The sequence below is a fragment of the Argiope bruennichi genome, chromosome 8 (assembly GCF_947563725.1).
Source record: "Argiope bruennichi chromosome 8, qqArgBrue1.1, whole genome shotgun sequence".
Lineage (NCBI taxonomy): Eukaryota > Metazoa > Arthropoda > Arachnida > Araneae > Araneidae > Argiope > Argiope bruennichi.
The window spans coordinates 27,079,932-27,208,346 of NC_079158.1; the positions used below are offsets into that span (position 1 = coordinate 27,079,932).

Genomic DNA, 128,415 nt, shown 5'->3' on the forward strand with positions numbered 1-128,415 from the left:
TTGCTTTAAAAAACGTTCCTGCCAATGAATTATTCAGCTTTTCTGGAAGAATTTATTTTGGAATTTTCTTAAGATTTTCCCATTAAGTTTTCTCTTTTTTTCCCTTCTGAATTCTTATTTAACAAAAGGAACTAAAAGCCAAAAGGTGTAAGATCTCAAATATCTTTTCTTTTATAATTAAATTGACATATAATTTCATAATTGAACTGAGAAAATCAAAAAATAAGATTTTTTTATGTTTAAAAAATTTTGGATGCAAAAACTTCCAAAAAGCTCATAACGTTCATTCCCGCATCTTAGATCAGTATATTTGCCAATATAGCCGAATATTGTACCTCGTACTTCAAAAAGACGTACAACACATGTCTTCTCCTCTTACAGCTCGATATGCTCTTGTCTCAATAGTGGCTTGGCTAGAGAGTTCCAACGTCAAAAGGTTCATGGAAATTGCATTGGAAATCATAGAAATGGAATCTTTTATTGAATGAACCCTATACCATGCAGAAAATGAATCCGATTTCGGAGAATATTCACCAATTGCACGATTCGGAAGCTCATTATTCAAGTGGGATGAAGTGCCTTGAAAATAATGTACTTTAGGAGATTGGATAAAATGATGCTGGCTCAGGTGTCATTTCCATCGTCTCACCACTCCTTGAGGCCTATTCCATAATAATTTTTGTTTACTTCAAATTCTGATACAAATCTAACTTGACTATAATAGATATAGCGAAATGCAGACACGTAAAATCCATTTTAATGCTTCCTTTAATGTATTTTGATTTGATTCCTTGAAAATAATGTTGAATATACTATTGTGAAAAATATATATCTAGCAAATGCGAATATTCTCTGAAGGATACTTATCATGCTCGCTTGGTATATGTCCGAAATATTTTGTAAATAGCATTATTTCTCAATTTCACTGGAAATGTCGACATTCAGCATGTACTAATAGGGCATGCTCAATAAAAAAAGTTTTTACATCAAGATAAAATTGCAAATTTTTAAAGGATATTTTATTAGTGAAACGCGTTATAATACTTATCAAAACAGGAGAAAACTTAAGTAACAGAGCATGTCAATAAATATTTGAACCTAAAGCGAACAGTACATTGTACACGAGAAATGAAAATAACATCAATAATATCAAATTTATACAAAAAAATTATGCAATTGAAGTTATAATGTCAAATTTATTGCAACAACTTACTGCTATGTGACCATCGGGGTTGTATCTTCTCCACTTTCCATTTCATCTCATCAGAACTTTCTATTCGTTTCAGAATACCTCGACTAGAACCTTTCAATGATTTTACTGCGCTAAGTGATGATATGCAGGAAGATAAGCGGTCATTATGCCCCCTAATTCCACAAATAATCTTTCAGCCTATTGCTAATTGTAAACGGCACCTCTTTTCATCTTTCCTCTGAGCCCTTTCTTGATGAAATAAACGCCTCCTGGCGCATGCACAAAAGCGCAAAGTGCTTTCGAATACAAGAATGAACAGTATTTGTGCTAGATGGGATGAATGTATAGACTATAAACAAATATAGTATCTTTCAAAGGCCGATTAAGTATTTACTGATATTCTTTGGTGAATAATGACATTACCAAATTACATTCCTTCAAGGTAACATATAACACATCACAACGGAAAAGATTTTACAATACTCACAGAAAAACATTACTTATATAAATAAAAATAACAGCTATTCTATAAAATCCACAGACAGAGATATACATCTTGTACTATTCTGAAAATCAGAGTGGAAACTCTATAAAGTTTCATTTCATATAGATTCCTAAACCATTTTTACATTTTATTTCAATACGGCGGGATGAAATAAAAAAGGGAACCTCAACTCATACTGGGGCTCAAAATCTGTTTATGGGTATAGACATCTGAATATTACTTTTGTACCGTTTCATATACCAAAATCCTAGATCGTGGACAAAGATATCTCGGCGAAATACCTTTACCAGGAAAAGTCAGACGCCAACTCGATAAGCAAAAAGCTCTGAACTGATCAACAAAGCGTATAGTTTAAGAAGCATAAAAGGGAAGTCGCAAAAATACATCTGAAAAAAGAAAAAAGTCTGCAAAAGTATTTTTTTTTTCATGCAAGCTGCAAGTGCATTATTCCCAGTGATAGGGATAGTTGCTGGCGTCCTTTCAAAAAGACAGCTCTCAGAAAACTTAAAAAGTCTTTGAAGTTCCCGATGGAATAATAAGGGACCTTTTTCAATCTTAGCAGAAAACGCAAAGTTTTTTTTTTTTTTTTTTTTTTTGCCAGTAAGATCTGTTGATTGTTTGCAACATAAAAATAAGAGCCAGCGGGATTGGTTTCTCTAAAACTTTATCTCTAATAAAAGTGACTTTGTGTTTTAGATGCATTTTTTCCACAGCCGATTGATATTAAAATTCGGCACATAATTACAATTCCAGTCACAAAATTAAATACCAAATTTGATATACTAAAATCATTGTATTGTTGTATTATTGCCTTTACATGGTTTTGAAACTACAGTCCGACAGAAGTTCAACCCCTTATTGAATTTAGCTCGAAATTCGATAAGTATCTATAATACAGATGTTTAACCTGTTTATCGAATTTAATTCATTTAGTTATCTTTGTAATTATCAAGTTAATTTATATTCGAAAACCCAGAAAGGCTTCCTCTCAAAAATTTTGCTCAACATTTTATAGAAATCTATAAATTTGGTGTAAATATCATATACTAAATTTCATCCGTCTTGCTCAAAGTGTTTTTGAATTATCTTTATTACAGATAGACAAACATATGCTGTTAAAAATATCCGAAATTCGAATGCTCGTTTTAGAGACGTTCTTTCCAAATGATTGCAACAAACATTTGGCGTAAAACTATATTTGTAGTCACAAAATATCATATCAAATTCGATACATTTTTTTTAAATCATTGGGGTTTTGAGTTACCGCAATTACATGCTTCTGAAAGTACAAATTGATAGATTGTCAAATAGTTGTTAGATTTGGCTAAAAATTTGATAAGTGCTTACGCTACAAATGCTAAATATGCGCACCGAATTTTATTTATTTAACGCTCTTCGTTTACTAATGGTGTTAACTTATATTCGAACACCCAGGCAGACTTCCTCTGAATAGATTGTGCTCAATATTTCACAGAAATTATAAATTTGGTATAATGACCCTACTAAATTTCAATTGTTCAGCTAATTTTTTTTTAATATCTTTATTCCAAATGACAGACATATTCCAAATATGTTGAACATACACGCACTAAATTTATGTCGATTGCTATCACATTATTTAAAAATCACCACACAAGAATAATTTTGGACTCTTTTTCCTTTTATTCTGGCCATCATTGCTTAGCAGCACGCTGCCTTGCTACCGCACACACACTCGTTCACGATACACTGAAGTGTTTTCCCTTTGCCGCAAGAGGGCAGCACAAGTGACAGGTCGGAACATATGTGTTTTAGAAATCAGGGAAATCTAAAGCGCAGAGATTCGCTAAAATTTCTAATTCGAATTTTTTGATGATCATAATACTTTTTCTATAGATATTTCATATATAAGACAGTAAAAATATGCAAAGGTAATTCGAACCAATTGTACAACATTAAAGGCAACATTTCAGGCTCTATTCGTCTAATATTATTTCATTAAACGCTGCATTCTGGGTGTAATGAGTTTTATATCATTTAATTTATTGAGAGCTATACCCATCCAAAAGCATTGTCATCTAAATAAAAGGAAAAGCGTAAATTCTACTTTGAAATTATTTTTTAAACTTTTTTATCGTAACGCTAATATTGAAAAAAAAACCGCAAATAAAATGTTTGGTGAAAAAATAAAGTCAGTTTGGCTGTCTTACAATAGTAAAAATATTATTACCAATTGAGTTTTAAATGAAATTTGGTACTTTTTTTAAATTAGAGGAAAATAATACCGTAAGAAAATAAGTGCAACTAAGAAGCTTATTTTTTTTCTTTAATTTTAGGATGATATCAAAAGTTTATGTAATCCTGCTATACATGGTTTCGACTAATTTTGGTAGTTTGGTAATCATTGTAAAATTTCGAGTTATTTTGAGTCAACTAAGAATGTGGCCGGCGTCCTGGCCTAGGGGTAGGGCGTCTACCCCGTGATCTGGGCGTTCCGGGTTCGGGCATGGTTGTTCTCTTCCTTGTGTTATCTCTGTGAGGTGCGTGAATGAGACCCCATGTAAAAAGGGGTTGTGCAAGCGAGTGTGTGTGTGCTATCTTCACTTGAGCTAGAAGTCAGACTTCCGCCCTCGGGTACTCAAGGGTCTTTACCCTCAGAAGCTACTGCTCAAAATTTGGCTTAAAATAAGTCACACGACGAAAAAAACTAAGAATGTGATTAAAATCTTTAAACATTTTAATTTACTACCCAAAAAGAAATCACATATTAAATTTCGCATTTCTAGATTCCAGTAATCTACGATAAAGATGCTTACATTGTATGAGCTAAGAATTTTATGATAGGCAATTACAAAAATCATACAAATCTAAAAACTTTAATTGCTACTAAATGCTATTACACGAAGCAACTAAAATTAGATTACGAAACAAAACTTGAAGGGGGTTTTACTTACAATCCTTTTAAATTATACCTTTTATAAGACGTAAGAGAAAATTGTAGGAAATGGAAGACACATCAGATAAGATGATTCATTATAATGAATAGCTATTCTTCTGGAATAAGAAATTTTTTGCTGTGGCAAATTATAGACTTATTTTATTTTGTTTTTCTTTCTTTAATCATTTGCCCATCTGTGCCTGCCTACCTTATTTACTAATCGATTAATTACTAGTTTGCTTATTCCAAAGTGCTGGCAGAAGTACTTGCAGAAGATGTCTTTTTTCCTATCTATTTCTTTCGGTCAAGGGAAGTGACAAAAATATAAAAGAACTATATGTTCAAAACAATTTGATCTTAATGAATTTTATTTCATGCTAATCGTCTTTGGTGACCCGTTGATTAACCAGAATTAATGTTACCAAAAATTTCAATTATATTTTGCGGAATTTTTTTTAAATATCAGCTTTAGAAAAATATGTTTTCTTAATTTCACGGATATGTAATTCACATTACTTTAGAAACTTTTGGGTTTTCTATTGATTGTGCTATGCATTTCCCTAATTTTTAGTCTATATTTTATATATAAAGTATATCATAGGAAAGAGCAGCAGTATGTCATTTCAGAACAATCTTAGCATTACTTGATCCTGAAGTTAAACCTTAATTTTTTTAATTTCAAAATTTCAAAACTTTTCTTAAAAGTAGGCTTTAAATGAGACCTTCCCAACAAAATAAATAGCCAAATTTTCGTATATTGCACAAAAAAATAGCCAAATTTTCGTATCTTCGACAAAAAATAACCCAATTTTCGTATCTTGGACCAAAAAAAATAGCCAAATTTTCGTATCTTGGGCATCAACAATGGAAAAAAATACAAATATAAAATATTAAGAATAAGAATAAAACTATTTGAATCTTAATTCAAAAATTATTTTTTTTTGTAAAATATGTTTAAAATGTTATTTAAATAAATTAAAAATAGAAACAAATTGTGCGGCAAAAAATTAGTACCAATGAAAAGAGCTTTTTTTTATTTAAGATATGTAAAAATAATATTTGTGCAGTAATATTTCCAGAAGTTATCACGGTAAAACTAAAATTTCGCGGTAACACAGTAAAATATACAATTTTTAATTCATTAAAATTCTAAATAAAAAATTTAAAAAAAATCGCTCTGAAGTACACATTTCCGTCTTTCAAAGTAGCAAAGTAAGGCGGTCTCTCATATATACATTTTTAACACTCAGATACTCACATTATTATCAGCCAATTTCGGCAATCAACTAGTTCGTCAGAAATGTTTGGTTTGGTTTGATGTTTTATGGCACAAGAACCATTATGAAGGTTTTACTGCGCCAAACAAGTTTATTTCTAATTAAAAGTTAAATAAAATCAGTTTGTCAGAAATGTTGGTTGCATTTATTTTCAATTAACTCTCTTAACCATAACTAGATAATGATGATTTCCTCATTAAGTACATATTAAGTAAATATTAAGTAAATATTAAGTAAGTATTATCTCATTAGGTAAGTCTCTCGTATTTTTTAAACTATATAATTGTTTTATTGATTATCTACATTTACCTTCTTAATAGAATCAAATCGCCCTAAAGCATGCAAATGTAACTGTCCGATTCATCTATTTTCAATCTGTTCAAACTGTTCGAAATTCAACTAATTATTCAGATTTTACCCTGTGTTGAATAATATATATTTTAAAAAAAATATCAGTACATTCAATTTCTGGACGTTTATAGCATAATATTTGTTACTAAATCTCAAAAAAATCTGAAGAATAACAAATGAACTTCAAAAGTTAAAAATTTTATTTGTAACTTTTTTTTTGCAAATTTACTATTTGAATCTTGTTAGGAAAGAAAATTTCTTTTAAAGATTTCAAATATAAACACAATAAAAATAAAATTCAAATCTCTATGAATTTTCAGTGTTAGAGATAATTAATACATCTTTTTCAAGTTTTCAAATATGCTTTAATTGGAAAAATATTTTTAAACTTATTTAGATATGCGCATATTCCATTTCTATCTACTTTTCCCTTTTAATTCATTATTTAACAAAAAATAATAAATTTTTTGAACGTTATTTTATTCGCTTTTACGTAATGAATTCTATAAATAAAGAGACCATATTTTTGACCAAATCTACAAATTTTACTTTGCAATAATTTTCTAAGTTCTATTAAAACCAAGCAATATGTTATGGGTGATTAGATTTATCTATACAGTCGAAAAAAGCTGTCTAGGTTTTAAGAGTATATCTCTAAATATGAATGATATATTGAAAATCGAGCCCTAATGAAACGCTCTCGACAAAATATGATAAAGCACGCCTTTTTGTAATTACTTTTTTTTTAAAAAAATGTGTGGAAAGAAATTTTATCTTTTCAAAATATATCGTCTCATTTTTAGCATGAATAATCGCTTTCTATATTTAGAAATCATTCGCAACCTAAGTATAAAATAGGGCGTTAAATGAGTGGTTAGAAATAAAATAAATGGTTTCAACTTGTTAATTATTCTTTCGTGTCGGGTTTCCACTTAATATTAATTGGTTATATTTTTAAGGCTAACCTAATATATTTTTCTAATTGGCTAAAATAGGTTGCCATTTTCATTTTCTAAATAGTTGTTGAAAAACTCATTCTCAAAGTGCTGATAAGCAGGTTTAACCAAAAGTAAAAAAAAAACAGTTTTGTGATAAAAATATGAAGTTTAAAGTATTTATTTTATTTTTAAGTAATGATATTTCTCTTTAAAGTGATGATATTGCTTTTCATAGCAGATTAATTATTTTTCGTATGCGATGTGTTGTAATGAAAGTTTTCTTTCCGGTTATCGAGGGGAATTATCTAAAAATAATTCTTATAAGGTTAATAACCTTATAAAAGCAATGTCCAAGGTTAAAATTAGAAATCTTGTGCGGTTCCTACAAGAGAACGAGGAATTGATTTCTCCAGACCCAAGCCCAGTATAAATTTTCGCTTCATTTCTCAACCAAGCTCTTCGGAATATATTAACTTCAACAGATTTCATCTATTCATACTCCCCACCGAACACCACCTTCATCATTATAATATTGTATATAGTTACTTTTTTAAGTGTACTGATGATATTTTATGTCTTTTATGTGCATTGATGATTTTATGTCTTTTTATGTGTATATTGATATTTTATGTCTTTTTATGTGTATATTGATATTTTATATCTTTTTATGTGCATTGATGATTTTATGTCTTTTTATGTGTATATTGATATTTTATATCTTTTTATGTGCATTGATGATTTTATGTCTTTTTATGTGTATATTGATATTTTATGTCTTTCATGTGCATTGATGATTTTATGTCTTTTTATGTGTATATTGATATTTTATGTCTTTTTATGTGTGTGTTTTTATCTTAATAAATAATTCCACGTGTATCCTTTCAACCGACAGGGAATCCTAGAGATTCCAAGTTCGGGGATATTCTGTGGCGAAAGAAATAAAGATACATAACATATGGAGGTGGGTCACTGGTTTCTCAGAGATAAAAATTATCCATTTTTTTACCATTTTACCAAATAAATGATGCGTAGCTAGATGCTGGAGTTTAATGAGTCTCCACTCATTTTTAATATACATTGCTTGTCTGCAAATAAATCGGGAATGTTGTTTTTGAAAGTCTTCACAACAACTTGTAAAAATCAATAAATGATCTCTGGTCAGCACTTAAAAATATTTTTAGCTCGGAAAACATATCAGCATTTGCGGGCGATATGTTAAATTATTACATTACTAACAAAATTGCAACAGATAAACATCGGTTGTTATTGGATTTTTATAGTGAACGGGCTTTATCAAGTAAAATAAGGTTTCAGCAATTTAAAAATGATAATTTCAATAGTCTTTCAATGATAATTCAAATCCTAACAACAACCTGGAAAAATCAATTAATGATCTCTGGTTAGTACTTAGAAATATTTTTAGCTTGGGAAATATATCAGCATTTTCGGAGAGTATGTTAAATAATTTCATTACTAACAAATCTGCAACAGATAAACATCGGTTGTTATTGGATTTTTATACTGAACGGGCTATATCAAGTAAAAACTGGTTTCAGCAATTTAAAAATGATAATTTCAATAGACATGACAAATAGCATGGTAAATAAGTTGTGAACTATTGCAACCCTATCAAATCGTTAATAGAGAAATATACAAACAAAAGTTGATCAATATGAACGAAACATTGAAAGAAAAACATCCAAAATATGATGAAAGACATGATAAGATATTTCTAGCTCACATGTTACTAAACCAGTGAAAGAAACTTTAGAATTCCGTCGATAGAATAAATTGCCCCACCTACCCTATTAACCAGATGTTGCTCCTTCAGACGGCTATATATTTTATTTTTTATGTATTTGTTTTCTGGATACAGGTTTAATTCTCACTCAAAAAAACTGACTTTCTACTCAATTGTATTTGACTGGAACTGAGCAGCTAAGATGGAGAAAGATTATGATTTCAGAAAGGAAATATTTTAACTATATCGATCTTGAATTCTCATAACAAACAAGTGTCCTTCTGTTAACGTAAAAAGGATGTAGATATGTTTATATCCATAATACAATTCAGCATCTAGACAGTAACACATATAACTTATAAAATACAGTGATTTTCCCATTATTAAACCAAGGCTACTCGTAATTCTGAAATTGTATTCAAAAGGATTCGCTACTCCGCATATAAATTTCTAAAGTTTAATAATATTACAGTTTTAATGCAACTCTTGTGTACTTTCATTATAGACCTGGTAATTTATAATTGTGATCACTTGGCGAGCCATTGACATCTAAGCTGGCACTCCGAAGTCTGCGAAATAGATCTCCAAAAGAATGTTTCACCTCAATTAATTTAGCATGCACCAGACTTTGAAAATATCGAGTTATATGGCATTGTTAGGAACTAATAAAACATCGACATTTGAAAATCGTTATTCGACAGTGCTCATAGAGATGTTTAAAAGAATAAAAAAATAATTCCATTTTAACGAATTGTGCTCATTGTTTGTTTCTAATGGCACTTGCCACTGACAAGCCCGCTGTTACGAAGACAGCGATTTAAGCCTGAGGGGGACGTCTCTTATTTTTTATAGCAGCGCCAACTAGGGCCAACAGTACGACTTTGCTACTCACGCATCACTCATTCGCTTGCACAACCCCTTTTTACAGGAGGGCACATTCACACATCTCACAGATAGAACAACAAAAGAACAACCATGCCCAAACCGGGACTCGAACCCGGGACGCCCAGATCACGGGGAAGACGCGCTACCCCTAAGCCAGGACGCCGGCATTGTGCTCATTAAATAACTAAATACTGTTTTTTTATTTTTAAAATTTTAGCTCTTTTTTCGGTTCCTTTCTATAATTTTAAATTGAATAATAATAGTCAAGAAATTGCTAAAGAATTTAAGATGATGGCTTTTCTAGCACCATTCACCTATTTCATGGCAAGAATATTAAATCAAAAAACTGAAACTACACCACTGTTGCACAACTTTGAAATATATAGAATATGTAGATATTGCTCCAAATAGAAATATTACAATCACAAGTCAAATTTCGATCATACTTGTATTTCTACCATTATAAAAACGTCAGGTCTCAAAATTCAAAATTCACCTCTGTTATATAAAGTTGGAAATATATATAACATGTAAATATACTCGCACGCAGAAATATTCTAAACAGAACTCAAATTCCAACTATATTACTATTTTTATGGATTCTTTTAAGAAAAATAAATTTAAAAATTTCTCCCGCATTTCAAAATATGGGTATTTCAAATGTATCTTTTAGTACTTCCGAAATTCAAAAATAAAGAATTCAATCCGTTCAATCAATATGGAAATTCTATCATTCCCATTTTCAGTGAAATCCTTAGAGAGATTTAAAATTTCATATTTTAAACTTATACTTCAGTTTCTTTATATTAAAAAAAGGAAATAAAAATATTTTTGAAGTTACTAAGAATAGTTTAGGAAATTTTATAAAAATTGAATTAAAATGTAGCTTTATATATATATATATATATATATATATATTCAGTTACGTGGCTGAATAGAAGAAAATTTTGAACTTCGATTTATTCCATTATGGGGGCATAATTTATCTACAAGACAAAGTAATAAGAAATAAGTCAGTCTACATCGCGACACAAGAGCAGAAGAGCAAAAGAGAATGAAATTTCCCCTTTAAAGGTTTTTACTATAAGATTTTGACGGGGATTTCTTTGACACATGTCGATTTCGGATAGAGAAATTTAGGTATGTTTAAAAGAATGTGATAAGCATTAAAGATTTTTTTCCATTCACTCAAAGCATAAGGATACAGAAGTAAGCATTTTTATAGAGTGATTATAGCATTAATTAAATAATAAAAAGGGGAACTGGATGATGAAAAAAGAGAATAACCTTTTGTAATGAATTTAATATCGACCAAAATTTGATGAAAATTAAGGGAAATTAAATTAGATTAAGAAATATATATATATATATATATATAAGTGTGAATGTCTTTTTATCGTTGTTGTTTATCTATGTTGCCCTCTTTGAATTGAAGTCACGTGCTTAAAAATACATCATCAACTTACGAAGAATGAAATCCCATGATGATGAAAATCAATGAAATCCTAAGAAATGCAGCCATGCATTTCATCTATCTTCTAACTTTAGTGGTGCAATAACTTTTTTTTAATTCTCACGTAAAGTGTCGAAATATATAATGCAATTTATATATTATTGCCTTTTAACAAAAGAAGAAAATTGTGCTATAATAATAAAGAAAAAAAAAGAAAAAAGTTGAATCTCATTTCTAACATGCAACATAATGTTGAAAAATTCTGCAATAAATAATTAAAAAAACAAAAGATTTTCAAAATATAGAGAAAAATTGCAATATAATAGTTGGATATAATTATTTAATTTAATTAAAATCGAGATTAATTTAAAAAGTTAGATTTCATTTCAAAAATTCTTTTCATTAAAACAATTTGCAAAAATAATTTATGTTCAATAAATTATCGCAGCTTGTTGCTGAAAAACAAATAAATATGATTTAATGTTTAATTATTTAAAATTCTAAAAAAAATAGCTCCAAGTTACAATATTCCATCTTCCAAAGCAATATACGTTACCATGTTTTGGTGGCTTTAGGTCAACGGCCTAGCCTGTAAAGCACAAAACTTATACATTCTCTTTTAATGTTTTTGGTTGGCTTGGTCTCATTTGGAATTTAATTTATGACTTAACAAATCGCACGAGTTTTTTTCCCATTGTATTTCCAAAATCGGTACTTGTATAAATCCATTTGCATAAAATAGCATGCTTCATACAAGACAGCCTAAATAAAATAACTGGCAATGACTAGGTAAACGGCCTAGTCATTGCCAGTTTACCGGCTAGGTCAACGGCCTAGCCTGTAAAGCACAAAACTTATACATTCTCTTTTAATGTTTTTGGTTGGCTTGGTCTCATTTGGAATTTAATTTATGACTTAACAAATCGCACGAGTTTTTTTCCCATTGTATTTCCAAAATCGGTACTTATATAAATCCATTTGCATAAAATAGCATGCTTCATACAAGACAGCCTAAATAAAATAACTGGCAATGAATTTATTCAAATAAATGAAAAATCTAGGCAAGTATCGCTAATATCAAAGGAATGTTTGGAAAACTAAACTAATTGAAAGACCTGACGGGCAAACTGCTCATATGAAAGGAACTAGCAAATAGCTAAAAGCTTTTGAAAGTTTTTGTTCTTTACTTCACTACGTTATCGAAAGCTACCATCATAAATAACATTTTTCCCCTTAAAGGGACAGTGCATTTTGAAATACGCAAAAATGGACAGAAACGTGGATTTTTTTTAACGCTTCCTCACTAGAATATATTTATATTTCACTAAAATAATGTTACAAGATATATTGTTCAATAAAAGAATATTTTAAAGGCCTAAAGAAAAAGCACATTTTAATTACTTTCCTCAACATGTTATTGTAATTAGATTTCAATATCTTTGAAATGCTCCAGGTATCTTAAATTTTGAAGAAATCAAATAGAATTCATAATAAAGATTTCGGTTAAACATTAAAAGAAAATAGGGTATGCATTTTATATTTCTGGTATTTTCAGATGGTTAAAAGTCTTTTTTAGTTCTGGAAAACATAAAGTTCTGATGAAAATTCAGTAAGTGCGCATAAAAATATTTCTAAAAAAATTAGTATTTAATTGAAATTACAAATCATACACAGTTTTATTCCAAATAAATTTATATTGAGTAATAAGAAAAAAAATAATAGAAAAATTTAAAAAATAAGTCGCCTGGAATATTTTGAAATTTAAAAAAAATTGCATATTTTTTGATTTTTTAAAAATATCATTTCATTTTAAAAAGTTATTTTAAAAAGAAATTTGATGTCTTTATATTTTAATGATTTGCATAAAAAATTTCATAACTCTAAGTGAATAATTCACAGAAATACCTTATAGAGTCCACCTTTCTCTTAAACAAATTATTATATTCTTTTTCTATCTTTTTTTTTCTTCTCTTAAACTCTTGAATATCCACTTTATCTTTTACTAATTTGCGCAGCATCTCGGGAAAATAAATTATTTTTGTCATTCCAACTGAGAAACAATATTTAAGGAAAAGAGACGATAGATACTAAATCCAGAACCTCCGAACAAATGTTACCCATGGTTACAAAAATTCCCAGTACGATTCCTCTCTTAACAGGTACATAATATACGACTATAATGCTGTGAAATAATGTAAAGTATAAAATATATTAGATACTCTATCAGATATCATTTATAGAAAGCAAAAAATTTGCATCAAATAATTTATAGTTCATACACTGAGTGGCCAAATTATTATGACTACCTGACAGTTTTATGCAAAATGAGCGAACATTGCGTCACAGTGTTGCCGTTAGAGGGCGAGATAGCTACAAAAAGAGAATCCCAGGGAAGTGAACCATCAATTGCACTCTATTACGCGTGGAGATATTGGCAAAAAACGTGACTTAACTGAGTTTGAACTCGGGATGATTGTAGGTTCTCGAAGCGTCGGAACTAGTATCAGCAAAACAGCTGCTCTTGTGAAGTGTTCGAGAGCAGCAGTTATTAATTTGTACAGAGAGTGGACTACCAAGCAGAAAACTGGGTCTCAACGTCAGGCTTGTGGTCGTCACAGGCTACTGAATGCTCGAGCTGAAAGCAGACTTGCCAAGGTTGTCCACTCCAACAGAAGAGCAACAGTGCGTCAAATAGCGTGGAATCTTAATGAATGAGCAACTGCGAACGTCTCTGAACGAACTGTATAACCATAACACATTAAACCATATAGGCCATGGGAACCGACGATCTATTCGAAAGACTCTGCTGTCAGCCTTGAACAAGAGCAGACATTTCCAGTTTGCAAAGGCGCATAAGGATTGGACAATAAATGACTGGAAAAGGGTCGTGTAGTCTAATGAATTGCGTTTTCAATATCACCACGTAGATGGCAGGGTTCGGACATGGCAAAAACAGCACGAAAGCATGGACCCCAACACTTCGGGCTTGTGGAAGCAATATTATGGCTTGGGGGATGTTTTCTTGTCATTGCATGGATCCTTTGATTACTGTGGAACAACATCTGTAATGCCCAAGGGTATTTAAGTTTTCTCGCATATCAAGTACACCCTGTTATGCTAACGGTGTACCCTGCCGGGGATGGATACTTTCAGTAAGACAATGCTCCTTGCCATACAGCTGGTATTGTCATCAGATGGTTCAAAGAACATGACGCTGACTTTACATGTCTTCGTTGGCCCGCACAATCACCAAATCTTAATCCAATTGAGAATTTGTGGGATGAGATCGAACGGGGTATCCAACAGCTGGATCCAGTGCCATCCAATCTGAAGGATAAGGAAAGTGCAGTTCATCAAATATGGGGGCAAATTCCTTCTATCACCTATTAACATCTCACAAAATCTATGCCAAGAAGAATGCGAGTAGTATTGCGGGTTAAAGATGGTCCAATACTGTATCTGATCATAATAATTTGCCACTCAGTGTATATGCCATAATAGTATCCGATAAAAATAATTCAGTATACTCCTAAGTCTTGAAAGAAATTTAAAACATCTCATTTAAATAAATGCACAAAAATAAGAATTTTCATAAATATATAACTCAATATCGTACGCCGATTGTCTAAAAATATTTACAAAAATAATGCGTAATACAAGAAATTAATTATTGAAATTAATATTTATTTTCAAAATTGTTTGTAAGATCGCAGAGAAATTTGGGCCATTTTTGAAATTTCATAAATATTTAAAACTTTTTTCCCCTGAAAAAATTTATTCTCCATATTTGGAAATTAATTATAATATATTTTCATCAACAAAATTCATAAAAAAATATCCAGTCATTTCAATTTCAATCAAAAATTAGCTTAAAATATTGATGAATGAATATGTTTTTAATATAAGCAGGTTATCAAATTATCAAAAAGTAATTTCTGTTTAAAAAATTCAGACTTAAAATTAATAAAAAAATAAAAATAAATTATTGCAATTTATTATCAGACTACATAAAAATTTATCGAAATGTTAGCTATTAAAATATTAACAAAACAATGTTCTCTAGAAGTAACCATGAAGAGAAATTAATTAATTCTCTGCACTTTCTCTTTTCCTCTTTACTCAGTGACATTAGTGATTACGTGGCGCCATCTATTTAAGAAATAACATATTTTTTAAAAAAGAAAAAGTCATCTAAATAAAAGGAAAAGAGTAAAGTGAGCTTCATGAATTAAAACATTTTTAATTCAAGAAATTCCAATAATTTTTTCTGAAAATGAAAAAAATAATTAGTTAACCAGTGGTTTTAGTTACTTATTAACGATTCAAAATAGCAAAAAAAGAGAATAAAATTCGGTTTCGTATTTTGATTAATTATGATCCATTTAGAATATATAGTATATTGACAAATAGCTACACGTTTATTTTTATTAATATGCAGATTCTAAGTATTATTAATATCTAAAATAATAAAGTCGAAAAAGGAAAAAATTTATTATCATGTCTGCAACACAGAAGGTGATTAACAGACAGCTTGCAAAGAGAAATAAATCGTCTGTCTTTAGCTGTGTTTTAATTTGAAACACTTGTTTTAGCCGAAGATAAAATAAAATGATGTTATAATAAGTGAATGTGGTATATAATTCACTAAATTATCTTGTACTATAATAATTACTTTGAAGTATATGATAGAAGTTGATCATTTAACAAAGAATAAAGGATTATGAAATGTCATTTTGATTTGGGAAATTAAACCATTTATTTTTGCCTGGTTTGAGAAAAATTAATTTTTTTATATATTTTTTTTTAGTCTTTGATTCATTTTTGAAGAAGTTTTAAAAAATTGAAGACTGGAAATAGAAGATACAGTATACGTTCAAATTTTAAATTTTACAAGCGAACAAGAGAATTTTTGACAATACAGATGGTCTATTACCTATATCCAATAAGTTAAGGTAAGAAGCTGTTAGCCAATTCAAAAGTACTATTATCCTAGTTGTCAACTAAATAAATTAGAAAAATTAGGAAAATATTAAATCTTTGCCAAGTATAATTGGTCATGTTCGGTACGTTCACTTTGTTATTCAAATATATATAAATTATGAGCGCCTGCTTCAATAACATTGTGTAAAGAAGAATATAATAAATAAATATTATAATAAGAATAGATTATAATAAATAAATATTAATAGTATATATATATATATATATATATATATATATATATATATATATATATCGTCTATCATGCTCCGAATGAAGGGATAAAAATCTGTCAAGCTAAACAAATTCTTTTAAAAGATGCCTACAATTCTTTTACCTAAATCGACACGTGTAAAGAAATCCCTATCGGAATCCCATAGTATAAAAACTCTGGGAAAAATATTTATGTCTCTATTTTGCTCTTGTGTTGTGCTGTAGATCGACGTGTTAGCTACAGTCTTCTAGCGATAGTTATTTTTATTAAGCATTGTAACTATTTGATATTTTTTTGTAACGCAGTGGATGCACAATAACAAACTGAACATCTTATAAAATGATAATGGACACAGATGTTATCATGTTATTTACTATATCACCAGGTCACTCATCGCGGTACTTTCATCATTGATGAAATCTACCATTGCGCAAACAACTACTGAGATTGTTTTGGACACTTGCAACGTTTCCTACAACACTAGTTTTCCAGAATTCCTTAGTATTTCCTGTGTTATTAGGGGGGGGGGGAATTTTCTGCTATTTATTGTGTTTCATATTTACAATCTTCATTAATATATAATTAAGTATTTTTCTTTAAACTAAAATAACCAATGCCGTTAAGTGACAATAAAAGCAACAAAAGAATTTTTAGTTGAATTGATCCAGAATTTACAGTAAACACTATTGTTTTCTTCAATCTTGAAAAATTCACTTTTAAAAATGATATTCAGATTTCCTCGATGCAAATATTCTATTATCGTAGTAAAGTTATGTATGGCGTTAAATTTTAATTTATACAATTTTAGTTTGTAAAACATAAATAATCTATTTGTATTTAAACCAGTATTAGACAGCATTAAAGCAGTAATTTTCCAAAAGCGAATCTTTATTGGAGATAACTATTTTGAAAGTTGTTAGAAAATAGAAAACTTTTAGAACGAAATGAATCTAATAGTTCCACACTAGGTTTGTTTGTTTGTTTGTTTCTCCTGCTAAAGATAAATAAGAATAATTAAAGATTCCTGATTCGAATTGTTTGTTATTCCACAAGTTACATCTTCAATATATTTTTTTTTCAATTTCAAGATGATTTATTATCATGTTTTTACAGTTTTATAACATCATTATTAAGATTTCAATAAATTACGAATTATTTTACAAATTAAATTTACTAAATCTCATTAAAGTTTCCCAAAGTTTAATTCATCAAAGTTTGCATTCTCTTATATGAAGTTCTATGAAAAATATTGTAATCATTTTAAAAAATAACTTTGAGGGAGGAAAAAAATTTGGAATTTCATTACTTCACACCTCATAAATCTTAAAAAAGGTTTTTGATTTTCATGTGCTTATTCGCGTGTATAAGAAATTACAAAACTCAATAACCTAAATGACTGAAATATATTATTTAAATCTTTCAAACTTTCTGACTCAAACCTGCTGAAAAGTAGAAAAAGTTCTGCGTGAACAGATACCCGTTAGTCATTATTAAAAACTGGATAAAATTACGATATGTTTCCAAGAATGTTCTAACACATGTGCTGTCATTTACATTGATTGAAAGCATTGTGTCTTTTCTTTTAATATATCAACTTACTTACGTACTGTCACTTATCCTTTTTTATTTTCGCTGCTTTTCCACTCGTACGTTTCCATCCAGTGGAGTAAAATTAAGAAAAATATTAATTTGCATGTGAGTTGTCTTGTACAGTTCAACAATTCAGATTGGAGGGATGTTTTTTTTATTATTATTATTTATTCTAAGAATCAGACAAAAACCTTAAATTACTCTAACATTTATAATTGAAAAAATAGATCTTTTAATTTTAAAAAGATGCAAAAGTTGCTTTCTATAGTTTAAAATTTTTGAAGCCATTTCCATGAATAAAATCTAAATGATAAAGTCCGGAACCGTAATACGGAAATTATTAGCTTAAATTACAACTGGGGTGCTTTTAAAAGATTTTTATGATGAACAAGACGTTTCAGTTACAGTTAAAATCAATTTAAAATTCATATTTTTTGTAAAAATTTTAAGAAAAAAATTTGAAATGAGAACAATGAATAGGTTATATTAAAAGTATTTTACATGCAATAGTGAAAGTTATATCGCCTTTAATTTCATATATATCTTCTAAAATCTTTTTATACAGTCCATTTATTACATTTTACAGTCCATTTACAGTCCATAACAGTTTTTTTTTCCTTCTATTTAAAAATGAAACCATGCATTTATTTTTTTAGAATTGTTTGTTTCTTTGTCTATCAATATTTTATAAAACTCTGTTTTATTTCATACCAGAATTCTAAAAAAAAAAGTGCAAGTATTATGTTATTAGTTTAGATTAGATTCATACGATACATTCGTTACATAATTACATGACGATAATTAGTTCACATTCACATCAGTCATTAGAAGTGCTAAATTTGATATTTAATTCAAATTTACATGAGTTGACATTAAAAAATAAGGTTATATAATAAATCTGACCAGACTGCATCCAAAAATATACAGTTCTTATTCAGCAATTTGAGAGTGATGATAAATTTAAAAAAAAATTGAAGGAAAACAGTTCATGTTACGTCTTAGTTAGGTTGCAAAAGCTTCTTTTAGAAACAAGCTTCTGAAGGAAAGCTTCTTTCAACATAAGTTGATTCAAAAATAGAGATTACCTCCTCCTGTCGAGAAAGTGCCAGTAAGATCCTATTTTTTTTTATGGAAGTAGTTTCCAGCAAAAATAATCCCAACTGAAGCATATCAGTCTTGACCTTCTAAAGAAAGGCATTAATGAAACAGCTATGATAGCTAATATCCAGTTTTAATCAAAATGATACAATATCCAATATCCAGTTTTTGTGAAAATGAATACATTATCCTATACCTCAAATTTAAATAAAAAATGCAACAATAAACAGAGAGAATGAACGAATTTTTCTAGATATCAGTGACCATAAAAAAACTTTAAAACATTTGCTTTCATCCTATAAGCCTTTAGAAAACCAAAAGTAGACTGTCTTATTAAAGTCACAATGGAAATCCTACGAAGCAATAATAAATTCTTTCCTTTTGGTATTCATTGTGGTCTGGTTACTTTTTTATGTTTTTTTTTCTCGCACTTTCCCAATTTTTAATTAGACTTTTAGATTTTTCGAAAAAGATATCATTTATTTTCAGAACTTTTGTTTGCTAATTAAAAATGTCTCCTGCTTTTTTTTGTCTGTAGCAAATGGTATAAATCATCAATATATTTATTATAAACGTTTTTATTTATTTATTTTTTTCAAATTCATAACCAGAATGGTTTTTTTAGCATCGAATAAAAATTAAATTAAGTGATTGAATTATTATACAGAATTTAAGAATATTAATACATAAAGAAGAAAGGATAAAAATTGAATACAAAATTCCATTTTTATAATCGTGAAATAAATCGAGTTAAATAAAAGTGTGGAGAATTATTAACCTCAATTACTTTTAAAAATCAAACATTATTGAGGAATCATGAGCTGCTGGAATAAACTTCAATTCGATTGCAAATGTTTTATCATAAAATTATTATTCATTTTCAAAATTATCAAATGAATTTCAAAGCATAGTAATCCACTTTAAATTCCATCTTTAAGCGCCCACCATAAACATTCATCTGTTGCTTCAAATATTTATTTTCCGAGGATATTAAAGGAAATAAAACTTGTAAGGAAGTTACAAGCTTCTCTTTTTTGATTTCAAATAAAATATAATTTTTAAGGAAATCATAAGCTTTTTTTCCATTTCTATATGAAATTCCTTCTTTCTTCTATCGTTTATTCTCTAGTCGTTGTTTTACTACACATGTAAATAAACAAGAAAGTGATCACTTCTGAACTATTTTTTGTTCGGCATATTTACTTCATGAATGGAACCGAACATCTGTGAATACAAAACATGGCATTCGGAGAAAAGAATTTTGTAAGCTGTGTTTATTTCATCAAAAGCAGCATAATAAAATCGGGAAAACGTTAAATTTCATTTCGTTATTTATTAAGAATATTTCATGTAATTAGGGTAAATTAAGTTCAGTAATTGCACTGTTTTTCAGACTTGAAAAAACTGTTATGCTTATTTAATATAATCAATACCCTCTTCAAGATGATTTTTTAAGTAGATTATCTATTGAACTGCAAAAATACTCCGGTAACATTTAAAAATTAACAACGTTTTCAAGATAGCGGTACATCAGATTACTTTACAAAGCAGACTCTTTTTGAGAATTCAGAAACCAAATTCTATTTCTGACTCATTTAATTTGGCATTTAGTCTCTCAAATTTCTTGTAAAATTATGAAATTAAATACAGTGGAAATACAGTGGAGATTGTTTAATACGAAATTGTTGAAAACATAACAAAATTCTGTTAATTAAAAATATACGAATAATAAATAAAGGCTAAAATGAGTACAGCAAGAAGCATTTCTTTTTTAAACTAAAATATAAATATTTATAGATCTGAAATTAATTTAAATGGGTCGTAAAGATTTATTTTAAATATTCAATAGTTTTAAAGTAACACGTAATAAATTAACAGTATTTAATTTAATAATAATAATAAATAATAACAATAATAATGAATTTTTGAAAACTAAAAATTTTAATAAATAAATATAAAAATTATACAATATAAAAAAGTTTGAATACAACAACATCTACTTAAAAAAATAAGTAATTAATTACAGCTCATAGGTTCAAAGATTTGGTAACATTTTTTAACTAGCAGTATTAGTGTTCAAAATAACACAAACATGATGAACACAAGGTGCGGATGTATTCAAAAAACAAAATCTGCTCAAACGCAAGAGAATTTTTTATTAATTTTTAGTTTTGACTTCAAACTAATCTAACAAAATTAGATTTATAGATATTTTATTATTAAATTTTTAAAAATTCAAGGTTTCGTAGAAAAAATATGAAGTATATTTCTTTTCGAATTCGACAGATTTCACGGTATCTTGTTTTCTGCTTTCGCCAAACATCTATTAACCCGTTGACTACTGCGTGACTCATAGGTGGCTCACATTTACAATTTCTCTAATTAGATGCACATTATCTCTGTTATAGAATACTTATAAGCATTGGAAAGAGCATCCAATTGGATAGTCCGATTATCAGACACGAGTCTTGATAATTAATTCATCAAAAATTGTTTAATGGAACCTTTTTATGTTCAGCAATAAAAAATTGAAAAGATAATACGGAAGCAGTCTCTTTTAAAATTCCACTTTAAACAAGCTTGTTCATCTATGCACAGAATTACTTTTGGCTCTTCAAACACATTAGCTTTATAAAATAGAAAGTGGTTTTGGTAATTCCTTGATGTAGTCCACAGAATTAAAAAGGCTGAATCCATTCAAAGAATTGCCACCCAATTCATTAAATTGAATAGCAAGGTGTTTCGTCAAATTGTTAACTTTCACTGGTTCATTAAATTCCTTAGTAAAACCTTAATTCTGTTTGTTGAGACCAGCTTTGTTCAGTTTGAATTTGTATTTTGGCCTCAACAGCTTCGAATTATCAACGCTCGTTTGTATTTAAAACATTTTTAAATCATCATTTAAATCATTAAATTCATTTGCGACTAATAAACAATTAATTAATCACTTACGTATTCTCTAAACTGCATTTCAGTTGATGATAGTGTACTATGTTTGATCTCGTTTATGTTCTTCGTTTCAGTTCTCATTTCATGCTTCAGTAACAACTAAAAAAATGTAATGGAAAAAGAAGAATCTACGAAGAATTATTTGTATGTAAATCTATTCTCCAGTATTCCACCCCCCCCCCAAGTGGGGTTTTTAAATATTTTTTTATTATTATCATTCTTGCTTACCTCCTTTCCTACTTATATTGTACTTCGCCATTGTTTAACTTGGAAAAACTGCATGATGATAATAGACAATGTATTTTTCAATCCAGGATTAATCATTTTTCAATCTACAGAAAAGTCATAGTTTTAATCGCAAATATCTCCTCCAATTTTACAGATAACTCCATGAAATGTTCTCCTGTGTTTTCATAGTACTACTATAGCTAAAATCTTTCTAATTAGAGGTTTTGAGTTGTCCCCTTTTATTTTTCAGTTATTTTCATAACTGCCTTATTTCGCCACTAGTGGCGCTGTGATCTGTCTCAATAAATTCATCATAAACCTTTTACCATAGGTAAATGAAATGAAAATTATTTTTAGGGGAGTGAGAAATGCGAAGCCGACTTTTTAAATAAAAACTCAATTACATAAAATCACTTGTTGTCATTATTAAACAAAGCATCGTAGTATCTCCAAGTGGGCACTGGGGGAGAGGGGTGCCTGAAGACAAAAATAATTTATTTATTTCCCCTGAAATTTTACTTAATCTTTATGCTTCAATATTTGCAAGAATTTAACCTATAAGATACATCAAACACATCTGAAGATCGAAGATTTACTGATACTTTTAATTAACTAATAGATTTTTAACATAACATTTTTAATTAACTAATTAGGCTTTGCTCAAGTATTTCCTTCTCTTAGTTATCTATTTATAAGTTAACAGAAAAATAGTTTATAGTTAAATAAATACAAAAATAATTTATTTATTTCCCCTGAAATTTTACTTAATCTTTATGCTTCAATATTTGCAAGAATTTAACCTATAAGATACATCAAACACATCAATATTAACCTATACCTATATTAACCTATATAGATACATAAAACACATCTATATTAACCTATACCTATATTAAACTATATAGATACATAAAACACATCAAAAGCTATAGATTTCACATATGAAGTCTGATGTCATCGGCTATCTAATGTAAATGTTAAAGAGGAAACGGAAAAATATATTAGAAAAATGTCAATGCGAATGTAAATAAAGAACATTATCTTTTGTAATATCTGATTTTTAAAAGATAAAAACGATTTTTATTTAATAGATTTTTATTTTAATTTCAAATATAGAAACATTTTCGCTTGAACTATGTCAATCAAGCCTTTGATTTTTCTCATTTTGCTCATAATTTAATTACCGTTAATTTATCAAAGATAAAATTTCGTAACGACTTACATCGAGAACAATAAAAACTTACTGAATTAGGAAATTTCAGCTATTTTCCTGCTTTGAAAGTATTTTTATCTTCCTATGTCTGTTTTGGGCCCTTTCCTATCTCAGCTGTTTGCGCAAGATTACAACAATGGTCATTGTATTTGTCTAAAATATATTGTAAATACTTTAAAATTATTCCTTTATTGATAATAAGAATAACTAAAGATTTCAAATAAAATATTATTGGATTTTAATGTAGGTCATCGCTTCATTTTTTCTTATCATCGAAGCTCACTTGTTAGCATTTTCGAAGAAAATGACGATCGCAGCTCAATGTGGAACGAGGAATAATTGAATCCGATACAATTTTCAAGTAATGGAATTTAATTTATAAACATAAAACCTTCACCAAAAGATTCCTTGTGCTTCATAGAATTGTAAGTAAAATTTGAAAGAAATATATTAGGTAATTTAGATTTCAGCAGTCTACAAATTATTTGGTTCAACTTTTATTTTTAAAATGTGGTTTGAAAGATAAATAATAATAAAGTTGCAAAATGTAGTTTGGCAAAAAAAAAAAAAACCTCATTAGAATAGTAGTTAATTTAAGGGTTTCACTTGTCCAAAAGTACTAAGTTCCATTGTGATGTATCTGATAGCAGAAAATAAAATAGATGGAAAGAAGATTACATCCCTAGATATTATAGAAATTGGTTTATAAATAATAAATTGTAAGAACTACGATTTGATGGTCTTCAGTCCAACATGAAATTCATTTAATTTTAAGCAAGGAAAGTGAAAAAACAAAGTAATAAATTTCATACTGAAATGAAGTACTCACCGAAATTCTTGGTGGCACATGATAAACTGATATTTTTTTTTTCCTACCTGCTTCAATTTCATGTTTAAACCAATTTTTTTTAACTTTAATTCAATTTATAGCCACAAGAAAAAAGAACAGCTGGAGTAGATACCCCGAAACTGCCTCGAATAATTCATAGTATGTTGTCTCCCCTCTACCAGCATAAAAATTGTGGAACTCGGGGAAAGCTGTGAATATCACGAATTCTTAAATTTTAATTTTTAGAGTTTGCGCATATCACATGAAAATTTTGGGCTTTATTGTGTAGAGGAAAAAATTAATTAAGCATTTTGAAAGCCATCTTATCTATGTATTGAAACCAAAATTTGAAACAGAATTACAATTTCAGTAACAAGATCACATACCAAAATTGATTTATCTCAATTCTTTGTGCTTTCGAGTTATCGTATTTAATTGAGTACAAATTTATAAACCGAAAAACATTAAGACTCTTGATGGATTTGAATCAAAGTATTATGCAAATCTATATTTCAAATGCCAAAACTATCTACCAAATTTTATCTTTACGTTTTGTAGATATTGTGTTCGTTTGCTTCAGATAAATAATCTCCATGTTCACATAACTGTAAGGGAATTATGACAATAAGGCTCAGGAGCATGGGGCGCCGTCCTGTCAGACAGACAAATAAACTTCCTGTGAATGCATTTCATTTAAAAGTTTATAGAAATCTAAATATTTCCTTTTAGAGAACACATATCAAATTTCAACTACGTACCCTAAAATGTTTTCGAGTCATCGTGTTCACAGAAAGAAAGGTATTAATGCAAAATGGGTTTTGGATTCAAGATGTCAAATGATGAAAATCGTCAAAAATTCGAAGTCAAATGTTTTGAAGATTGCAATAATTGGGGGAGGTAGGTAATGATTTGATAGTTTATTCTACTGTAAATAAATTTCTACATAAAAATTGTATTAAGATTGCTTGGATAATATTTCGTACTTTCTACGCAGGAATGGCAAATGAGAGCATAATACATAAACCTTTATTAGTTGAATAATAATGTCTAAGAATAACAGGCTAGTTGATGTCATTTCAGATTCGGTCTAAACTCATTCTAGGAAAAGTATAAGGCAGAGTAAGCATTCATCTCCAAATATATTCATTTGATGCCGGTATAGTTCCAATAACAACTTCAACCGATGCAGTTTATGATGATCTTATTTATAAGAATCCATAAGAAAATGGTATTTTGTCACTTCTTTTTCACTCATTGACATACCGCCACTAAATGTTTTATGCAAGATTTTTTGATAAAATTTCAAAATATTAGGAAAAACGCTACAACGTGCTCTAAATTCACAATCCCACTCATTCATTTGGTTGTTGTGACTTATAGCACTTTACAAGCCCGATGACAGTTATCTGTTAGCGATTTAAGCCGAGTGAGCGTCTCTCGTTTATTTAGAAGCGCCAACTAGGGCCAAGAGTGCGACTTAGCTACTTCATGCGTCACATTCTCTTGCACAGCCCCTTTTTACAGAGCGGGGGTACAATCATACACCTCACAGATAGAATACAGAATAGGAGCAACCATGACCGAACGGGAGTCGAACCCATGACGGCTGGATCACGGGGAAGACGCGCTACCCTTAAGCCAGGACGCAAACATTCATTTGGTTGCACCAAGTAATAAAATTTTGATTCAAGTGTTTATAAATTTTTTCTTCGTCTTGTTTTATTTGATTTATTTTTTTTTATTTTAAAATTAATTTTTAAAAGAATTGCAAAATTTTTAATTAAACTTTTAAAACTTTATTTGACACCAACTCGTGTAAATCGTTATCCTTTTTACAAAAATTAATCAATTCTTGTAATAATACAAGGGGCATTTGAAATAATGAAGTGTTTTAAAGTGAGTTTTGAATTTTATAATACCTAGTATTTTCACTTAATTTCAGATTTAAATCTAAAAATTCAGTAATTCAATAAACTTGTCTGACATTTTATTTCATGTGATGGTGTTAAATTCATTCAATCTATTCAGTATATAGCTATTTCATATTGCAGGTAAACGACATTTATGAAGAGAAAAAACAGAAGTTATGAACTGCAGTCAAATAAAGAAGACGATATCTGAGCAAAATACTCATTCTATATTTTTAAACCACATCATTAGGATAGAATTCGAATGATCAAAATTCTAACATGCTCAGATGCCCTGTGTACGACAAATGCGAATCTAAAACAAGAGACTTTTCGGCTTAAAACTGCCTCTCAGATATTTGAAGAATGAAATAAATTTAGGCAGTAAAAAGCATCTGTAAAAACGAAGATTAAAAAAAGCGACAAAAGTTAGCCATTTTCTGACTAATTAATTAAATAGCATCAATATGCTTAATTATTATATCATTCTGAACAAAATGGTTATTTGAAACTATGCAACTTTAAGTTGTATTATGGTGATAATGATAATAGCTGGATTGAAACCCTACTCCCTAATCATCACACTCCATTTCATTATTTTAGTTCTGATGAGGGTTTTAATATATACTAGACTCGCAATTTGAAACCACAATTTTTATCACATCATTCTAACCTCATGAATTTTATTAAACATCATCTTCAATAAAAAGTTTCATTTTTTTCACTTTTTCGTATACGTAGTAAAGAGAAAGTATAGTAATCGTCAAAAAAATTTTAACTCGAGATTTTGATGAATCTTCATTTTTCAGACCTCCTTCAGTTCGGAAAAACACATTTCTGGCAAATGTCGTCTGCCTGTCTGTGACAAAGATAACTGAAAACCGCTTCAGATAAACAGATGAAAATTAGTATACGATCTTTACACCAAATTTGTGGTTTGTAGGGTGTTGGATTTGCATCCATTAGGTTGCAAGTTCGAAACCCGCTGGCCGAAGACTCTCTGTGTGTGATTGTGGCTGGTGCACGTATAAATCTGTCATGGTCACAAAGTCCTCCATGTCCACAGAAATACTACTGAGGATGCTAGTTCAGAGGTTATCATTCTCTGATTCAGGTCTAAATCTGTGGATGAGTGAATGAAATGTATGAAGGAAGTCCGTCCCGTAAGAAAGGGTTGTGACGAGTCAGTAGGTAAGTCGTTCTCTTGGCCCTAGTTGGCACTACTGAAAAAACAAGAGACGCTCATTCGACTTAAAATCGCTGACAGATGACTGTCAGCGGGCTTGTTAAGTACCATAAGTCACAACAAAACAGCAACATCAAATTTGTCTGGACGTCTGTGTGGTTGTTCGAATAAGCTAACATAATAACATTCGGTATAAGCTAACATAATAACTACAAAACGAAGAGAGCCAGTTGGATAAAATTAGGCACATACTTTTATCATCTGTAGTATAGACATCTATCAAATTTTGAGCCAAATCCAATGAGCGGTTGATCATCTGTCGGTCTGTATTTTTAGAAATACGTTAACGCGATAACTCAAAAACACAATAAGTTAAATATATTAAATTTGGTATGGGATTTTGTGACTACAAGTATAAATTTTTAAGAAATGTTTCTTTCAATCAATTGGGAAAAACGCATATAAAATGCAGTTTAGAATTTTGGATGTTATTAACTACATGCCAGGGTTTCATCGCCAAATAACTCGCTAAGGATAGCACGATAGGTTCAATAAAAATTCTCAATTTACTGCAAAGGTTAATATTCGTAACTATTGTGCGTCAATGCAATGTGAGTCGTTCTCTGGTATAGCAACTTTATTAGAAAGTGTACGAGAAAGTTTTGGAGAGACAACTCCCACTGATTTTTAAATTAAATGTAATCAAAATTATTACATTTTAATATAGCAAATAGAAAATACAAATAATATCCTAAAAAAATAATTATTTTCCGACCTTGTTTTAGAGTCTACCTTAACTAGAATCCACTGTAATTGGAACTCTGCTTATTTCGAAAAACAACCTGGATTCAACGATACCGCGAAACGTGTCCACGTGTTCGCGGGCGCCGGAAAAATAAACGCCGATGACACGATCACGAATCCTGAAATTGATTCGATTATCCGCTGACTAAAAGTGAAACGAACCATCTGCATGTTCGCCGGCAAACAATCGCCAGAGTATCAGTTTCAGTTTCGCTGAAAGTAGAAACTGCGCGTTCGGTGTAGCGTGAAGAAAACGGACTCGTGTTCTCTCCGCCAACTGTCAATCCCTCGAAACCGAGTGACCAGTTAACGGAAAAAACCTGAACTGTGTTGTGAATGTGAGGATGATCTTCCCTTACCGGTGACAGGCACCAGGGTTACAAATCTGGTTTGGCGAGAAATCATGCCTGCCAAATTGGCGATGATTTTTGATAATTTTTTTTTTTAATTTGATTTGATAACTAGTGAATGATGAAGACACTAATGCTAAAAAGGAAAATAATGTGGAGACTTTTCGAAAAGGAAATTAAATATCACCTTTTAAAAAAAAATTTCAGTTTAAATCTTTTTTTTTTCAACAGAAAATTTTTTTTAAAAAATTCTATGCGAGTTTTTCTTTTTTTTAATTTTTTTTAAAGCATTTGTCTAGATTCATATGATAAATTTATTTAAATTACAACAAATGTCAGTTTTCTCATTTTAATTTCAGATATCAAGATCTCATAGTTAAATAATATGCAAAATCTTTGAATATGAAACGAACTATATAATGTGTATGTTTAAAACTTGTACCCATTTTTACGGTGTAGGAACTTCATTTCATTTCAATTGATTTCTCAGTCTCTTGAGCAATTGTTGCGAAAAGCCACTTAGAGTCCCAGATTTCACCACATAGCCAGCTTTCTATTTTAAAGTGGAATAAAAATTTAGAATTTAAAAGTTTAGAATGTATATTATAATAGGTATATCATTTCAACTATATAAAAATGTTTATCATAAGTTCAATGTGATTAATCGATTATATATAATAACCGATTAATCATATTGATTGTGACATATGTAAGTGTATGTGAAAAGTTTTCTGCTACTTCAAAAAAATTTGTAGAATTAGTTTAAAACTTTTTGTTGATATTTTTGTTGTACAAAGAAAATCATCCTTAGGTCTATTTATTTCGATATTACAAAAGGCTCCAAAATTATAAGGGACCATATTCCATTCATTTACCTACTTATTCACAACAAAAATCGCATTTGTTCATTCAATTACCCTCTTACAATCTACAAAAGACAAATACATTCATTTCATTGCATATTTGATCCCTATAAAATATTTCAATTAAATCATGCTATTTATTATCATAATTGGCGGCACATGTTATTTGAATAAAATACAATGAAAAAGGACAACTAATATAATTAGAAGTTTAGATTTAAGTTATATAAACGCCAGTATCTATGCCGTATGGGATCTATATTTGGAAAGGACCTCATACTTTTGAACCAATCAGATGAAGAAGATAACATTTGAGCTTTCATCTCATTGCCCGAAATTCCACGAATCATTTAATTTACACGATACTTTTTCTTGTATACAGCCGACCAAGCAGCTATCACAGAATGAAGCAGTATCGATAGGATTTGTTGTTTGTAGCATACACATCGACATCCATTCATACACATCATACATATCGCAATTTGTTATCGTAATCCATTCATATCACTGGCCAATTCTCAGAACTGGCATCCTCATAGAGACAAATGGCCCCTAGCCATAAAGTGGTCAATCTTTAACCTTCCTCCTCATCTTCTCGTGCACCTATCATCCTGTTTAACAAGGAGCATGTGACCATTTTGAGAAAATCGTCTCAAAATTATTCATATTCTTCCATATGTGCGTTCCACAACAAAATAAAGTCAAACACTTTTAAATGGTAGGCAAAAAACTGTCAATTTTTAGCATTATATCTTTCAGATTCCTGGCATACTTAATACATTCCTTAAATAATGATAAACTGTTCCGATTCCTCCACAGATGCATTTATTTTCCCGCATTCTTCGAAACACTCCAGGATACACTAGCAAGAAAATAGTTGATGGCAAAAGATAAAACTGGCACCAAATGCTCATTCTCAATGGATCATACAAGTGATAAACATTAACATTGCATTAGATCAAAGTATCTGAACCTTGACCCTCTTGTCACATAGTCATCAGGTCACTACGATTCAGTGTATCTAGAAAAATAACAAAATATTGAACGTCCATATTTCATTGATTAATTTCAATCATGTGAAATTTTAATACAATATCGTAATCCTAGATTATTTTGATATCTAATAAAATCAATATCAATCATCGACTTTCATGACCTCAAAACGAATTCCAAGATTAACTTCACACCCTATCCTGTTTATTGAAACCTCGGTGGAAATATACAAAAAAGAAATAAATTGTTCATATAATTATCAATAATATTCTATTGTGTCCTGTAACATAAGTATAGCGTTTTGGAAATCTTTTTATTCAGTCATTTCCGGATGTGTTGTTAATAAATCTATTTATTACCACATCTTTCTTAATGAAACAAGACAGTCGAGTTTTACAGACGGGAAACCAAAGTCATTCTACTAAATAAGATGCAATGACTTTTTCCTCTTTATTGGTGAAAATCAGAAACTTTCCGAACTTCCTCACATGAAATTACTTTCTTTTGTGACAAATTATTCGCCTGGAAATTCGAAAACAACTTTTGGCTCTCACAAGACATGCACCTTGTGAAATAGAACTAGGAAAAAAAACTTCTTGGGTCTATGGAAATTAATCCATACAGTTATTTCTAAATAAAATAACCCCTAACTACTTTTTATATACCTTCAGAATATCTGTTTATTGTTGTCATAATTAATCTTTAAAAAAATAAAAGTTATTGTGGCTATGCATGCGTATATATATATATATATATATAACATAAACATAAAAGGTTTTAACCCTAATAAAATTCATTAAAATAAAAGAAATGGGATGCATGTTCACTTATGGGTTATGAAATGCGTAACTAGAGAACATTGATGGACAAATGAAGGCTGTGAGTTATGTCCTCAGTCTTTTATTTTAACATGCCCGTTTTGGCAACGAATAATTTGCTGGTACAGTTATTGTTGAGGATTTTCCTCTAAAACAAACACAAATGAGCCAATTTCTTTTAAAAGTCTACCAAGAAAACAATTTTCTTCTACTTACTATACCGAAGTAAAACTTCTACCTCAGGTATTCTCTATGTCCTCCAAGTCACTCTGATCAACAGAAATTGTGACACTTCTCATTTATCATGAGTCCTTGACCAGATAATCACGCTTGATCGAGTGAGATTAATCATAACGGCAGAAAATATGGATACAAGAAGGTGAATGGAGACAGAAAATCCATTGCTTAATGAAATGATTTTGTTCATGGGTACATTTCAAAAAGAAATGTATCTACAATTATTTATATATCTACGGAGACAAAATATACGGTTATGCGTTGGTTAGCCAACTTTCCCTTCATACTTTCTCGTATGCGAAGTATAAAAGCATTGAAATGGTCAAAATAGCCGTGTTTCAGATCTCCCTAAATTCGAAAATCACTTTTTTTCTGCATTAAATCTCTTTGTGAGGAAACACAATAACTTGAAAACGCTCTGAGCTAAACGGATGAAATTTGATATATGAGCTAACAACTAAACTTACTGACGTCTATCAAATTTTGAACGAAATCCCTTTACAGAAAATCTTTCTCTCTATCTGGCTGCAAGTGAACTCAATAACTCCAAAACGCAAAGACCTAGATAGATAAAATTTGGATACACAGATTTGGCATGTAAAATACAAATTCTTATCAAATTTTGAACCGAATCAATGAAACGGTTGGTCGTTTGTTTTTATGTGTTTTCACATGCATGTAAACGCAATAATTCATAAATGGAATCACTTAATTCAATAAAGTTCGGTATATTAAATGTGATTAAAACTGCACTTCCGTGTCAAATTTTCGTTTTACTGGGTAGGCAGAAAAGCGTTCAAAATACATATTCCCAAGATAGATACAGTAAAAATGTTAGATTCTCAACAAGTATTTATTTTTCTTAACTATTATTCGGTAATGCCATGTAAATCAATTGCTGCCTTATCTAAGGTCCATAAATTTTATCCTGCTGGTTTTATCAGTGAATATTACTTCAAATAATGAAGTCTACTACTATATTACGATAAAATACTTAGAATATCTTGCTCAGAATGGGCAACTTGTCATCACTAAGCTTGCAACTTTACTCTCTTTGAAGTTATTTCAATTAAACAATTGCATTTTACTATCATCCTTTGGCATAACATGGCATATTGACCAAAGCGGAATGGATCATAGTAAAGACTAACTCAGCAAGCATGTATCAAATCAACTTTCAAAGACGGGAAAGTCACGATTTTCATGCAGTAATAAAAATAAACCTACTACTGTATGAGTTTCGTGTTGATCTTGATTCTACGTAGGGGAAACATGTCAACGTGAATATTTAACGTGACTCATGGGGGAAGTCAGCAGAGGAAAATTCTCCTCTACTCACGCACTGAGATGAACTGAAAAATTCTCCTGGGCCTCTGAATGCAGCCTTGTGTGTGTTCAGCTTGACACCGCATCCGTGACCTACTCTCTCCATTTTTCCCTTTACAACGAGACTGTTTTGAAAAGATTTCGGTTTGTCGATCAAATCCGATCCCACATGTGTACTCCAGATCTTCTGAAACGAACTGAATTGGTTCATCATGGAATAAAAAAGGTAACTATTTTTGTTCTGGCGTCTCTTATTTCGATAATATTACAGCGTATCATAAAATTTTTATTCATGGTCTTAGAACTGTTTGCAAGAGAAATAAGCATTGCTTTTTAATATATATTGTTTTAGATTTCCAATGCTTTTATTTAACTAATTTTGTTTTATTTATAAATATTAAATTTTGCATTATATTTTCCTCTCACTTCCTGATATTCAAGAATTTTTAAACTTTGTACACTTATCTGTACTTATCTTTGTATACTATTTATATCACAGTATTATGGATAATACCGTCGTTTAACACTTTCAGAATAATATTAATTAATCGATATATTGAATTAAATTTTGATCAAATGCTAGAGGCGCCACCTGGAAGTAAGTTTCCATATCATTTATAATCATGAATTAAAATTTAATGTGTATATAAAAAATAAAAATATTATGTAATAAAAATAATTGAAATAAAAAATATCTTTACTCTTAATTCAACTCTAAAATAATGCCTTTTTAAAACTGTTTTAGTATTTATGTTATTATTGTTGTTTTTATTATTCGTTCTTTCTAAATTTAAACAATTGTGCTGTAGAGCAATAATAGAAAGCGGTCTATTTTTTTAAAAAATATTATCCTAGATTTCATTGATTTAGCAAAAAAATGTTTTTGCATTCTGAATATATACAGCGTTGAAATGATCGTGAAAGAATAGCCAACGTACATTTTTATTACATTTTTATGTTTTTAATTTATTTTAAAAATATATTTCAAGTTTTTATAAAATATATTCATATAAAAATATAAATATAAAAATATATAAAATATATTCATCTGAACTACATCGTGTTTCTATTCTTCATAGTAAAATGTCATTCATCATGATTCATTTAAGGTATTTTCATTAATTGTATAACATGTCATTTACTTGGTATTTTGTCATTTACTTGTCATTGTAACATGTCATTTACTTGTCATTGTAACATGTCATTTACTTGGTATTTCTGTACTTTTTTCAGAAATTTCTAAACACAAGATATCTACAGACTTCTTTCATATAGATTTCTTTTTATATGTTTTACTATATAGAGGTATTTGAATTCTTCATTATTTAGTAAAGAAAAACAGTTTGATACCTAACTTTTTGGAACATAAATTTGGGAAATACCTACAATTTTGGAATAGATACAAGTTTAATTCACCAGATGAGTTCCATTAGTTAGATAACAGTCTATCATTTAATGCATTTTACTCAAACTTTAACAGAACTCTTCAATATTGATTTTAAAATAACATCTTAAAATTTTACTCATCTAGTGCATTGTGATTTTGAGTTTCCGAGTCGGTTTCTATACGGAAGACAGTCTTCATTTTCATGAATTTTATAAAAACTTCGATTCAAATATATAATTATTTTAGTAAAAATTACATGCCAAGGATCATTTCAGATATTTTATAGAAACTTTGATTCAGATTTACGGTTTTGGTGCAAAGACTACACACCAAGACTTATTCCGTTATCAAGGTAGTTATGAGTTGTAGCCTCAACTCATAGATCGACAAACAAATATAATACATTTTTCTCTCTGCATACGACAAATCCTTTTTTCAAATTCTGAGAGACTTTGCTTCTCTGCGTATTTCTCTCTCATATACACAAAAAGGGGCAGTTGTCAATATTTCTCTTGGCGCATTCTGAAGCTTCTTGCACGTGCTGAAGGGAAATAAAAAGTGTTATAAATGAGAATTGCAAAGCTGTGTAAAGAGAGGAATTTTTGCTAATGCGCATGTCAAATCAGCCGCATTCAGATTATTAAAACAATTTCGCATGTGCAAATTGGTTTAATGTGCTGTTAGAGGTCAACTCAATAGTGCGAGTCAATAAAAACATGCAAATGAGCATTTTTTTACATCTGCAATGTAATTGAAAAGAAAAGCTTCGTTCCCATCATATAGAGAATGCCTACACATTTCTAAAACGATTTTCGACCTTTATTTAATATTTAAAATGCAAAAACTACTTTTTAAATATTCTATTTAATAGCCTTTTTCCTGGTCCATAAGTCTGCATTGTGATTTCCATGATAGAAGGATTATTTGTAACATTTCTGAGGGTATTTATTTCTATTCCTCTTTTACTACTTTTCAAAATCCATCTATGGTGGTGGGTTTGCTTTTAGAAAGAGTTTTTTTCAACAGACCAAAGGCAACATAGTTTATAGTTGAACGTGTTAAGGTGAACCTCGGAAGATTTTGTAGAAATGTGTTGAAAATTTATATATGAAACATCGGTATCAGTCGTTTTTTTTCCAAGTGGAATGCAATGGTAATTCTCGAAGTATGACTTATAGCTTAGTCTAGTTTAGGTGTTTCACTCTTTGAAAATCATTTGAATAAAGAATGGATGGGCTGCAAAAATATTTCCTGGACAGTACATCGAGTTGATTTTAATATTTTTTTCTCGTTCTTCGGATTTTTAATTTCCCATTGTAGGAGAATTCTGCTGCAATCGTGGATCCTTTACTAAAACTTCCTTCGCATTGACGGAACCAGGCTTGTGTATTTTTTTCCTCCGTTTTCAATAGTAAATTGACCTATATATTTTTCAATAGTTTAAGTAAAAAAATGTTTCATCAATGATCGCAATGTATTTCCATTTATTTCTGTTCAAAAATTTCATATGAAGTTTTAAAAAGTGTTCTGCGTTGAGCCACGTGCCCCGACATATGAACACATGTGTTCTAGCATTTTTAAGTTGTAAATATTTATTTATTATTTCCTTTATTGTGGCTACAGATGTATCAAAGATTTTGAATTCAGTTTCCACATCGGAGGATCTTCCCTTGATATCAGAGATTTAACATTAGAAATAGTTATATATATATATATATATATATATATATATATATATATATATATATATATATATATATATATATATTGGAATCTCCTTTCTATTTAACGATAATAATTGATGAGCTTTTTTTCCCTTCCCAGTTAAGAATATTGGTCGTTTTTGAGCTTATAAATTTTAATACCACTCTTTTCACAATGTGTTTGAATTATGGAATAGGAATATTTCTTTTATAAAATTGCAAAAATATTTTCTTCAATCCACAGCTTGTTCATATGCAACATGAAGAATAAATTTAAAAATAATCGATGATAATTCTCATTTTAGAAATCAAACTGTTATTGCAATTTTTTTCCCAAAATATTTGTTTTTTAAAAAACTTTTTTATGGAAAACATTCTAAAAATGTGTAAATATCATCTGTGAGTTTAAATTGATGATCTCAACTATGTCAACGATATTTTCTCATAAAAAATATAGACATTCTATTTTTATCAAAATTAGATCATTTTTATATTAAGACCGAAATGTATTGATATTTACAAAACTTTTATTTTTATCATGTGTTAAAAAATGGTAAAGTATTCTCAATGGGCACCAATTCATGCTCATATAAATACTCATACCAATTCAAAAATTGGTTTTTTGGTCCATCCAGCAATTGTTACTCATAAATAATAAAACTTTCATGTGAAAATTCAACCAACATGTATTAAATTTAAAAAAAGATGTTATTGGATAAGAAGAAAAAGTAACAGCAATTCATGTCTTCTTGTCATTTTCCCTAGACTTCTTCATCAGCATATACTTTATAGAAACCTTTAATAAAACATCGAATGACAAAATAAAAGCTCTACATAGTGATTCTAGATTATAGAACAGAATACTGCAGAAAGACGAGGGAAACATTGACACTTCTTTTACTGATGGATTGTACCTCTTCAGAAAATGGTTTGCTTTCTGGGGAGCGTCGTTTTGAATGATTTGTATGAGGATTTACTTTGTATGTTTCTCAGACTCTGCCTTTATACAGTATTGTTCCTTGATAACAAATATTTTATAACTTGTTAATTATCCAACCCAATTCAAAGGAAATAGTAATATATATGCTTTAAAAAACGATTTTTCAGTTCTACTCTCGTATAATAAGAGAACATTTTACAGATTATTGAAATGAATAATATGTACAGGTTTAAAAAGCCAAAACCCATACAAATAAAGATAATATTTTAACAATCTTACCTTTGGATAATATTTCTACATGTGTAGAACAAGTTATTAAGAAATTCAGGATCAGGTTCCGTTGGCGATGCAAACACGTCTGTTGCCGCCTTTGGTTTATCCAGATCAGATTTGTCACAGTTTATCACGTATATCTACGTTTTGCACATTGCATTGGTATGCGGTATTCTAAACGACGAAAGGTAACACTTCTAACCAATATAATTATTTCAATACTTTCTTCGCTGGTTATTAGTATCTCCTTTCAATTATTAACTAAAAACGAAACCCTGAAAACGAAAAGAGATTACTTACCACTTTCACTATTGGTATAGAGAGACTTGTGACTCATTTTGTTGATTAATAAAATTTATAAAAAATAATATCAAATTTTTAATCGCATTAATATAAAAAACAAAATGTACATCACATTTTTTTATTTCTAGATATTTATTATATTACAATTAATATTATGACTAGGTGTTTCTTTTTAATTTTTTTTTGTTTAGAAAAGTTAAGTATTTCATTTCAGGCAATGAATTATATTATACTCACTATGTTAAATATATGTTGAAGATGTAAAATTCCAAAATAGATTTTGTTAGGTTAACAACATTCTTTCATCTAAATTTTCGTATATAAATGATAATTGTATGTATTTTAATAAATCTGTGTACAGCATATTTCAAAAATAAGAGGCAATATCATTTATTCAACTTGCAAGATAGCATCATAATTACAGAAGATGAAACTTATCAGAGAATTTGGAAAATATCCCAAGAGTTAATGTAATTAGATTAGAAATATTCATGTATATAAACAATTATTATTACATTCAAGTGAAACTCTGGATAAGTAATTGCATGTAAATATATTAAACCAATTTTATTTAAAATGTTATGGTTTAACTCGTTATATGACTCCCGAACAATACATAATTGCTGAATTTTGTACCATATAAATTCGCTTTATAACATTATATAAACCTTTTTGTATCGCAATAATTGGTGGGATACACCTGAGATGCAAACTGAATAACAAATGAGACAATAACAGTAAATATTGCTGCTTAATTAAGCCAAAGTTAATCAAGTAAACAAATTTTCCCCTTCGCGATATTTCAAATATACTTATATATACTGCTTGAAATAAATACTTATATATACTGCTTGAAATAAATAAGGTCTGGAATATCAAAAAAGCTGAATAAACATATTTGTATGTGGGAAAAAATGAATCAGGGAATAAAGATTTTCATTTTTTTTCTTATTTACCTTTCATTCAACGTTCATTAAAAGCTCAACTATTCATCAAACTTTTCAATTCATACAGCTAAAAAGAAACTCCGAAGCATTATTAGTAATATTAAATAAGAAAATTATGATATATGACACTTACGGCAATAAAATTTGAAACTGAAAAACGATAGAACTAATGTGGGGAAACTCTCAATACAGTACTTTATTTATTCCATCTCCGTTGTATCTCGTGGTAATCAGGCTGTCGTGATCAACTTAAAGAAATTAATGCAGAAAATAAAATTTCCCAGGGAAATTATTTTTACTTTTTAATTTGTCACGGCGTGTTTATTCTAAAACATTGAGAAATAAAGAAATGAAATCAAGTATTAGAGGATAGATTAAACTATTGCATTTGATGAAAGGATTTTCTGCATGTTTGTACAAATAATCTAATATGAACTTCGGGACTTCAGTTATTTCATGGATTCGATCAACAGAAAATAAGTATTTATTATTCCGTAATTTTCATCTTCTAACTTGAGAGTTTAGCAATTCCTATTTATACATCCAGAAAGATATAAATATATATTAAAGTGTATGTCTTAAAAAAATTCTTGAAAACGATAATTCTCACCAAAATACGTTACTCCAAAATATATAAAGATCTGTAATGACAGCAATCCATATGTCATACAAGTGAAATACGTCGAGAAAATTTAATTATGAAAGGAAAAAGAATGTGACCTCACTTTTCAGAATCAGAAAGCATGCACTGAGGCTAAGATGATGTAATAAATGTGGCGTCACATGAACTGCCTTTATAAAAGCTTGTTCCTGAAATGCAACTGAATTAGAGACTTTTTTTATTGAAACAGTAAGAAAATACGAAAGATAGATGATTCACTACAATATTTGTTTGCTTTGTTTGTTTTTTGGAGATATCGATTTTTTTTGTGTTTTTGTGCTTGGTTTAACCCTTGAGTACATAAAATTTCCCCAGAGTGGTTGAATTGAGGATAAATATCTTTAAAGTAACTTCTCTCAATAAGATATTTTACTAAATAAATTTATAAAAATTTAAACTATCCGACACATTTGATTCAAAATAAATTAAATAAACATGATTCATAATATTCAAATAATGAAACAAAATTCAAAATAATTACTACGCAAATCAAATTTCCATATAATAATTATAGCTTTATAAATTAAATGTTTCCTAAAATTGAAAATTATTTATGAATAACTAAGCTAATCTCTAGTTTGAATTTTACTAATAATTACTAGATAAAACGTAACATACGAATAAAAAATTTTAAAACCATCAACCTTACTAGTAAATATTTGTAATTTTTCCTTTAACTATTGATTTGTTAGTTATGTTTACCGCTCAAATGTTTTTGGATTTAATATTCTAGATGTATATTTAAATTCTAAATGTTACGTGAAATCTATATCTATTTTACTAAATAGGTCAATTATCTCCAACAAGAGAATAAGTCAGAAAACAGTTCTTATGCATATTAGCTCTCATAAACTGAAAATAGTGCAAGCCAAAGTTAAGATAAACAAAAAAAAGAAATTAAAATGCATCAAATGCTAATTTAAAAAAGACCAAAAACTAAAATTATGCATTTCTTATGATGTGCAAGAAAAAAAGGATTTTGAGAATTATAAGATGCCTTTATTTTAATTATGTTTATCAGAATTGATGATTAAATTTGACAAAACGGGAATTCTATCCAGGTAATCTGTTATCATAATTGCAAAGAGTGTACAGTTTCTTAGGCCATTTTATCATATTTTCCTTTTGTTTTACAACCGGGGGGGGGGGAGGTAGCAGTATGGAAAAGAAGTTACGTTTATTTTTTGGTGTCATTCTTACCGTATAAGTCAAATATAGATTAATTATAAAATAATCGTAAAGTTTTGAAATGTTATAACTTAAAAATATTAATTTCTCTTTTTAATCTGAGGTAAAGAAATGGATATACGAACATTGATATTCTATTTCCATGCTTTCATTTTTTTTCACGTGACTCTCAAGAAATAGGAGACACGTATTCTCAATACTAAAGTAAGCAGCAAACTTAACGAAAAGTTTTATTGTATCACAACATCAGAATTGAAAATAGCCGACGTGGTGTTGACATGTCCTTTTTAAGTGACTCTGCAAGTTTCTAGCTATTACAATTCGTGATTTCTTCTATAGAAATTGAATAAAGGACTCTGAATGCATGGCATTATTTCCAGCTATATTTAATGAGATCTAAAATCATGTTACCACACCTTTTGAGATCTTATTCTTGATATGCTTCGACGTCAGTGGAAAGATTTTTTGAAGGGACTGGAAATTTGCGATTTCTTCTTCCGAGGTTATGTTAAAGGGCTTTGATTTTAACATAACCTCGAAATACAACCTTGTATACGTGATGCAATTGCCAAGTATCTATTAATAATCTTCATTTAGATTTAATAGGCCATGTTAATGTAACTATTCAAATTATTCAATTTCGAAAATGAACGAATTTTAAACTCTTCATATGCCTATCTTACTATGAAGTAAAATCTGAATTTAAATAATCCCAGTTGGTATGCTCAGGCAATACAAGTTTCGAGGGCTTATAACCCCACCCCCCTCTCACCTTCTCTCTTCAACATTTTAAACCAGATATTTTTATTGTTTACATTTTGATCTCTATACAAGTAGTTTTTAAGTAACAAATATTATGATTAACTATCAAATTGAAATAGTTAATCAAATATTAAAAATAGTTAATTAATCAATATTAACAACTATTATGAAAACATTTAATTGAGAAACACCTTCAACAGAATTGGATGCATTAATTCGTATTTCAAATAATTTAAACTCGAATTTGAAAGTAAAGCTAATCAAAACAGTGATGATGATGTTTTCACTCCTTTTAAATACTCGAACAGAACATTTGCTTACGTTATACGAAAAATGACCAACACTGATATGTAAGCGTGCTTGAAGACATTACAAAAATCGAAGGGAAAAGTTAAATCGTCACTAATTCATCACGGAATTTGAAGACCTTAAAAGAAATTATATGAATAATGTTTTAAAATTTTAATTAGGTTAAATATTCTGGTAAAATGATACGACCTATGAAACTGAATTAAAAACGTAGGTAGAAATTCTGAAATACAATATCTCAGAGCGCTCCTATGAAGAAGCAAACACTTCCTAAGACAGCGATGTATTCTGAGGAACACATGGACTAATTCATTTAAGGAAGGGAATTCCTCAGAAGAAAGATTTCTTATCGAGGAAATACTTCATGAGGCGCTTTATCGCCAAATCTGATAACCAGTTCTTAGGATCACAGAGGAGAAAAAAAAAAAATTTCTACGTGTAGTGGAAAGGAGGAGTTTTAATTCTCACGTGATTCCATAATGCCATTTACAAAATGGGAAGAGATGGCTCTCTGCCCAATATAGTGCTCGCTGAGTAATAATCAGAAGTCGGGCTTCATCAATCAGCTGTAAATCGGTTTGTTTTTGCTCGATTTTTTTTCTGCCAACGATCCCTCACCAACTGATAAGTAATTAATTCGGTACTTATCAGAAGTAGAAGATAATGCTCTAAGGTGCCCAAGTCCGTTCCGAGTTTTTTATTTGTTTATTTCATTCGAAAAGCTTATTTTTACCTTTTTGCTTACTCGTTTGCATATCCATCCATTCACTTTTTTTTATGCAAAGAAGACTCAGAATGCTTATGGAAATCAAGGTCAAGGCCATTGAGGTAAAGTGCCTTTCAGTATTTCCTGGAAATGAATTTTTAGTTTTTATAAGTCTGTTTTCGACTTTCGTTTTAATATACCGGAATTATTGTTTTTATTTGTTTAAAAAAACCACAAATTTTTAAATGTTGCTACTTTATATGTATTTTTCATTAATTATTTAATTCAAATGAAATATGAAAGTTTTAGATTATTACTCTTTTATAAATTCCAGTTTTCTCATTTTTATGTATTTTTTCAGTGTTAATCTTAACATGTCAGACATGTATTTTGAATAAATTTGTAATTAAATGAATCCTATGAAATATTGTAACTCAACTACACTTATGATATTTGCTACATTTTATATAACAAAATTTTACTCAATTGGTTTCGAAATCAGTGATAAAGAAAAATTGAATAGTTTCCAAAACAAACAATTTCCATTTACTTCAATGGTTTCCTTGAATTACTTGTTTATTTCTTTATATATATATATATATATATATATATATATATATATATATATATATATATATATATATATATATATATATATATATATATATATATATATATATATATATATATATATATATATATATATATATATATATATATATATATATATATATATATATATATATATATATAAATTATTTGCCAATATCAAAACAGAATCAGTCAGTATTTCTTTCTTTAATTTTTATTGAGCTGTTAAATATTTAAATTTTTAAATCATTATAGAAATATTATTTAAAAGTTTAATAACTTATTTAACACATAACTTATAACTTATATAACATAATAACTTATATAACACATGATATATGTTATCGTTATACTTCTTCCTTATATACGATGACGGATTTATGCCCAAGCACACTATATAGCTTTGCAGTCACTAAGCTGTGAAAGTCAATTATAGAACTTTATTTTCCTAATTAAGCTTTTCATAAATAAGTTTTAAAAATTCTATTTTGTGAATTATAAAATATTACCATTACATTAACGTTTTACTAATACAATAAATTAGATTCAATATAATTGTTTATAGTTATTAGAATATTTATAAATATCAAAAGTCTGTGTCAATATTATTATGTAATATCTCAATGCTATTATGTAAAAACGCGGATTCCGGACAATTTAGTCAAAATAGAAAAAAAAATACTTTTTCACAAAGTTAATCAAATAATAAAAAATTAATCTAACAAATTGATTAATTTACTAAAAGAAGATGGGTCTAGATAGCCGCAAAAGTGCCTATATATATATATATATATATATATATATATATATATATATATATATATATATATATATATATATATATATATATATATATATATAAATTATTTGCCAATATCAAAACAGAATCAGTCAGTATTTCTTTCTTTAATTTTTATTGAGCTGTTAAATATTTAAATTTTTAAATCATTATAGAAATATTATTTAAAAGTTTAATAACTTATTTAACACATAACTTATAACTTATATAACATAATAACTTATATAACACATGATATATGTTATCGTTATACTTCTTCCTTATATACGATGACGGATTTATGCCCAAGCACACTATATAGCTTTGCAGTCACTAAGCTGTGAAAGTCAATTATAGAACTTTATTTTCCTAATTAAGCTTTTCATAAATAAGTTTTAAAAATTCTATTTTGTGAATTATAAAATATTACCATTACATTAACGTTTTACTAATACAATAAATTAGATTCAATATAATTGTTTATAGTTATTAGAATATTTATAAATATCAAAAGTCTGTGTCAATATTATTATGTAATATCTCAATGCTATTATGTAAAAACGCGGATTCCGGACAATTTAGTCAAAATAGAAAAAAAAATACTTTTTCACAAAGTTAATCAAATAATAAAAAATTAATCTAACAAATTGATTAATTTACTAAAAGAAGATGGGTCTAGATAGCCGCAAAAGTGCCTATATATATATATATATATATATATATATATATATATATATATATATATATATATATATATAAATTATTTGCCAATATCAAAACAGAATCAGTCAGTATTTCTTTCTTTAATTTTTATTGAGCTGTTAAATATTTAAATTTTTAAATCATTATAGAAATATTATTTAAAAGTTTAATAATTTATTTAACACATAACTTATAACTTATATAACATAATAACTTATATAACACATGATATATGTTATCGTTATACTTCTTCCTTATATACGATGACGGATTTATGCCCAAGCACACTATATAGCTTTGCAGTCACTAAGCTGTGAAAGTCAATTATAGAACTTTATTTTCCTAATTAAGCTTTTCATAAATAAGTTTTAAAAATTCTATTTTGTGAATTATAAAATATTACCATTACATTAACGTTTTACTAATACAATAAATTAGATTCAATATAATTGTTTATAGTTATTAGAATATTTATAAATATCAAAAGTCTGTGTCAATATTATTATGTAATATCTCAATGCTATTATGTAAAAACGCGGATTCCGGACAATTTAGTCAAAATAGAAAAAAAAATACTTTTTCACAAAGTTAATCAAATAATAAAAAATTAATCTAACAAATTGATTAATTTACTAAAAGAAGATGGGTCTAGATAGCCGCAAAAGTGCCTAAATTCGAAAGTGTCTTTATATTCTAAGAAAATGAACATACATAAAAAAGATATATTATTATACTGTATCTGAAATATATGAAGTGATTATGAAAGAACTATCCCAATATATGAAACCGCAACTTTCATGCCATTCACAAGAACGAAATAAAATTTTGGTTCAAATTATTTTGAGATATGCGCTCAAGAATCATGTGAAAAATAAAATTAAACTCTTAAAAGTTATGATTACACTGATAAAATTTTAAAACGATAACACCATCTTTTTAATATTGGAGTGCGTCCCCCATAATAAGGAACAATAAATAGCTTTAAAACGATATCTATAGCACAAAAATCACCGGCGTTAAATAGAAGAAGAAAATAATAAACAACTAATAACTGCAGAGAAACAACAGACAGCAAAGCATTTTATTCTGTTTCACAAATTTTCTACTTGACCCACTTCAATCATTGTGATACTTTGCATCGCCAGATGGTGCCTAGAACCAAACACTTACCTTTCCGAAAAGAATCTGTTGAACTTCACGTCTCTATTAGGCACAAAAGTTAAACCACAGTTGTTTATATCGGGGTAGCTTCTTTATAAACTCCAGGTATAACAAAACACATATAACTATATTACAGAACATAGCAAAATATATTACATATGTCTAGAAATACAAAAAAAGAAAAAAAAAAAAGAAAGAGAACCGAAGATCAAGTTCCCATAGTTATAGCATGATGATATTCCAGGTTTGTTCATATTGCCTTCAACTGGTTTGATTGCATTAACTGAAGCATCCGTACCCGCATTTACCAACATAAAAACCTTATTACGTTAACAAAAGCGAAATTGAAACTTTGTGCTTTGGAATTATTAGCAGCTGGAGAAATCATTTTTAGCATAACGGGAAAAAGGACGAGAGTAAAAGATTTGATGAAACAATAAAAGTGTTTGAACTTCATATCAATAATAAAAGACATTGTGAGATATGTTTAAAATTAATTTTGGGAAAAAATTTATTAAATGACAGAAAAAATACCACGGAAATAAAGAGATATCCTTGAAAAACTTTTTTTTTAATTCAAATTTGTATAAAAATTGTTTATAACATGTACCAAAGTTAGTAAGGAAAAAATGTTACAATTTCGATTAATTTTTAATTAATTAAAGTGCAATAAAAAATTTTAAAAATTTATAAAAACTATAGAGAATAATAATCTTAGTGAGCATATACCACCAAAGAAATATTTCTATACCAGATTTGGTAGCTATAGGTCTAATGAAACATTGCATTCTATACATAATGAAAAACGTTTTATGGAATTTACATAGTTTGGATTTTCATGTTAAAAGTTTGATAAAAGTACAGAAACCTCTACACATAAATTTATTTTCAGAAATTATTTATTATTAATGTGAGTATCATTAAGTGTTTGTTCCTTCCCAAAATACCGTCTCCATAGAAGAAATTGAAATCATAGTATGTACATATTAATAGCAAGAAAATCTATACATAATAGCTTCTATATAGACTAAGACTTCCGGAAGGAGCAAAAAATAATGAAGCCAACAGCGATAACGAATATTCATTGTAAGCAAATTTTAAATTTAAAAAAAACACCAGCGGTAGTGGTTTTTCCAAAAACTTTCTCGCATACTCTCTAATAAATTATTCATGCCAGAAAACGCCTTGCATGATACTGGCGTACAATAGTTACAAAATATTAACTTTTGGCGCGAATTTAGAATTTTTCTGAATCGACCGTGTGATGGCGAGTTTTTTGGCGATTAATCCCTGGCATGCCATTAATAGAATCTGAAAATCGAATTTTTGCTTTAGACACGTTTTTCTCAACCGATTGGAACAAAACTTTTGACACAAAACGGCACTTGCAGTTACAAAATATCATATTTAATTTGATATATTTCAATAATTTCATTTTTAAATTACATCGTTAACAACATGTTTCTGAAAGTACAAGACCAACAGACAGTCAACCCTTTATTTGCTTTTTCTTAAAGAATGGCAGATGTCCACATTATAGATGTTAAACCTGTCTACGAAATCTTATCTATTCTAGCTCTCTTCGTTTTGTAATATTTGAACATCTGGACCAACGGATTTCCTCTGAACAAATTTGACTCAAAATTTGACTCAAGTCTGCAAATTTGGTGTAAAGACCATATACTAAATATCAACCGTCTAACTCAAAGCGTTTTTGAGTGGCGTGGAGATTCGTCAAAATCTGGCGATCGAATATGTTGCCGATTACTATACTTTTTCTATACTTCGTATATTAGAATGTAAATAAGTCTAGACGGTGAAATTCTACATTTTTTTAGACATAGATTCTTACCTTAACTATCTCGCAGGATATTATTCTACGTAATGGGTTGAATTATACGCATACCTAATTTATGCAGAGTTTCCCTACATAGTATTTCTTGAGTATACATAGGCTATTGATAGTCGTTTTGAGAACTTTTTTTTATCTAAAAACTTTTGCTAAACTGGAGTAAACTTAAGCGATTTCATCAGCAAATCTGATTGATTTACTTTGTGATATTTCACGACTTTCCAGTGCTTAAGAACTATTTTATATATCAAAACATGCTACATTTTATTAAATATAAATTATTTAAACACATTTCAAAATTTAGTTAAATAATTGTATGAAAATCCATACTTTTTTCTTAAAAAAAGTTCTGAGAAATGGAAAAACAAAAGTATATTCGATTTAAATTTTCTAAGAAATATAAAATGAGTATGAATTTTTTTTTCCATTTAATAAGATAAAAAAATGAAAAAGATAAAAATTATCTACTAAGTATTGTTTCGAAAAAAAAATGATTTAAAATGCCATTACAAAAGGTACGCAATTCGCAAAGGAAATACTAATGGGGAGACTTCAATAGATGCAATTTCAATTCTCAAAAGTTTTAGATATTTTAATCAAAGAGTAGTTATTTTTAAAGGATTGAAATATGAAATTAAATATTTAAAATTGCATAAAATTTTGAATAAAAATTTACAATGTTTATACAAATAAACAATTAAAATTATTGTGTTTATTTAACTATACAATTAAAAACTATCTATCTATTATGTAAAAAACTTTTATGTAAACATTGCGTGTTATTCGCTTTGTTATTGGTAGATAGAGAGTCATCTGACCCATGACATTTCAGGTTCGTTTTACCAGTATTGTTTGAAATATTTAATGAAAATTATTATTACGTCATAGTAAATTTTTATATTGGATATTAACGGTGAAATAGAGACAAAAAAGAAAAACGTAAAACTTTAACACTAACAGCAAATGAGTTTTAAAACAATATTCTTCATTCTTTCTATATTTAGACATACCGTTTGTGGCAATGCTAATGATTTCCGATTTGTTTATTCCTTTCTAGTAACACAAAAACTTCGGCTACTAGTCTTCTGAATACCTAAACAATACGCGCGTTAACCCTACATTGTTTCTTGGATGAAGTAAAGAATAGTGTGCCCCTGAGTTTGTCGTCGCCAATATGGCAACCCATCGGCACGCTCTTCTAGCAACCCTACTGCTGTTTATTTTACTACTTTTTGCAATGGTTGAGTTGTGCATGAACTACAACTATATTATGAAAAATGTTAAATTAAAAATATTTAAAAAAAATATCGATTAAAGATTTTAATTTTGTTCTTTATTAGAGTTAAAAGTTTATTAAATAAAGAAAGTTAAGCTTATAATTAAAAGTTATTTTCTTCTTTCTTTCTTTCTTTTTAATGTAAATACGAACAGAAAATATTTATTCTTTTGCAATTTTTAATTGTCAGTATGCGCTTTAAAAAATCGTCTGAATTCTTAATTGGCGAAATCGTCTGCATTCTCTGCACTTTTAAAGACAGCTGCAATGGGATTCTTCGCAGTTCTCGTAATTCTTTTGGTGTTCTAACTGTTGGTTCCCTTCATAACTTGTTATGTCGGCAATTGTGCAAGAATGGATGTCGGGTAAATGGGATGGAAGACAGTATTTCGAACCTGCAGAATGGATGAAGGGTGAGTGGAATATATTTTTTACGAGTTGATGAAGTTGGGAAAAGGATGTTTGTTTGAAATTTTGTATGAAAAATGTTCCTTCTTTCTCCGTTCTTTCTTTTCTTTTGGTTATGTACTATATCTGTTACCCACACAGTCCTTATGTTGATTGTGCTAGCGAAGCTACTAAGTTCACGCTTCCGCTGCTAGCGAAGCCGTAGGATGTTTTTTTTTTTTTTTAAGTTAAAATATTCTGCCCGGTGCCTTCTACAGATGCCGAAGATCTCTTATAAAGTTAAAAATACGTTTTTCGATAAATACTATAAAGTCGCTTTTAACTACATTTTTATTATATAAAAGAAAATCTTTTTGTAAAAGTGTTGTAAGTTTTTTAGATAAAATGCATCACAAAATCTTTCAGATGAAGAGCATTAATGATCTATCAACATATTATTCCATTCAGTAAAAATGCATGATGTCATACATATATCTGAAATATATTCTACCTGACGCCATATCGAACTGCCTGCCATTCAGTCGCGTGGGGATCGCTTTTACTTTTTTTTACCTTTCTCTTGTGGGTTTAATGTACTAATTAATTTTTTGCTTTCACTTATGGCCTGATACAATTCTTGTACTAATAAAAGTTTAATAGGGAGGGATATAACTATATTTTGCTGCAGTATCTTTATGTGGATTAACACCCATATATGATAATGCATCCATCCACCCTCATTCCAATCACCCAAACTCTTCCTCCCTCCGTGCTCTTGTAGTTCTAGATGTGTGCCTATAAATATGTTGTGTGATCTTTTATTCGTCTTTCCTATATATGTGTGTTTATGCATTTGCCATAAATGTGCTCTCTTAAAAAATCATGACCAAGATTATTGAAAAAAAACAACAAAAACATTCAGATTTTCTTTCTCAATTGTCCTAATGTTTGTTTTCTTTGTTGCTTTACACTAAAATCTTATTCAACCATTCCATTTGCGATAAGTACTGTCATTGTAAACAAGCAGGAGTAATCAGCCCAAAACTTTCTCGCGCATTCCTTAAAATAAATATTAATCCCACATAAAAGTGTGGATATTGAGCACAGCCATGAACGCCACACTTCCTCGGAATTTTATTTTCAGATCCCCGCATTTGAGTTATGTACTACTTCGTAATGTAGTAAAGAAAACGAAATACGCATTTTGGAAGATTTTTTTTTATCCAGTTCAGACCAAAATTTATAAGAGAAGCATAATTTATATATATATATAATTTAATCCAAATTAATTTCCTAAATTCTTGCCTAATTAAGCCCATGTCAAAGTCATTCTAAAGTATTTTCTTATTTCCTGATCTCATTCCACTTTTTAATTCAACTGAAGCTGTGTAAAAATTACTGCGCCATCAGTTGCCCTTGCCAAGGTCAACACGAGTATTGAATTGACATGTGGCCGAAAATCCCATGTTATATAAGACTAGTGATCATTTGTTTCGTCCCTTCCTTACTTCTGCTTTTGTTCCACGCTGCTGTGGACGTGTTCTGTCCGCACCTGCTTATAAATAAATTGCCTTCCTGGGATGGATTAAAATGAATTTAAAAATGTAAAATGTCTCTTCACTGTCTTCGAACCTGCATTCTGCTTCACATAAAATAAAGCTTACACACACACACACACACACACACACACACACACATATATATATATATATATATATATATATATATATATATATATATATATATATATATATATATATATATATATATATATATATATATATATATATATATATATATATATATATATATATATATATATATATATATATATATATATATATATATATATATATATATATATATATATATATATATATATATATATATATATATATAATAAAGTAATCATAGCTAACTACTCCGATCCAACCTGAGGCACTCGGAAAATTCTGAATGACCAGAAGCCGCGACAGCTTTGATGAGAGTTAAAGCGGCGGTCCAACGACCTGCCACCTCACGGATTTGGTCATAAATCTGACATCCAACCCACTGGGGGACCACACTCCCCCTTCGCCCGTGGTACGCCTGTAGCTTCCCGCAAAATGTCGGTAGATGGATAAACATCAAAGAACCGGAAAATTTGTTTGGGCTATGGGGGGGAAGGGAGTCAAAGAAACTGAGGGTTTTGAGCGGTCGAAAGGGGAACGCGTGCTGTCTGAAGATTTCTCTGGTCGTGGGTCCGCTGCCACAGGCGGGGGTGGAACCACGAAGGAAGGGTGACAGTTTTATGACCACATCTGTGAAGATCATCCGGCCGTTGGACCGCGGCTTAAGATTGAGTCCTAAGGACCGTACCCCTAAAGCGACGTTCTCACGACCCTTGAATCTTCAGGCGGTGCACACTTTCCCCCTCTTGCGGTTTTCTGGGGTTGTTTGATGCCTGTCTAGTTTACCGAGGCATCAAAGAACCTGTTGCGATTGGTTATAAGCGATAGGCGAGGATCGAACTCGCAACCTTATGGTTCGTAGCCGAGTAAAATGACCACACGACAAAAGAAATTTCTCATGTCTCATAGCTATTATCTGGCTTATAAAGCATCACCACATTACTCCTCCTCCAGTGCGTCGGAGGTGAGACGAACGATATTTTGTCCTGTTTTTGCTGTTATTAGTGGTGATATATTGGCTGTAGCGCCTTATCCATTTTTTTTATTAGCTGATTATTTATCAGCTTCATTTATTTATTGGCTGATTATTTATCAGCTTCATTTTTTTTGGCTGATTATTTATCAGCTTCATTTTTATTTTATTTATTTCTGGTAAAGGGTGCCACAACAGATGCGTGAAGGTTGAAGAGCTTGTAGAATTGAGTGTTGACCGATAATTCGGCAATCATACGTGACCGATTTCATTCCCGAAACCGGCAATCTTACAAATGGCAATGTTCAGTCTATTTATCTTTTCTTAAGGATACCGCCAATAGCAGCATTGTGGACTCGATGAAAAAAAATACGCAACCTTCATACAACTGTTGTGGTACCCTTTACCAGAAATAAATAAAATAAAGATGAAGCTGATAAATAATCAGCCAAAAAATAAATGAAGCTGATAAATAATCAGGTAATAAAAAAATGGATAAGGCGCAACAGCCAATATCACCACTAATAACAGCAAAAACAGGACAAAATATCGTTCGTCTCACCTCCGACGCACTGGAGAGGGAGTAATGTGGTGACGCTTTATAAGCCAGATAACAGCTACAAGGCGCGAGAAATTTTTTTTGTCTTGTGGTTATGTTTCTCGGCTACGAACCATAAGGTTCCGAGTTCGATCCTCGCTTATCGCCAATACCAACAAACCCCAGAAAACCGCAAGGGAGGAACGCGTGGCTCAACTGTAAGGCCACAGGTTGTTGGGACGTCGCTTAACGTGAAAAGCACGTCCCCTCATTCGGTAGAGAATAGCCACCCTACTTCATATCTGTATCCAGAGGAGAGGCGAAAGCCAATTACCTTTCCTAAAGCTTCTCAACTCCACGATAGAGTAAATAAAAATGCTAAATGCTCGCCAAAGATTCGAAATGAAAAATATTTCGGAACTATTGCTTGCCAATGCCATATGAGGCATTCGTGACTCTAATCTCAAAGTGCATAATTTTATGCCGGGGGAGGGGGGAAGTAATAAGACCTTTATTGGAACAAGAAAACTTCAAATGCTGGTATTTTGTAGATATCCTATTCACTTATTCTACGACAGCTAGATAAACAGACCCCCTGTGAATAGATGCTCTTTAGAAATCTACAAATATGATCCAGTTACTCTATATCAATTTTCATCTTGCTTAGCCAAAAGCATATTCAAATTATCGTCTTAACAGACAGTCCCCCCTCCCTCTTTTTATTTCGAATTCATTCAGTTCGAAATTTTTCACAATATAAAGCACTGTCTTTTCATGCATTGTATATAATTAACTAAAAACAAAATAGGTTGTAAAAATCTAAAATAAACTGTGCAAACATTGTTAAATTAATTCGAGTCATTTGGATTTTGATCTAACTTAAGCTACTGACTTTATTATTAAAATGTATTTACTTATAAAAATAATTGTGGGTAATATAGTAAAGATTATAAGATTATTCAAAAATAAAGCAGTCTTACTATCAAAAATAAGATAGAGAGAGGTTGGGAAATGTTAAATATCAGATCGTACGTTTCCTTTCAAGTATATTTGTATTTTAACCAAGTCATTTGCACTTTTTGAAGACTCTGGCGCTCTTTAAACGTCCATGAATTTTTAAGCACTTTATGCAAGATTTTTTTTTAATTTACCACATATAGGGCAAAATATGATGATGAATTTCAAAAAAATTATATGTAAACAAAATTCATATTAATTTTAAATTTGGAAAATTTAAATTCCCTTTTTTTAATTTGATTCTCTATTGTTTAACTATTATTTATTTTTTTAACAACGGAACATTTTTTCCGCGCCGTTAAATGATAAGTATATAATTATACGAAATCTCTCTAACCGCCATTATAGAATTAAAGCACTTTGATTTTTAAATAGAATTGCACTTCACATTTCTTGTTGAAACATTTGTTATTTCGAAAGAGCTGAAATCTAGAAACGACGAAAATGAGTTAGTGATTTGGTAACGTAATTCCGCGGTATCAGTTCTAACGTTCTTTAAAATATCTATTCATTTTTTGAGTGTGTTGCAGTACATCTTTAGATAATTCATGTAAAAGATTTTACTGATATTTCGCGACATCTCTTTTGTTTAAACCAAAAGAATTGATAAATGTTTTTGCATTATCTTTGTTTGATTAGAGAAAAAGTGCTGAAAGACAATCATTGTTTACTTCAAATTTATCTTCAGAAATTAGTGTATCAAAGTAATTATGGATGGTAATATTTTTAAGCCATTCGAAATAACAATGCCTATTAAAATCTTTAAAAATGTTTTTTGGTATTTAAGTTTTTATTTTTATTTGTCTATGTTTATGGTTTTTACATGAAATTTCTTTCCTATCTATTCATCATATATATTAATATTACAAAATAAACTCATGTTTCATAATTTGAAAAGAGCTCAAAAAAATAACTTTCGTAGAATTTAAATTTATATTCTTCACCCATTATGAATTAAAATGTACTATTTCTGTTTTTTACCTTAACCATTCGAAGTATAGAGAAAGTATTATAATCATCAGAAAAATTGAAACTCGAGATTTTGACAAATCTCCTCGTTTTAGACCTCTTTGAGTTCGGAAAACGTATTTTAGAAAAATGTCTGTCCATTTGTCTGTAACAAAGATAACTCAAAAACTCTAAACTCTATATATTTGGATACTATGTTAGCATCAAATTTGTAGATTTCTGTCAAATTTTCAGCAAACTTCGTTCAGATAAAGACTGTATTTCCATTTTTCGAATGAAAATTAACACAATAGCTATAATGTGAAGAGAGCTAGATTGATAAAATTCGGTACACAGATTTAACATCTGTAGTCTATCCAATATTGAGTCAAATCGAATAAGGAGTTGGTCGTCTATCGGTCTGTCCTTTCAGAAACATGTAAAAGTTATAATTCAAAAACTCAATGACTTAAATATCACGTTTGGTTTGGTATTTTGTGACTGCAAATGTAGTTTTGTGTTAAACTTTTGTTTCAATTGGTTGGGTAATATACATCTAAAACCAAACTCGATTTTCGGATACTATTAACTGCATGCGAGCGATTAATCGCCGAAAAATTCGCCAGGCATCACGCGATTGATTTAATAAAAATCCTAAATTCACGTCAAAGGTCAATAATTTGTCTTCTCTAGGATAACACCTTTATTAGAGAATATGCAAGAAAATTTTCGGGAAACTACTCCTGCTGATTTCTGTGCGAATTCTCTTCAACAATTATTTTCAAAAATTTTTGATACGAAAAAAATCAGGAGCAGAGAACGAAAATAATAGTCAAAATTCGAAGGCGAATGAGGAAACTACATGTAAGAATAAAACGCTTAATTTGGTTTCGAACCAAGCAGAAAATTCCGAACTATTTCAAACTTGATTGAAGATAAAAGAATATCATAAATATTTTTCTCTTATTAGAAAAAAAATCTCTTAAATATTCGACAGAAATTTCTCATTACTAAAAAATACCTCGAAGACATAATAAATAAAGCGTAGAAATGAGAAATATAAATAAATCTAATTATTAAAGGAATTTATTAAACATTTTAAAGTCTATATTAACAATCGTTGTGGCATGAAAGGTTATAAGCAGATCTCGAATCGTGGCTTTTAGGGCAGTTTCTATCAAATACTGGCTTTTATGGGACATTAGACAAATTAAATAAGCTATCAGTGTTTAAATATCTTTTCATTGGTGTGGTGTTTCAATCTGTAGGATGGGGTTTATTGAACAAGGTCATCCTTATCAATTAATCACTTATCAGAATCACGAGATTATTCTTCAAGTACTTTCGATTAGCTTTAAAATAAGATATTTATCTAATAAAGAGTGCAAAATGTAAAATGAAAACTAAATTTTAAAGCAACTTCCATGATTTGCTGTTATGACAAACCAAGCAAAACGTATTTGCTTGTTTGAATATTTTTATAGCAGGTATTTTTTGATTAAATAAAAAGCAAACTTATTTGATAGAATTTAAAACGCTGAAAGAGAATTTCTTTTTATGGAAAGGGAAATAGAAGGACCATGGTTGACCAGTGAGTTCAAAGGTAAAATTATAAGGTTATAAATAATATGAATTCCTTAATTTTCAGAACAGCGATCTGAGAACCCAAACAGCATTTTCGGTACATTATGTTACTTTAAGTAGCTCATGTTCCCTGTAATTACGTAATTTAAAGCAATCTCATATTCAGCACTTTACATGCCATCAGTTGCGGAATTTTTTTCCAATAGGCTCCACGGTTTGATTTTCTTGATTCAATTGGAATATTCATTTACAAATTCATTACATTTTTAATTTTTTTTAGACAAATAAAGCCTGCTAGAATTTTTGTCTTTGAAAAGTCAAATGAGTCTATTAAGTTAGCGGAACAAAGTCAGTTGATGATACTACTTTTATCGTTCAGATGAATTACTATATTTATGACGACCCTTATGCAGAGACGTATTTACATAAAATGGAGCCCATGTCAAATGCATAAATAGTAGCACCCCATTCTTTAAAATGTAATTTGCATATTCCAGGCACTTACGATTATACACCAGAGAACGCTAAGATTAAAACAATAATTTTGTAAATATAAATAACAATTTATGAAACATTTTTTAATCGTGTCACTTTTACGACCAGATTATTTGCTAATTGAATTAATTCCATTAATTACGTAATATCAATCAATTTAATTTATTTATTGGAATTCTTTCATTTTCGATAAACTCAAAACACTAATTGTTACAAAAAAATGTAAAGAAATAAATAGGAAAATTCCAAATATAAAGCATTACATAAAAAAAGTAGAACAGTTGAACGAAGTTTTAATAAATAAATAAAATGAAAATTTACCGAATTTTTGCATCTGAGGATATTATTGTTTAGCCTCTTATATATGATGGTAAAAAAATTTAAGTAGAATTATTTTCTAAAATTATGATATTAATTTAAGTCTATTTATCTCTGTTATCAAGTATGAAATTAATTTAAATGGCAATAACTGCATATTATTTAATTATTTACCAAGTAAATATTTAAGTATTTTTAAATAGCAAATTTATCAATTACCACAGATGCTTTTACCTTGGAAAAAAAAAGCAAAATTATCATCTAATGAAATATAAAATTAAATACCTCTAGAAAATAAAAAAAATAAAAAGTTTTAGCAACCATCTAAGTCCCACGAAGGAGCACCTCGTAATTATCAAGGGGATTGGAGAATAAGAAGCTTCTGGTATGGTGGTTCTTTCTCGTCATCCTTGTAGGTACACGAAAAGGTGAAGGTCTTGTACCTTCCATTGATGGCGGGACATACTTCCTCAGGGAAGTGTTTTACCTTGGCCGGTGATATCCCTTAGGACTCAACCACAATTCCAGCCAGTGTTGCTGTTGCTGCAGTCCGGTCATTCAAGTTTTTCTGCTATTAGTAACCATCTAAATCATTAATTTATATACAAATTTTCATTCCATGCCAATTATAATTTTATAATATAAAATATCGTATGTTTATGATATCGAACACGAAGAAAAACAACTTGTGTTATTCAGAAATGGATTTGTTTCAATGTGTCGTTAACGTTCTAAAAGGTTTCATGAAATAATCATGCATTCACTATTTTAAATATATTTTTATTAATAATGATTGCATTTTACAATAGCTATACAATTATTTTTATAATCAGTATTATAATCTGTTTGAATAATTTACTAACATACATTGAATCTAGAAATATTTATTCATATAATTCTATATAATTCGCGTTAATATGTAATTCTATGTAATTCGCGTTAATAAATATTTGCATAAATGTTATAATACTAGACGGTTTTTTAAAACCAGCTGGTCCTCCTAAAATAATGTATGCTCAAAATTTGAAAATTTATTTTATGCAATTTAATTTTAAAGATATCTCAATCAAAGTATTTTCGTATTTCAAATTTTGATAGGTATACAAATTATATTTTTTTCATAATTTTTAAATAATTTCTGTTCATTCTGATATACACCAGCACATTCTCTGTATTTATTATCTGACTTAAATTTCAGCTTTAATTTGAAATGGAAAATGATTAAACTTCATCTAATCCAATAATTTGTTTGCTAGCTCAAAATATACGCATAAAATATATTATGGCAATAAGTGATATCATTTAGCATTCAAGTTTTTTTATCATGTCGAATATATTTCATAAATTTGCTATTTCTAAGAGAATTTATTTATTTAATTAAAAATTTAATACAATTCGAAACTTCAATCTGAAAAGCTGTAAACTAATTTTATACATTCAATTATATTACAAGAAGTAATTTAAATGCTTAAAAATGTACAAACCGTAAAAAAATATATAATTACCTTCCTTCTTCCAAATTGAAACCTAATCTTCAATTAACGCAAATTTTTAATAAAATCTTATTTTTAAAAAATCAGATCAAAATGAAAAAAAAAAATTACCAAATCGTCCTACTTTACTGTCAACAATCAAAGAATAAACCCAGGATTAAAAAGATGCATTGTATTAATGAATTTCCGGGATTTTATTACAACAATGGAATGTCTTTTTTGCAAAATATATAAATTTGCTGACGAAATTTGATACATTATTGCTTTAACCATTTAAAAAAGGATGAAATAAGATATTCGAATAGTTTCTTGTATGAAAACTTAAATACATTAAAAAATATCTAACAAGTAAGCAATTTATTGATTATTTCGTATTAAAAACTTAAAATGCATAGAAGTCATTGAATTCATAGGAAAAATAATCAACGGGTGAAAACTTATTAATAAATGAAATTCATCACTTTTTCACTTTCTGCTTTACTCTGTCCTTTGAGAATGGGAATATTCTGAATTATCTGTCCCAAACTTCAGAAAAAATCGATATCCGCTCAGCACAAATATACAAGCTGTAGCATTTTATCTTCATGTATATCACAAGAATTCCTGAAATATTCTTTGGAGTTATTATTTTCCTTTTTATAAATCGGTCCGATAATGGCCAAGTATATCTTTTCAATCAATACACAAATATTTGAAAATAGCAAACCTTTCTTTTCATGAATATGGTTTTGACCGTCAGATCTCTGTAACATAGAGGATTAGTTTTTCTGCTTTGAATTTGAGTTAGCTTCCTGTTAAGCAGTTTGCTTTCTTATTCTAAATTTGAAACATATTAATTTTTTAAGAGTTGCGATTTCAGTTTTTATAAATTAAATTATTAATTAAGATATTTAGTTAGATTATTAATTAAGAAATTTAGTTAAATTATTAATTGAGATATTTAGTTAGATTATTAATTAAGAAATTTAGTTAAATTATTAATTAAGATATTTAGTTAGATTATTAATTAAGAAATTTAGTTAAATTATTAATTAAGAAATTTAGTTAAATTATTAATTAAGAAATTTAATAATTATTAATTAAGAGTTAGTTTTTAAGAGTTGATTTTTAAGAATTATTAAGAGTCTTAAGAGTTTAAATGTTTTTTTCTTTTATTCGCAACTGATTTCTGAATTTTATATTCCCCCCTGAATTTTACAGCAGTTAGAGCACTTATCCTGCCTGCAACACCCTAGTTATGCCGTTGTAATAACATTAAAATAGTCTTCAAAAGAAATGAAATTCATTTGAAAAATTCAATAATATAGAACACTTTTTTATCATTCAATCCCCATATCGATTTCAAACAGAAACAAACCTCAAATTCTCGTTACAAAAAAGATATTTAATGAAATTCTTAGTAGTCATTAATTCTGGTAAACTAACTGATCACCAAGGGGTAGTATCTAATATATATATATATATATATATATATATATATATATATATATATATATATATATATATATATATATATATATACTCCTAATTCTTAATTATTCTTAATAATTCTTAATAATTTATAATATATATTCTCATTTCTTACTCTTAATTAATAAGTATACTTTAAATTCTTAATAATTAATAGTAAGCTAGAATTTATATTATGCATTGAATATAAAGTAGGAAATTTATGCAGTTCAAACTAAATCATCTCGAGCTAAGCATTACTCTAAAATTTGAATCCTGTATTTGTTGTTTCTTGGAGAAAATCTATAAAAACACTGTTGGTATGTGGTATTTTTTTAGTTTGTATTATTTATTTTTTAAGATTTTTTATTAGGATTTCTTGAAATAATCACAGTAAATATACTTCTAAAATTTTATTTTATTTTAAGTATGATTTAGTTCTGATAAACAATTTACTGCCAATCGACAACATTGAGCTTTAGATAAATAAAAAAAATGTGCACGGTGATAAGTATGGACTCCAACATCTTGTGTTTCAAGTAACAGCTTTTATTTCAACATTGCAGTATCAAATACAGTATTCTTAATCGTACAAACAAAATGTAAAAGAAATGCGGTCAAACGTGTTGTCGCCCCCCCCCCCCATCAGCGCTGATTTAATAGCATCTTCGGTATATATATCGATATAGAATAAACAAGCGCCATTCTTATTCTAATAATATTCAGAAGACAAAATTGGGAATGTTACTTTAAGATAATACTTATTTATTTAAGGATTAAAAGAAATCCAATAAAAACTTGTAATTATAATTTCATTCGTGGCATTTATTTATTTTTTTTCTGTCTTAACATTTATAGATAGTTTTATTTTTTGCAAAGTTTAAATGTATCTTTAAAAAGAATTCGCACTAATTCTGTTTCCTTTTAATAATGTATAGAGTAAAACTAAGATGAAAGTTTATATTCAAAATGCATTAAAAAAGCTTCAATCAAAATTCTTTTTTTTTCTTATTCGCATAGAAGATAATCAATCATTCATGACTTTAAAAATATATATTTTAAACGAAAGGGTCCATTTCGAAATATTTTTAAATAAATATTCACGAGCAAAAATAGCAGCAGAAAATGTGACATCTATATGCTTGCAGTTGCAAACTCTTAGGGAATTTTCAAACGATTCATCAATGTCTTCACACAACAGCAGGAACTCTGATGAAAGGACATTAATAATGCATAGAAGCAGCTTTATCACCCTGTAAGCACTTTTTATAAGAAAAGAAGGTTGCAACTTCTCAGAAAAAATTTTTAATAATTCTTTGAAATTTTAATAACCTTCAGAGAAAAAACTAATTGCTTCCTTATACATATTGCAACAAAAGATGGAAATGTTATTTTCGAATTCTGATAATTGTCTTAAAATAAGTGACACTTCAATTTGTAAATAATATATATCTTCTTTAAAACTATTTTTTTTAACTTGTTAGAATAGCACTACACTAAGCAGTTCTTTTTTTTTTTTTTTTTTTCACTTTTAGTAAGTCATTTTCACTTATAGTAGTTTCATAGTTTTTCACTGATAGTGTAAATCTTTAGAAATCAATATGAAGCACGTGAGAAATTAATTTCAAATTTGCTTTTAAAATTTAGAAAATGTTTAGTTATTTAGAAAAAACGTTTTATTTTAATTATGTACAATTATTTAGAAAATTGTTTTAATTACAGATTTTATTAAAAAAAATTATAGTTTAAATCAAAGATATAATAACTGTATTATTTAAATAATAAATTATAAAATTATTTAAAATTAAATTTAACATTTAAATTAAGGGCTAGCTAAAAACTTAAAGATCATTAAAAGAAAACCTCTTACAACCACAAACTGTCTACTCCTACCCGCCGGAAGTCACACAGAAAAATCTGAATCACCGGACCGCCGCAACAGCAACACTGGTGGGAAATGTGATTGAATCCTAAGGGCCATCACCGGCCACGGTACAACCCTTCCCTAAAGAAGTACTCTCCGCCATCGATAGGAGGAGCCAGACTCCCACCTTTTCGTGTACCCGCAAGGCTGGCGATAACCAACTATCATACCTGATGCTTCTCATTCTCGATTACGAGATTCCCCCCCCCGTGAGAAAAGAACTTCTTACATTTTGAAAAAAAAATAAGTTATGTGCTTTCTATATTTTCTAGTTACTAGAAGATCAAACTTGTTGCCTTTTCTGGTGGTAACATCTTCTTTTACTTCTACCATCGCCAATATACTACACCAAACAAGCAACTGCGATAATTCATCTATCAGTCCTTTGCTCGCTTTTTTGTACCTAATCAATCAACTTGTTTTTGATATTAGCAACTTGGCATTGTTGGCATCCTTGGCGATGTGAACGGGTACATTAAACTAGATTTAAATCAAAGGCTCGGTTATCAAGGTAACAAATAGTAGAAAAAATTTTTGATTTATTGATTGCCTTTTTGAGATACGTACTTAGAATACTTAGCGCATAGAGATATGCGGGGCTTGCACTCGGCCAGTTTTAAGACGGCCAGTAGGCAGCGCATGCGCAGAAAAAAACTGTCTCAATTTCATTAGATAGATTCAAGTATTCCTTGCTTAGCTATAAATTGCCGTTTTGGCTTCCCCAAATTTTTCTCTTTCACTGCGTGTCGTATTAAAATGATGGATATTTACACACAAAAAAAATATTTCAAAATAAAAAAAAGGTCAGCATACCAGAATTTGGAAAATTATAGAAAAAAAAAGGGGGAAATAAAATGAAAAAAAAAAGATACACAACCTCTTATCAGAAAGAACAAAAAAGTGTAGAAGTTTATTTTTGATAAGTGATCCATTTTTTCGCGCCAAAAGGAAACGCCTCCAAATTCTACAAACGCATGCGCAGTAAGAAAAAAATACAATATAGCGGCATGTTGTCCTATCGAAACAATTACTTGCCATCGATCGAATAAAAGTTTTCAGTCTTTCTACGCATGCGCTGCCTACTGGCCTTCTTATAACTCACTGGCCGAGTGTAAGCCCGGCATTAAGAAAGAAAATGCATTTTAAAAGGAAGGCAAAAAACAAACACAAAATTTGCCAAAAACAACAAAAAGAGTATGACAGGAATAAATATTTAAAACTATAACGCTTCTTGAATAGTAAATTTTAAATATAGTAGCAAATACGTGAATTCTCTTTCTCTAGCAACATATTTCAGCGCTTGGCATCCTCTTGAATCAGATCGCCACTCAATCATAAAGTGTGTAAGTAAAAAAAAAATTGCCCTTACTTATCCTTATAGGATAAGATAATTTTTTCTTTGTAGGTATATTATATGTTGCATCCCAAGATAGTTAATTGTTTCAAGTCAACTTTTGTTGCTACAACTTTTGAATTAGAGATTTATTAGAATTTATTTCACTGCATTTTTTATCCGTGAGATATTCTATTTACTCTGTATATCATTTTCACCTTTTCCTGATTGCATAACCACATATGCTTAAACTATATAAATAGCAAAATAAATTACCAAAATAATTTGAGTGCAGGAATCGGAAATTTTTCTATGCATTCAATATTGTCTTCATGCGATATTTATTCACATTACAAAGAAATTCAAACATTTTCTTCTAATTGCTTCATATATCTAGAATCATTGCTAAATTGGCATATAATTATAAATTTTAATACTGAACCATATAAAGTAATGCGTTTTTATATTAATTCAACTTTCTGATAACACTATAAATTGATATCAGGTTTTATCGAAACTTACTTATCAGAATTACGGAGCATAAAAAAATCAAATTGTCTGAGAGAATCTCGATGCGGTAGTCTGCCATTTACAGAACCATCAATGCAAGAATCAAATGATCAGGTGCTCTGTCATCCTGAAACAAATTCTAACTGATCTAATACAGTTAACTCAGTTTCCTTTGATATGACCCTTCAACAACTGGATCAAAGGGAACTGCTGTCTTTCGGTTCATAAAGTTCCATTAACCCCTTAACTAACCATCCGTGAACCTTGAATTAAACCAGATACATCTTAGGAATAGTAAATCATGTCAGATATATGATATCTGCTTGAATTTAATTTGTCTTACCTGCCTACTTATGAGATATAAAAGCAATTACATCCTTAAAATTATTGCACTTAAGTATAATTGACATACTTAAGTGAAATAAAAGTAAAGATTCTTTGCTTTCGTCCTATTTTTCATTGAACCTAGGGGAGAGAGGGTACATTTGCATATCCTTACCCTCTCTCCTCCAACTTTCGGTATGTCATTGTAAATCATTGAAATATTATTTTGTATAATTTTTATTCAGGAATTTCCAATGAAAAAAATTTATTATTCTTATCATAACATTTATTATCTTATACTGGCTTTGATCCAAATTATACTAAGCCTGAAATCTTCAATTTTGTATAAAGCCAAATAATTTATTCTTTTGATTCATATGTTTCGGATGCGGGGTGTTTTGAAATCCAACAGTCAACTTGAAAACTGCATTTACTTCTTCGCTACAAATTTTCTAAAAATTGATTTTATAAAACGCATGATTTACCATCAAAGTAAAACTTGGATTTAGCTTTCCTGAAAGGCCTACTTTTTCGAACTTAGAATTGATGAAAGCTCCATAAAGGTAGCGTGTCATTACATCACTTTGAATCAAAATAACAGTTTATGCAATACTAAGAAATCAACACAGATCCCTTCTAAAATACGTTTAGACAAAGTCGAAGTTATGGATTCACTGTTTTGATTTACCATCGTAACAAAAATTTTGTTACGATTTGTCAACAGTGCAACTTTCACCAAAATTGTAGATAATAAGAAATTAATTTCCAATTTTGCGAAGTACAATCATAAAAGGCAGTGAAAGAAATTTTTAAACTTCTCCGTGAATATTTATAGTAGTGAAAATAATGATAAAAAATTAAATAAATACGCCAACGAACAGAAATCATAATTTTCAAGATCTTATTTCTCTCCAAAGATGAAATCTTTTAAGAAAAGTTACAATTCTAATGTAAGATGTTTCTTCATTTATAGAAAGAGACTTTCAACCGCAATGGTGGACTTTATGAGCCCTGGTGTCTTTTGAAACAATGAAGAAAGTCACTCTGATTTCATTCTCTTCTTATCAGGATAAGGCATTTATCACTTTGCGCTCGATTTGTTTTATGTGATTGACAATACTTTGGCGACACAGTTATAGAGAAAGCTATCAATAATGTCGTTTCAATAACAGCCTCTCTGTTTCTATTCATTGTACTTCCGTGTTTCAAAACCACAAATTGATAGAGAGCTGATAATCTGATACAGTTTAATACTTATTACATTTTTTATGTATTTTTATCTATAAAACATATTGATGAAAGAATTAATTGATAATACTTATTTTAAATGAGTTATTTATGTTTTTATGGCAATCCTTTAAAAGTTTATTTAAGTCGCTTGTAGGTTACTATTAATATCATTTTTGTTCATTTAAAATGATATATCATAATAATTTCATTTGTTTTCAATATATTTATTAATTTTTTTAACATTATGATGCAGAATATATTTTTTATTCATTTTTATAATACTATTTTATGGATGAAATTTCATACATGCAACTTACAAGTCAAAGGATCTCATTTAACTTTAGTTACTTCACAATAACACTTTCGTTATTCAAACAAGTTTACTTAAATGTCTTCACGTAATTTTAGATTAATTACTTAAGAAACGACTCCTTCGGTTATTCGAACAACTGACTTATTTAAAGGCCAAAGAATGTCAATTAACTTTTCTTTACTTACTTAATAACAACTGCAACGAATACTTTGTATACTTCTGAAAAGTTAATACGTATCCATAAGTAACTTTCGGTATTTGAAAACACGAATAAAACTATCTATTATGAACATGTATTCATATCAGTCAAGTAGGGGGGGGATCACTTTATAATGTAATGAGTATGCAATAATAATGCATTATCCATTCAAATCAAGACTTAATAACCTATTTCTAAATCATTAGAAATGACCTATATTCCTGTTGTTGTTGTTTATAATGGCACTTGCCATGACAAGCTCGCTGACGAACTCAGCGATTTTAAGCCAAGGGAGCGTCTCTTGTTTTAGTAGTGCTAACTAGGGCCGTCTTAGCTACTCACGCATCACATTCTCTTGCACAACCCCTTTTTATAGGGGGGGGGGGGAACATTCACGCATCTCACAGATAGAACAGATGAATAACAACATGCTCGAACCGGGACTCAAACCCAGGACGCCCAGATCACGGGGAAGACGCGCTACCACTATGCCAGGACGCTGGCCCTATGCTCCTAAATTAATAAAATTCGTGAAATAAAAATAAGAATTTGATTTAGAATTTCAATATAAATCATTATACAGTTTCCTGAATAATATATATTTAGTGAAGTATTTTTATCAACCATATTTAGTGAAATATTTTTACCAACGATAATATACCAACCATATTAAGTGAAATATTTTGTATAGTATTGTCGGTAAATAAATATATATCAACATTTTAAACAAAATTTTTCACCCCTTTCTACTAAACCTGACCTAGTTATGCAACTTCCAATTTCATTTCATTATTTAAAATAGTAATGTTCAAAGATTCATATATTTGTCAGCTTTAATTACAAAAGGGTGAAATAATTTTTGTTTAAAATGTAAGAGTATAAAATAATTTACTAAATATAAAGAATATTCCTGACAGAATATATAAAAATTTAGACTTCGTCTTTTTTTCAGTATTTGATGAAACAATTCAAAATATAATTAGTTATATGATTTCAGTCTTTTTTCTTTCAGAAATTTGTGACTTTTTCTAAGAATTTGGAAACTAGTTCTGAGCCACGATTAGAGTGGATATTCTCAATACGTTGTTCCTATTGAAGCATAAAGTTCGAATTAGTTATTTTCGAAAAAATTGTAAATCCTATGAGCTAAAAAGTAAATTCTAAAAATTAAAAAATATCGAAAACTTAAACTTATAGAGAGATCATCTTGAACGTAATGTCGCGTGCAGACAGTTCTTTTAGCAAACACGGGGTTGTCGAATCTCATTAATATTCCTCGCTAAATACATAACTAAGTCGTTTGTCACGTTAGACGATCGAGACGCGATTTACTATAAGTGTCATATCAAGGATTTAACTTGCATCTAGTTTTTTTTTTTTTTTTTTTTTTTGTAGCCAGAATATGACTGAAAGTTTCTTTCAAAAGATTTTCAAGGTCTGATCTATTACTTGTCATCAACCAAGTAATTGACTAGAGAGTTTTAGAATTCAATCAATATTAGCGCAATCTTTGATTTAGAATCTATACTGGAAAATGTTTTTTAAGCCCGACAGAATTTATTCACAAATTCATCTTTCTTTCTGACTGAAATAAATTCAAAATATTTAGAACAATAAAAAAAATGGCAAATTTCTGACTAGGTAAAAGAATAGGACGGCATGCAAATCAACCTTGTTGCCAAATAAATTTGTAAAAAATACTAATTCTATGATTTATAAAATATTAGGATAATATTTACCATTTGTGAACTGTAATTAGTCAGGTTCCTATCTGTTTCATAATATGTTTGCTTAGGTATTATAGTATTTATAAACTTTAAACGTCTGCTTAAATAATAATAAGTGCAACATATATGCTTCGAAGTCATGAGTCATAGTAAATAAATAAAACTATATGCCTTTTCTTAAATAATTAGAATAAAGAATTAAACAACTGAAACACTATCATGATGCGAAGTTAATAATGTATTGAAATGCAGTGGTGTAAACAATCGGGGACAAAGAAGTATTGAGAACCCCATTCTTAGCAGACGTTATGTATTTACTTCATGTGCACGTCTACAGCCTTTTTAAAAAGAAATATCACGAAGAGCGAAAAATTAATCCATACCCTTACAACACTGTTGAGCCGGCGTCCGGCATAGGGGTAGCGCGTCTTCCCCGTGATCTGGGCGTCCCGGGTTCGAGTCCCGGTTTGGGCATGGTTGTTCTTCTGTTGTTCTATCTGTGAGATGTGTGAATGTGCCCTCCTGTAAAAAGGGGTTGTGCAAGCGAATGAGTGATGCGTGAGTAGCAAAGTCGTACTCTTGGCCCTAGTTGGCGCTGCTATAAAAAATAAGAGACGTCCCCCTCAGGCTTAAATCGCTGTCTTTGTAACAGCGGGCTTGTCAGTGGCAAGTGCCATAAGAAACAAACAAACAAACAACAAACACTGTTGAAATATAAAACTATATGGATTAGGTTATTAAATTAAATGCTCCGTGGTGCCCACTGTTTAGGGTAGGAAATGCCTAAATATTTTATTCGAAATCTCTCAATTAATTGTTTACTGGTCAAAATTCCACCTCCTGGAAACTCTTCGCCACCAGTTGATTTTTTTTAAAAAAAAATTCTGACTTTATTTTCAATTTATTAATATCTTTTGAAATTGTTGAAAACTTTTATTTAGAGCTATACTGTATATTAATAAAATTCTAAGGATGGAAAAATGAAATGGAAACAAGAAAATATGTTATAAGCAAAATTGCATTCTGAAAAGCCACTCTGGTTTGTTGTATCGTACAGTTCAGAATATAGCCAGACATTTTAAGCTCTTCCATTTTTAAATAATTTTACTTTTTAACTGTTTCTGAATACCCTTATTGTTTTTAAGAATTTGCCACAAATTACCGATAAATTTAGCTTTTATTTCAAATTTGTTTCTCTTTGCTACGAATAAATTTGCATCTCTTGCGATATATTTAAATTCGCCTACTTCGCTATTTCGCCAAATAATTTCAAGTGACATCTTGTAACTTACTGTACAAATATGAAATTTACCTTATTTTTATTTTATTTTAATTCCTCGTTAGTTTATTACTATTTTAACAAAATTATCTTTTCAATCAATATATCTTTGAGACTTTATTTGCTTTGCAAAATAAGATTATTATTCAGCGTTTAATTTTGCTGTAGAATGGCCACTTCTGCTTTTTTTTTTCTGTTAGGATGTAAAAGAACTCTGATATATGCTTATATTTTCACATTTCTGAGAATCATGAAATTTAACTATCTCATTTTTATTAATTAATTATATTTCTTATATGTATTACATCTTTTCAAACTAGCTGTACAATTTTTATTAATATTTATAGTCAAATATAAGGAAAAAAATCCTCAATGTTGAATGAGATGTTACACTTTTTTCATTCAGAAATAACCCTAAATTTCCTTCAACATTTTGCTCAACAGTTACCTCTGACAGAAGAGAAGTAATAATTCACATTTATTAAATATGATACTATTAAAATGTTATGTATTCTCATATCATAAAAACTTTGCTATATGCTGAATATAGCTATATTTTTATACATTTTATACAAATTTTAAATATAAATAACATTTTGAATACACAAAAAGTATCTAAAATTCTTAAACATTGTTTATTGATATGTTGATTAATTAATATAAAGGATTTAGCAAATATTTCTAAAATACTTTGCTGTTGTTTTCTAATGTCATAGACAAGCCCACCGATTTTAAACCAAGTGTGCGTCTCTTGTTTTTTTTGTTTGTTTGTTTGTTTGTTTGTTTGTTTGTTTTTGTTTTTTCAGTAGCGCCGTCTAGGGCGAAGAGTGCGACTTAGCTACACACACGTCACAACACTTTTTACGGGGCGGACTTCATGCATTTCACTCACTCATCCACAGATCGTAATTTAGACCTAAACCAGAGAACGTTCACCCCTGATCCAGTAACCCCAGTGGTATTACTCTCGACATGGAGAGCTTTGTGACCACAACAGATTTATACGCGTGCCAGCCACCACACACACGGAGAGTCTTCGACCCGCGGGGTTCGACCCGGCAAGCCAAGGGACGCGAATCCAATGTCCTACCAACTAGACTACCCCGACCTTAAAGCATTTTAAGTAAACGCAAAACTTTGAAGTATGTTTTATTTTCCTATTAATTTCTTTATAACATTTTTAACATTTGTGATTTTTTCAAAGCAAATATAACTTGCTATCAACACTTTTTCTATTCCATTTGATTTTTATCTGTATTTTTTCTAACTTATTTTCAAGGGAATAACAAAACGACTCTAAAGTATCAGATAAAAAACATTCGATAAAGTTTTGCTTTGGAATATGTAATTTTCCCATCTAGCTTCCCTTCTGATAGAGTATTTAAATAACACGTATTTATTCATTCACTGAAATTCAATTCTACATCAGCATCAGTTATCTCTGAAAACGTATATTTATTTACTAGTAAAAATAAATGAATTGTTACCATTTCATTTAATTACCTTGTCCCAATTTAATTGATACGTTTTAGATATTATCTTCTTTGTAAAAGAGCCAAAATTTTGCTATCTGTCCCTTTTAGTATCGATACTAAAAAAAAAGATTATTCATCTATTGTTCTGCAACGACTAATGGACTAGTAATGTTTATAGAAAAGATGCAAATATGTAATAAACAGTTTCTAAAGTGGTAAGTTCATCTCTTATTTTTTGCAGTACCAGCATTTTTTGAGGCATTGTTGCATAACAATTCCATGTTATTTTTTTTAATCTGATCAAGCAATGATTTGTTTCCTTCCCTTTCAATCAAGCAATAATTGTGTTCTTGCTCCAAGGTTTATGGATCTCTGAACAAATTCATCGCTTCAAACAACGCGTTAAAAAATTTTGTGACTTGTCAATAAATTCTCAATTTCAGAGTTACAGATATAGACTTACTGTCTTCCTCCAGTGATGAGTCGCATTTGTTTTGTGTGGAAAATTTTTTTCTAAGTTGATGGAGTTCCTATCAATCTCCGAATATGATATTCCCATAAAGGCTTGATTTTCCGTTCTCTTATCGTGAAACGTTAGAAAAAAGTTGAATATGTTTAGTAGTTTGCTTCTTGAAAGGGAGGATACGGATTGAGAGATATTCTGTCTTTCTTGATAGTTGGTTAAAGATATGAGGTGTGAAGTTAGGTTACGGTGGGACGAGTTTAGAAGTTATGTTGTTTAGACAATTTTACAATTTAGAGTGGAATTATTGGAGAGGAATTTTGGTACTAAATAGCTCTCTATTAATTTGAAACAGTTTTTTCTCGGGGGGGGGGGAGGAATGACACTAGAGGAAGTTAATATTAAATTTAAAAAAGGGAACATATTAGAATTTTAGAAAAATGTTGCGAGTTATTTTAATTTTAGGATCTGGATCATATTTGAGGATCGTTATCTTATTTTGTAAAAGACTTACTGCTTGCTCTTTTAATAATATTGGATCATTCACATTCATTCCATGTCATGCCATTAGAATGGTGGTACTCCAGTCATTTCCCATTTTTATCCATCCATTACACTCAGTGCCTATCCATTTGCTTCCAGTAATACCAATCACTTTCCTCTATCTTACCGATTTTCTCGGTAAACGTCTCATTAAAGTATATCGTCGAATTCACTTCTTTTTACATTCTCGAGATAGCCGGTGACACCCCTCAATAAACCTACCCCCCGCGGCATATCCGCTTCTGTTTCCGCAATGTGGTCACATAATCTATTGTAAATGTACTGCAGAGATAGAAATCCGAATGAATTGGATACCCAGCACCCGCTTCACACAACAACAATACTGGCCGGATTCCACACTGCCAATTCGATTTGAAATGGAATGCATGGATTTGCGTAAAATAGAGCGTTTATGAATAACTGGATTTAAGACTTCTATTGCATGAAGAACTCACAAAATATTTCTAGTGTATGAAAAGAAATAACATTGCAGAGAGGCGGAAAACTTATGCAATATTGGAAAATGTTTCTGAATCGAAAAAAAATTTCTTGCCTTCATTTTCAAAGTATCATTGTCATTTGTGTTTGTGGCTTAATAATCTCCTCCTAAAAAATCATGATGAAATATATTGTATCTCGATTTTTATGAATCTTTTGAAGATATTATATAGGATGTTTACAAATAAATATCCCAGATTTGCAGGGCTATTAAAAGAAATAAAAACAAAGTCCAATTTTATTGTTCGTTGGAAATTACAAATAACAATTGGAATTTTAGATTCAACATAGGTATAAGTATTTATTTTGAAGCCCTGCACAAATACAAAAGATATGAAGGTGAAACGATAACTTGTCCCATACTTTTTCAACATCTCTGATGTAAAGTGTTGAAAGCCTGGAGATATAATGTTTTAAGTTCGTCAACATTAATTCGTAGCGGTAAAACAAGCACAATGTAAAGGCATGCAGAAAAATTGTGAGATGAGTTATCATATCGCTTCGATATACTTCATGTTTCTAAAGGGATTCATATAAAACACTCATAACTATGTTGAAATTAAATATTCAGCTGCTATTTTTTTCATTTCTGCTGAACAACAGGGCTTTACTTTGTTTTGTATTCTTTTAATAGACTTGTAAAGTTGAGGTATTGATTTATAAATACCCTATAGATATTTCCTGGAATAAGGACTAACTTTATTAACACAAGATATTATCCAATATATCCACAACTTTTTTCTACATTCTGAATGCCGATTTTCCGATATAACTTATAATGTTGTACGTTTCATGTTAATATGGAAAGCACTAATCAACTAAAACATTAATACGAAGTTCAAAATATTTAAGTTTCATTATATGATCTTTAGTGAAAGAAGAAGGAGTAACTGTAGTTTTATTATTATTATTTTATTTGATCACTCAAAGCATAAGCTTTCGTTAAGTCGATGAAAAAAATAAGATTGTATTCTTTTACTAAAGCGTTTCCTGAAGCAAATAAAAATAAATAAATCGTACAAATAGAGCATTCGAAATACGGATTCATTCAACAAGTCTTGGACAGTCTGCACTGCAAATAATAGAGCAAATAGCACAGCATACATATCTAATAGAGAAAAATATTTCTTAACTTTTCTAGTCTTTTGAGTTATTTTTGAATTTTCTTTCCCATAAAACGACAGTTTAGTAAAAATAAAGATATAAATTTTGCAATGCATCTGTCAGTCATTTGAATGACTTGTATATCATACCCAAAAGTAAATAGATTAGTCATGCAAAAAATTAATTTTAAAATTGTTGAGCAAATCATTCGATGAAAATAATTTTGAAATGATTATTTCATTTTTTTAAAGAATTATTATTTCTTAAACACGAAAAGAATGTTTAAACAAAGTTATTCTTTCAAGATAGTAATTACTGTAATATCTTAAGCAATCTGTTCTTTTCATCTTTTTTTAAATTGTTCGTTTTATTTTTCGTTTTTTTTTATGCTTTGTTTTATTATTATCTTTCAATAACTGTTAAAAGCCGCTTACTAACTTTAAGGAATAGTCATGCATACAAACATCATGTATAAGGAATAGGTTAAAGAATAAGTCATGCATTTACTATAGAACATGAGGTCGCAATTCAAAATGTGCTCTTATAGAGGATTCTTTTTATAAATAAGTTGACTAAAATAGATAGATCCAGCAAAAAAGAAAATAGATCCAGCAAAAAAGATGTATAAACCTGATTTAAGGGATTACAAATTTATGCAAGCACAAGAATTCGCGTAAATAGCAGTATACGAAGTGCGTATCGCTTCGAGTTGCAAATTCTTTGAATATTTACTTTAAGTATTACAGAGGTTTATTTTTTATATTGCATCTTCTTACACTTTATTATGCTCCTTGCGACATATTCCTTATTATTATTATTTATGTATGGAAATCCAATATATAAATTTCAGCAGTAAAAATATATCCTAACAAATTTTGGAACATCTTTAGAACAAAAAGGCAAGAAACAAGCTTTTTAAATGAAAAACTTATTCTTCTCAAAATGTTTAAGCTAAAATTTTAATTATTAGATGGTTTTTTTCTGAAATTTCTTTGATAAGTCCATGATCAGAAAAACGACATTTTTTTTAATAAAAATATTTTTGAAAAGCCGCAACTTTTTGAGATTTCTTTTCTCGCAACAAATGACGTAAAAATTCAACATTTCCTTTCATAAATGCACAAATTCCTTTGCGTATTTCCATCAAAATCATGTTATCTCAGTTCTATTTTCAAGAACAATCTGACCATGCATTTGGATCGAAACTTATTTCGTTTGTCCAAAATAACGCCGATAATCGCGCAGTCATCGAATTCCAAATTTGTTAATGTATTTCGTAATCGCTCAGATAAACAAAGCGCTTTGTTTACTTTATGTCTCTTCACGGAGGAAAATACAAAGGATTCGTCCTTATGCAACGCAATCGAGTTCTTTCTCTTCTTTTTTTTTATTGCATTTATAGTAGAATCAATTCACGTGATTTTTCAGTCACATGATTTACGTCATCGCGAATGTCATTTAATATTTAATTTTACATCAATTTTGTAATGTTACATCTATTTGTTACATCTATTTGTTACATCTATTGTTACATCTATTTGTAATGTGATACTTATGAAACGGCAAATACAAAGCGTGCAGTGGATATTGATGTTGAATTTGTATTGACTCCATTGCTGTACTGCATTTCATCAGTAGAAAGGAGTTGTCCGTATGCGATATAATCAAAATTCTTTTAACCGCAATAGGATCTATTCACGTGACGTCACAGTCACATGATATAAATGACAATGTATGTCATCTAAATGCACATGATCCCTGCGTTGCAACATGATGCCATAGAAAAAAAATTAAAAAGTTCAACATGCGCAATGGATTCAAAATTTAATATGTGTTGATTTCACTGTTGTATTCGTGTTTCGACTTTTGTACTAATATCTATTGTATTGTACTAATTGTATGTAATTGTTCTAATATGTGCTAATAAAAATACATTTATATATTGCATATCAGTAATGTATTTCATATGATAGTTTTCCATATAATAGTATATTAATTTTGAAAACTTCAAGCACCCACAGAACTAATATGAAAATTTTTTTAATATCCAAACTATGATATCAGTTTGATTATATTAATTTCCCACTTTAAAATAATGTGAAGGTTATTTTGAAATGAAAGTCGCGATTTTGAGTCATAATCAGATGATTATTATGACACTTAAATCAATAACTTTCAAACTTCCATGCCTTCTATCCATCAGCGAAATGACAACAGCAGTATCAAACCACGAATTAGAAATTTTACTCTTTTTTGTAATATTTAGATTATTGTGTCTTTCAAAATTATGCAGATAACTATAATTCATTTTAAATATACTGTCGGGAAAAAAATCACAGCACCAAGAAAGACTTGTGTTAGATAAACAAAATTTGGTAGGGATGTTTATACATCTGAAAAATGACATCAAATCAAATGTCGAGCTTCGCGCATAAGTGTAGCGCTAGTAGCGCCTTTCGAAACTTGCAAATCAGGTTTGCTTTAAATGCGTGCTGTCAAGTTCGAGAGCGTTACTTATCTTTGAAATTTGACGTATTGAGTTAATGTTAAGTAAGAATGCTTTTAAGAAGACTAACAATCCATTATCAACAGCTCACCGAGTTTGAACGAGGTCATGTTATAGGACTACGAGAAGGTGGAGTTCCTTTCCGCGATATTGCAGAAAGACTTGGCCGGTATGTATCCACTGTGAATGATTGTTGTTAGCAGTAGTCAAGGAATGGTACTGCCCCAAGAAGATCGGGTTCCATTCGGCCGCGTGGCTCTACTGAGAGGGAAGACCACCGTATTCGGCGTACGACTGTGGCGCATCATACTGCGTCTGCGGCAGAAGTTCGAGATGCAGTTGGTACCACAGTGACACAACGAACTGTTAGAAATCGGTTACTTCAAGGACAGCTCTGAGCCAGGCATCCTACAGCGTGCATTCAACTGACTCCAAGCCATTGCCATTTGTGACGGCACTGCTGTCAAGCCAGAGCTCATTGGAGAACGGAGTGGAGATATGTTGTGTTTTCTGATGAAAGCAGGTTTTGCCTCGGTGCCAGTGATGGCGATGTGTTGGTCAGAAGTAGGCCAGGAGAACGCCTGCAACTAAACTATCTGCGGCCTAGATACACTGGACCTACACCTGGAGTCATGATCTGCGGAGCAATTTCCTATCACAGCATTAGCACTCTCCTGGTTATCCCAAATACACTGATTGCAAATTTGTTCATCAGTCTGATAATTCAACCTGTTGATCTGCCATTCATGAACAGCATTCAACGGGGAGTTTTCCAACAGGATAACGCTCTCCCTCATACCGCTGTTGTAACGCAACGTACTCTACAGAGTGTCGACATATTACCTTGGCCTGCGAGATCATCAGATCTGACTGCAATTGAACACGTATGTTGATATGATTGGACGACAACTCCAGCATCATCCACAGCCAGCAGAGATTGTCCCAGTATTGACAGAACAAGTACAACAAGCATGGCTATTAATGTAACATCATTTCACATTTGAAATGCATTTTCTTGAGCTTAAATTAACCTGTGATCTTGAAAATTTAATCAATTAAACATGTTATCTAGAAAAATGCTTTGTCCAAATTTCATTACTCTACTATGATTTTTTTCTTGGTGTTGGGATTTTTTTTCCGCTTGTGAAACTTCAGATATTTAAATGGTCATAAATATTTTTAAAATTTCAATTCTGAATTGAAAACTATGCAAAAAATTATCTGTCGCCTTGTAACTCCCAATTGACTTTTTTATATCATGGTGTACGAGATATACGGAAAATTGCAATTGCCAAGAAATGTGGTTTTGAAATATTGATAAATGGCCACGATTTGGATCTCGGGAACTCAAAAACTCATTGGATAGAGTTTTTACGCATAATAGAATCCGATAAATGACAACTTGTATATAATTTTGGACTTCATCCGTACGTAGGTATTATACCTAGACTAGCATTTTGTAAGATTATTGACTTTTTAGACTGTTAAATTATTTATGAAAAGCTTAAGAGTTAAATATGCATTTTAAAATATTATGAATATAAAATTGAATGATTTCCTCAAACTTTCTTATATATATTCTATAAAAAATGTCGCTATCCCTTCACCACCACATGCAAAAATTTATGAACCTTAGACAAGGCTTTGAATGCTACGAAATGTATATTTCTCATTATAACAAAGAGAATCGGTACATAGACGAAAATATACAATCTTTGACATAAATCTAGTATTTTTATCAAGATAACGCGTGATCTTTTGCGATTAATCCATGGCACACGATTCATACACAAACACCAGAAAAATCAATTATGTATTTCGGTCACTTTTTTCCCGTCCGATTGAAACCAAACTTTGACATAGAATAGCAATTGTAATCTCGAGAACGCACACAAAATTTTATATATTTGAAGTTATTGAGTTTTTATTAACTTTAAATACATACGAAAGTACAGACCGACAGACGATCAGATCTCTGGCAGATTTGATGCTAGATTTTATAAGAACCTACTCTTTAGATACTAAAACTATGAACTAAATTTAATTTATTTAAGTTATGTTCTTTAATTACAGTGTATATTTTACCGTTAAAGTATGAAATCCGTTATTTCATAGAATACCTAGTTATTCCATGAAATAACTGATCGTTTCCCTTTAAAGTGTAAAACTCTTTTGTATTTCCTGGTTTAACTAGTTATTTCATAGAATAATGATCTGCAGCCCGTGAAAGTGTAAAATAATCTATGTCATATATCTCGCACGACAAATACATTTACCTTCCACCCCTACTACATTTATGTTTTTGTTTGTTTGTTTTAGAAATAAAAAATGTTTTTGTTTTAGAAATAATGTTCTTTGTAATTCCAAGTGTCATTTTAGAAATCCTTGTTGTAACAAATGATTTTATGGTAAGTTTCCATAAATACCATTTATACGCTGCATAAATTAGATAAATTGCTTCTTTTTCATTTTAATTTTCTATCATTAGTTTAATTTCATTTTAGATAAATTGTTTATTTTACACTTTAGCTGCCTTTCATTAGCTAATTTATAGAATACCTAGTTATTTCATAGAATAACTAGTTAATTTGTCAAATTAATAACATATTGCACACTTTAACGGACACGATCTGTTATTTCATGGAATAACTAGGTATTCTATGAAATAACTGCATTATATACTTTAACGGTTACATATACAACAGTAACAACAGTGCAACAGTACAAACCAGCAGACGGTCAAAGGCTTGATAGATGTGGTCCTAAATTAGATATGGAACTACATTATACATGATAAGCCTGTATACCAAATTTTATCCATCTAGTCTTAAAGTTTTGTAATTATGGGAATAGCTTGTACTTGGACTGATGGATTACTTTCTTCTTTGTATCGTATTTTAATAAAAATTTCAAAATTTATGTTAAGTCCATATACTAAATTTATCCATCTAGCTCAAAACATTTTTTAAGTCATGATATTCACTCATGCAACGACAGACAGATATAATTTTAAAAACATATTTCTCGAATGCAGGAATAATATCTTGATATCTTTATTAAAGAGTATGCGTGAAACGTTTGGTAGATTACTCTCAAAACACACTCGTGAGAGATAGATACTTAAATTGTATCTCATTACTGACAAATTAAGTGAGATGTTATTTTTAACCTTATGCGGATATCTAATGTTATTCAAAAAAAAACCGCTGTGATGAATTTGCACATGAGGCTTATCCTGTTTCTGTGAATTGATTGAGATAAAATTTAACCACAATACCCTATTTCATTTGAATTGGCTTTCATGCTTTATTTCAATTTCATTGTATTTCATACTAATGACATAAAAATTATTTGATGATGTAACATCAAATTCAACCATAAATTGACTTTCAATCCCCGTATCTCGCAGATATTTTGTTTTAATTATTTCAATACAGTTAAAACAAAGAATTTTAATTCTAATGATTGTGAATTAAAATTTGATGAGAAAAATAAACCTGGATGCTATTTTTTTTCTATTTAATTTTTTTCCGAAAAATTAATTTTATTTTAAACTTTAAATAGACATCTTCGGTAATAACTGTTCACTCACTATATTAATAACATTTATTTAGTACTAACAATCAACTTTGGTGAACTGTATATTGTCATTCCAATAAAGTACAACTTTAAATTATGCTTGAACCATAAACATATAGTATTTTCTTTAGTTAGCTGTCTACGCAAAGTGATGATATAGATTCGCAAATAAAATTGGAAAAATCGGTTCTGTTGTTGAAACTGGAGCTGTTTTAAGGTTGCTTTGCAACATTTCTTTAAAACGAGGAATAAGGAGAGATGGGTGATCAGATAAGCATCATTAGCCTTCAAATAAAATAAAAATAAATGAAATCTTTGCAGTGGCTGCACCTGTTGGTGTCATAGGGTTCTTTGTTTTTTGCAGCGCGAAATCAGAGAATTCTATCGGGTAACAAAAGCATTACTGTGATGCAATGCTTCAAATCAAATATCAAAATCATAACAGTGAAATAATGTTTTTGATATTTTTCTTAAAAGTCAAGGATAGTGATCGATAGATCTATTTTTTATTATGTATCTGGATCTCATAAACTTTAATATGAAATAAAAATTGACAAAATCGGTACAATTGCTGTCCTGGGGAAATCAGTCTTAGGTTATTTTTCCATTGGATAAAAAGAGGATTTCTATAAGGTGTCAAAATTATAGTGAATGCACTGCTCCGAATCATCAAATTCTCTACAGTCTATATTGTATTTACTTTTGATATTTTTTTCAAACATAATCAGAAGTGATCACGGACAAAGCGGTTTCTGATGACGTGTCTAGAGGTAATGAGCTCTCATATGAAATAAAAATTGGTAAAGTCCGTACGGTATTGGCACTCTATTGTGGTTTTTTCCGCCCAGAGAGTATGTAGGATTTTTGAGATTTATCTCAAAAATGGAAGTTTGAAAGAAACAGACAATTGATGATATATTTTGTGTTGTTGAGTTTTTATGAAGAAAAATTGGCGATATCGCACTGGCGAACGGAACTGGGGAAATGTTTTTTGGCATTTTTTTCTTAATTATTTTAAATATGTCAATTAATGTAATACATTTACTTCCCACAATTAATCAGTGCAGATTTTTTCATATGAAAAATATGAAGTAATAGAAATGCAGTTTATGCATAGACTTATCAAGAACAAACCAAGTGTGCCAAGTTTCGTGCCAGTGGATTTTTAACTTGATAATATTTATAGACTAACAGACTATCTTCAAATATGCCTTACAACATGCATGACTCAACCATTTACATGACAGAACATTGACCTTACAGCTATCACATTTGATATAATGATTACTTCTCGGGTAATACGGGCATTCTAAGACAAGAAATTCTAATTTCAGAATTTTGTTATATTTGTAATTAAAAATCAATCGGAAACTGTTGCATTTTTTTCTCAATAACTTTGGTTGTCATATTATCATAAAAAAATTCTATCACTCTAAAATAAAAAAAATAAGCGTTTCGTGAGCATTATTACATATTTAAGTTGTTACCTGCTATTTACACGTTTATCTGATTCCCTATGTAATTCTTCATAAAAAGTATAAAAAATAATTTAATACTGAAAATCGTACAAAGACAATCTTTTGTAACTTCAGTTCTAGTAGGATAAACTAAACTGACAGCACAAATGCATTAACCCGTAAATCTAATTCTTGTCGTGTGCGTAATATGACGTCAAATGACGCATGCGTATAATTTATGTCACGTGGGATCATGTTAGGCGGGATAAATGGGGAAATTTCAGTACTCCGTTGGTTTATCCTATCAATATCATTGAAACAAAGCGGTGTTTTTTTTTAAACAAACCCAGTGACGGCTCGTCAGCTCAGAAATAGCAGTGATGCAAAAAATATTTATAAAAACATTACTATTTTTATTTTTCCGAATACGAAATATACAAATAGAAAGTACTGTATCCGTCAAAAAATTCGAAATCTAGAATTCAACGAACTCTCTATGTTTTAGACCTCAATGAGAACGCAAAACAAGTTTTTGGAATTATGTCTGTCTGTCTGTACTTATGTAAATACAAAAATTCTTTGAGTTAGGCCACCGTAAATTTGACATATGGTCCTAAAACCAAATTCGTAGATTTATATACAATTTATAACGAAATCCATTCAGAGAAAGTCTTTCTGTCTGTCCACTTGTTCAAATGTAAGTTAACATAATAACTACAAAATAAAGAGAACTAAATGGATAACATTTGGTAAGAGATTTAACTTCTGTAGTGTATATACTTATGAGATTTTGAACCAAATCTATACAAAGAGTTGATCGTTTAATGGTGTACTTTCATATACCACATGTAAACGCAGAGACAGATAAATACAGTGAATTAAATCAATGAAATTCAGTATGTGATTTTATGTCTGCAATAGCAATTCTAAGTTAAATTTTAGTTTCAAATGGTTGAGAAGAAATGACATCCAAAATTCACATTCCATTTTATATTGTTTGTGTATTAATTGCATCATTCCAGTAAATAATCACCAAACTCGTACGCTAAAGGTTTTTTTCATAACTATTATTCATATGTCGCATGCGGTTAGTAATACGCCAGTGTATTTATTAGAAAGTAAAAATTTTGAATTTTTTAAAAGAAAATTTTGGGAAAACCACTCTCGTGTTTTTTAACTAATTTTTTACTATTGAATCCATAAGTAGTCAATTTATTAAATTTAAAAGCTTGATATAAATTTTTTTGTATTTCAAACATTAAAGAATCATTATATATGTTCCTTGCAGTTCTGTCAGTATAAAATTATATATGTTGAAGTGATGATTCAGCAGATAAAAGCGTCATATCCGCAAACACATACACACTTCCATATTCATTAAAACGAAGGAGGAAAAATTAAAAGCAAATAAGATGTGTTATGTAAGACCTGTAATAATAATCGTTTTTTCATGTGCAGTAATTAATAATAGTTGATACCTCATAAAAAAAGTCATCTGAAAAACATTTTAGAAAATTATTTGCTTACCATTTTGGTTGTTGTTGTTTTAAAGAATGGACTCTAACAAAAAAAATGAATATTGTATAAACTGGATATTTTTCTGTGAGGCAAATAAAAAAAATCACAACCGAAACTGATAAACAGTCAATAAGAAAAAAATATTTGGCAAACGAATGCAAGTTTTGAAGGCGGGGAAGGAGGGAGGATTGGTTGGTCGCTGTCCAAATTGCATCTGATCAAACTGCGATTCTTGAGTCTCTAAATTCAAGGGGAGAAAGAGTTGCTTTTGGTTTGGCTTTGGACAATAGGAATGTCTTCACGGCTTGCCGAACAGCCTCGATCATTTCTCTTGCTTGTTAATTTATTTCTTGTTTCATTCTTATGTTTCTATTGCTGTTTTTTTTTTTTTTTTGTCTTTTATAATTTATTTATTTAAGTAAATGATCAAACTCTCAGAATGTAAAAGTAAGCAAAAAGCATCAAACTCTGAACATAAAAAAGTAACCAAATTAGATTTTAAAAAAGAATTGACGTAACTTCTGCAGTTAAAAAGCGACAATTGTAGTTCTGCAACCCTAACGGACAAGCCACCGCTGAATAACTTTTGGCTCCACAGCGTATTTTCACTTACCTCTTTTTTAGTAGAATTATAAATAAAGATGTTATCTTTTTTAAGCTAAATTAATGATGTAAAAGATAATATAAGTAATGTATTCAAAACAACATTGTTTCATTCATTATCACACGTAAAATATAATATTAAAGTTGAAATAAATTAATTGAAGTAAATTATTTAATTCCCTATCATATACAACTGTGCATTTTGCTGCATATATAATCAGAATTAAAACTCAGTTTAAATAATGTTCCCTTCCTTGAAAAATTTAAAAAGAATCGGAAGATTTTACGTGTTTATTCTTTATTTATTTGTGGATAAAAATATCCAGCATATTTAACCCCTTAACAGTAGGTTATTTATTTATTGTTGAGAATATCTGCCATGTGTATAATCAGCGTAATTTTGCAATTCTTGCCAAAATAAACAGGTTATGTTGTAGTTGAAATTCAGAACTTCAACATTTTTGAACTTAAACCTTAATTTTGAATATAACAAAATATCAGAAAAGAATCATTAATACAAGCCTTATACTAAAATCTATTCATTATAGAAAAATGAGCTGAATCTCCGTATGTGGATCATAACAGTAGAAAAAAGGGTAGGATGAAATATTAATAGCAATAACACGAACGGTTAGTTTTGAGATGAATTTCACTTCAACTATGTAATATATTGTTGTAAAATTCGCTTTAATTTTTTTTAATTAATTAAAATTAGATAGAAAAATTATAAGGCAAAAAATTCGATATCACTGAAAGGGAAATTTTTTGAATTCTAAGATTCAGTAAAAATAATTTTTCTGCTTTACTGTAATATTTTCCGAAGTTATCATGAAGGGCGCCAAAATTTCTTTAATTTTTAATTAATTAATTTTTTTTAAAATATCGCTCCGATATCCACATTCTCACCCTCCAATATATACAGCCAGATTCAAAAGAAAGTAAACACCCATTATTGTTATAGGAAATGTTTTATTTCAAATATATTATTGATTTATAATATAAAATAGATATATACAATTGTTAACTTATTCATGTAAGATGTAACAACTTGTATATCTTTAATTAAATCAAAATTCAAAAAGAATTAATTCAATTAAAACAAAAAAGTATCTGATTTCTTGCGTCAATAAAAAGTAAACAGAGAACACTGACACCAACAAAAACAATGAAAGCTATACTATTAATATTTTGTCTACTGTCTTTTAGATTTTATCACTGCCTTTAATTAGGCATTGCTGTGACAAGTTTTTTTGTTAGTTCGGGGGGGATATTTCGCCGTTTTTCTATGACAATTTGTTTCAACTCTTCCTTATTAGAAATGGTTCTTTGGCGTAAATTTTTCTTAAAATATGTCCCTAAATTTTAAATGGAAAATAGATCAGGTGACTGTGGAAGATAGTCCAGAGTCTTTGCAACACAATAGAGTTACTATTCTTTCAAAATCTTTTATGTGTGTTTGGGATAGTTATCATGTTTGAAAATCTAGCTTTGTGACAATCCCAAATTCACAACAATAGGGGCAACATTATATTTTAAAATATTTATATTGTCCATTTTGTTCATTGTAGATTCAACAAATACTGAATTATAGAACCTTATTGCCACTAGATCTTAAAGGACCCCCCCCCATGTATGTCTTAACTGAATATTTATAACTGGATTTTTCATTTTTTGGACTCCATATTTTTGCGAGCTTCTGTTTGCCAAACAATTCAGGTTTTTTTTTCTCGTCACTAAATAAAATATTATCACAAAAAATATAAATCCTTATTAAGGTTTTTTTAGCAAACAGCAACGTTTTTTCTGGCTCAATTTCGTGATGAATAATTTGTTACATGGAATCCTGCCATGTAACACATGTTCATGAAGAGTCCTCCTTACAGGTGCTTGCACTTACTGTCTTCTCTGATCTTTGAGAGATGATTTGAGATATCTTAACAGCACTTGCAGCTGGATTAGATTTGATCTCTCGCACTACTACTCTCATTTCAGTATCAGTAAGTCGTCTTGGTCTCCCTATTCTCTGAAAATCTTTAATCTGTTTACATTTGTAATATTTGTCAAGAATTTACTTGATTGTGCAATGGCTACTTTAAACAATTTTTTCTATTTCATGTAAGGATTTACAATTTTCCTTTAAGTTTACTATCAGTTTTATCGTTTCTAGTGTTATTTGCTTCCCCATCGCAAATCTCCCAGATTTTTCTAGAAAGTTGCATAAATTGAGGCAGAATATACGACTTTAACTTAAATGAAGATCTTATAAGAAAAAAGTATTAATATCTATAATAAAATTAAAGCATTTGAAGGAAAAAAAGTTATGAGTGTTTTTTTACGCATAAAAGTGGATGTTTTTAGGTTCAATTTGAGTTAAGTTATAAGTTATTCGACTCTGCTTAAACAAGTTAATAACAGCATATATCAACTTTATATTATAAATCAATAATATATTTGTAATAACACATTTTCCAAATCAATCATGGGTGTTTACTTTCTTTTATCTCTCACTGTATATAGTGCAATTTTTTATTTGCTGTAGAGCATCAACACACTATCACCTTTATTACTAGTAGTGATTATGATAGCATCAATGAGATCTCCTGCTTTAAACATTTTGCCACATTTTTATTAGCATTTAATGATTTTGCTAGTCGAACTGCTTCCACCTTTTAATTCCTATATTTCCTCCTTCTATTTAATTCCTATCCTTTCTCCTTGCGTTTAATTCCTATGTGACATGGGACTTAAATCCTCGTAATTGACGGCAAATAATTACGAATTAAATGAAACATTTTATGTGGTTCAAGAATGATAATTGGAGATTTATGAGTAGCTACTTTTAAGGATTTTGAGACTTTCAGACTTTTCTGTCACTAAGAACTGTATTTAAAATGCCTTTAAAACAGTTATTTATTTAAAATGTAACTAAACGATCATATCAATTGCTAAGAATTCCACGAATGTGTTTCTTGGAGTTGGAATGATTCCGTTTGACACTTTCCATATTAAGATTATTTTAACCACAGAAATAAGGCAGTTTGATTTAAGCAACAGATTTAGCCCTTCGACCGTCGTGTCTGTGCATTATGCGGGTATAGAATTATAGCTTCTCAAACTTATGAGTTGAAATTCAATCATTCAAAGACACTATACAAAATGTACGTAGAGTCACAAATGCATCAAATATTCTATGGATCTTAATTGAATCAGTAAACTATACATTCCCGAAAAGGAAACTATCATCTAATTAGATTATGAAAAAGATATGTTAAGTCAATAGAATAGAATATTATCTTGAAATCAAGATGCTCTAATCTTGAAGGTGATTCTCTAGAACTAGATCACCGTGACAAGTTCACTGTAACTATAAATTCATTTTTAATGAATATTTTAATACTGAATTTTTACAGAGATTTATTTTGCAATTATTTAATATAAACATAATATGGTGTATTCTGTCATCTGTAAAACTACAATATAGCGTGTACTTTGCTGTGAAAAGATCCGCTTTTGAACCGCTTTGGCTCCCAGGTTATTTATTCTAGAACAGACTCAGAACATCATAATTTCTGATCTTGATCTAACCCTATATTTTTCGAGAATTCACTAGGTTTCTTTATTTGATTTAACATATTTAAATAAATGCGTTGCTTTTCATTGAACTATGGGCATAGGTTGCCTCTCCACCATCTAATATTGATATAAACTTCATTTACTGAGTTCTTGAATCAAATTTTGGATCGTAATTGAGTCCGTTAAGTGTATCATCCTGTTCTTCAAACCTTCATCAAAGTCAAGACATTTAAACTAATACTATCCACTTTTATATACTTCATGAATGTCATACGTGGAAGATTTACTCAAATGATAATCTGTTATTATTGTTTCTAATGGATCTTGTCGTTTAGTCAAGCCTACTGACTTTAAGAATCATTTGTAGTTTCATGTCAAGTGTACGTCTCTTGTTTTTACAGTAGCGCCATCTAGGGCCAAGAGAACGTCTTAGCTACACACACGTCACAACCCTTTTTACGGGACGGACTTCATTCATGCATTTCATTCACAGATCATAATTTAGACCTGAATCAGAGAACAATTACCCCGTGACCACGATAGATTTATACGCGCGTCAGCCACCACACACGCGGGGAGTCTTCGGCCGGCGAAGTTCGAACTCGCAACCCAAGGGACGCGAATCCAACGCCCTACCAACCAAGCTATCCCGGCCTAAATGATAATCTGAATTAGGTGATTAATCCGGATTAGAAAGCATCAATCGCATTAAGGATTTGCTCTGAAACAACACTAGACCAATTTTGAGACTGTTCTTGTAGTACCTTTGAGCTATGAATGGTGTTCTGGAACTGAACAAAAACATAACTGAAAAACAGAATTTTAGCTTAATTCAGCCCTAACAATTATTGCGTCTGCTACGTTATCTGACCGAATTAGGAATATAACACAGTGAATAATTAAGTCCAATCTATAAAGGGTGAGAATCTCTCGAAGCAAGAAATATGTCATTGGTCTTAGCAATGATTTCTATTACTTCAAGTTTAGTTTCCGTGTATTTTACTTTGAAGTTGTTACTATATTAATGAACACATTTATCTCAATGCGATATGTGCTTATCTGAGAATGCCTTAAATATATTCTGTGAGATACGATATGAAAATGTAAGTGATGTAATACTATTTCATCATTTTTATTTGAACTTCATTACAAAAGATTACTCCTAGAAATTAACTGAACAGCTGTAATGCAAAGAATATGTTACAAAGTTCAATAGGGAAACAGCTGCAGTGAGACGGGTGCATAACAAATTTCATTAACAAAACCATCCAAGAAATATATTTGTCACAAGAAGTGAAGTGTAAAGTCAGCGACATATTGATGATCCCGCATTCAAATAATTATTCACCAATCAATAATTCTGATCTCTATTTTTTTCTAAATTCCACATCTGACTGTCATAAATCTCAAATCAAAATTAACTACACTTTTAAAAAACAAACTAACCACTTGTTTCCTAACCACAGATCAGTCATCTGATTTCTTCATTCATGACAGACATGACGTCACAGTCAAATTTTAACACTTTATCGAAATCTTAGGTCACCCTCTGTTTCTTTCGCGGATTTGACGCGTGTGAGTGTGTGGAGTACAAACAAAAACTCATTTCCCTTTACGCTAGTGTAAGTGAGTCAGATCAGAGGAAACGATCGCTTTTGTTTGACATCGCAAGTCACGTGGCCACAACTGAACTTGGAGGAACGGGAAATATATTATCGCTGCTCAGCTAATAGCGCCGGTGGAAAAAGAAATCGGAAACGCTGGGTTTCCGTCGACTATCGCTGTCCACTCCACGATAGCCCCGACAAATTACTTAATCTCAAGCCTGACGTCTGGTTGGACCGGACGCCACTGCTCCTGCGCAGTAGATCATAGACGTGTAAGTAGGTCTGCTTGGTTTTGATTAACCTCGATTTCTTGAGTGAAATTAGCCGGCTAATTTTTTTTTGGCTATTGCAAGTAGGGCATTCGATAATTGCTATGATATCACTTCTATATATATTTAAGTATATATATTCTATATATATTTAAGCATTACTATAAGTTTAACATTATAAATCTTGTTATTTAATCTATAATTTATCTTCTGTCAATTTGCATATCATTGGTATTTTAAATAGTTGGCACTGACTAGACAGATGCCTACAAGTAGATCGATTTACAAAATGTTATTTTCCTGATTTCCAAATAAATAAGTAAATATTCTATGAATTTTAAAATATTAGGAAATATAAATTATTTAATATTAATTGTCTCAAGTATCTCATTCCCTGTGGATTTCATTATGTTCACTTGGTTATAATAATATTTTTATGAACCAAACATCTGTTTAAATATAATTCCGTACAAATCTGGATGCGAGTCTTGGCAAATTAATAAATATGTACATCCTTACAAACTTATTACCACCAAATAATCATTAAAGTGTTGATTAAGTTAAAAGTATGCAGAAATGTGTCATTAAATTGACCAATTTATTAGAAAAAAAAAAGGCTCACCCTTAACGTGTTCTACTTAGACCGTAAAACTATCACTTCCAATACTGCTAATTGGGGTCAAATCTATCGCCAACTGCAGTACGTTCAGGACCTTAAAATGAGTGTTTAACTTTTCAAACAAGTGGGAATATCCTTAGTTTTATAGTCGCAAAATAATTAAAACACACCTACTCTTCTTAGTTCTTACCAAGTAAAGAGAAATTAGTATCAACTGAAAAATATCATCCCTAACGTGGTTCAGCAATGAGCTGAAATCGAAGACAAACATTCTTGCAAATTATCTCCGATATGCATATCTAAACTAAACCACTTTCTATAATCTTTCAAACATTTCTGTCGCTACAAATCTTGTGTAACGTTTGGTGTGATAATCCTAGATGCAGTAGAATGTCGAGATTTCTAATGAACCGGGTCGTATCAGAATTTATTATTTCTACTATTTTTAACATTACAGTAACACATACTTAGTAAAAAGTGCCAGGCAGCAATTTCTTAGTAAAAATATTAAGTATTATGCTTGCTTCTCATTGAAGTAAACACTACGTTTCAAGAAAGTTTCGTCTTGATTTTGCTTTATTTGTAAGTAGAATTTGCTCAGAAAGACTATTCTTTTTTTCTTATTGGTGTCAATTATACAAGGTAACCAAACATAATATCTTGCTTTATTATAAAAATTTATTGTGCAGAAACATGAATGGTTTTTTTTTTTTTTTTTTGTAAACTGTAAATTCTTTAATCAAAGTTGTAATTAGAGGAATTAGCAAATTGGGTGGTGTGTGCTGTCTTTGTAGCTCGAAAAATATCTGGGTGTTATTTTAGTTCTCACCATAGGTTGGTCCAGCATTTATGTAACGCGAGCATCTATTGTCCTAGCCTTCAGTGATTGGTTTATCATGTTAAGTGATGTACTAATATCATAATGTCTAAACTTTCTTTAAAAAGGAAATGCTAATTTTATTTCACGGAATTGTAAAAAGCTTCGCTTTTTCATTCATCACTTTTGTTAAAAAATAATTTTATTTGCTCTTACATGTATATCAACTGCGCGCCTCTTGAATATTTAAAAAAAAAAATTAAGAAAAGGGCTATAGTAAGACATATATTTTATATCTTCCTCAACGGTTATTTCATACTAACATTTTGTAATTAGTAAAAGTTTTTAAGCTCAACCTGTGTTTAAATTCTGCGTGAAATAAAACTATTATAAAGCAGTTATGCTATTAATTTTAATGATAAATTAAGATTCAAATAAATTTTTGTCAATGGATCATATTGAAATTCATGATTATCATAAACTATGATCATAAATCTTAAGCAAATAATGTTTACTGAACACCTGGACCATTAACTGATGTGGCATCTAAACGAAGAGCTTGATCGCTGCTGCCATCGTAATTCAGGCAAAGTGTAATGAAAGTGAAACTGAATTTATTCGATTCATTATAATGTTGATGACTGTCTTTCAAGATAATTTACTGTAACACATTATGGCAAATGGAAGGTTTATCCGAAGTGATCATTTGCATCAAGTCTGAGGAAAACGGAGATTTTTCACTTCCTTTCAGAACTTCATTGGCCTTTTAGATAAATATTCAGTTCTGCTATCTTTCGATTAATTTATTGTATTGAATATTTCTTGGGAAGATTTAAGTTTCTTAATTTCGAAATACAGACTTAGTTTTAGTTATTTTGTTAAGTTAGACCTATTTTGAATGAGTGTGCAGATTTAGAATTTTTTTAAAATTGCATATAGAATATTCTTTAAGAAAAGATTTTTCAAGGATTAAATCGAGGTGTAATTTCAAGAATAATTAAGAAAACTATTAATATAATTTCATGTTTAAAGGTAATTAAAAACTCGAAATTATAATTCTATTAATTGCAAATTTCATTGGAATAACATTTTCAGACTTGTGCTCAAAATTTTAAAAAAATAGCATACTTAGCGGGATCTTAATTGGCTTAACGCTCAAACTTTAATGTAATGCAATGGAAATTTCCATTTTCTAACTGAATTTAAAACTTCAAAGATAATTAAAACTAACTAAAAATACTCCCCAATTCAATTCTAGCATTAATTCAGATGCAAAAATGGTAGTGCGACAAAACCGGATAAATTGCGGTAATCGTCTGTTCGAGAATGCTTGGGAAATGCTCTAATCTGCTCTAGTAATATATTACCTTTAGAACTGATTTTATACTACGTGGAATAGAAGAATGTGTTTTGCGGATGTTTATGTGCATTCCTTACACACAACAGTTTGTAAATGTTGTATACTCATATTTTTGCTTTATGGTCTCATTTAGAAAATGTGGCATTTGAATATTATAGAGGTTGTATTACAAATCATAACTTTAATATTTGTTATTTTGCAACAATATAAAATTCAATCCTAAGCTTAATTTGGCGTTCCATATTTTAAATTATTCTTTGACTAAATATTTATTTGCATCAAGGAACACCAATCTTCTAAGAAGTTTTTAAAACTTAATATACAGAATGCACTTTTCACGAATTTGCATCTTATTTCGAGTATCTCTTAATTGTATGTAGATAGCAGAATTAGGCAAAATCGACATTTACTTTTTCTATACGAAGTACTATAAATATTAAAATTTCATCTCCCACATTTAATGGATTTCTCCATTTAAAAAAAAAATTCCTAGTCCTGTGAAAAAATTCAGTTAACTGCAATTGGCTGTCTTTTGTTCTATTTATGGGAACACTATAACTCAGCAAAAGAATGACTTAACCTTAAGAAAATGCAGGTCTGTATTCAAATTTGAATGAAATTCTTCAACAAGGAAATCTCATGTCCGTGAACACATAAAGTACAACGCAATGGACTAAATGTGTGAAATTCGGCATGTTTTCTTTGTCTTTAAATTAAAGCTATTAATTTCTAGTCAAATCTGTCAAAGATTTACCATTAAAAATGTTTATATGATAGTTCTTTACAATACAGTCATCTGTACACTGAGCAAAACATACTCTGGTGGCACAAGAAAAAAAGTTGGAGAAACACTATCGGTAGTTCTCTAAATAATGAAAGAATGAACTTTTATCCCTTTGAATATCGATTAATTTGAAAACATTTTTGTGTTTAAATAGATTTAATTTGATGGTGCGCAGAACAGTATACGAAAGAATAAATTAAGATCAAAGTAGTTAACTGTTGCTTAAAGAAAAAAAAAAAACGGAATGATGAGTGTCGACAGCTAAATTTACCCAAAGGGTTAATTAAGTTGTAAGAAGGGGGAGCAGAGAATTATGAAAAAACATTAAGTTTGCTTCACTATAAATATTTTAAATCTATGATTAATGAAGTCGATAGGGAGGAATTAAAGTGATGCAATTAGATTTTTTGGCCTTATATCAGGAACTCAAGAGCCCGTCTCATTATGTGACACTGATGGATTTGAGAGATGATCAAATTAAATTCAATTAAAAAAAATGATAAATCTGTTAACTGTTTAAAAAAATTTAAAACCGCACATTTTACTATTATTTTGATGTTACTGATTTATTAATACATTTTCACTATTATCCTCCCATTAATCATATCCTATTGATGCATGACCAGATAAAGTTAACAACGGGAGTTTTGCAGTTTAAAAAGTAGTTTGATTACTTAACACATTGATCACCATAAAATTTTATATAAATTGCTTGAAAAATGATTGTTTCCAGGCTTATTCTATGAAATATATAAACATAATTACTATTTTTGTGCATTCAATTTAACGTTTGTTTTTATGCCTCATCACTGTTGTCCGTCATGGTGGTAATATAAGTCTAGAAGTGAGCATATGTTTCTTTCAAATATATGGGCCAAATCTCAGCAATCGATCGGGTCATGTTGATAACTTTATATTGTGAATTGGCAGCACTGAACGATAATTCAAAGATCGTCTGCTTTGCCGGTCTCCTATGACCCAGTCGGCACTACTGAAATAACTAAATGTCGGTCACCAGTGAACTCCCATGTCGACCTACATGTTAAATATCTAAATTTTATTTTATTCTAGCCTGCTTATCTTAATATTTTTAATTTAATATTAACTATATATTGATGAAATTGGGACGTCTAAGTAAAATTTCTATCCCTAGTAAAATTGAAGAATTCTTTGAGCTATTTTTTAGTTGAATTTCATTAATCTTTTAAAATGAAATATTATCTGGAACTCATCGGGTTATTTTTTCATTCATTATTTCATTTCTAATCATTTAAAGATCGAATAATTTTGCAACAACTTTAACTGCCTACTAAAATCTTATTTTCTTTAATCTTAATATATTGATATTATGTTTATCTTTAAAAAAATTATCGTTTGTTTCAATTGAAGCGTAAATGACATATTTGATGGCAATTTTTACTGACTAAAAATGTTGTTAAATTATGCTGAATAAATTACTTGGTAAAATATCTTCTATTTTCTGTAGTTTTGCGCTTGTATCCAGTAACGAATATGCGTATTTTGAGTTTTTAAATAATGTACATAAATTAATCGCAGTCAAAACTTAATGGTCAGTCTAACCCTTTATTTTTCCAAATTATTTTAACACCAAATTTTCAAATTTATTTTTGAACCATTAAGTTTTGCTGAAGAATAAACCCAGGAAGAAAACTTTTTTAATCAAAATAATTAAATTAATAAAATATTTTTAATGTTATTTTTAGTTGATATCTACTGCTTTCTTTGGAAATTTGTTCGTGTTCTTTCAAATACTGTTAGCCGGATTTAATAGGTACTTTAACCCTTTAAAGGGCCATTTTTTTCTAGTCATATTATGTTAAAATATTTTTAGGATTGAAATTAGAATAAGAAAAGGGGTTCATTTAGCTTATTAGATATTTAATTCGATTAATTAATTTGGTTAATTAATAATTAAGTAACTAATCAAGACACATCATTTTTCTGAGATAAAGAACTGAAGCATATAAGTTTCTGACTACCTAAAAAAATGTCTGAATGTCTGTAATTTCATACAAAGATTGATAAATTTCGTGGGAAGCATACTCCCCGCGGCCCTAGAAAGGGTTAAAGTACCGTCAGTAAATAAAAGCTAACTCCACATTTTGCAATTTTAACTTTTTAAAAAAAATATCTAAAATAACATGTTATTTTAGTAATTTCGTGAAAATACACGTTTTGGTTCATTTATAACGCGGTATCCATACTTGTTTGTATCTAAGCAGACGTGCAGTATTTAAAGATGCTATAATTAAGCGAATGTAATGAATTGAATTAGATACCTAACTGTTATACTTCATAAATAAAATAGCTACACTATTTTATGGTTCATAGAATTCCTAATTTTTACAAATTTGTTTGCCATTTAAGTTAATGCCATTTTTAATCAATTTGCTTAAGGTTCCTAAAAAGCTACCTCCACTGTTCATATCTATTCTCTATACTTAATCTCAAACGCGGCAGTTATTTCTTTTATTCTCTTTTCAAGCAAAAAATGAGCAAATCCCTTTAATTTACTACGTAGTGACGCATTCAGCGTACTAATTATCAATGGAGATCTATTCACACTTTCAGGAATGTAGCGAAAAAGTTATGAATGAACCCATTTCGCCCGTTGTATGTGTCGGCCGATTACAGTAGCCACTTTCATTTCCTGCAGAACCGCATTTTTTTCGTTTTTCAAAAACTCTTCAGTTCCTGATTGCACAATTTTCCTCCAGCTTTTGTGGAAAGCTCGTTATGACATTGAACTCCGACCCTCTCCGATTACAAATCTCTCATCCGCATTTAAAACCTGTTATTTGATTGACAAATAATCTGTAGAAATGGACGCTTGTTTCTATTTAAACGCGTAAACATAACCTTCAGCTGTTCATCGCCAACAACATGTTGTGCCATTTCGTGCCAGACTCCAGATTGTGTATTTTGTTTTTATTTGTATTTGGTACTCGGAAAGTTTATTTCCGCTATAGCTCCAAATGTAAAAAAATTTGTAACTTGGTAATATTTATTGATCGAGTCCTATCCATACATCAACTCCAATGGATTGTAAACATTATTCAAAACAATTTGTATTTATTTTATCAACCATTCGATATGAACCTTCCGGATTTGGCAAATATTTTTTGGATGATAATTATTTATTAAGAGATTTATTTTATTTAATCGGATTTTAATTAAAATTTAATCGAAATGTTAACTTTTCCTTTAAGTATGAAATCTATTATTGCACAAAATCTATAATAATATAACTTTAAAGTTTAAAGTAATTTGATTTTCAGTAAAATTTTATTTTTTCTCTAAATTTGATAAATTTTCAAAAATATAAAATTATATTTCCCAGTACTGTTCATTGTTTTAATTCCTGATTAAACATGTTTAGCGCATATAAATTATATTTAATTTATATGCGCTTTTAAATATATTGTGTATAAGCAATTAAGAATAAATGCTTAAAAATAATATAAAGACATACAATCAAGCGTTAAAATATTATCAAGCTGCAAATTTCCGATTTGAAAGTTCTCTTCTTTTTTCATTGTTTTTTTTTAATATTTTTTTAGGGACTTCTTAAAGTTTTGAAGAGAAGTTTTATGAGTCCAGTACCATTTGTTTAAAGTGTACGACTACATTAAAAACAAATTTCTGATCATATCAAAAAAACACTTTTAGGTGAATTGCTTTTTCTTTTGAAAACCGTATACCATATTTTCCTATAACTGAAGTAACCTTTTTTTTTTTTTTTCTAATACTAAAAAAAAAGGTTACAGCAATTATAACATTGCATGAAGCAAAACGAAATCGAACGTAGCATTCCTAAATAGTAGTATACATGAAAATTGTAATATTTTGCCATTTTTTCGTGTTTTTGAATATAATACAATAAGACATTTATGGTGTGAATTTCGAGAAAAATATGAATATGTGGGCATATTAAAAAAAAGGTGGAGCTATCTTTCAAAAACTAAAAAAAAAAAAATGTGGGAAAGGACTAAATAGAAAAGGAAAACTTTCTTATCCTTACAGCGATAAATTACAAAGTTACTACAGATTAAGGCCCGTTTTAAAGAAATTGCGAAATCAATTACAATGCATCTACATAGAAAAACGCAAAACACAAATGAAAATGTTTGACATGTTATGGGATTCCGCAACAGCCTTTTGTAGAATATAAATCAAAGCAGCTAGGCTCATATATAATTGTGCTTTAATTTAATCTCGGTTATAAAGCTGTGAGCAGTTTTAAACAATTGAGAATTTGAAATTATATGTTAAATGGGTTGATATTAATAAAAAAGAACTCGGTAGCAGGGAAGGAATAACCTCTTAATTAAGGAGGTTTAGAAGTAGCTCAAAATTTTTGTAGTTCAATAAGAGTTTCAAAGGAAGAAAGATTTCATAACTTAAAGCAGTATACTTAATCTGGAATGTTTAAAATGTATATTGTTGTAAAATATAAAATTATATTAACACATTTCAAAAATAGCTTTTGTTGTTAATTCGATGCAGTTTATTTTTCCATCAATTTAGTGAGGCAGTGAAAATATTTAATTTTTGCTTTTGAATTTTTATTCAATAGATTTTTTTTTCAATTAAAATAATTGTAAAGACACTCTAAACGCATATATACGTATCGACATTCTGAAAAAGTTAATACTCTTTGAAACTACCGCTTTTCTGGTAACTTTAACCCTTATCATTTCCCAAAAGTATTGAGGTGTGTTGCTGCATTTGAGAATAAAATTCTTTCTAGTGCTTAGAAATCTTAATTGTTGCGAGTGTAATAAAACAAATTAATATTTAGGAATTATAACAGCAAAATTTCAGGGGAAAAGTCGTATGGCCTTTATAATAATCGTTATCCAATTAGAATGTGAAAAAGACTAATCCTGCACAATGACCGTCTAGATATGGGAATCGTGAGAGTTAGTCATGTACATTGAATGGCAGATTCGCAATGTTTGCTTCAACCACAACATGGAATGCTAGAATAATCCTTCAAATTAATAACTTTTAACCACTAGCGGGGACGAGAAATTCACAGGTATCAAAACAGCTTGCATCTTGGCTGCAAAGTATTGGATACCTTATAGAAATCGGGAAAAGATTTATCTTCTAAATGAGTTAGTTTTCGACTTAAGACTACGCTCCTGTAAACTGTGCATCATGCAAACAATCACAATCGCCGGGTAGCGAATATCATTTTTACCTCTGACATTTGCATGCGATTCTATGTCTAAATCGTGTCGACATGCATAGCACTTCTTTCCACAGCAAGTGGTTGATGCATTTGAGCCCATTAATTTTGTGTGTGTGTGTGTGAAAATAATCTAAACTATAGCCAAACTATTTTAGTGATTGAATTAAAATAATTTTAGATAAATTATACTAAAATATTAAATACATGTGAAAGAGTAACAAGAAAACTTCAAAATCCCTCATGTCATCCGATGCTGAAAATAAAAATGAAGAGCAAAATCGCTCTTCTGTATAAACATGTGCGTTTTTGTGAATATGGCTGCGATTCGGACCATTAATCAGATGCTTGCTTCTTTACTATCAATTGTAATACAGAAATGCCTAATTAGACAGTAGCTGTAAATCACAGGTGATTCACACGGTGAACAACGTGATAAAAGGAGACCTAAACTAAACATAGGTTTGTTCTATTGGCACCAAATTCTACACTGAATGAGAACTTTTGATGTCCCCCTGATGAGTGATACGGCAGTCAATGTGTCAAAGTAGTTAACGATTCTTGCGATACGGTTCCGACAGAATACACCATTATAATTTAAATATTTCTAGCGCATTATAGTAAACCTTATTTATGTAAGGAATTTAGTTTAACTGAAGTAAATGCCTATTCTTCTTATACTAGATGTTGCTTGTTTCCTCTATTAAAATAATTGTGTCTGAAATGTAACTTATGTTTAAATACACCATTTTGTCTCTTGAGATTAACCTAAATGCATACATATATTCGCATATATGTATATATATGTCTATACATATGTCAAACATGTATATCTGTTGTGCGTTCCAAATAACTAGTCCATTTACATCTACTCTGCAAAGATTTAATAAGCATGGAACGAGAAAGAGTCAACAAATAGAAACATCAAACACATAAAGGTAATAATTCCCAATCCATTTTTTATTGGCCATTCAAAGATTCCATATTCATTCGGCTGTGTTGCTAAACCTTTACTGACTGAATTACCCATTAGAAAGAAAAAGACGCAAACTATTATTTCTCTTTCTAGGGATTACTTTGACACTAAGTCTCCACCTTTGCTACAAGCACCGGTGTCATTTTTGAAATTGCTTTAAAATCTTTTTTGAGTACTTGGTTAGTATTAAAAAAATACCATACTTCGATTCTTTCTTCGGTTAACTTCTTTCTAAAATGGTTAAACATGAAAACAGAAATGGATCTAAACAATGTTTCTATTTAGAAAATACCTTCTGAAATATTGTATAACATTTTATTAAATGAAACTTCAATTCGTCTTTTCAAATAACTCGGATGCAACTCGTCTCAAAAATTCGGCAGAAAAATCAATTTAGATTATGTACGCGTTAACTGGTATTTAAAATATTCATTTTCAAATTTATAATAAATGACTTGCAATGGTTCATTTTCTCTTGTTGAGATGGTAGCATTTTTGATTTTAAAATGAAATAACATAGTTTGTAGATAATTCAAATTACTATAATCAATGAAAATTGTGTGGCAAAGATAATATGTTGCATTTTAATGATTAATACTTGAAAAGGCTATGAAACAGCATATCTGATGAAACTATGCCTCAATCTTTTCACCTTGACTAAATTCAAGCTATGATTATCAACATATTACAAATACTCAACTTGAAGATAGCTTTTTGTATGCATTTCCTTTAAAATCAGAAAGCTTTAAAGGAAAAGAAACATTTAAAAACTATATCTAAATTCAGCAACTTCAATTTTCATTCTGAAAGATACCAATGCAAATAGAACACAAAAAATATCAGTGTTTCTTAGTCTAGTGCCAATTCTTGCTAAACATTAACAAATTCGTTTTTAAAAAAACTGACACCTAAAAATTTAATTTTTGCAAACAATTTCAAAACTGGTTTAAATTTGATTTGATTTTAAAAATAAGTTGCTTTATTGTGCTCTTGATTTTATTGCAGAGATTTATACATCTTAAATTTGATTTGATTTTAAAAATAAGTTGCTTTATTGTGCTCTTGATTTTATTGCAGAGATTTATACATCTTGCATTTAATGATTAATACATGAAAAGGCTATCGTATCTATCGATTTATCAAACGTACGTATGACAGTTGAGCCGAAAGTTAGTAAATGTAATCTGACAATGATCTGCATTTCTCTACAGAATAACCGATACATTGATATATTCCGTACTCGAACACATTTTGTTTACCATAAGCCGTCATTCATTATATTATAGATAACCTGACTGAAACTGATAAATGAATCTCTTCTAAAATATTTACGTATATTACAATTATAAACAATACGACGAGATACAATTTGCTCTTTAAAATACACAAAGTATATTTCATTATGTTACTAATCTATAAAGACCTTGACTTCAACAACGAGGTGACAATTTTTGCTTTGTGGATAAACTCGTGTTCATTTGAATTTCGAACAGCTGTAGATCAAGGTCGATGTCATTGATTACATTTTATATTTTTGTGCGAAATTGGCAATTTTTTTCCTGATACTTGAGTGCGAATTAACCCTTTGGGGACAAACTTGACTAATCAAATTCTAACAGCATATCTTCGAACTCTGGCCAATCCCGATAACCAAAACCAATGAGAAAACTAGTATACTTCGCACCATGCCGACGCAACATGGAATTTGGTAGCTATGATTCTGATTAACAATACCAATTGTTCTATTTGGCTTCGAGTGGCTAGTAGAATTTCTCAGATATGTAAGATTGGATTATTTTTATTATATATGTCACATATCTCTCGCAGGTCCTTTCATTTGATAATCGATAAATAGAATCGTTATCAAATATCATTTCATTGTTGGGACGACATTGAGTCCTAAAGTCTTATCTGCGGGAGAATGCAGCATTTATGAGGAAAAGATAAAACCCAGTACAATGCTGTAGTCGAGTGTTAAGCGCTGAAAGGCTCTATTGTTTTTATTTTAATCAATTGATTAGATATTTAATATTTAGTAACGTGTATCTAAGGCATGGTTTTTTTATTTGCAGATGATTTCGGGTGTCTAAGAAAACCAGATCGCCTTCGCTGTGTAAACAAATACTCCATGTTCCTTGTCTGAGTATGGAAGCCGGCTTTCGTCTGTACAGTCATTAATTGTAAGTTTCGATTTGGCATGACTTGCTTCTCCTCTGTTGAATGAATTAAATAAATTTACTGATGTTTTGTAAAATGTAAAATGCATGTTTTAAAGTTTCTTACAGAATATTGTAAATTGTCTGTTTGAAGTTGACTTTTAATGACAATTTCGTAGTGTACAAAAAAAAATTCAAAGTTCATGATAAAATGCGAAATTTTACTCTGAAAGCTCCCGAAATAAGTTTTTGCTAGATATTCTGGAATGTTTTTATATTCACCATTTGGTATTTGACTGTTGCTCTTAAAAATGACGAGCTGTTTTTTTAAATGTGTTCAAATTAGTTCATGTTTCACTAAAGAATCCCTGGCAAAACCTTGTTTTTCAAGTAGCATAATGCTGTTAAATTGAACTCCAGCCATCATCACTGAAAGACGTCTTTGACAGTGAACTAGTGCAACAATTTTTCTCGAGGAAAATATCAGTTATATGACAACTTCTGTCAATTTTAGGTTTCAAAATCATAATTTTTAGTAATACAATGAAGTAAATTAACATGATAGAAATATTACTTTTTAAAATTCAAAATGTATTTTGAATGAAAATGTAAAAGCAATACAGCATTATATACAATTTATCGCTCATCTATAAAATAACTTATTTTGACAAGTAATTCGTTTTACAAAATTAATCGAAATCGCTATTTAATTTGCATTGGTACCCTTTTATAAAAGAATATACCATATATATAGAATACCAGTTATTTCTTTATTAAATATGTTAATTACAATTTTTTATATCATTCTATATTCAAATACATGCTTCATTTTCATCTTTGTCAAATTCTCTTTTTAAAGCATCAAACTTCCCATTCATTTGAAAATCCTACTTTCGAATTTCTTTTGATTTTTTTTAAATAAATATCATTGTGATAAATATTTGTGTCAACGACTTTATACAGAGTAAACTAATAGAATTGTTAAATTTATTTACCGAAAATATTTTTATTCCAGAAGTTGAAATAAAAAAACTTATTTTCATAGAAAAGTCAGTTTAAGCTTTGCAATATTACTTTTAGAAATAGACAAAATTTGGTAATTTGGTTAATTGATATCTCCAAAGTAGCCAAAATGATAACATGTGACAAAATCAATGGCAAATAATGTTTGGATGCTTAGCAGCAGTTCCTTTTATTTGATTAAAAATCCAAATTAAAATTAAAGACTATAAATTAAAATATTAAGTTTTGATTCTTTCCTACAAAAAAATATACAAGTGTTTTTTTTTTTTTCCAACTTGTAATCTTAACTTTTCTAATTCCAGAGAATTTCTACTTTCGAATAAAATCAAATATAAGAATACTCTACTGATTTTAGTAATAGCCAGATTTGCTTGTATAAAAATCTCTGAAATGAAATCCAAGCAATTTTTTGATTTTTTTTTTCAAAGGCATTAAAAATATATACGCAATATTTTTCATTAAATTTAAGTGTAGGTTATGGCATTTCTCAATTTCAATTGCAGCATCCAAATTATCAAAGCTTATATTTGTGAAAATGACTCATTCCATTACTTTATAAATACATATTTAACAGTCGAAATTTGCTTTTAGTGTGAATATTTTTTATATTCATTTAATATGAAAAACATTGACTATAATTAGGCAAATAGAAAAAGAATAAACGTCAAAGCACCGAACTGAATTTGAAAGGCATTTGCATTTTTAAAGTTGTTTCTCGTTGCAAGTTATATATTAACCAATCATCACTTTTAAATGATGTAATTTAAGTTATGCATTTACTAATATTTAACCTTTGTGCTAGGAAAAGAAATTCGGTGCATAATTATTCATCTAATACAAGGACTTGTTTATATTTCCGAAATTTATGCATAAATGTTTTTAGTCGAATTTAACAGGAAAATCAATTAACACCTTTTTATCGCTCTGCAGATATTTTCACAATCAAAATTAAAAAATAAAGCTTCAAAATGGACCATGTTGAATGATGCCTTAGAAGAGTCAAAAGATTAACTGCAAAGGACAGCAAAGGATTGGTCAGGGGAAACTCAAATAGACGCGGAATTATTTTGGATTTACTTCCAGTAGATCTCATATTTTATTTGTACAACTCATTCATTCATGAAGCATTTTATTAATTGTATTTCATGTATAAGGAATATTTGGAACGCATTCTTCTTGCCTTTTTCTCTTTGTAAGATGCAATATAAAATGAAAATTTGACAAAATTAGTTTTAAAAAAAAACCATGGTTACAAACAAGAACTTCTATTGCATTAATGCATTTCAGCTAATCCTGACAGATTAAATATTTCATCAGTGATGCAAAATCTTTGTCTTTAAGTGTTATTTGATATCAATGATTTAACTTGAATCATTTTGAAATAATTTTTAATATCCGAAAGAATTCTGAAAGACGCTCGAGGTGTACTTCATTTTATCTTTAAATAAATTACTGCATATTTTAAAATACTTTTGGGTATGTTTATAAATTCATTTTTTGTGAGTAAGGAATTTTTTTTCCCATCAAGGAATCTTGCTCCACGGATAGTTTTTCTTTTCTTTGTTTAAAAGTTTCATTTTTACTCTTCCTGATAAAAATAGAACATCGCATCACTGGAAATGTCATACTTGCTGGGATCAATTAGATTAATTGGGCAACAGAAAATAAACTTTTACAATAAAATAGAATATTAAAAAAAAATTCTAAAAAAACAGGTGTAATAACATTGTCTAAAAGTTCTTAAAAATAACATTAATACTATCGGATATTCTTTAACATTTCAATAAAAATATTTTTTCCTATGTTACGTAACGGTAACTTCATGGAAACTTGTGGTTCTTGTGCCGCTTATTAAAAATGAAGAATTGAAATTCTTCCAATTTTTCAATGGCATAAAGCATTGTCATAGATCGCATGATGTAGATTAACTAATTATGAAGAAAGAATTTCAAGATTTTAAAACTTAAACCAAAAAATGGCCTTAAATTTCAGACATGGATAATTAAAATATGATGCAAGTTTTCAGAATTTTGTAAGAACCAGGATATCCTGTTAAATTGTTTATATTTGTGGTTATAGAGATACTTTTAGCAGTTTTACTTTTAATTTTCTGAATATTTATTCGTGCAGCCCTTCCACGTATTTGCTAATAAAATGAATTGCCATCTAGTTTACCTTTTCAATGTTATTGTTTCATTATTTTTTTAATAATTGCTTTATTTTTTTAATAATTGCTAATGATGAAAAAGAAATAGTTCAATTTTTAGTGAACTTTGTTTCAGTTTACTGTTTGGTTTACTCTTTCAAGTACGTATCGCACTAAATTCAAATATTTATCATTATATTTTTGAAATTTCCATAAGACTAAAAAATATATCTAGGTACTTAATAGTAAAACTTTTCGATTTTGTATTTATTAAAAACATCCTCATTTCACGGGAATTTCTGTAAATAGATTCATATTCTAAAGCGATAGATATATTCAAATAGCGATATTTTCAAATTCTAAATTTCGTCCTCGAAACTCGATTTTTACTGTTTAAAGACTTTACATTGCTAAACTATAAACATGTTCATATTTTACTACTGCACATACTTGAAGATTTTTATTCAGTTGTCTTAAAAGTTGTTAAATACTTATGTACAAACTCTAAAGTTGCATGAAAATTAAAGATCAATTTTCCCTATGAAATAAGCAGTGAAATGAGTGGAATTGTCCGAAACTCACAAGTTCATATAATCACCAACAAAACAAAGGAGGAAAACTCACTAGTCTTAATATAATTCTGGTATTTGGCTTATAATTAAAACTACATCTGTATTCTAAATTTGTATCAAATATTAAGCTTGCCTATCCGCTAATTTGAATACTTACGGATTAGGATTTAAAAATGTGTACTTCCAACTCTAGTTGGTCTTCTCATGGAATACAAATAGGTTATGTCAGGATTGTGAATGAGAGTTCCGACTTCAAACCCTGCTTAGATCAAAGATCGCCTTATTAGAGCACATTAAATCATTTCAATGAATTCAAGCATCCTTCCACTTTTGTTTTATAGAAATTTTGGCGCGAGTTCCGAATTGGATATCGTTCATCTGACAATGATTCAAAATTAAAGCAGACATGTTTCTCCCGAAACTTTCTCACATATTCCTTATTGAAGATATCAGCCCTTCCATCTCGAACATAAAGAAAATGGATCTTAGGCAAAACCGTGAACGCCATGAAAGTTCAGAATTTTGTTTTCAGTGGCATGTTTCAGTGTTTTCATAAGCGTTTTGTACTTCGTGGCAGAGTAAAGAAAAACAGAGTATCCATTTTGGATGCGTTTTGTCAGAAGATTGAAATTAAAATAATACAGCAATATAATTCTAGTAACAACGCTCCAAATTTTATTCATCTAAGTGTTTACTGTTTTCAGTTATTGCATCTACTACGAAATATAAAGCCAACAGCTAGTCAACCTTTGATATTCAATTCAAAATATTGCATAGCTCTACACTCTGTTAAAGCTGCATACAAAATTTTATTTATCTATCCCCTTGTTTTATTGTTATCGCATTGCTTTGTATTAGGACAGAACAACTTTCTATAATTGATTTCGCTTACTATTTAATAGAAATCTGTAAATTTGATGCAAAAATTGCATACCAGATTTCATCCACCTAGCTCAAAGAGCCATAGAATTATCATGACAGACATAATTCTCAAGATGTATTTTTTGGACTTGTGCTGGTTTGACACATAGGTTTGATAAAATGTTGAATCTTTTGACAATTACCATACTTTTTCGTTTATGAGAAAGTAAAAACTGTAAGAATTTTCAAAATTCGATGTTCCATGAAACACAACCAAACAAAATAAAATCTGGAAAATTCACCTTGGAATTATTTAGACACCACCGGAAAAACTGTGCAGATGGAAATTTTCACTCCAAGTTCGTGAAAGTTGAAGAGAACCATATATTCTACCATATATCATTTTTGAAAGAAATGTTGGGAAAAAATAGCTTTTATCCGATATTAGAAAAATAAGCTTTGATTTCCCGAAATTGCAAAATTAGTGAGATTCGGATTAAAAATAAAATTTGCACCCTCTCATGCGCTTACCAAAGAATACTTTGGGAAGAGATTGACGGTAATAACGTCTTTTTTATGTAACGAAAGAACTGTCGTTCGGATCATTTTAAATTTATGGATATGATCACTGGATTGAAATGGGATTTCTGCTGCTTGATCATTGCTATGACTAGATCTAACCCTATTGTATTTTTCTCAAGGGAATGTCTAAAGGAAATTGGTATACTGAATCCTAGTTACTTCAGAAAGTTACTTAGTTATTTGCCTGTATACAGCCTTCATTTCTATCGACACTGCGTTGCTGGATTGTATACAATCAGCCATCACATGATGCCCACGAACATGCCTCGAAATGTATGAGCTATTTTGAGTAGTTATTTAAATTCCAAATCTTGCAAGTACCACTGTTTCCGATCATGCTTATGCTTATTTTTATTGTCTTAATATAACATACTTATTCTCGCTGTGATTCTTGGGACAACTTTAATTGTCCTCAAAGTGTGTATTCTGGTACTGCAGGTTTTTCAGTGGCATCCGAACACTTTGTATATTTTGTCTGTTATGCATCGCGTTACAATGAAATGAAATGAAAGCCATAAATTATGCTTTAAGTTTAGATTTATATATTTTGGAATGAATATATATTATTGATCGAGCATGTCTCTTTTAAGAACATAATAATAAAGCTAGCAGATGCAATACAATTTGAAAATTAAACCATCTAATATTTGATAATTATTCATCATAAGCAATATTTTATTGTTTATGGAATATATAATATAGCGATAAAAAATATTACCTTTTATTCCTAAAGTTAAAGATGTTTAATTTTTTAAATAGGAATTAATATTCTCGGAAGTGAATTATCGGTTACTTAAAAGAAGATTGCCAATTGAATCTCATTCTACTTGATAACTACGAAGCTGATACTCGCAAAATCTATTTGCGAGTATCTATTGCATTTACTATCTACACATCTTTGTTCTAGTATGCATGATTTTGGAAAGTATGATAAGTTCTTTGATAGTAATCATAATTAGCCTTCTCTTACAGCAATCGCTCATCTAAAACAATGAATCTCTTATCTAATCTTGCTTCTGAACATCTTTAGCTATTATACCGTACCACGATTGTAAGCACATTCGAGAAATATTCTTTCTCGTTAAAAGCTTTCCATTAAAGACCTTAACGGACTCTATCCAAATTCAATCCTTAGGTGTCAGTATATAGCGTCAGTCTCTAGGTGTAGATGTCTATTCAAGCATATAAAAGCTTAGCATCCAAGTTTCGATTATTTTGATGGCTTGAATAACATACATTACCATTTATTTATTTATTTTTTTTCTTATTTCAACGAATTTAGATTTCCCTTCTAATAGTTGAAAGGTATGAATGCATACCTGGAAAAAATTGTTTGCACAGAAACCCGACTCAAATTCATTAATCTAATTACTTTGCATTAAAGCCACAACTTACAATATGCTGTAATTGTCATTAAATTATTAGTTTTATTGTTTTAACAAATAATGTCTCGCCCTCTCTAAAGTTAAAATATTTTTGTAGATAAGTCCCCCTCGACCATCCGTCCAGTAGAAAATGCCCGCTTGGAAGAGTGACCTGTCCGGAATGGATTTCCTACAGGTGGGCTCGAGCGTGCTGCTGCCCGTCCAGAAGATGAACAGTTCCGACGACGATAGTGTGGACAGCGGCTCTCTACCATGGGTGGACGATACCGCTTTCGACGAACTGGACGCCTATCTGCACGAAAATCCACCAGGATGGAGTCCTTATTGTGAATGCGAAGACAACAGGTTCTCCATGTGCTCCTTCTGTCTTTCCAATTCCTCGGATAGTCTTTTTTCACTGCCTGCCGATGACACCAGCAGGTGAGACAAATGGTTCCAACTACAGATGATTTAATGCGCTTTTATTTTAAGGCATTTACTGTGTGCAATATAAAACTGTGTCCCCAGAGATTGAATTGCCGTCAGTTCTACCAATAAACTACACATTAAGTGACTTGTTGTTTAAATAGCTTGTCACCCAGCTAAGCTAAGCGATTGTTCCATGAGGAAATTGGTTTAATATTATTCTTGTCTTCCTTGGGTCCAAATAATTGAATTCATCATCATTGTTTCATTTGAGCCCTTAATCTTTTGAATTGCAATGTATTTGAATAAATAACCGAAGCACCAGGTTTATTTACAAGTTCAGGGCGATTTTATTTGATAAGGTGGTACTAAAGAATACTATCAGACTTAAAAGTTATTTTGGACAGAGATGGAAAGTTGGTATACTTGGGTTCTCCCTGGTGAAATGAACTTTCAAAAGCTTGATTCCACACTTATTTAGGGATAACTTCTGTATTCCAAAATGAAACATGAGAAATCTAATTTCGTCTTGGTCGTTCCAAGTGAGTCACTCTCATCATAATGGATGTGGAATGAAGCAAATTTCGTAGCTGAAGAAATTTCTGAGATCGTGGCTGTTATCATAAGTTATAAATTCAAAAAAGAAGCAAAATTAGAAAGCAACGAGTGAACCGAGAAAGCTAACCTCACGTTTACATAGTATATTTTGTAAAAATGTTGCCGTCTTGAGAATATTCGATTTTTTTTCACCTCGGTTTTTTTTATATAAAATTAAAAATCGATTTATTTTTTGATTATTGATTTTAATAAGCATTTATCAAAAAATGTTGCCCTGTTTGATTAAAATAAGCCCCATTTTAAATTCTTGTTGAACTTAATAGCACCAATTTTATTTTGAAAAATGACTAGAACTATTGAATACTTCTTAAAATAAGTTTCAATAATGTGTACGAGTTCTTTAGTTCGCTTATTTTTGAATAATTAATGACTGAACGACAAAATTCGAATAGTTCTAAAGTATCTGTTTCTAAAGATATTTGAATTTCGAAAGTGATAGTTGTTTTAGAGATAAATAATAACGATACAGATTATAATTTTACTGATTTTTTTCTCTCTTCATGATAAGAATAACTCTCAAGATGAGATAATACCCACTTTGCACTTGTTTTAAGCAAGAAATAAAATTGCAATCTTATGTTATCGATTTTGTCTTTTTGGTCTTTGATGTCTATTTTTTCAATCTCATCGGAATGACTAAATTTTTTTAAAAGCCAGGTTACGTTTTAATTATAAAATTAAGTATTTTTATAAAACTTGGTTCAAAAACTCTAAAATCTGGATAAGTGTAGAATTCTGTAAAATAATCGAATTCATTTAACATTTTCCAGTCTCATTTCATATATCCTGTATTGCCATTTTATTTGTAATTCATTGGCATATTTTTTTTTACTACCACTATTGAATGAGAACTTTTCTTAACCCTTGCAGTAGGAAAAGAAATTCGAAGCATAATTCACCTAATACAAAGGCTTGTTTATTGTTTCGAAAAATAAATATATATATAATTGTTTTAAGTTGAATTTTCCTGAAAAATGAATCTACTGCAGTTTATTATCAAAATTGAAAAAATAAATAGAACGTCAAAATAATGCACCATTTTGAATGGTGAGTGAGAGGCACCATCAGAGTGCAAAGTCTTAACAAATAAGTTCTGTAAATGCGTGTCGTACTTTTGAAGCCTGTATTTATCCAAATTCGTTGAATTTTGAAAGACGTGACCATTGGATTATAATTTCAATAAAGCATCCAATTATTTGAGCTTAAGGATTGAACATTCTTGCATAACATAAACATCTCGATCTTTTATAGTACCACTATTTTGATATCAATGCCTTCTGACGCATGCAAAGAAGTTCGAAAATTTTTCATGTCTGAGAAGAGATAATGCTCTATGTTTCGGTACATAGACACGCAGGTATATATCATAGAAAGCAAAACAAATTACAACCAAAAATTAAAAGGGTGGGATGGAATTCTGAATCTTTGCTGGGTAACTGCATAATTTGCTTGCTTTATACAAATACTCAAATGTTCTATCAATTTAGATATACACGTTAAAGCTTTTAGGAGCACGTAGGATTTATAAAACCAGTAGTACTTGCTTTTCAAAAAATATAATGAACTAAGAAAGTAGTCAAACCCAAATCGAACAGGCATTGCTTATTCCATTTTAGAGAAGGATTATTCATACTGAGAATCGGGTGTAGAAGTAAATGTGCGGAGATGCAGATATGGAACAGCGAGTGCTGCGAATTATCGAATCTCCCTTGCATCACTTCTACAATCTCCTTTCTTGAATCACGTTGAAGTCTCTAATCTGAATGTAGAACATTAATGAACAAAAACGGAAATTGCATTTCTACTTCCTTCCCCAAAGAGTCGGAACAACTTCCTTCGAGAGGAAATAAAATATCCGTTTTTTAGGCGGAATTCTTGACTTCTAGCTGCTTTCTGTAGACAAGCAGGGGGCCACATTAAATTTTGATGCCTCTTTTTCAAAGTTCTCGTCGATGATCAGCTCATCTCAAGATAATTCTCCATGTAGGTGAATAGTTTCGATATATTTTAAGAAATTTATTTTGTATTTTATCTTTTTATTGTCGTAGTTTGCCAATGTTCTACCCACGATAAGATTCGATAAAATTGTATTTAGCAATTAAGATGCTGGAAACTGCAAGTTTTTACATGGACTTTTTAAAATTAAAGAAAGGTTAGAAACTGATATTCCAACTTCGCTTTTTCTATGTAAAATCGCTGGTTATTTTCAACTTTAATTGTGCAGATTATCTCAACGAAAAGAAATGCTAGTTGTATGAAACATTATATTAGTGTTGCCATACAAACGATATGGAATAATAGCGATAAAATTCTTATTTTGTCCAAAAAGGATATATTTCTCGTGTTCTTTTTATAAATGAAAATAAAAATTTTATAAATTTATTCATTTTTTAAAATTATATTCTTGAAAAGGAAACATTTAAGCGATTTTAAGCTCATTAAATGTTATTCACATAAAATCTATCAACTTTGTACGAATTTCGCAATGCATTACATTTTACTGCATTAACTACAAAAAACTAAATTTTAATTAAATTTAAAAATACTGTATGTTTCTTGTATAATTCCTTGCTTATTAAAAATTAAAAGCTTAACTTTTTAAATATATGGTAAAATTTTGACTTATTCAAATAAATTAGTGCATTTTTTATTTTAAGAGTAAGAGGAATCGGTTGCCATTCGGCTAAAATGTAACTTTATTATGCAAAAGCAAACGATTTGTGCAGACAAGTAAACTCAATATTTCCCTAGATTTATTTTTTTTTAATTCTTACTGTTTGGTCCAACATTCTTTATACTTTTATTGAAAACAAAGAATATTAACATTTAAAATATTATCCTTTGCATTTAAAATTTAATTTCATGCCAACCATTATATTGATAAGAATCCAAGGAAATTAAATTGCATTTTGAGAATATTTTTTATTTATTTTAAAGCTTGTTCATGATACAAATGAATCGTCATGTAGTAGACTAAAGACTTTAAAAATACAAATAAGTAATATAATGTAATATAAAATGTTCTGTCCTTAAAATTAACCTTCTTTATGCTAAAAACAACTTTTGCTTCTTCATTCTGATTTCGTATTATAGTATTTCTGAAATAAATCTAATGATATGGTCTTTTGAAATCGAATTAACAAGCTTGCATAGTTTGTGTGACAACGTGTCAGTCTACATATAAATGTATTGTACAATATATAGCTCTCAAGTGCGTAATTTTACTCGCTTTTCTGGTTTAATCCAGGGTTTAATTGAAATCGCTTTGAAAAGACTGAAGTTCTGAATGGCAATCGACACACTCTCGAGTTAATCCTGCTTCGGTGAATCTGCGTCTCATATGTCTTCAGGACTGTAACAACAGTTCTGCCGGAACTTCGATATAAACCGCGCTGCGCTGATTCAGTTTCTGATGCCTATTTAGCCTTTAGTAAGCTGGCAAGTAGTAGTTTAAATTGCCACCCAAATGCTTCCAAATGCAATTTGTAAAGCTTGATTACAATTGCAAATTTTAGATTGGCCTTTTCAAGTATAAATGAATTAGAATGTTGGGTTTTACGAGCTATTCTCTAAATAATCAAAACCTTGACATCATGAAATTAAATTTTGAGGTATTTAAATGGATCGCATTTTGCCATTCAGAATCTCATTCAATTTAATAAATTGTATATCTTTAAATCATAGGATTAAATTATAAAATTTTTGAGAAAATTAGATTTGAAGAAAAGTAATGACTCTTTTGATATCTTTTTAAAAATATGAGAAAGTAACAAACTGTATCGAATGCTATTTAATAAATAGTTTATTAAATATTATGCATTATAGCTTCTAGAAATAAATAGAATAAAATCACCTTGGGACTTGTCTTAAAATGCAGTAGCAAAATAACGAAGGGAAATGTTCCTTTACTATATCAAACAATGACTTTATATCAATAGTTCTAAAATAATCACTTGCAAACACAAATAGTGAACCTCATTTGTCTTCTGTATTTTTTTTTCATAAAATAAATTAAAACTGAAAGAAGAAATTGTTCGTATATCACAGCAATATAAAATTTAATTTAAATGACTAAGTTCATTGCCTTGTTTCTCATGCCCATCTGATAATTTAAAACCCTTTATAAAGTAAAATTCTTGAATTAATGACCTAAAAATAAAATGTGCTTCTATAAATTATAATCTGACAATTAGTATTAATAAAAACTAGTGTCTTATTCAGTATTTCCTATTAAAAATGTATTTGAATATAACAAAACAGCACATTGGATATACCAAAAATAAACTTTAATGCCATATTTTTAATGTCTTTTAATCGCTTCTGAAACTCTAATCTTTCCCATATACTGATCATTAAAATAAAAGTTAGTCAATGTTTTACTAAATTTTATTCCCTCATACGCACATATGCAAGTTCACTTTACAAACATTTTGATGCGTTTCTAACCAAAAGTTATTTGTTACTTAATGCTTCTAAAAATTCCAATTCTCTACCCGAATTAATATTCGAACTGGACTACCTCAAAAAGAAAAGTTGTAAATTCAATTATTGATTTACTCAGAGTTTCAGATTAAGAATTCGCACGCATGATTCTGATAGCGCGAAATCTTTCGAATCCTATGCAACTTGCGGACTGTAGGACAAAGCGGAAAGTTTGCTGCTTGAACTACAAGATGTACGAAGTCATTAAATCATTTTACAAATAATATATTCTTAATTTCTCATGTTAATACCAAAGTACTTTCAAAAATCGCAAATAAAATGTGTTTTAACGCCAAAAAAAAAGCAAAAAATGGTTTTTTTTTTTTTTTTTTTTTTTTTTCAAAAAAATAGGTCAACTACCTCATCAAATAAAAGTTAATAAATCACTTTATGTATAAGCCTTTCACAGTAAACTGATTAATATTTTCTGTTTTTTGCTGATTATTATTATTCGTTAATGCGCAAAATGTCGCGTCGTCCAATTCTGCGAAAAATGGAGATTTATTACATATAAACAATTTAAAATTCTTTTATTCAGTATGGACTAATCTTAAAGCGGTTTTGGCTTTAGCTTATCAATGACTGTAAAATTTACTTTGCATTACTCAGACGAACTGCAAACGATAAAGAATTCAGTAAAGTTTTACGAATGATACGTGTGCAAACATAATTTATAATCTTGCTTTCAGTTGATAATAACACGTTAGAGTTAGCTAAATGTTGGAAAATTTCCTATGATAATTTTAATAAAAGCGTTTAACATTTTTCGAATTGAAATTTTCTAGAAGTCATCTCGCAAATAACTGAGGAATAACAGTGAGTTCAAATTCAAATTTTAGATAGTTTTCTTGGAAGTATTGAAGAATATTGCTGAAATTACTTGCAGTTTCTCTGCTTTGCATTTAATACCAAGAGCCGTCAAAATAAATTTAACTTCCTGTTCCCAAACTAGTTTTTTGCATTTGAAAAATTTTCAATTTCTCGCGATAAATTCATATTTAGTTTTCCAAATGTAATAAATGTTGTGATTGTAATAATGTTCTTGTGATTGAAAAAGATTCATTTTTTAGGTTCATTTTATGCTGAAATTCTTTGTCAAACGACTATGTTTTTAAATTATCATCTGTTACTTACTCTCAATTGTTCTAATACATTTTTTGTGATTTCAAATATATCTAAGAAAAATGAAATTGCTTTAAACCCGAAGTTTCTTGCCGACAATCGAATTCAGACGACCTGTTCATTCAATTCAAAATCTGCACACTTAAAGCTTTGAATGTTTTGATATGTTTTCAAAATATGCACAGTCACTTAATCCTATTTTTCTGATTCGCATTTGCTTCAGAGACGAATGCTCTTCAAATTTTTAGTTAATCTTATTGCGACTTTTATTTCTCTTCCTGTCGTTCTTCTTTGGTGGATTCTGTGTTAATTGCATAAGAACTGTATCGATTGATATAATTTTAAAATTTTCTACTCCTTGGTATTGCATTATCTAGATATATAAGAATCTTAACATATAACAATGTGATACGTTTCCTTTTCAAATCAAAAGCAAATTGAAAGCCCAACGAATTGGCTTTCATGTTCAAAACTGCGGGAAGTCGAGATTTTGTTTCATAAATGCGCTTCTGATCCCTGTTTATAGATGACTTTGAAATGAAATTTAATTTACTAGTCAGTCAAAGATCTTTCTTTTATGGTGAATTTTTAAAATTATCAGATATATGCGACATAATCAATTTCATACCAAATAAAGACAATTCATCCCGACACAGCTTTCAAAGTTCTCGACAGTTTGTTTAGAATCTAGTGAATTATAAAGGGGTTGGGAGTAATGCCTCCGCGTAACGGAAGACATTAAGTCTAGAATGTGTCAAATTGTTTTCTTCATACGACTGAAATCAAACTCGATTACCTCATCGCAATTTGTATTAATATTTTGCCCATTTTGATATTTTAAATTTAAACAATTATTCAATAAATTTTGGCATTGCAGTATTAGTTCGTACTAAGCAAATCTTTAAAATCACAGATCCGTTAAAATGAAATGTAGGATAAATGGCATAAAATTTTAGCAATACTAACACGTCGTTGCCATGGTTTACGCAGGACTAAACTTGTTGCCAAAAATATTAGAAATGTCGTTTACAAACTTCTAGTTTCCTTATTGAATTTCCTTTGCATGCATCATGAATCGTCTGAATACTCTGCAGATTTACTTATGTTGACTATTGGGCTGTTAGCAGACGATTTTGATTTGGTCACGAACAAGTACTTCTTGCTCTTATGTTGAAACAGCTGCACGGGCAATGAGATGAGGTCTGGGTTTTATACTGTTTATTTTGGTTGATAGCACATAGTTTTCTCTCTACTTTCTTTTGTTTAAAGCACTATGGAACAATCTGTTGGCATGTTTAATGCCGAATGGTTTATTCATTAAAATGGCCTTTTACCTTTCGATTCGGGCTTTTTTTACTATTTTTGCATAAAATATGTTTATTAATGGCTTTTTGTATGCAAATGATTTTGAGACGAGATTAATTATTGTATACGTATAGTGTCCATTATATAATTCTGTGAGTAATTATTTTAAAATAATAGACCAGTTTTATATATTCCTCAAGCGGACATATTATCTGCGCATTGTAAAGTGTCGCTTTCCAGCTAACTGAAATATAGGATAAGATATAAAATTTTCGTAATATTTTGCTGCCGCGATTTTCACTTGCAATTCGAATCATGTATCTAATAAGATGATCCCGTCTTTGCAATTTCTTATCTGTAGAAGAGATTTTCTAATTAAGTTGTAAGTGTGGTTCACAAGTTTGTCACACAAGAGTCGATCACAAAGCACACTGATTGTCGCATTACGTGCCTGTGCATTACAGATAATATGTAATTTTATACCATCTAACTTAACTAAGCTTTAGAAAGAGGAATGAAAAACTTGGTGGGAAATTTATCCACTACTTTCAAAAACAACTACAAAAATAGGAACGTTAATGACGAACAATAAAGTTACTTTCCTCTTTCGTAAGCGATTCACTTGTGATACCCATTTTTCAATGTCATGGACTACAAGAACCTGGTAGTAGTCAACCGCTTTTAAATTGCAGTTCTTAAGACAATTCTGCAGAAAATCCATATATTTTTTTATTCCTAACGCTCGTTAAATTAATCTTCGAGAATGAAGTACCTCTGTTTTACTCCTAAAGATGGTTTAGAATGGCATTTTGTTGGGCTCTGTTTCCAATACTATTGCGCGAAGGCGTAAAAACGATTAAGATTTTAAAAAATATGTTCTAAACAGAGCTCGAACAACTACGAAACAGCATATCAATATCCGATATTAAGTCAACTTCATGCCAATTTTGCACTTAATGTATCATTTTTTCAATTCTTTTGTGTGAACTAGATTTCGTTATGATAAATTATTAAATGATTCGCTTCGACCGTTCGTGTAGTATTACTGCTGGAATATTTTAAAGACTAAGTAATGCTTACATCTATCTCTTATATCTTTAAAATAATCCTTACCCAACGCTTATTGGTTGTTTTCCCAATCATTTTCAATCATATCAATGAGTTTTGAAGTTTGTATTTCCCTCTAAATAATTTTATGTTTAATATCGACATTTTTATTTAAAATATTACCATTCATCTACTAAGCAATGTATAATTTTCGTTTCATTTTATCTTCAGGTGTGATTTGTTCCCAGCTGCTGAGCAGTTACTAGATTCTAATCAACTCCTGTTCGACCGCTTGTACGATCTGAAGGAAAGGGATGACCTAGTTGTCTTGGGGGTCGACCTTCAGGCTTTGTCTTCAGCAGTGCTTTCGTGTGAAGAGACTTCCAATCCTCTGTGTGGTACAGTGCCGTCCTCTTACCCTCATCAGAACTTCAACAAATCATTATCCAACATCGGCGGACAGCAGGATTACACCAGGTTGCTCTGCAACACCAACAAGCAGCAGGTCCCTACCAGAACTCCTGCGCATCCGGAATGGTTTCAGAACCTAACGGGTCCCACCAGTAATGGACTTGCTGCTTTTGGTATGCCAGCTGCACCAAAAGCTCCTCAGCAAAGACAGCGTCGCGGAGGAGGTCGCAGGGCCGCCTCAACCCCGGACGAGGACAAGATATTCCCCTGTCCTTACGCCGGCTGTGCTCGAGTCTATTCCAAGAACTCTCACCTGCGCGCGCACCTTCGTCGACACACCGGCGAGAAGCCTTTTGTGTGTCAGTGGCCTGGCTGCAAGTGGCGTTTCTCGCGTTCGGACGAGTTGGCCCGCCACAAGCGTTCGCATTCTGGCGTGAAACCTTACCAGTGTACAGTGTGTGGCAAGCGCTTCGGACGCTCTGATCATCTCGCCAAACATGTTCGCATTCATCGAAAACAAGGTTATGTCATTCCACCGAAGACAAACTCTAAGGCGTCTTCCGTTAAAGTGCAAATTTTAAATCCACGCGCCTGATCCAATGTTTCCTTTCTTCTTTCTGTTACAGTTGCCAAAGAATAAATTATTATTTTTTATTTGCAGTAACTTCTTAAGTGTTCGATTTTTCTTTTTTCAGAACAAGAATTTGGTGAGCGATACGAGATAAAATTTAGCAAATTTGATCTTTTAAGTTGTTGAAGTTATGGTATAAGGATATAGTAGATTTGATATATGCCATATCGCCGAATAGTTGCACATTTCATGTTATAGCAAATATGAAGAGAATACTTTGTTCAGTTATCTTACTATCTTATGAATTCGATATCTTCAGTACCAATAAAGTCATATTGATTGCTGATCTTATAAATGAAGGATATTGTTAGCTATTTAATTAGAATCTTATTAATTAAAAATCAGTTGCTTCGATCTAAAGCACATAAAGCTGCGAATGTGCATCCTACCATCCAACTGGTAGTTTCCAAAGAAGATTCTGGCGCATTACATTTATAAATTATTTTTCCAGTAGTAATATAATGTTCAGCACATTTAATTGGTAAATGGTGCTTATCTGTAGGTTAATAACCACAAAATAATTTCTCAATTTTTATTTCTCATAAGTGATAAGCCATTTACAACTACTCATGTCCGAAGGTGCATTTCCTTAACTATGAGTTGCAGCAAATCCAAATCTTGAGCAAATTTCCGCTTATCTATTCTTTTCGTTAACAGCAGTTGAAAAAATCCTAGAGATGAGTAGTTTGACTAGTTTTAATCAAAAGACCTAAAATTTAACTTAATTTTCAAAGTTTTTTTGGAGAAATGAAATCTGAGCACACGAAGCATATTTCCATTTATTTTATTATTATTTATATATTGCTTCTAGTCTTTGTTCCATTAAAATAACTGTCTGCAGTGTTGTAAATTGAAGTATTTTTATTTTCTTGCCTGCGAAGTATACAAAGATTGCAAGAATTGTAATCACAAAAAAACGAATTCGAAGTATTGACAAATCTCCACCTTTCAGGCCTTCCACGGTCCCTAAAATATATTCTTGGAATTTTGTTTGTTTTGTGAACTGAATAATTCAAAAACGTTTTGAGCTAAATGGATGAAATTTGATTTATAATCTTTAAATTAAATTTCTATCAAATTTCAAACGAAACCCATTCAGAAGTTCAATGTTACATAAATTTTATACATCTAGCTTTCTACAAAATGTAAAGAGTGAATTAGATAAAAATTTGGTACAAGCTTAGCTCTTAAATGTAGATTCTTACCAAATTCTAAATTACATCTGTCAAAAGATTGACTATATGTTGGTCTGCACCTCCACATGTGTTTAAAGCAATAATTCGAAGACGCAGACAATTTGAAGGTCTTGGTCTACAATTGTAATTCTTTGTCAAATTTTAGTTTTAATCAATCGAAAAAACAAGGGCGTTCAAAATACGTACTCGATTTTCAGGTACTTCCATACTAATCACATGCCAGTAATTCAAAAAGAAATATATCGCCACACATCGCACAATATTCAGTAAAAATACTGAAGTTACGCCAAAAATCTAATTCTTAACTATTGTTCACAAATTCCATGCAAGGTATTGGCGATGTACACAATTTTATGAAGGAGGGTGTGACACCTTTAATAAAAGAGTATAATAAAGGTTTTGGGAGACTAACTCTCCCTGGTTATTATAGTCAAGTTTTTCCATAAGATGTCAAGTGGCAAAATTGATTGTGGTTTAATTTACCCGAAATTTTGTTAATGTATCACCATCAAATAAAAATATATATAATATACAGTAAATTCCGAGAAGGTTTATGTATTTTCCTATCCATTAAGGAGTTTCACTTGTATGTCAATGCTTGCGTATGTATTCAGCAAAATTCATTTATGATATCTGGAGATAACAAAATTCACGATTATCTATTTCTGTGGCTGCATTGCATTGCGTCTTAAAATAAAAAAAATAAAAAAGTCTTGAAATAGATTTTTCCAACAAAGGGAAAAACATGGGGGGGGACACAATATGATTTTAGTAACTGCGGTAGTAATTTTATTATTACTATTCGTTTTGAAATCTGTTTTCTCAAATCCATGTATTGACGAATTTTGCTGAATGAATAATCGAAATTTATATCATACAGAACTTTAATTTACATGCACAGAAATCGCTCTGATTACTTATTGCTGAATGGCAACAGTCAAATGTGAGCAATTTGATGTACAAATACTTTTAAGACTGTTTTATTGAATGATTTTACAGCTGCACTTAATTCGCCGCTTCGCTAAATTATAATAAAAATTACAAAATATTATTAGTAATGCTCTAGATGTTGCACACCAAATCAATGAAACTTCTATTCACTCAGAGGATGCAAGTAATCATAGAAATAGACGTCAGTTTTATCGAGCATGAAAATTGCCTTAACCGTCGTCAAATGAGTAATTGCTATCGTTTGTCTATGACGTTGATATCTTCCCAAAACTTTTTTTATAAAAATGTTTTTTTTTTTTTTTTTTTTTTTTGCTTCATCTTAAAAACTCAGAAAATAATCCTTTTAGAATTAAAATAAAACAATTGCCTGCCTTGGGCATTAACTAGAAAATCGGATTTTCATTTCTACTTTTTATTTGTAGTAAATGTACTAATCAACTTGTACACTCGATAATTTTTAATATACTGATTCAATTAAATTCATGTTTTTAATCGTATTAAATGACATGAAATTAATAAGAATGCATTCAATATTAATAGTTTTACAGTCTAAAGTCAATAGTACAGACAAAGAAGCTGTTCCTTCCCTAAAGGTAGCAAATGTTTTTTAAAGAATATTAAAAGCGTAGTTACATTGAAATAACTTACCCTTATTATCATCATATTTGAATTTCGTTCAACCTAATACTATTAAATCGGAGCTAATATTTGTAACTAGACTAGGTTTCAATAAACTTTTTATGTGGAACATCTGTTTCATAATTTGCATCTGAGACCGGGATAGCCTAGTTGGTAGGGCGTTGGAGTTGCATCCCTTAGGTTGTGAGTTCGAACCCCGCCGGCCGAAGACTCTCTGTGTGTGTGGTGGCTGGCGCACGTATAAATCTGTCGTGGTCACAAAGTCCTCCATGTCCAGAGTAATACCATTGGGGGCACTGGTTCAGAGGTGATCGTTCTCTGATTCTGGTCTAAATTACGATCCGGGTGAATGAAATGCATGAAGTCCGCCCCGTAAAAAGGGTTATGACGCGTGAGTAGCTAAGTCATACTCTTGGCCCTAGTTGGCGCTACTGGAAAAACAAGAGACGCTCACTCGGCTTAAATCACTGACAGAAAACTGTTAACAGGCTTGTAAAGTGCCATAAGTCACAACACCAACAATTTGCATCTATCTAAAACATATCAATATTTAAAAAAAATTAGCCGTAGTCGGAACCCGCATTCATTTTCATGGGTATTTGTTGTGTGCACAAAGTCATTTACCATGATGTGTACACACAATTGAAGAATTTTAAAATTGTATGCTTAAATTAAATAAAATCAATAATGATATGGTAGGAATCAAATTGCAATTTCTGTTTCTACAAGTTGTTATCTATAAAGAAAAAATCATTACGAATTTTATTTTCCCGTTTGAAAAAGTATGTTTGAATGTAACTGAACGCAAGTAATTAATGGGAATTTTCTTAGTATAATAAATAAGTTATTTTGGTCATGTTTGTATAAATAAATGAATGAAAACAATATGTTGGGTGTATGAAATTTTACATGTGGTCTTTGTTGCAAAACTAAACGATTAAAACTATTTTTTTTTTTTTCGCCAACAACAAAAAAAGGCTTACAATTTTTGCACTTGAATTTCTTTTTTTATTGTCTTTTTTAAACAATTAAGCTAAACGTACAAAATAAGTCATATTAAAGAAGTATAAGATTAAATTAAAAGAGCATTGTCGCAGCTTTTCACTCACGAGATTTTGACGAATGTCCACGTTAAGACCTCCCTCACTCCTAATTATCTGTCTATCTGTAAACACAACTCAAAAACGCTTTGACCTTGAAATATGGACACCTAATTTGTAGATTTCTATCAAATTTTGAAAGCAATCCTTTCAGAACAAAACTTAAAGATCTAGATTAATAAAATTTGGTGCACAATTTTAGCATTTATAATGTAGATTTGTCTTACCCATCTGTACTTTCTCATGCATGTAAATTCGATAACCCAACAACACAATGACTTACATAAATGAAATCAAGTATTTGAGGTTATAACTATAATTGTACTTGTATATCAAATTTCGGTTACATTCCGTCAAAAAATAGAGGTTCAAAACATATTTTTACATTTAATACAAAAGAAGTAGAAAATCGAATAACTGCGATTAATCGTTAAAAAATAATGGAAAAGATAGTTTAAATAAACACGCTAGATTCATGCCAAAGAGCGATCTTTCATAATTATTGGAGCCGCTGTGGTCTGGTGATAAGGTCTCAGCTTCGGAACCGGAGGGCTTCAGGTTCGGGACCCGCTTCCACCGAAGAACTGTCGTGTAAGCGGTTCTGGCGCACGTTAAATCCGCCGGGGCCAAACGACCTCCCGCTGGTGTGTAAGTTTGGAGAGGAGGCATCAGTTCAGGTGTCGTCCTCGTCACGTGACCGCGGTTCAAAATTACGAGATCCATCCCAAAATAGCCCTAATTTTGCTTTAAAACGGGACGTTAATATAACTAAATTAAACATAACTATTGTTTGCCAATGGCTTACAGTTAAAACATAAGTATCAATTTTCCTTGATGATGATGTCGTGTCCGCGTTACCACAGAAAGGGAGTCCAGTAGCTTCTGAGGGTAAAGACCCCTGAGCATCCGAGGTCAGAAGTCTGACTTCTAGCTCATGAAACTCACACACATTCGCTTGCACAAGCCCTTTTTACAGGGGGGCACATTCACGCACCTCACAGATAGAACACATATAAAGAACAATCATGCCCGAACCCGGGACGCCCAGATCACGAGGAAGATGCGCTACCCCTATGCCAGGACGCCGGCATCTATTTTCCTTACTATACTACAATGAACATAATTCTCACGAATGATATTAAAAATCTGAGCACTGGTAGAGTTCCCGCTCTTGTCGCGAGTTATTTGGGGAAGGGGAGGGATAACATTATTATTAGAGAGAAATTTCGCCGTTACAATAATTTTGAACATTTTTGAAGCCTACTACAGTAACCATGTTAAGTTTTTTTTCCTTTTTTTTTTTTCTTTATGATTGTTTTTCACGTGACGCTTCTAATCAACTGGTATATCTTCAAAATACATATTACGTTGGAGTGGTCATCCAGTTTATTTTTTCCGCTCGACCTTATCTGATGAAAACATCGCAGCCAATGTGTTGCATCACTTGGCAAGAACAAAATAAAATAATCAAAAACATTTATTTGTACAACAAGAGGTCAACGATAACAAATTAAATGTGGCAAGTGAAGTAGAGAAAATTTTCTGAAAATAAAAAAAATAAAGGAAAGTTTTTTATTATTTTCAATAAAAAAGAAAACCAAGGCTCTTTTTTTTTCCTTATTCTCAGTAGCTATCTTAATAATTGAGATAAATAAAAAACGATTTTTTTTTAAATTTTAAATTAATTTTAATTTTAAGAAAAATAGATTTTGTGCAATAATCTACTTCAGAATAACAAAAATAATTTTTTAAAAAATCGATTAATTTCAGGGGTGTTTGTGGGACCCCAAAAAATCCCCTGAAACTTTTACGGACTTACTACCGGCATTTTGGAGTTTCGAGAAGGGGGGGGGGGAGAAATGAAAAATTACAATTATGAAGTATTGAATGACCTAATTATAAAAGTTCAATGAATTACTTTTTTTGCAAAATTAATAACCATAAATTTTCAACCATATAAACTACTACATTTTATGCAAATATTTTAAATTACCCGAATTAATTCTTTTAAAAAAAATTATCTAATTTCTGCTGCTTTTTTTTTATTTTCTGATGTTTGTGGGCTTGTCTTTCTTTTGTGGTGAACTTCATAATTGCAGGAAGGTTGACTTTTATTTTCCTCATTTACAGTTGAAGAAATTTCCTCAAGAACTGCACATGCAGAGGTAGAAGCAGTTTGCTTTTCTGCTAATGTAGAAGGTTTTTCGGAGACTTTTATAGGTGACTCATCTGAAATACATGTTTTTAAGTCCTCTTGATATGTTTTCCAACTTCTGTTCATATTCAGTAAGAGATCTTTGTGAATTGGATCAGTCATTGGATTTTTTGAGCCATATTTTTCACATGAGGATTCTTTAGAAGCCATTAAATCATATTTAATAGTCTTCACTGCATCTAGGGAATCAATCTTAAGAGAGGTTCTATAGTCGGTGACAAGTGTATCCATTAAGTTGAATGCACTTTCCACTAATGGGCCAGGGAAGCAGCTAAGGCAGGCTTTGACCAATTTAGCCAATGTAGGATACTTATAATCATTTGTGAAATCATCTTTTAAATTAAAAACTTTAGACCAATATTTATCAATTGTACACTTGACTTGATTTCCACTTTCATCAGATGTGTAGAGCATTTCTTTGGTGATATCAATATCACTCTGGTATAACCTTATTTCAGCTTCTACTTTTGACTTTTCATTATCACTAAAAATATGGGACATAAAAGATGATAATTTTTCAAAAGCTAATATTGTACTGGTTTTACCTCTTAGCTCTGGATCTAATGCTGTAAAACTAATTAGATATGAATTTTTAAGGGGTAATTTCTGTTTCATATGCTGAAATTTCTAAATGAAATTCTCTTGCGTACATAAATAAAAAAATATTTCAATAAGCGAAACGAAAAATTTACACGTGCATCAATAAATGAAACGAAAATTTTACACAGCGGAGAAAAAAAAGTTGCGAAGCGATCAATGACAAATAGCCAATACGGCGAAAAATCCCCCTTCTCTACTTATTGGCGCCACGCCAGGAGAGATAAGACCTTTGAACCCAGAGTCACGTTATCGCACATCTGGTCGAACGAAGTCTCCCCCTTTTTTTTTCTGCCGCGCCTACTTGCCGAAAAGAATCCAGAAGAGAATGTCCGAGAACCGGGGGAATGAGTCATAACTCGCAATAAGGAAAGAACAAAAAAGAAGTTTTTCCCCCCTTTTCACGCATTATCACTGCCTTTGGAGAAAGAAAGCAAAAGTTTTCACCACACACACTGACCTTGCGTTTTCTGCTTTAAAAGCAAACAAAATTACCCAGATCAAAATAAATAATTCATTATTATTCCTACTTCCTTTTGAACGACGATCCCCGGAAATTCCGGGGATCGAAGTTCAAAATCCCCGGAATTCCGGGGTTTCCCAGGAACACAAACACCCCTGTAATTTTCAACTAATTGTAAAAATTAAACTTTGTAAAATCCTTTCTTAGTGAATATCTGCCACTCAAGAAGTATCAAAATTTCAAATTCAGTTCTATCAATACACCAGTCTGTCTTCCAAATTAATATATTTAGCGCGCTGCTATTTTTAAAGCAAAATATTGAGTAAAGTTTTCCAAAATCATTATTATGTCATAAAAAAATTAATAAAATGAAATTCTATGTATGGAATTCAATTTTAAAAAGAAATGAACTTTTCCTAATGTTTTCCGTTAAGGAAATGTATTAAAGTTAAAAATTAAAAATCCATACTTCAAATGCAATGCTGATTGCATGACTGAAAATAAGTTAGAAAACAGGGCTATTTGGAAATGAATGTTGTAATTTCAAACTAATTAATGTAACAGATCATTTAAACGGACGAAATGAATGAATGAATGACATAATATCACATTTTATCTTTTTATATGCGGAAGTTCCTCTTAAATCATGTTGCTGTCTTCGTAAAATGTCTTTTTTTTTTTTTCCGCTGATGATATTCGGAAGAAAAAAAACTTAGTTCAGATAGCAAGCAATAGATATCAGATAAAGGCAGGAATTAAAAATCCTTAATTTAGTAATGTAATTAACTGTTATTTTAATTAATTATTTTTAAAATTTACCTTTCCTGGGTTTATCCTGCACTAAAAACTTGTGGTGGTAACATTATAAGCCAGTTAACAACTTCCGTAGAAGAGTGTACACTTTTGTCTAGTGGCTTTGTTACTCGGCTACGAACCCAAACGTTGCGAGTTCGAACCTCAACCCGCACATTGGTGACCCTGGTTCTGAACAACCGCATCCTTCATTCAGCTGTCGTGGCTCCATCTACCGGCAGTAACCACTTACACACGCTCGCCGTCGCCCGCCATAACACTTGGCGCGATTACAACGTTCGTCGCTCGCCATAACGCTTGGCGCAATAATCACGTTCGTCGCTCGACATAACTGGCGCGATAAACTCTACCGACTCACTGGTGGGGGGCTGTTGTGGTGGTAACATTATAAGCCAGTTAACAACTTCCGGAGAAGAGTGCACACTTTTGTCTAGTGGCTTTGTTACTCGCCTACGAACCCAAACGTTGCGAGTTCGAACCTCAACCCGCACAAACTCATCTAATGATACCAAAATAAAATTGGAAAATTGAAGGTAAAATACTTCGGTAAATAACGAGTTAAATAAGATCCATGCTATGCGAATATAGCAGTACTTTAATATTTCCTTCTTTAATCATTTGTGTAGTTCTAATTTTTATGAATAATATTTGTTCAATTTTAATTAATCTTTTAATTGCTTCGGATCGGTTTTGAAAATCAGATTTTTTTTTTTTAACTCTTATCCATCTTGCATAAAAACACCGATTTATGTTACCCTTCTTCCTGTGATGTCAGAATTACAGTTCAATATAATATCATCGTATATTTCATTTAATATTTCTAACATACAAGGAAACAGATGTCATAAATAAAGCATTCCCATCATTTACTTTTTGAAATGTCAGCAATAGAGCTTTATACATATTCTTAATTCGTAGACAACTCATATGATCTTAATGTTTTCACGATTTGTCGACTGGGTCTCCTTTAATTCGCCCATTCACGACCACTCCACGCCAATGAAATGGTGGCCCTCTACGTCATTTCCTTTTTCAGCATCATTGAGGTCACTCTCATGTACCACTTTATGCCATGACAATTCAGTAGTAGCAATCCATACCTTGTCTCAAGCCTCTTCCTCTCTCCTCGAATTCAATGAGTGTCCATTCCAGAAGTCGCAATGGAAAAGGATTGAGAAAATAATTGGGGTGATTGCGCATCCACCTTTCAAGTCCATGCTTTGCCAGTTTTGACCGGTTTCTCGCACTATCCATCGATCCTGAAATAACAGCACTCCACTGGGGCAGCGACGAATGCTCATGAATTTTCAACTATACATTGCTGGAGCATTCATTGCATAAATATATTGTCCTTTCAGTATGTATTTTAGATCCATTTCGTCTATTTTTAGTAAATTTCCAGAAATTACTTCGAACTTAAAACATCTTACATCCTTCACCTTCTAAAAATCGAATGAAGTAAGCATTTAAGGAAAACAGTGGTCTAGTGACTGATTGGTTGATTGAGAAAAATGGGGATTAATGTCACGGGTGACAAATTTATTAGGTGGCATGCAGACAAATTATTAATTCTATTATACCACATTTTAAATTACAATGAGATGGTGAACAAATAATGCCAAATATCGACATCATTTATGGGCTAAGCCACAAAGGATGAAAAAAAAAAAAAAAAAAATGAGTCATATACCACTTATTCTAGTAACACCACAACACTAAAAGAAAACAGAAGTAATTCCACTCACTAGAAAATGAATAGAATTTCTCAACAAATACAATCTCCCAACAACATGACAAAAATACTGTTCCTCCTTTTTTTGATGGCCCGGACGGTTGGGAAGTTTGACTCCAAATTTTAGATTTCATATCTAAATAGTTTTAAATACATTTGAAATTTTCTGTTTTGTCAGTCTCAAAATTTAACAGCTGAAAGGATGTTGAGCTTTAATTTTGAAACACGTTTCCACTTTAAGTTAATTTATTTAAAAACTATTTTACTAAATCAATTCCTTGGATAAGCGGTTATAATTTTCGCTACTCAAATCGTTTCTGTTTATTTGTATTCTACTTCCCTTATGAGTTTCATTACTACTAAATTTCTAATAAAAAGACTTCGAAAGCAATATTAATTTTTAAACAAAAATTGCTTTTTTTAAAAACTTGTAGTTTAATTTCTTGTTGTCTTTTATTAATTCATCAGATGAGAAAATAAAATGACTGAAATGTTCTCGCTTTACTAAAACGCATAATGTTTTCATGAGATGATAGATTAGTGAAAACAATTATGAAAATCAGCCTTCTCCAGATACTGTGCGAATTTAGAATACAAATGTTTTGAATATACATATATCGCGGATAAAAGCAAAGTTATCCCTGTCAAAACAAATCATATTATTGTAGATAATGAAAACAAAATCAGTGAAGTATGAAGTCGCACAAATACAACAACAAAAAAGCTAAAGTAGGCCAATTTAAAACCGAGAAGAAATTGGAAGCGTTAAATATAATAACGCTTATAACGCTTAATATAATAATAGATAATAATAAATTTTTATTTGGAAATAATGGTGACATGGAAGGAGAAAAATATAGACTTAATCGAAATCTTACTACATATTTTCTGATTTGTCAAGAATTTAAAAAAAAAAAAAAAGAAAAAAAAAATTAAAAATGCAATATTTACAATATTAGTCTTTTTCTAACGATGCTATTATTAAGACTGATGGTCAGATGAGAAAACCAAACAATGGCAATATTCTATAAGATCAATTAGAATAAATATCAAATAATGATGTTGATTGACAAATGATAAAATATTGAAGCTGGAGGAACTTGCCAAAGAATACAAGACTATGTGATAAATAATTTTACAGAGCATCGCAAAAGATTGCTTACAAATTTTAAGATTTGAAAAGCATACAAAAGCAAGCTATTTTTTCAATGAAATATATGTAGAAACTCAAAACAGATGTTTTCAGAAATTTTTTGACAAAAAAAGAAAAGCACATATTTAATTAAATGTACATGTGCAAAATACAAATTCATAATGATGCAACAATCCACTTTAATCAATCCACTGAGTTATTCATTATAAAAAATGAGTAATGAATAGTACTACAAATATTTAAGCAAAATATATTTGCTAATAGGATAGTTCAAATATCTTAAGGAAAGAAAATGCAGTGATTCAAAAATAAGTTGACAAAAATATTATATTTTAGAAAAATGAAAGCAATTTGTGTTTATCATTATTCAACTATTTAGATGGGAAACACTAAATTTGTACCACTTAAATATTCTTTCAAAAATATTTTTAAAGATATAAAATGTTTTTAAAAAATAAATTGAAATTAAATAAACGTTTTGAATTTTGTAATAAAATGTGATATTTATAAATATAAGTTCAATGAAATTTTTTATATTGTTTTTTCTTTTACCTAAAAAAAGTTAAATAAGTAACAGTAATTATAAAGTAATTTGTTAAAATAATTCCAATTACATATAATTTGCTGTTAAAGTTCTACGTCACATCCCTCATTTCTAATTTTGAGGAATTTCACTAAATTTTGAGGAATAGAATGCAAAAAAAAAAAAAAAAAAAAAATCTAATTTTGTTTATATTTTGCTACTATTTTATAATTACTTAAATGTAGAGTTTTTAAAGATATTAATTTTAGTTGTGATCAATAATTATTTATTAAAGGGGAGAAATTTTCAGAAAATATATAAAAAATCTGATCTAATCAAAACTTGAAGATCTTGTGATCAAAATTTCTATTTATTTGATAAATGCTTAGAAGTCTTGAGCAATCATGATGACCACGATGCATAAGCATTTATAAAATAGAAATTTCATAATGGTCCTAAAAAAGTTGCCTTAACTTTTATACTCCAAAGAATAACACCACATCGTAAGTTAATTAATACTAATATTTGATATTGTAAGAAAAATTTAAATATAACATTAAAATTGGCAAGCACAATTTTATTATAATTTTCACTAATTTACCACAGTCAATGATTCATTTTAATACTTTTATAAATTCTTATATTCAATAAATTCTTGTATGCACTACTAAATCAAGAGGAAAGAGTACAAAATCTATACACACACAAAAATGAAACTTTTCTAATGCAACTAAAATAATAAAAGAAAGAGCTGAAGGATAAAAATATTTTCTAATTATTACAATTTATCATGAAAAAGTATTCCTAACAAGATACAGAGGAACATTTTAATAATTTACAATTTAAAACAAACATGAAATTAAAGAGACAGATGCTGAGTGCATTGGAGGGGAATGTTACATTCTTTCTCGAACGATAGTTTTATTTCATTTAAAAAGAATACTTGTTAAATGGCAATAAACTTTATGTGTGAGTAATTTCTTTAAAAGATTAGTCAAAGAAAAGCATATTCCCTCAGCATTAAAACAATAGTTTTGTAAAAATTTATTTTACAAATAAAAGATTATTTATTCACACCAAAAATGAGATACCTTGAAATTTGAAATTACAAATTGAATAAAATATTAGCAATTTTCCTATTACTTTTAAATTTCTTGATGAAATTCAGATTTGTCCCCAAGTAATTGATATTAAATCCCTTTTCTATAATAACTACTCCTTTACTAA

At 29.9% G+C, this 128,415-nt stretch overlaps 1 protein-coding gene across 3 annotated transcripts; it reads left to right on the forward strand.

The window, feature by feature from the left end:
* Positions 1-41,862: 41,862 nt before the first annotated feature.
* Positions 41,863-115,835, forward strand: LOC129981159 (Krueppel-like factor 7). 3 transcript variants are annotated; one of them, XM_056091870.1, is made up of 4 exons: positions 41,863-42,145; positions 99,133-99,240; positions 105,883-106,205; positions 114,996-115,835. In XM_056091870.1, exons 3-4 carry the CDS (start codon positions 105,916-105,918, stop codon positions 115,768-115,770), a joined length of 1,065 nt encoding a protein of 354 aa, XP_055947845.1. In that variant the 5' UTR covers positions 41,863-42,145; positions 99,133-99,240; positions 105,883-105,915; the 3' UTR covers positions 115,771-115,835. The 3 variants fall into 3 exon arrangements, with proteins under 3 accessions (XP_055947845.1, XP_055947846.1, XP_055947844.1); XM_056091871.1 differs by lacking the exon at positions 41,863-42,145 and adding an exon at positions 69,756-69,784; XM_056091869.1 differs by lacking the exon at positions 41,863-42,145 and adding an exon at positions 86,907-87,292.
* Positions 115,836-128,415: the final 12,580 nt, after the last annotated feature.

Excerpts from the sequence above, each read along its gene's own strand:
- LOC129981159 (XM_056091870.1), top strand. The coding sequence starts at position 105,916 with ATGCCCGCTTGGAAGAGTGACCTGTCCGGAATGGATTTCCTACAGGTG. Across the intron at positions 106,206-114,995 it reads CCTGCCGATGACACCAGCAG|GTGTGATTTGTTCCCAGCTG; the intron begins GTGAGACAAATG and ends TTTTATCTTCAG.